Source organism: Helianthus annuus, chromosome 10, assembly GCF_002127325.2.
Source record: "Helianthus annuus cultivar XRQ/B chromosome 10, HanXRQr2.0-SUNRISE, whole genome shotgun sequence".
In the NCBI taxonomy this organism is placed as follows: Eukaryota; Viridiplantae; Streptophyta; class Magnoliopsida; order Asterales; family Asteraceae; genus Helianthus; species Helianthus annuus.
Window position 1 is genome coordinate 159083358 of NC_035442.2, and position 144179 is coordinate 159227536.

Genomic DNA, 144179 nt, shown 5'->3' on the forward strand with positions numbered 1-144179 from the left:
AGAATTTGATGCCCGATCAAGCTGTATGCTATATACCGTAACCCAAGCCCGTATAACGGAAAATAAGCTAAAAGTATTTACCTTTGCAAGTATAAATCCTTAATCGAAATTGTAAGTCCCGTTTAACCGGATCTTTCAATGATATCAAACAACACCAAGTTTGTGCGGAATCCAAACTTGATGTGATTCAAGAACAAATCGAAAAATATGAAAAGACGAACCGAAAATATGGAAACGAAGAACAAACCGAATCACTTTCAAACTCTTGCACACGATTCTATTACTATCAAGCAAAACCGTCTGGTACAAGTGTTCTTCACAACCAAATCGCCTCCCACTCTCTGTTTCTCTAGAAATTCTGTAACTATGAATGTCCAACCCTAAAACAAGTAGAAAACTTGTTTATATACTAACCTAAGCCCAAGTCCCTACATGGGCTCCCCTTGGACCTGCTTGGCCCACATGGCCTAAAGCTTGGCCCAAGTGACCTATATAGGTCCAAAACCTAATATTTACTAACCCGGTAAATCCCAGTTTGTAACCGTAGCCCGTTGGATTAATTTGATGCGTCAGTCTCACACTTTAGGGCCTAACAATCTCCCCCTAGACTGATGCCATCAAATTGTCTTCATGACTTGAATTCAGCAACGTCTTCAACGAAATCTATGGTTGTCACTATGCTGCAGATGTTGTGGAAGTTATTGACTTCTAAACTCTCAGCACTGGGTCTCTTTCTTCAGAATTTGTGGTTAGCTTCATATCAGGATCACGATCAGCATTTTCTTGAAAATCTTGTCGAAAAGAATGTGAGAGGAGGATTCTCAGCAGCTCTTTTCTTCTGCAATCTTTGTCTTTCAAGCAGGTTCACGGTACTTCTTCAAATGCACTTTCATTGTCAGACGACGTCTTGTATCCGGTTCTTCTGACTCAGGTACATCTTGTTGTTGTGATGCTTTGGGCTTCTTCAGCAACTAACAGCATCTCAGTCTTCATCAACCCCTGTTCTTGATTGAAATCAAGTTCTGCACATGCTCACAAACTCATAAGCAAACATTTCTTATGCAACAGGGAGAGTACCACATGAACACTAGGTACATCAAATTTCACAATTTAAATTCTTTTAACTTTTGATGATCAGTCAAATCTTCAAGAACGGTTACATTTTTAATTTTTAAGAGAAACAAATAAACACACTATTTTTGGATTTTTGAAATTTTTCTATTTTTTTTTAATTTTTTAATTTTTAAGAACTAAAACAAATAAAAACTCAAAATATAAACAACTACCATAATATACAATTACAATTGCAATGGGATCAAAATTCGTTCTCAGGCAGACTAAGGAACACTTTTCAGTACGAGCCTAATCAAACTGGTCTATGCGATTGCCAATATGTTTGTCCACTTAAACTTTAACGCTCAACTTTGAATTTTTCAACTTCGTGATATGCTTAAGGTAATATTATACTATTATACCCGTGTGTCCCATTCCAAGGCATACCCCCGCGATCAAGGTAAGCACAACGATTCATCGTAACAAGTGAGTATACTGATGTCATCCTTTAAGATATCCTGACTGTGCAGTCTGCATATAATCTGTTTTATCATGTTTTGATTTCTTAGCAATGAACACCCAAATAAATACTAATCAAATCTCGGAAATGTAAACAGCACACTCTATCATGCAAGTATCTTCCCTACCACATATTTCACAAGTCCAATCCAGATTTCTGAAATCTTAACTGGGAGTGGATTGAGAAGAGAACAGAATAGATCTTTTGCAGAGGTGATATAATATACAGATCAAATGAGTTTTTCTCAATTTGATATAGGTTTATTTGGGTTTCTTTTGGGCACTAGAGGGCCTCTTTCGGGTGTTTAGATCTACAGCGCGACAACAGACAGCTAGGTCAGCATGTATCTGGATGCAGCAGAAGCTGTCGTTGCCTAGCACCTCCAGGTCAGCATGTATCTGGATGCAGCAGAGGAGGTACACGACTTTTTTTTAGAGAAGATTTCAGAATCAGATCAAAATTGTGTGTATCGGGAAAACATACAGACATTCAAATAGAAATGAGCTAATTCCAAGTGACTTTCTTTCCTGGGGTCATGCACAATTTTAGTTCTAAGCAGAAGGACAACCAAGATATCCCGGATGATTCAACAATATAAAGACCCGAAACCTCAGATGTTGGCTATCTATCAACGCAAGATTTAAGACCATAAAATCATACACCGTTGGTATGTTACCCACATGGTACATAGTTCGTTATGTTTATATCACTTAGTATCTTTTATCATATTGAGCGTCAAGCCTATCGACATATCGCAGTAGATCCTAGTCATTTCAGCTATGGCACCTTACATGTGTTAGTCAAACCCTTTAACACGAACATTTATTTCACTTCCCATATCATGCAATTTTTCTTTTTGGCTTTTTGTTTTTCTAATGTTTTTGTGTTTTTCTCATTTTCTCCCCCTAAAGCAACACATATATATACATCAAACTCTTTTTGTATTTTTTTCTTTTCTGAGTTTCTCCCCCTAAACTCTATATCTATCTATATGTTCCTCTCCCCCCCTAAATTTGTGCATAAATCTTGGATTTTTGCGCAAATTTACCATTTACAAGAGAAAGGACACTTTATATACAAGGTTATAAACTAAGAAAAAGAGAAAATATTTTTGCTTAACCGTTCTGTCATCAGATTGAAGACAAATCAAAGTTCTGAATTTAAACAGTACCTTTTGCTGATCATTTCTTACTTCGTTTATCTCCTCCAAAGGAAACATATCATCTGTAAAAAAAATTTGAACTTTTTGCAACAGTGAAATGTTACCCGTTTTTATCTCTGGAACAACTGCTATCAACATTCCAGAGATTGTCAACAGCTCCTCCTTAGTTGTTCCTGAAAGGTAAGGAGATTAGTAAGACATGGGTACCCAGGCCATCGTGGTCCTGGGATATCCTGAAGCATCAAAATAAGACACTTCTTTTAAACACAAGTCCCCTTTAATTTCAAGGATTGGAGACGTAGCTGCTTTTTGTTTTGCTCTCCAAATTTGTTTAGGCTTTTCTAGTTTCTTAGATGCCTTTGGCAAAACATTTGGCTTATCAACCTTATTATTTTTCAAAATTTTTGTAGGTTTCAAAGCTTGTTTTCTTTTTGCTTTAGCAGCATTCCAATCCCCATCAGAAGGTTTAACCGTGGGATTCACATTCTTCATTGCCTTAGGTGAAGATACCTTCATTGGCTTAGAATGGTAGTTGTCCTTTGGTGTAACCCTCTGATTTTGCATATAGTAGGGTACGTAGGGACGCCTTGTGCAGTTTCTAGCAATGTGACCCGCAATGCCACAATTGTAGCAAGTTTGTCTTTTCACCGGAAAGACGTTTTGAGCCGCTTGATTCGCTCTAGCAGGTCCTGAAGGACAAACCGGTCCTTTTTGCGTTGGATGTGACTGCACATTTCTCTTAGATGAAGACGAATTGGGGTGCTTGTATTTGTTGTTTGCAGAAGTCTTGTTGCTCTGAGCACCATTTTTCGTCTTTTCTCCCATATTGGAGCTTTCAATCACTTTGTCACGAGCCTTATGAGATCGTGATTGTCCTTGATAAGCAGACTTCGCATACCCCTGACTTTGATCTGCTTGCTTTGACTCATTCCGCTTGTTGTGAACCGGCTCACAAACATCAGCACACGAGTGAGTGTTGGCATTTCGTTGCACTTTTGGACGATGAACACAATTTCTAGCAATGTGTCCAGGAATTCCACAGTTGAAACATGTCTGTCGTTTCAATGTGTGGATATTCTGACAGCCAGCAGCAGTAGCTGATTTGGTGGGTCTAGATGACCGAGCTTGCTTAGGTTGCTTTGCTTGTGTCCCATGTGCCTTTTCTGATTCTTTCTGTACCTGTTGATCAGAACTAGCAGAGGCATGAGATTCAGATAGATGATGTTTTTCGTCTTTTATAATTTTATCAGGATCATTTTGAAAAGACGATTCAGTTTCTGTTTTAATTCCCTTATCAGAAACATTTTCTTGTGACTTTTCATTTATTTCAACTCCGTTTTCTTCTTTTACAAAATCAGGTTCAGTTTTAATTTCAGAAGATGAAGAAGATGAAGTTTCATCAACACATGTTTCGTCAACACATGTATCATGTGAATCTACTTGAGGTCTGCTTTCAGTCACGGTTTCCAATGTGGTCCCACTAGATTCAACATTAGGGACATCCACTGAGGCCGATTCAGAAGAAGAATCAGGACATTCTTGATTTTCTTGGGAAGAGGTTTCAGTGGTTTCACTGAATGTATCCTGAGGGACCTCACCTGTGACACTTTCATCAACCAAAGGGTTAGAAACATCAGATACACAAGATGAAACATAAGCAGAAAACGACGCAAACAAAGAACTAGTAAAAGCAATGTCAGACTCAGTTGGTTCAGAATAATGTTCAAAATATGGTTCAGAAACATTTGAACTAATGACCGGTTCACTCCCATGAACATCACCACACTTTACTTCAGAGCTATCATCTGCACATGACGATGAAACATTAGGATCAATTGTGCCTTTGGGAACAAAATTCAATGGAGTAGGCTTTTGTGGCTCAACATGTCTGTCATGAACAGACGATTTGTTATTTTTCGAACCATAAGTCATTTTACTCTCGTTCAACATCTCCTCCTCAGTCATTGGTAAATACGTGTAATTATCATTGTACGGAGGAGGAGTTTGATTATAACCCAATCCTGACCCTTTCCTTTTAGAATATGCCAATTGCTGATCACACAGATTTTTGACTAATTTACTGGAGGAATCGAATTTCTTAATGTTTAATTGATTTATTTGGTATTTATCTCTTACATTCTCCAGTTCTTTAGTCACCTCACACAATTTTTCTTTGACTATCATGAGTTGGGCTGTAGCTACACTGACATCGTCCTTGAGTTGAACAATGTCCTTACGCTGAGCTTCGATTTTCTCTTTGAAAAGTTTTTCGTTTTTCGTTAAAGTGAAATTTTTCCTTTTAATTTCATTGTAGTCTTCGATTAACTCAGCGTTTTGTATCCTATAAGCCTCAACCCTTCCTCGGCACTCAGAAGTGCAAAAGACAGAAAGTATGTCTTCTTTAGTGATGAATGTCATAATTTCAGAGGGTAGTTGACACTTTTGATCTTCTCCTCAAAACACAAACCAACGAGAACCCGTGTACTCGCTAAATCAAACACTTTGCACGCAATCGAACCCGCTTTCTGAACCGTACCTCAAAACCTGTCAAACCAAGTTTACCACCAAACAAAACTCCACCTTTTTTTTTTTATTAATTAGAAAAACCTAATTATTATTATTATTATTATTATTATTATTATTATTATTATAAAACCAATGATTAAGCAATTATGACTTAATGATTATGATTATTTATTATTATAATTAAATAAATAAAAACAGTAAACAACGAATTCAAATGATTGTCGTTTCTGTCTTCTTCTACGTAGAAACAACACCAAACCCTAATTTTAAAAACTGCCGCCACTACCACAAAATGACTAAGTGATGAAGATGATAAGACAATATTGAACGGAGAATAACAGAGGACGGCGGTGGTGTGTGAGTGATGATCGGAGTGGAGAAAGGGTGGTGAACGATGATGTTGATGACAGGAGGTTCGAGAGACGGTGACAGGAGATGAAGACGAGGACAAAGGAGATCGGAGGTGGTGGTTATGGAGGTCCGTACGAAGGTGGTGATCGTCGGTGTGATCGGAGGTTGAATGACGATGATGATGAGATGAAGACGATGACCGGAAAATGTGGTGGCAGGTTGCGACTAGTTCTGATGTGGTGGATCTGATGTGGTGGTTGACGTAGGGTGAACAGGTGACCGGAGAAAAATTAGCGACAGAGGATGGTGATTAACGGTGGTCGGAGGAAGTTGATGGTGTGTCGGAGATGACGAAGATGAGTGTTACGGTGTCGAAAACCCGAATTTGATGTCGAACTTGAAACGGAGAAGATGATGATGTATAGTTGCAGGCCGGTTGACAGACTCTCCTTATGATGATGATCGATGTTGATGATGACCGGAGGATGATGATGATCGACTGTTGAAGATTTGCTGTGAACTCGAAACCCGGTTGCGACTCGGAACCGTGGTTGCGAGTCGGAGATTACGAGTCGGAACGAAAACGTGAAGAGCCGAAACCGTGTTGCGACTTTGAGAAGACGATCAGCCTTTTGAAGGATGGTTGCGAGTGATAATCACTGAAAGTGTGGCTGCAGAATGACGGTTGCGAGTCAAATGTAGGTTGCGAGTGAAACGTGATGAACCGAAATCTGGTTGCGAGTCGGTGGTTGTGAGTTTTTCCAAATGAGTCGGTGGTTGAACTCTCACGGTTGCGAGTCGGTGGTTGCGGTTGATGCGACTCGTGAAATAAATGAGTCGGTGGTTGTGAGTTTTTCCAAATGAGGAGCTGTTGATGCGACTCGTAACCGTGACCGGATGATCAGATGGTTGCGACTTGGATGTTTTGAAGATGTGAGGATGAAACGTGTTTGAAATTTGAATTCTAAAGAAAACAAATTTTCAAAAGATTTTGTAAAATAAACAAATCACCGAAAATCTGCAAAGATTTTAAAAACAAGATATTTTCAAAATTTTAAAAATTACGTTTAATCCTTTTAACATTCCTTTTCAAAATCAAAACATCCAAAAATAGTGATTTTTATCAAGTTTCGATGAATACTACGAAGAACGCGAAGAACACCGGACCAAAATTAACGAAAATCCTGAATCTTTGATATCACACCGAGCCTAGAACAGGTTCTAAAGGCTCTGATACCACTTGTAAGTCCCGTTTAACCGGATCTTTCAATGATATCAAACAACACCAAGTTTGTGCGGAATCCAAACTTGATGTGATTCAAGAACAAATCGAAAAATATGAAAAGACGAACCGAAAATATGGAAACGAAGAACAAACCGAATCACTTTCAAACTCTTGCACACGATTCTATTACTATCAAGCAAAACCGTCTGGTACAAGTGTTCTTCACAACCAAATCGCCTCCCACTCTCTGTTTCTCTAGAAATTCTGTAACTATGAATGTCCAACCCTAAAACAAGTAGAAAACTTGTTTATATACTAACCTAAGCCCAAGTCCCTACATGGGCTCCCCTTGGACCTGCTTGGCCCACATGGCCTAAAGCTTGGCCCAAGTGACCTATATAGGTCCAAAACCTAATATTTACTAACCCGGTAAATCCCAGTTTGTAACCGTAGCCCGTTGGATTAATTTGATGCGTCAGTCTCACACTTTAGGGCCTAACAGAAATAAATTGCAGATAGCTTTTACTGGTCTCCTATTCTAGAACGGAGGTTTAAAATAATCTATTAGAATCCTAACGGGTCTTTAAATTAGCCGTAGCTTAGACCGGTCAGTTTCAACGGATAGTTACGGTTTAATCGCGCGAAAGGCGAAAACTATGAATGGAATGTGATTTGGACCCAACAAGTTTGGAGACTTGTTTTATATGGGTATAACAATCATACTCTGGATTTTGGGGTCAAAACAATATGGTTTGACCCGTTTCGGCTAGTTTATGTAAACTAGTTACACAAGCCGAACCGTGCGCGCAAATGGCGTAACGGGTAACCGTAAGAGTCCTACACTGGTTTCCTAAGTCAATATGCCTTAAAGATGTCGTGGTATCAGTAGTATACCTTCCATAATGCCTGTAACGAGTTTAAATCCATTTTATGCCCCGTAGAGGTATTTCGGTCTTTTTAAAGATTATAAAAGAGGTTTCTGAGTTCTATAGGAAATCTGAGTTTTCCGAACAGTTTATAAAGTCTAAAATACTTTATTTATTATTTAAAATCAGTAGCAACTGGAATCGGGTCAAAAGACCTTGTAGAACTCAAGTTATGGCCGAAAATGGTATATTCGGTATTTATCGAACCGTTGCCATAACCGCAGGTTATGAGCAGGTTAAAAATAATTAAAAATCTTTAAAAATCCCAAAATATTATTTTACATCAGTGTGTAAAAGGTTTGGTGTCGAAATCTGGGTTTAGATAGGCGTTATGCTAATTGCGCTATTTAATTACTAAAGTTTCCGTAATTTGCGCTATTTAGCATAACTCCTATTCTGGACCTCGGATTGATGTGAAATTTCAGGGACATGCTTAGAAATCAGTAACCAAGGTTCTGGTCCTTTCACATGTCCGAAATTCTTGTATTAAACTAAAAAGGGCGTTACTGTCAACTTTTAAGCATTTAACGGAATTGTGTAAAAGACTTGGACAAACAACGAACCGGTCACAGAGGGTTATACCATCATGTAACCTGGTCCTAAGAGAGTCCTAAGGCATATCTAAATCATACTTTAACGGGTCAGAACTGAAGTCAATGCAAAAGTCAAAGCTTTGCGACTTTCGGCTCCGAACCGGGTCAAAACAGTAAATGGTCGGATCAAACAAGCTTAGACTAGTTAATATACTTATTATCATGTTTTATGAGTGTTTAAACAGGTTACACATCATCTACATTACTGATTATGCATTAAATCGTAAAATAGCATTTCTGTTGACTTTTTCCAAGCACGTTTGACTCGACATTCGGACTAGTTAGAGTGGGAATCAGAGGGTGCCCTTTTAGGGGTTTAAAGCCCACATGATTACCATCATATAACTATTTTTGATTCGACAAACCACTGGACCATTTGTGATTTATCGCAAAGTCAATCGTTAATTACAACGGATTGACTTTTAAGCTAAACTAAGCAAAAACTAAGCCACAAAAGGGTTGGCATACTTACAGAAGCTCTGTGCACGACTAGGGATGTTAGGAGAATACTTGAGAGCTCCAGAGATGATCAAGAGGGCAAGTTTGAGGTGTGATTCAATTATGTGCAATGTAGTGCCTTTTATAGTGAATTTTCATGCACAAGATCATTACAACTCACTCTACATTGGCTCATGGATGATCAGCAGGTGTCCTAAGGTGCTAGGGGACATGTAGAGGGCGCCCATGCTTCAATTAATGCCTAAATGATCGTTCACAAGCTCAAACATTGAATCTGTCCAAGTTTACTGCATCTGGGGTCCTTACGCGGCCCGCATTAGAGGTCATGCAACATGGACGCGGGCCGCCTGAATCCCCATGTCAGTAAACGGATCTTCAAGTGGCGCGCGGCCCGCATTAGCTCATCCATTTCCTTAACGCGGCCCGCCTGAGGGTTGATTTCAAAGATTTTCAAATCTTTTGTAATGATTAACCTGACCTTTCGGTTTCGAAGGGGTAACTTTGCGATTTGGCCCTCGATTATTTACAATTAAGGGTCTCATGACTTTTACCCGCATTGTTAAGTCCCCGGTTAGTTTAATTACTTTCCGAAAAGCCTTAGCTTTTATTGTTGACGCTTTTAACCCCTCACATACGAATTTGATCATAACTTTCTCGTTTTAAAACGGAACTTCGCGAAATTTATATAGTATATTCTAGGGAGCGTATTTTACTGCTACAAAGCCTCGGGTTTGTCAAAGGGTCAATCAGAGGTATAAATTAAACATGTTGACACGATTAACCCCTGTAGCTTGTAATCTCTCACTTTCTCCCGTGTTTCGCTCCGTACGATCATGATTTATTCGTTTGAAGGTACGAGCATCATTTAGGGTTACTATACAGTATATTTTCCCTTCGTTGACATTTATAACCCTCGAATTTACATACTTTCAAGGTTTGTCAACTTTAGTCCTTTATTTAGTATTTAATACCACGTGTAACTCATGACACGTGTCAACACATTATTGGACACAAAATTTCGAGGTGTTACATCCTCACCCCCTTAAAATAAATCTCGACCCGAGATTTACTGAAATAAATAAGGGTATTTTTCTTTCATCGTGGCTTCAACCTCCCACGTGAATTCGGGACCTCTACGGGCATCCCATTTGACCTTAACAATAGGTACATGCTTCCTTCGAAGCTTCTTTACCTGTCGATCTTCAATCGACAAAGGTTTCTCCACAAATTTCAAGCTCTCATCTATATGCACATCTGTATGTGGTATTACCAGTGATTCATCAGCGAAGCACTTCTTTAGATTGCAGATGTGGAACACATTGTGAATTCCATTGAGCTCCTCCGGTAAGTTTAACTTGTAGGTAACTGACCCGACACGTTCGATAACCTCGAAAGGTCCTATGTATCTCGGGTTTAGTTTGCCTTTCTTACCGAAACGCATCACCCCCTTCCAGGGTGATACTTTAAGTAACACTTTTTCACCTACTTCGAAGTGAAAATCTTTACGCTTTGGATCTGCGTAACTCTTCTGCCTATCTCGGGCAGCTTTGAGACTGTCTCGAATCTGGACAATCTTGTCCGTTGTTTCGAAGACTATCTCTGGTCCTGATAATTGGACATCTCCAACTTCCGCCCAACAAACAGGCGATCTACACTTTCTACCGTATAATGCCTCAAAGGGTGCAGCCTTAATGCTGGTATGGTAGCTATTGTTGTAGGAGAATTCGATTAATGGTAGGTTCTTATCCCAACTACCACCCAAATCGATAGCACATGCACATAGCATGTCTTCCAACGTTTGAATAGTACGCTCACTCTGACCGTCTGTCTGAGGATGGTAAGCCGTACTAAAATTCAAACGTGTGCCCAAAGATTGCTGGAAGCTTTTCCAGAAATGAGACGTGTATCGAGTATCTCGGTCAGAGATAATAGACACAGGTATGCCATGTAAGGCTACAATCTTATCAACGTATAACTGGGCTAACATGTCGGAGCTATAAGTCTCCTTGATGGGTAAGAAATGTGCTGACTTAGTCAGTCTGTCAACTATAACCCATATTGTATCATTTCCTTTCCTCGTCTTGGGTAACTTGGTAATAAAATCCATAGTTACACATTCCCACTTCCATTCGGGAAGTTCAGGCTGTTGTAGCAAGCCTGACGGCTTTTGATGCTCAGCTTTGACTTGCGCACAAGTCAAGCATTTGGCTACATAAGCGGCTACAGACTTTTTCAAGCCTATCCACCAATAATTCGCCTTTAGATCCTAATACATCTTATCAGCTCCAGGGTGAACAGAATATTTGGAACTATGGGCTTCCTGGAGGATAACATCTCGTAGTCCTCCATAAATTGGAACCCATATTCGTCCATTTAATCGTAAAATTCCGTCCTTGCTAAGAGTTAACTGCTCCTCAGTTACTCCTAGTTTTTCTTTAGGATAGTTAGCTTCCAACACAGCTTCTCTCTGTGCAGCTAACAACCTTTCAATCAAAATATTCTTCACTTCAATGCTCTTGGCATTGATTCGGATGGGTTTCACCCTTTCCTTCCTACTTAAGGCATCAGCGACTACATTCGCCTTGCTGGGATGATATCTGATTTCACAATCATAATCATTTAGAGTCTCCATCCAACGGCGTTGCCTCATGTTTAATTCCTTCTGATTAAACAGATGTTGAAGGCTCTTGTGATCCGAATAGATCACAAACTTGATACCATACAGATAATGCCTCCATAGTTTTAGTGCGAACACAACGGCACCCAACTCCAAGTCGTGGGTGGTGTAATTCTTTTCATGCACCTTTAACTGTCTCGAAGCATAGGCAATAACCTTGCCTTTTTGCATGAGCACGCATCCCATACCAGTGTGTGATGCATCGCAGTAAACTACGAACTCTTCGGTACCTTCAGGCAGTGTCAACACAGGAGCGTTGCTCAACTTTTGCTTTAGAATATCAAAGGACTCTTGCTGCTTAGGGCCCCAAATGAACTTTACTTTCTTCTTGGTCAAGGAAGTTAAGGGTGCAGCAATCCTTGAAAATTTTCAATGAAACGCCTATAATATCCTGCTAACCCCAAGAAACTACGAATCTCTGTAGGCGTCTTTGGCTCTTGCCAATTCATGACAGCTTCTACTTTAGCGGGATCCACTTGGATACCACGCTCGCTGACAACATGTCCTAGGAACTGGACTTCACGAAGCCAAAATTCGCACTTAGAGAATTTGGCATAGAGTTTCTCATGATGCAGGAGTTTGAGAATACAGCGAAGGTGTTTCTCATGGTCAGCTTGGTTCTTCGAGTAGATAAGAATGTCGTCGATGAAAACGATGACGAATTTGTCTAAGTACGGCTTGCAGACCCGATTCATGAGATCCATGAACACAGCCGGTGCATTAGTGAGCCCAAAAGGCATCACTAGGAACTCATAGTGACCATATCGAGTCCTAAATGCGGTTTTATGTACGTCTTCATCTCTGACTTTCAGTTGATGGTAGCCTGATCTCAAGTTAATCTTTGAGAAATAACTTGCCCCTTGTAACTGATCGAACAAATCGTCGATCCTCGGCAAAGGATACCTATTCTTTATCGTGACTTTATTAAGTTCGCGATAATCGATGCACAGACGCATCGACCCGTCCTTCTTCTTGACAAACATGACTGGTGCTCCCCAGGGAGATGAACTAGGTTTGATGAAACCTTTAGCTAGCAGTTCATCCAGTTGGGTCCTTAACTCCTTCATTTCGGTTGGTGCTAACCTGTAAGGTGCTCTAGCAACAGGTGCTGCTCCAGGGATGATATCGATCCTGAATTCCACTTGCCTATCTGGTGGCAAACCAGGTAGATCTTCAGGGAAAACTTCTGGATATTCCGAAATGACTGGAATGTCTTCTATCTTCGGTTTTGGTTCATCAAAAATCACCTGTGCCATGTAGATGACACAACCCTTCTTTAGACATTTTGAAGCCTTGAGCATGGTCACTTGCTCAGGCAATCCGTACTGGGTGTCTCCCTAAATGGTAAGCGATTCACCAGACGGAGTCTTTATCACCACTTGCTTTCTGTTGCAGACGATTTGGGCCTGGTTGTGAGATAACCAGTCCATACCCAGAACTATGTCAAAACCAGCCAATTTAAAGGGAAGTAGAGATAGAGGAAAAGAATGGTTCTTAATGGATATCACACATCCATCTAACACAGTGGAGACGGTTTCTATGGTGCCATCTGCTAGCTCTACCTCATAATTCACATTTAAGGTTTTGACAGGCATATTCAGCAATTTGCAAAATTTATGATCTACGAAAGACTTATCAGCGCCCGAATCAAAAAGTACTCTTGCAAAGATATCATTTACGAGAAAAGTACCTGTGATCACGTTATTGTCTAGCACTGCTTCTTTCGCATCCATCCTGAAGACTCTCACATTGGTCTTCTTGGCCTCTTCAGGCTTCTTGGCATTCTTAGGGCAGTTGGTTCTAATGTGCCCCTTCTCGTTGCAACTGAAGCAAGTTGCATCCTTTATCTTTTTGCAATCCACGGTCTTGTGGTCCTTGGACTTGCATAACCAAGCAAATGACTTTGACTGAGTCTGCGAGTTTGATTTGAGTCTGCACTTTCCATAATGGTGTCTCTTGCAATTCTTGCACTTGGGCTTCTCCCCAGACTGTTGCCCATCCTTCCTTGACTCAGACCCTCTCTTGTTGTCACCGTTTCCACGGTGTTTCTTGTTCGACCTTCGTGAAGTATCATCTTCACGCTTTCTCTTCTCAGCCTCTTTGTTCCTCAGCGATCTTTGTCGGATCACATCCAGAGTGAGGGACAAAGATATGTCGGCTACAGATCTAAAGGTCGCTGGCCGAGAGGCCTTTACGCTTGCCTTTATTTCGGGGGCTAATCCACCGATAAAACGAGCTATTCTCTTTGGCTCCGGGGTTACCAGATACGGAACCAACCGGGACATTGTGTTGAAGCTCGTGAGGTAAGCTTGACAATCAAGGTTCGTCATAACTAACGACAGGAAGTCGGATTCGATCTTTTCAACCTCGTGTTGAGGGCAGAAATTTTCCTTGATGAGAGAAATGAATTCCTCCCACGTCATGCTGTATAAAACAATCTTCCCCGAGGCCTGAACCAGAGATCTCCACCAAGCCAGGGCTTCGCCCTTGAATGATTGCAAAACAAACTTTACCACGTCTCTCTCTGCGCAACCACTGATGTCCACCACGGTGTCCATCTCGTCTAACCACGTCATACAATCTACTGCGCCCTTTTCCCAGTGAAATCTCGGGGCTTGCAAGATACGAAATACTTGCAAGTGCAACCCCTGGCGCGAGATGCACCAGTAAACACTTTTTCCTTAGGACGATCACTATTTTCATTAGATGAGTGCTTATCATCATCCTTTTTGGGCTTAGACGGAGTTGAAGGTGGTTTGCTGTGAGATTTCGAGTGGGTTTTTGGCTTTGAATGTGGTTTAGATATGGTTCTGCTCCGGGACTCAGTGTACTCCTCGTATTGTCGATCCAAGGCTGCCTTAACGGCACCGTCGACAAGAGCTTTCAATTCCGCGCCCGTCAAATGAATCTGGGCATTATCATTTTCATCTTCCTTCGAGTGGCTATTCACTTCATTGGGGTCAGCCATTGTAACTTGAATCTACTACAGAAGATAACGAAAAAGTTTTATTTATGAGTTTATTATGGAATTGTCTTTTATGGCAATTCATTAACCATGGTAATCAGAGACCATATCTGGTTAATTTGTTACTCACTTTTATTTAGGATTTGAATATAACTTATCCTAATTACAAACAATATTGCTAGTGGCATAAGAGCCTAGTCACGAGGACGTTTTTATAATATTAGCCGGGATTACAGAGAATCAAGGCATGAAGGTTTGAACCGTAGTCCTTTTACCTTTTCTGACAGGGAGTCATAGACTACAACTGCCTTTTGTCTTATTTGACAATAAATTTGGCTCGTAGGCACTACATCACTAATGGATGTTTAATAAGTCTGGCCCGTAGGCACTACATCACAAATGGATGTTTAACAAATGATCATCTTTATTGACGATTTAACCCATGATTTACAAATTATTAATTTGGGCTTTGGAATCCTTAAAAGGATTCTTATATAAGAATGATGCGTGCGACTTTAACGAATCACATCTGCTATGGACGTTAACATGATTACAGAGGTTAACAGGAAATCTGAATCTTTTAATCAGGTCTTACCATCTTGGCCGGATCTTATAATAACACCTGGCTAGGTTTCACTCTTAAGATTCTTTATTTAGGCAGATTTAAATTTAAAAGGAATGATTTTTGATTTATTTCATATATAATAATAGCAAAAATGAAATTTGTAACATAACATTCCATAAATTTCATATATGATTACACGCTGCCCTAAACGGGACTTTTTAAATAGGTAAATACCTACGCAGAGGTTTACGGAAAAACAAGTCCACGCAGGGACCAAATACATAGATAGATGTCCGCACAGGGACTAAAAGATAAGTCCACGCAGGGACCAAATACATAGATAGATGTCCGCACAGGGACTAAAAGATAAATGTCCACGCAGGGACTAAATTGTAATAGTAAGTACAACAATACATAAGGAGACTAATGATCTCGTTTCTTCCTTCCTTTTAGTAGGTTTGCTAGGCCCTTGAGGAATCCACGATTACTCTTACGTTCTTGTTCGAAGTCTCGTTCCACACGGTTTAAACGGTGTAGGATTTCTTCTTGCTCCGGTGGAGAAAATCGTGGCTGCTGCGACGGTTGCTGAACCGGAGGTCTAGGAGGTATAGGATACCCATGAGCTGAGTAATCTGGTCTCCAAGAGGTTCCATGGAGGGCATTATAATTAGCCGCTACCACATATGGATCGGCATCGTAGTTATAGTTGTAGTGCGTGTGAGTCGGCTGCTCAAACGGATTGTATGCGGTGGAGCCGCCGTACGCTGGTATCGGATTGTCATATCCGAATGGTGGCAGAGGTGGAGCAACTGGTGCAGAATTCACCTCTGCAGGGTGAGCAGAAGGTTCCCCTAACTGTGGTTCTTCTTCAGGCACTGACGGAAAGTGATTCGCACTCGAGTGGCGAGGGGTGCTGAAATGGAATTCCCCTCCTCGGGTGGACATCCGCGCGCCTGATCTTCTACGCCTTGGCGGATCTGGAATTACTTGTTGAACTGGTGGCGGTGGCGGTGGCGTAACTGCCACAAACCGCGAATCCTCAGAAGGATCCTGTTGCTGCTGTTGTTCATGAGGCGAGAAGTGATGAGATGGTGTGAAGTACCAATCACATTGGTCAAATCTTGCCTGATAACTATCGGGACCTTGATAGGGTGTTCCATGGAAGGATGACCCATCAGAGATCTCGATTGGATGGTTGGGAGTACCCCGTGCAGGCTCGACGGGATCTGTATCTTCGTCCATATCCACTGCATTATCTTCAGAAAAGTGATCCTCTGGTCCTAAAGGGTTATACCCTATTGGCTCTTGGACGTAATCCACCGGGTTAAATTGTCCTATGAAGAAAGGAGAAGGATCGCCATAAGAACGGTGCGAAGCAGATCGCTGGAGAGGTATAAATGATGGTTGAGGGTTATTGGGGTCATTTTCTGAGTTTGGTCCAAAAGAATGACGGTATGAGGGTGTTGAACTATGCGAGGTAGAATGTCTCGCAGGTTCAAAGAGGTTTCTTCTTCGTCTCTGTGGTTCCTCACTTCTTGTACTGGAAGGAGCTCGCATGTTCGAAGGTCCAGCCTCGTGATCATTGTGAGTAATGATCGTCCCTTTGCCTCTTCCTCCTCTTCCTCGTCTAATTGCAGGTGGCATATTTCCTGCTTTCAAAACTTTAAATAGCAATAAACACTAAAAAGACAAACTGGAATAACAATTCGAATTTGTCCTATGTTCTTGTCTAGACTCAAGTATGTGAAAGTGTGTCATTGAAATTAAACACTTAAGGATAGTGTTTAATTCACTCAATGTTGGCTCTGATACCAACCTGTCACACCCCGATTTCCACGTGTCTCACCGGTGGGCCCGGTGGGAGATTATCGTGACGTAGTTGGCAACAATATAGTCAAACCACACAATATATGAATGCACAGCGGAAGCATAAAGATAATTATATTTCAACCATTGTTTGTAATATCAAGTGTATTACGAATAGTCGAAAAGTATCCACAGGGGATCAAATAATATATAAATATTGTTCAACAGACGAAGGCATCCTTAAGCTTGCGAGACTCTTTAAGATGCTAAGGAGATATAGCCAGTCAATTACGTTTAGTACCTGCATTTCATCTTTTTGGGAAAATACGTCAGTTTACACTGGTAAATACATTCAACCGACACTTTTGAAAAATGTTTATTAAAATTGATTTGGATGCACAAGGCACAAACTCTTTTATAACTTGGGAGAATTATTTAAATATATAATCTTGTGAACGAATTACATGTTCCTTATGCGTTCAGTAGCCCGGATCAAGTCCGGGTTAAAGATCAATAGACACACCACAGCGATCTATTTATGCACTGACGAGTGTACGCCTACACTCCGCGCTTAGGTCGTGGCCATTTCGTAAAATGATGCCAGGGATATCCGGGACATGGTCATTAACCCCCCAAAGGCTTTTAAGTAACAAGACTGTTTAAACGAGCCGATCAAATTTATTCAATTACCCACTCAACGGTGGAGAATTTGATGCCCGATCAAGCAGTATGCTATATACCGTAACCCAAGCCCGTATAACGGAAAATAAGCTAAAAGTATTTACCTTTGCAAGTATAAATCCTTAATCGAAATAAATTGCAGATAGCTTTTACTGGTCTCCTATTCTGGAACGGAGGTTTAAAATAATCTATTAGAATCCTAACGGGTCTTTAAATTAGCCGTAGCTTAGACCGGTCAGTTTCAACGGATAGTTACGGTTTAATCGCGCGAAAGGCGAAAACCGTGAATGGAATGTGATTTGGACCCAACAAGTTTGGAGACTTGTTTTATATGGGTATAACAATCATACTCTGGATTTTGGGGTCAAAACAATATGGTTTGACCCGTTTCGGCTAGTTTATGTAAACTAGTTACACAAGCCGAACCGTGCGCGCAAATGGCGTAACGGGTAACCGTAAGAGTCCTACACAGGTTTCCTAAGTCAATATGCCTTAAAGATGTCGTGGTATCAGTAGTATACCTTCCATAATGCCCGTAACGAGTTTAAATCCATTTTATGCCCCGTAGAGGTATTTCGGTCTTTTTAAAGATTATAAAAGAGGTTTCTGAGTTCTACAGGAAATCTGAGTTTTCCGAACAGTTTATAAAGTCGAAAATACTTTATTTATTATTTAAAATCAGTAGCAACTGGAATCGGGTCAAAAGACCTTGTAGAACTCAAGTTATGGCCGAAAATGGTATATTCGGTATTTACCGAACCGGTGCCATAACTGCAGGTTATGAGCAGGTTAAAAATAATTAAAAATCTTTAAAAATCCCAAAATATTATTTTACATCAGTGTGTAAAAGGTTTGGTGTCGAAATCTGGGTTTAGATAGGCGTTATGCTAATTGCGCTATTTAATTACTAAAGTTTCCGTAATTTGCGCTATTTAGCATAACTCCTATTCTGGACCTCGGATTGACGTGAAATTTCAGGGACATGCTTAGAAATCAGTAACCAAGGTTCTGGTCCTTTCACATGTCCGGAATTCTTGTATTAAACTAAAAAGGGCGTTACGGTCAACTTTTAAGCATTTAACGGAATTGTGTAAAAGACTTGGACAAACAACGAACCGGTCACAGAGGGTTATACCATCATGTAACCTGGTCCTAAGAGAGTCCTAAGGCATATCTAAATCATACTTTAATGGGTCAGAACTGAAGTCAATGCAAAAGTCAAAGCTTTGCGACTTTCGGCTCCGAACCGGGTCAAAACAGTAAATGGTCGGATCAAACAAGCTTAGACTAGTTAATATACTTATTATCATGTTTTATGAGTGTTTAAACAGGTTACACATCATCTACATTACTGATTATGCATTAAATCGTAAAATAGCATTTCTGTTGACTTTTTCCAATCACGTTTGACTCGACATTCGGACTAGTTAGAGTGGGAATCAGAGGGTGCCCTTTTAGGGGTTTAAAGCCCACATGATTACCATCATATAACTATTTTTGATTCGATAAACCACTGGACCATTTGTGATTTATCGCAAAGTCAATCGTTAATTACGACTGATTGACTTTTAAGCTAAACTAAGCAAAAACTAAGCCACAAAAGGGTTGGCATACTTACAGAAGCTTGGTGCACGACTAGGGATGTTAGGAGAATACTTGAGAGCTCCAGAGATGATCAAGAGAGCAGGTTTGAGGTGTGATTCAATTGTGTGCAATGTAGTGCTTTTATAGTGAATTTTCATGCACAAGATCATTACAACTCACTCTACATTGGCTCATGGATGATCAGCAGGTGTCCTAAGGTGCTAGGGGACATGTAGAGGGCGCCCATGCTTCAATTAATGCCTAAATGATCGTTCACAAGCTCAAACATTGAATCTGTCCAAGTTTACTGCATCTGGGGTCCTTACGCGGCCCGCATTAGAGGTCATGCAACATGGACGCGGGCCGCCTGAATCCCCATGTCAGTAAACGGATCTTCAAGTGGCGCGCGGCCCGCATTAGCTCATCCATTTCCTTAACGCGGCCCGCCTGAGGGTTGATTTCAAAGATTTTCAAATCTTTTGTAATGATTAACCTGACCTTTCGGTTTCGAAGGGGTAACTTTGCGATTTGGCCCTCGATTATTTACAATTAAGGGCCTCGTGACTTTTACCCGCATTGTTAAGTCCCCGGTTAGTTTAATTACTATCCGAAAAGCCTTAAATTTTATTGTTGACGCTTTTAACCCCTCACATACGAATTTGATCATAACTTTCTCGTTTTAAAACGGAACTTCGCGAAATTTATATAGTATATTCTAGTGAGCGTATTTTACTGCTACAAAGCCTCGGGTTTGTCAATGGGTCACTCAGAGGTATAAATTAAACATGTTGACACGATTAACCCCTGTAGCTTGTAATCTCTCACTTTCTCCCGCGTTTCGCTCCGTACGATCCATGATTTATTCGTTTGAAGGTACGAGCATCATTTAGGGTTACTATACAGTATATTTACCCTTCGTTGACATTTATAACCCTCGAATTTACATACTTTCAAGGTTTGTCAACTTTCGTCCTTTATTTAGTATTTAATACCACGTGTAACTCATGACACGTGTCAACACATTATTGAACACAAAATTTCGAGGTGTTACAATTGAAGCCTCATCTAATCCATATTAGGCATTCTTGAAAGCATTATTAAACATCACGATGCTTCGGGTTCGCTAAAAGGTCGTTCAGAGGTATAATTAAACATATTGACACTTTTTGCCCCTCTAACTTGCAAAGTTGTGCGTAACTTTACTTATAGGCATAAAAACCTTAGACGACCATTATTTGGCATTCCCGAGAGTATAATTAAATATTATGAAGCTACCGGGTTGTTAAAAGGTCACTCAGAGGTAAGAATTAACATGTTGTCACTTTTAACCCTTTATTGCGCAAACTTTTAATTAATTACGCAAACGGCTACACTTATTCATCAAGTGGCACATTTGTGAATATAAACATCGTAAGAGGTTATTTAGAAGTTTATTTTAAGTATGCTAACACTTCCAGTCCTTTCATAAACCAAGTTTTCGATTTTTCGAAAAATTAGTCCCTTAAATTCAAGGTTTGACTTTATTAGGGTTTATTACACGTGTCAATACATTATTGGTCGTGATTTTACAAGGTGTTACACTAACACATTTATAAATAATGAAATGTTTAGATCAATTTACAACATCAACTAATTATTATGGCCGATTGATCAATGACCTATGTTCATCCAGATTTCTAATATATACGGTCCTACATAACCCATGATACCCGACCCATTAAGCCAAACCCAACGGACCAAACTGCTGGATTACATCAACTCACTTAACAAACTAGGGTCAATCTAGATTGATTACTCCTCTGCTAAGCCTATATCATGTAATCAATTATCATACAAATTTTCACTTTGTTTCACAACCTATTAACAGTTTCATATTATCATTTAGTCATGCAACACATACAATCAATAATAATATCAGCAACCTATTCGATAAAAACCGATTATTACATCATATACCATTCTTTTATCCAACCATTTACGGACACACATCCAATATCACACCATAAGAAAATCAATAATTAAAATAACTAACCAGATATGATAGTACGGTGTATTATGATTTGTATTTCTCCTGCCGTTGGCGAGTCAAGGGAGAGGGGGTGTTTAGGGTTTTAGTTGCATCTTAGCAATATACGTACATGAATATAAGTCCCCTAAGTTGGGCTTAAGGTACATTCGAACAAAATTCTAGAGTAACAGGCCCAAAGCTCATACCCTTACTTGGGCTTCACATAATTCATGTAACATGTAAGTACATGGACAAGAGATTTTGGGCCGGCTGCAATACTAATCACAACAAATGATTTGACCGATTGTAATGCTAGTCACAACAATGGTTGGGCTGGTTATATTTGTAAATCAAAACAGTGATTTGGGCCGGCTCTAATCATTGTACGGAACTGTATTTGGCCCAAGTCTAAAGGTTTATTAATTGACGCTACATGTCATGTTTGGGCCAAGTTCGATAAATTAAGTCCATGGTTTCTTAATCAAACAAACACACATACACCACACAACTACCAAATACGTTTAACAGATTCATGGGTCGAATAGATAGACAAAAACAAGAACGGGGAAATCCCAAAACCGAAGACACTAACCTTGAAACTTTGGGTTGTCACATCATCCCCAACTTGAAGAAATTTCGTCCCGAAATTTGACAAGTAAGCACGAGGAATGAAGTGAGGAAGTCAAGGCTGCTGTAGATTTTCCTCAGGTGTCACATCATCCCCAACTTGAAGAGGAATTTCGTCCCGAAATTCGACAATGATATCATAATTGATTCAACTGTTCAACCAACTAAGGGTACCAGAGCTTCATCGGGTCTTTGCGTTCCCATGTGAACTCCGGTCCACGTTTTGAGTTCCAACGAACTCTCAAAATTGAAATTTGGGTTATGCTAACGAACCACACTCCCTCATTTATGTCTATGATTAGTTCCACGTCAACTGTAACTTGTCTAGTAAGGGTATCACAATTTTTTTTGTTAAACACTGCCTTAGATTCAAGACATAATGACATTATGCAAGTTACCCAATTCGTCGGGTAACCCGAGTTTGTAAGTCACGCAACCGATTTTTTTTCTAGAATTCTGAATGACTCAACGTAACGTAAATCAAGCTTGTCACGCTTCCCAAGCGTACAACACCCTCCTAGGGTGAGACTTTCAACATGATACTATCGCCTACAGCGAACTCCCAGTGTTTCCTAAGCTTATCATCCATTCTACTGGGCACGCATTGCGGCCAAATAATTTTTCCGATCTAAGCAATCTTCCCAAGTGATTCGAGTACAATCCTGGGCATGTGATCAGGTTGTCACCCACCTTAGTCCAACAAGGAGATTGGTATTATCGTCCATGCAATGCCCCAACAAAGCTGTCTCAATACTAGAGTGGTAGCTGTTGCAGTAGAGTTCATCCAACAGTAGACATCCCTCCAAATTTACTAAGTCAATCACACGCATGCTTGCGTCATGTCTTTGAGTGTCAGGATGGTTCATTTATTCTGACCGTTTATCTTACGGTGATAAGCAATGCTCATGTCTAGGCGTGAGCCAAGGGTGTTGTGTATTGCTTGTCATGAATCAGGTATAGATCAAAATCAGAGATAACAAGAGTTGGCACCTCGTGCCTAAAAAAAAAACCGCCCTTCACAGGTAATTGCTCAGAGGATACAAAGTCTTGTCAATTTTTCCTTGATTGCAAGAAAGTGTATTGGTTGCATGAAACAATCGACGATCACCCATGTGATACTGTTCCGTTTTGAGTTTTAGGTAGACCAGTGACAAAATCCGTGGCAGTCTGTTCTCATTTCCAAATGGGTGTTTCTGGTTGCTGACACAAACCAGAAGGTTTCTGATATTCCACCTTGATTTTCGCACAAGTCAAACATCGTTCACATACATTGCTATATGGACATTCATGCCCGATTGCCAATACCAGATATCAAAACCCAGACGACTAGAATAACGAGGCTGGTGTGCTTTGCTCAACACTGATGTGATGTCGTGGTCACAATCAAATTTAATCCAATTACTACTAAATAAATAGTGGCAAGTGGGTATCGAACACAGGGAGTTTGTGGAATATGTGTTATTTGAAGGTTTATCTAAGTTAACTAAAATTACACTAATTGCAATGAAAATAAAGTTCAAGAGTTGGTTCGATTGATTTGAGTTTTAAAACTAAGATTACTATTCTAATTGCAAAATGAAAGTTGAGTTTGTAAACAATTTGGAGACAAATGACCATCCTAAGTTTCCGGTTTGCTTCAACAATTGTGCTATCATCCACTAGAAAGAACTACATAGACATAGTTCATGTGTAATTACTTATTGTGATAAAAGGGAACGGAGTACTCAGATTCCTAGAACGTGAGGTTGTTACCCGATGACCAATCAAACCTTACCCAATCCTAATTCTACCCATGATATCTCGATTGCCAACGACACCAAGAACGTATGGTTTCAAACTGGAATATCATAAGAATCAACAATTTACAAATAAGCAATCACACACCATGATAAACAAGACATATATAGAGTTTACCATTCTAGAAATATGGAATCAAAACACAATTGTTTCAAACAAACCTTCAACCTAGGACGACCATAGAGTGTTTAGCCACGCATGGCTTGACGCAACATCATAACAAAAGTTTTAATGTTCAAAGGAATCACCAACATAAAAACCAAAGATTACTATTGTTCTTCAAGCTCCAAAATCTCCAAAAAGTCTCCAAAAATCGTTCACAATCAGGTGGTAACCAAAAACATACGATGAGCCACCATAAAAACTCATGAAATGACAATTTAATGCATAAGTTACAAAATTGGATCAGTCGGTGGCGTAACCTACGGCAGAGGGCCGTAGGTTACGGCGGGCAGCTTTCCCTTACGGCGGGTGGCTTCTGTCTTACGGCGAAGGCTTTTTGCAAAGGTTGGGGCCGTAACCTACGGCCAAGTGCCGTAGGTTACGGCGCTGAGTGTTAGTTTTTCCTTGTTTCCTTCATTTAATTAACCATTTCTTCAATCCCAACACCGCCAACTTCTAGCATCCATCCAAGCTCCATAAAACCCGCATTTTAAGCTCTTTAACACCTGTAACATCAAACATCTTGTGATTACCAAATTCAAGCTATTAACCGGATAAAGTATGGTATTTTAGTATATTTAAAGGCCTTAAGGGTTGTCCTACGGACCACCCGTCACATCCCCACACTTACCCGTTGCTTGTCACAAGCAACTCATTCAAAAACTATTTTCAACACATACGCGATCAACATAAACTAAACAAAAACATGTCATCCTTTTACTAACCCGTTCTTAACACCCATAACAATACACCCCTCTCTAAATCTCTCCTCTCGGCTACAAGTAAGTACTAGCAAAGCTAAGCTAGACGCACAATAGGCAAACGGGTGATTGCACAACTATAGGCTTCTACCTAAATCGGTCCTCCTCCTACAAGTGCCAAACATGAATGCAAATCAAAGGGGCTTTTAAGGTTGTAACGAGGCTAGGCGAATGGGTAGGAAATGGAATATATATGAAGTAGCGAAAACTTAACCCGGTCTTTTATTACCCAAAGAAACAAACGAACAACTATCAAACTTAACTACTATATACAAGACAACTAAACATCACTTTTTTTTCATTTTTTTTTCATTTTTCATTGCTTTTTCTCTGTTTTTTTCTTTTTTTTTTATAAAACAAACTAAATCACAAACTACTAAACAACCACTAATACTATAAGACCGGGTCAAATCGGGTAAATTTTTAGGTAACTAACTAGGGGTAACAAACGATAGGCTTGTAGGCACAAAATTGGGCAACTAAATGTCCAAACCCCCGCCCCTCTCACAACCATGCTCATATATATAATTTATGAGGTCCAACCCCCCAAATCCCACACTCACACACACTAAAGACGAGGCTACCTAAATGCCCTTATCCTTTTCACATTCACGTCCAACTAAGGACTCAAACCGCATTCAAGCACAAGTTCTAATGCACCCCCGCCCGTTGCTACTCTCATCAAAGATAAATTTTATTTATGTACAAGTGTGGCTTCAACTCTCACCAAGAACAAAAGGGTATTAAGGGTTGCCGGTGCATCATCTGGGGTTAGACTAAGGTGTTTAAATTTTTCATGTTTTGCTTGATTTAAAAAATTTTTCAAAAATCTCAAAATTTCTCCCCATCCCCACACTTGGGATACATTGACCCTAATGTATGGTTTTGAGAGACTTTGATCGCATAAATTCTTAAACACTAACTAAAAGCTTATAAACTCAAACCCCAAATTTCTTTTAGTATTTTTTTTAACAAAATCAAACAAACTAACTACCAATATTTCAAAGCTAAAGAACACAACAAGACTAAGGAAAGAGTACATTGACCTGGTGAAGTTTGCCACAACAGATGTTGTAGATAATCCGACTTCCTATCACCACTTTTACCCAAATATCCGTACATCTTCCCCACACTTGAATGTCGCCATGGCCCTGAAACATAGAAAGATAAAAACAGCAAGATCAATATAAAACCCCGGGTTGCCTCCCGAGCAGCGCTAAGTTTCGAGTCTTCAGCCAGACCGTGCCACCCCCATTTATGGTGGCTCAAAGAATCGGTTACTGCCACTTCCATCACTACATTGTGCCATTGAGCAAAATGCATCCGTCTCGTTTCGACTCGGTGGGTAATCAAATACACTCCTGCTTATACCCATATGTTTTTCTTCACGGTCCGGTGGGTGCTTTTTTCTCATTCTTTGAAACACATTTTTCATACAATCACTAGACTCACCACCCTTCCCCTCAATGGACTCATAACTAATCACTCTAGTTTGAACATCAAAGGACAACTTATGCTTCTTTTCGGTCATGGTAATAATCCCGTCTCTACAATTAATTTGAGCATTTGCTGTGTATAGAAACGGTCTACCTAAGATTACCCTTTGTTGTGCTGCCATTTTGGTAGAAGCATAGTCTAGAACTAGAAAATCCACCAGGTATTCAAACTCTCCTAACTGAATCTTAACATTCCGAACCATTCCCCGTGGACGCCTCCAACTTTCATCCGCCAAGCTTACCATGGTGTCTATATCTTGAAGCGGACCAAAGTCGTACATGTCATACAGCTCACCCGGTAACACACTCATGCTCGCCCCATAATCCAACAATGCATGAGGAATTTTTAGTTTCCCCACTCGGATAGGCACGATTGGCGCTCCATACTCTTTATCATTCTCGATTTCGACATCTTTTTCCAAACCAGCATTCACTTGATATGAAGAAGTTAGCAATGTTTCATTAAATTTAGTACTAGGAACGGTGCTTACCACATTGATATTAACACTTTTAATGTTTTTGGGATTTATCACCATGTCACTTGGTAACTGGCCTTTTGCTTTCTTCAATATCGCCACTTCACTTGCAAGTTGACCCATTTGGGTGGTCAAAGTTTGAATCGCTTTATCACGGGCCTCGTCCTTTTGCATCCGAACATCATCACGTTGATTCATTCGTTGCATTTCAACTTGCATCGCCTTCAACATCTCCATTACGTCGTTTCCACCCGAAGAGCTTTGACCCGTTTGATATTGCCTTTGAAATCCTTGGTTTCCTTGGAAATTCGGGTTAGCTTGATTTGAAGGGTTCCCATACCAAAAGTTTGGGTGGTTTCTCAACCTGGGGTGGTAAGTGTTAGAATTCATATTATAGTTTCTACCACCCCCTCCTTGACCTTGTACCGCATGAACTTCTTCATATTGCCCTTCTACCACTCCTTGGCAATTCTCAGCCGCATGACCTATTTCATTGCAAATAGCACAAACATCATAAATTTGATTAGAGGTTTGAACATTACCATCGTCCACCGCATGCACTTGTGTTCGGGTGACGGCCGGTCGTGCTCTCCTTGATGCTTGAGCTTTCCTCTTTGATGTAATTGCCATTTGTTCCAAGAACTCCCAATCATCATTCTCGTAATTTGTGCCAAAAGTCCCATTTGTAATGGACATTAAATCACGCGCATCTTCGGCACTCAACCCCTCGTGGAAGGCATTCATCAACTCCCAAAGTCCAACTCCATGATGAGGACAATTTTTAATCATCATATTGAAGCGCTCGAAGGCTTCATGAAACATTTCGCCTTGTTGTTGTTGAAAACTCCTCAATCCCTTTCTAGCATCATTGGTCTTTTGAGCGGTGTAAAATTCGTCTAAGAAAATTTGTTGCATTTCCGCCCAAGTATAAATAGATGCCGAAGGCAAAGTGTAGAACCACTTCTTTGCCTTATCCTCCAACGAGAATTGAAACAAGACTAACTTGACATCATCGGCCGAAAAACCTTGACTCCCAAGAGTATTGCAAATTGAGTCATAGGCATCCAAATGGAAGTAAGGCTCCTCCGTTGCTAGCCCCTTATATTTCGGCAAACTTTGTAAGGAATTTGTTCTTACTTCAAAAGTTCTTCCTTGGTTGTTGTGAGGAATAACCACCGGTGAAGGATTATGAGTAATCGCCGGCCTAAAATGTGCTTCAATACCTCTTGCATGATCTCTAAGATGCCTTCTTGGTACACCAACCCGACCCCTTGGACGCATAGGACCCATTGGTCTAGGCCTATGCCCTTGTGGTGCCAATGGTTGTTGAAATTGTTGTTGCGGCATCGGTGGGTGTTGAATTGGCCTTTGGAATTGTTGTTGAACATTCGGTGGACGAACTTGTTGCAATGGTATGGGACGTTGCATTTGTGGCCCTTGTGGCCTTAGCCTAATGTGTTGTGGTATAAGTTGTTGTTGTGGCACTCCACCAACACTTGGCATTCCTTGAAGTTGGCCTTGCATGAAACCAAAGTCTCCTTGATCTCCATCACCCCTACAAGCATACCCATCTTCATCAAAACCCTCAAATTCCTCACATCCCTCATCATAACCATCTCCTTGAATTCCTGAAGATTGCCCAAATGGAAGAGTCGAGTACTAAAAACCCGACTGGCTTGATGGTTGAAACGATGAAGCATGGACAATGGTCGAGTTTGGTGCTATGGTATAGTTTGAATATGATGGACCCGCACCCGGGAAGAAATGGGATAATGGTGGAATAGTAGTAGCAGGGTTAAAAGTAATGGTGGGTTCTTCTTGAGTGGTAATAGGTTGTGTGGTATTAGTTGGTGTGACATTTTGAAGTACGGTAGGTTCAGTGGTAGTGGTTGGAAGGGTGGTATTTGGTGAAGGTTGAGTGGTTGTTGGTATAAATGGTGGAGCAGTTTCACCCGTAGTGGGTGGTGGTGGTGGTGGATCCCGATCCATGTATCTCAGTGGTGTAATCGGTGTAATTGGTGTTGTTGGTGAACTGCTAATTGTATTTTCCCTTAACAAAATCCTATTTGCTAGCAAAGTTCGTTCGATTTCCGGATCAAATGCTAATAGTGAAAGCTTGTGAGAGCTTCTAGTACGCATGCACCTGTAAATACCTGCACACTAACATACCCCGCGTAAACCAGAAAAATAACAAACTTAAGAAAAGCAAAAATAACACACGTTGCGCACTACTCCCCGGCAACGGCGCCAAAATTTGACGTGATGTCGTGGTCACAATCAAATTTAATCCAATTACTACTAAATAGATAGTGGCAAGTGGGTATCGAACACAGGGAGTTTGTGGAATATGTGTTATTTGAAGGTTTATCTAAGTTAACTAAAATTACACTAATTGCAATGAAAATAAAGTTCAAGAGTTGGTTCGATTGATTTGAGTTTTAAAACTAAGATTACTATTCTAATTGCAAAATGAAAGTTGAGTTTGTAAACAATTTGGAGACAAATGACCATCCTAAGTTTCCGGTTTGCTTCAACAATTGTGCTATCATCCACTAGAAAGAACTACATAGACATAGTTCATGTGTAAATATTTATTGTGATAAAAGGGAACGAAGTACTCAGATTCCTAGAACGTGAGGTTGTTACCCGATGATCAATCAACCCTTACCCAATCCTAATTCTACCCATGATATCTCGATTGCCAACGGCACCAAGAACGTATGGTTTCAAACTGGAATATCATAAGAATCAACAATTTACAAATAAGCAATCACACACCATGATAAACAAGACATATATAGAGTTTACCATTCTAGAAATATGGAATCAAAACACAATTGTTTCAAACAAACCTTCAACCTAGGACAACCATAGAGTGTTTAGCCACGCATGGCTTGACGCAACATCATAACAAAAGTTTTAATGTTCAAAGGAATCACCAACATAAAAATAAAAGATTACTATTGTTCTTCAAGCTCCAAAATCTCCAAAAAGTCTCCAAAAATCGTTCACAATCAGGTGGTAACCAAAAACATACGATGAGCCACCATAAAAACTCATGGAATGATAATTTAATGCATAAGTTACAAAATTGGATCAGTCGGTAACGTAACCTACGGCAGAGGGCCGTAGGTTACGGCGGGCAACTTTCCCTTACGGCGGGTGGCTTCTGTCTTACGGCGAAGGCTTTTTGCAAAGGTTGGGGCCGTAACCTACGGCCAAGTGCCGTAGGTCACGGCGCTGAGTGTTAGTTTTTCCTTGTTTCCTTCATTTAATTCACCATTTCTTCAATCCCAACACCACCAACTTCTAGCATCCATCCAAGCTCCATAAAACCCGCATTTTAAGCTCTTTAACACCTGTAACATCAAACATCTTGTGATTACCAAATTCAAGCTATTAACCGGATAAAGTATGGTATTTTAGTATATTTAAAGGCCTTAAGGGTTGTCCTACGGACCACCCGTCAAACACCAGTTCCCTACGGTTGCCGTATGGTGGGATCCACATTCGTTCCATGAAGTAGCGAATGTCGTCCGACTTGCCAAAAGTTGCTCCTCCATGCCCCACATGGACCCAACTTGAAAATTCTCTTACTTCAGTGCTTCAGTTTGAACAGGGAAAATCTGATCGGGTAGGCTAGAGTCGATGGTGAGCTGCATGCTCATACGTGTTTAGGTTCCATAGTCGTGATCGCTCGAGAGTTCCATCCAGTGATGCCATCACATGTTTAACTCTTTCGGAACAAGGGTACACAGGAGGCCCTTGTGATCGGTCTAAGCAGTGCATTTGGTACCGTCCAAGTAATGCCTCCAATTCAAATCCAAAGACCATAGTTTCCACCGTAGGTTGTGTGTCATGCAGTTCCTCTTCGTAACTCCATTACGTAAGTCATCACCTTCTCGTATTGCATCGGCGCGTAATTAGGACTCTGATTCGAACCATCATAGTATACCCATTAGATCATCAATACCCTCGGATAGAAGCGATGCTCAGTGCATTGCAGAGTTAGGTTTCAAAAGCTGAAAAGGCGTCCTCCTGTTTTGTCTTCCACGAACACAGCACCCTGCCGTGCTAGAGAGATTTAAGCTGTGTGATCTTCGAAAGTTCTGTGATGAATTTGCGATAGTATCTAGTGAGACCAAGAGATTGTTGTATCCTCGAAGGGATCTTTGGTGTCGATCAGTTTCTAACAAAATGGATCCTAGTGAGATCCACGTGTATTCCCACTTCGTTAGTTATATGACCAAAAATGTACCTCTCGAAACCAGAAGTTACCTAACAACACTTCGCGCGGAATGGCTCCTCCCTCAGGAGCTCTAAAATAGGTTACATATGCCGCCCATGTTATGCCTTTCTCCTGGTAATGATTCTAAACGTCATCAACAAACACGGTCGATTCTTGTGGTCCATAAAGCTGTTGGTGTGTTGATTAACTCAATGATCATGGTGTACAAAGTCGCAATGGCCGCATTGCGTTCGATATGCCGTTCTAAGAGCATCCCCCCCTTGGACTTCTATCTGATGATAGTTCGTTCGCTAGTCAATCCCCGAATGGAAGCTTGTCCCTCGCAACGGGTCGACAGGTTGGCAATACATGGTCGAGGCAAGCGGTTCTTGACTGTCACTTTGTTAAGTTCTCGATAACCAGTACACATACGAAAAGGCTTATCTTCACGGATATAACTGGGGTTCCCCGACGCGAAAAGCTAGGTCTGACAAAACTCCTGTTCAACAATTCCTGCAGTTGATTAGACAGCTCTTGTCACCCTCCTGGCGAAAGACGGTAAGAGTACGAGTAATCAAGACTGCCTCTAATCTTGAGATCAAACTGAGATTCTGCCTAACAGTTGTGACAGTATGCCTTAAAGTTCCTCGCGTAGCACACTGAGAGGGATCTCGAACAATCGGTGGATCCTTGATCCTCTTTTCCTTAGCCTGATCATCAGTAACGGTTGTTAACGTAGCGGGGTAATCCCTCTGTAGACACTTCTGGGTTTTCATTGCTGATAGAATGCTAACCATTGCACCACTCTGATGCTTCAGCTCAGTCGACGATTCTCCACTTGGGAGAGGGATACGCAAAATTCTCTCCTCACCGGGTGTATCTGCGCGGCATCTGTATAACCAATCCATACTAACTACTGCACCAAACTATCAAGGGTGGCAGAAAGAAGGTCAATGTCAAACACTTGTCCCACAAGGTCGAGTTTACATCCTAACGAACATATAAGGTGTCAACTGACTTGCCATAAGCCGATTCCACAACAGATTCGGTTTCGAGAAACATTGGGGTTAAGCAGAATAGAGTCGAAACGATTAGTTACTAAGAACGTGTAGGCCACCGTGTTGCTATAATCCTGGCGTCGCCCACGCCAACCCTAGATGCCTTTTGCATGAGTTTCATTTCTGGTGTTTGTTGCTTTAGTTACGAGGGTTCCCAGTACTACCGTCGTCCTTTGTTTTTTTTTTTCGTCTTATTTTTAACCACGACCAATCCATGTTGTAGGCACCTCCATTTCCATACTGTAGGCTACGATTATAAGTGCCTTGATGTCGCCATAACTGTTGCCCCTAATGTCGTTGATTGAAACGGAGCCCTACGATCTTTCACCAACCAAGTCCATCCTTTCACATTCTGTGCCACATCCTAAAGCGCTAATCATGTGCTGGTAGTCACACATTCCACATTATAATCAGTTATCATTGCTTACGCCCCAATTGTTTCGTAAGAGTTGACTCCCATGAGTCGCTGACTAGGGTTAAGGATTCAATTGGAGTCAATTTGCTGATGTTCGTTGCCGGTAATCAGGGTCGTCCAAATACTGAGGTCGGTAAAGTACTACGTTTACCCTCTTGTCCATGGTCCTCGCAAGTCGACTGAGTAATACACGGTATGTTGCGAGAGAGTTACAGAAGTGATCACACTTCAGGTTCTAAGACGTTAGTACATAGAGTTCCAACCAAGGAAAAGGAATGAAAAGGTATCGACCAATCATTCGACACTGCAACATCCAACGCGGGGATGTTCGTACAAGCACCTAACATTCTATACAGTTCGCTAGGCATTCAGATGGGTGTTCAGGTAATACTCGATAGCATCTAGATTCGTAAGGATTCAGAGTGGAGTGAAAAGATCACGTTCAAGTAAGAGACAATCACTGCTATGACTCTTATAGACTGTTGTGTTTCACATCGATCAAATAACAGAACGGAACCCCTTTTTCACTTGTTAAGCCTCACTGGGACTCGCATGCACCCCACACTATTATTATGTGTGCACCCACAATAATATTGTGATTTGCATGCTCATCTCAGCTCCTCCTAACTCATGTCAAATGGTTCCTTAAACTTGAGTAGCAAGCAAAGAACATCACAAAACGCGAGTCATGAATGTCTAAGGAAACACCACACTACCAATCACATAACACATGCAAGTAATGAATTCATACTGTTGTGCCAACGTGCAATCACATTCAATATCATATGCAAGTGTTCACTAATTATGCAGTGCAATAAGTAAACGAGAGACGAACCTTGCTATCTGGAGCTGAGTGTCATGGTCGTATTCTTGTTTTCAGAACTGTTCGGTTATAGTCTGGTTTTATAAAAAAAACGTTTTAAAACCAAGTTCACTATAACCAGTGGCTCTGATACCAAACTGTCACACCCCCAAAATACCACATGCGGGAACACCGCGGGATGTGTGACGTACCAGGATTCGAGCCACCAATCACATTCAACCACGCATTGTATTTAAACAAAACATATCATTAATTGTCAATTGTAAATACCAATCATAAGATTAAACCAAAAGAGTTGTGTAGCGGAAGCATATGGTAAAACTGTTAAACAACTGTTTCATAATAAGTATTCAAAACCAATGTATCAATATATGTATATCCAAGAGCCTCGATCCATGACCACTCCAGCACTCCCAGATAGCAAGTCCATGTCAAAGGCTAACGACCTGCAAGCATGCAGACAAGTGTGTCAAACGATGCTGGTGAGTTCAAAGTTTTGTTAACGCGTTTAGTTCCAGAAGTGTGTTTACAACAGTTCAATGTTTAGTTTTTGATGATGTTATTAACTCGATTACCGTATGTGGCGACTAGATGTGTTTGCCCAAACCCCAATGCCTCTATCAAAGCATTGGTCAAGTGGTCAAGGTAAATAGTTCACGCCCGTCCATTCCGGCCCGGTGTGAGGGTGCCAAACCTAATAGCGCTATCAACTAAATACCTCGTTGCATTCTCAGCAACACGGTAGATGTAAGGGGTCTTATAAGATAGATTCCGAGTTCAATAACCAGCATCCCAGTTTAACAGTTTACCCAGCATTCCTTCCCGGAACGTTTACCAGATGTCCCAAACCACCGGGACGCATGCTTAGAGAAGAGGAGTGAACTCACCTTTGGTTTGCTCGGTAAGATTTAGTTAACTGCTTAATAGTTGATCACAGGCGTCCTAACATGATTACCGACAACAGTTAATTCTCAGTTGCACATAACCCACATGTTACGCGTACAGTTAATCTACATATTCCATGTTTACATAATACACTGTATTCGTTCGTATAATTCACTCATGCAATACAAACCATAACAGTTAAACCAGTACCATTACATAATCACTTAGCACGTTCGGCCCAACGACCCAACAGGCTCGTTTCACTTGTTTGTAAACTAACCGTCCCAATCCAAATGAGTGTGTATGAACCCTAAAGGTCCCAGCCCAATTACATAAACGAAATCAGTTAAACATCCGACCCAGGTCATATTCAAATCATGTGATCCATTTAAAAGTGTTGTTTGGGCTGGCATATTTGGGCTTCATGTGGTCTAACCGAGATATGATAATGTGCAACACAAATTTATGCAGCACCACTTGTTTCAGATGGATATCCTCATAATCCGTCGGTTCCCCTTATCCTCTATATTACCACCGAACAGTGGTCACATCACAAACACATAACAATCATTCTAGCACTTATCCTAAACTTTAACATTTGCACCCATTATTCCACCGACTAACACATTTATAAATAATGAAATGTTTAGATCAATTTACAACATCAACTAATTATTATGGCCGATTGATCAATGACCTATGTTCATCCAGATTTCTAATATATACGGTCCTACATAACCCATGATACCCGGCCCATTAAGCCAAACCAACGGACCAAACTGCTGGATTACATCAACTCACTTAACAAACTAGGGTCAATCTAGATTGATTACTCCTCTGCTAAGCCTATATCATGTATTCAATTATCATACAAATTATCACTTTGTTTCACAACCTATTAACAGTTTCATATTATCATTTAGTCATGCAACACATACAATCAATAATAATAATACCAGCAACCTATTCAATAAAAACCGATTATTACATCATATACCATTCTTTTATCCAACCATTTACGGACACACATCCAATATCACACCATAAGAAAATCAATAATTAAAATAACTAACCAGATATGATAATACGGTGTATTATGATTTGTATTTCTCCTGCCGTTGGCGAGTCAAAGGAGAGGGGGTGTTTAGGGTTTTAGTTGCATCTTAGCAATATACGTACATTAATATAAGTCCCCTAAGTTGGGCTTAAGGTACATTCGAACAAAATTCTAGAGTAACCGGCCCAAAGCTCATACCCTTACTTGGGTTTCACATAATTCACGTAACATGTAAGTATATGGACAAGAGATTTTGGGCCGGCTGCAATACTAATCACAACAAATGATTTGACCGATTGTAATGCTAGTCACAACAATGGTTGGGCCGGTTATATTTGTAAATCAAAACAGTGATTTGGGCCGGCTCTAATCATTGTACGGAACCGTATTTGGCCCAAGTCTAAAGGTTTATTAATTGACGCTACATGTCATGTTTGGGCCAAGTTCGATAAATTAAGTCCATGGTTTCTTAATCAAACAAACACACATACACCACACAACTACCAAATACGTTTAACAGATTCATGGGTTGAATAGATAGACAAAAACAAGAACGGGGAAATCCCAAAACCGAAGACACTAACCTTGAAACTTTGGGTTGTCACATTATTGTTGGGGAAATTTAAGGGGTTTACGGTGAGTCTAAAGTGTTTTCTTATCCTGACTGTTAAGGCCACCATTCATAGCTTGAAAACAAAACATGTTTTTAGTTCTTGCATATTTAGTAGAGTATTAATGTTTTTGATCATTTAACTTCAAAAAACATTAGTTCTTGCATATTTAGTAGAGTATTAATGTTTTCAATCATTTAACTTCAAAAAACATGTATGTAATCAATAATAAAACTCTCCTCCATGTCTCGGTAATATTAAAAGTAAGAACTTGAAAGTGTTGGTGGGAATTTCAAAAAAATGGAATAAAGGTGGTGTATAGATATCTTACCGACTGACCAACCCATAAAGATGGTTTGGTTGGTTTCAACTATTTATAAGCACAATACTTCGAATTACAGGACGAATCTCAGGATATGTACAAGAGGAAGCAGTTGAGAGAGTTGGCTTTTCTAAACATTAACCTTCGATGGCACAGTACGCAGCCAAAAGGCAGTGTGTCGCCTTTTTGTTTCAACAGAATAAAACATGCCAAGACTGGGTTCCAAGGAACCCGACATCATACTCGGGCTACTTTAAAACTAAAGATGAAACAAGTGTTGCTCAGACTTTAGATGCTTCTGAAAGAAACAGTTATTGTATTTATCTGTCATCAACTTGTGTTTATTAGTGTCCACAATTATTTATATAATGTGTTTATTAGTGTACACAATTATTTATATAACGTTGTAGTTATAGTTGTTACTCGGATTTTGATGAGGAAAGAAGTATAATAAGCTTAAAATAACTGGTGTCAATTTGATCGATTGCATGCCAATTTCATTGCCCGTGGCACAACGCGCGGGTCATTTTTCTAGTTAATAATATAAAAATAATCCATAACATCTTCATCCTTAAAATCGCATCATGGGCACCAACAAGTACTCCACATAGTATAGCTGCAAAATAGAGACAATGTTTTGATGACATGGAAATATCACTTAATTTATTTTACAAATCAATTATTTTTTTTGTTATATATATTATATACTTTTAATAAAAGAAGAAGTTATATTATGATGATAAAATTTATAGGATCCAAGTGATTACCTTCCACAAAAAATGATAGAAACATTCAATGGCTTCATTGTTTTCCAGATCAACCAAATTTGCATTTCTCCAAAGTATAAAACCGAGAATGCCATGACTGATTACCTATTTACCACAAGTACAGGTCACATGAATAATGTTTATATATATATATATATATATATATATATATATATTATACTAGATTAAATACCTCGTGTTGTTAAATGAAATATAAAATAGTTAGTAATGAGCATTGAAGAATTATAAAACAATAATTTAAGATAATTAAAATATGATTAAAACTATGTATAAGTTACTATATTTATTAAATTTACTATATTTAAAATATTATGGTTTATTAAGATTACCTTTTGTTTAATTAACTTTTCTAAAACAAGAAATAGAATATGAAAGAAATAAGAGAATCAGGTAAAATAATATTGGATTACAAAATTCTAATACGTGACGCAACAGTTACTTATGTATTAGCTGGTACAAGTATAGACTTGGACTTTATGAACTTTCATCGTTTAGAGCCAAATAACGCCACAGGAAAACTGTTATAAAGATGTGTGTATCATATCCTAAAAATTTCTTCTTCGATTAAGAGTCTAAGTTATATGTCAGTAACTTAGACTCTTATCTTTATTTGTTTAGATTATCTTTCTAAGTTCAAATAGAGTCTTAGGCATTAGTATAAATAATTGTTTTGTTTTAACCAGAAAAAAACAAATACTGGAAAAAACAAATACCGGAAGTAATCCATCACATGAATGCATGACATCATTTGGGGCATAGAGTAGTCGTAACTAATTATTTCATAAGTAACGTTACTGGAAATATATTAGTACCATTAATGACCGGATCCAAAGACGCGGAGATGATAACCCTATTACTATAGCCATGCCGTATGCCATTTCGAAAAGCCATACGCAAATCCAAAACATCTGCAAAATTAAATGTGTAACTTGAAGGTTTTATTTCTTATTAAGTGATACCATAAACTTATGATATATAGATAGATATATTGTTTGGAGCTTACTTGTTTTTGCCCGAATTGCAAAGCAAAGGAGTTAACCCCATGACTCTTATCTCCCTCGACATCAGGAATGTCCTGTTGAACTCAAACAAGTGAAACCGATAATCAAGAACCAATCAACCCAAGCACACCAATCAGACTTGCTCCAAACACGAGGGACAGTTTTTATAACAATTCGACAAACGAAAAATTATAATCGAAAAGCACAAACGAAAACCAAGACCTACGGGTTTATATATTACCCTTAGACCACCCGTAGTGGAAAGGTGAAGTGGCGTGAAGCTGCCACTTAACGCCCATAATGCCCCGCACACCACCCTCTAGGCGTGATTCGATAAAAAAAGGCTAGACGTGCTTATGAAAAGCCTCCTCAACTTTGAAATGGTCAATAAGAAATTTTCAACTCATCCATAATAATATTATTTGTTTTATTTTTCTAAAAAATAATAATTGGGTAATCATTGCAAGGGAATTATGGGGCATTATACCACTACACCACTTTTGAACTTCAAGCCCTAACCCATGGTCTAAATATTGCGAGAACCATGAGAACGAATGAGAAAACCAACCAAAATCAATTTTTTTAATGCAAACTTCATTATAATTAAAATACAACATTAAAAAAAGAATTTACTCTTTAAATAATTTATCCTTTTTTCAAAATCACTCTTGATAAGTTTTTTATACATGTGTAAATACAACAAACTTACACATGTGTAAATGGCAAAGTTACACATGTGTAAATTTTCTTTATTTACGAATACATGTAAATTTAAATTATAACATTGTATTCGAATAATAATAATAATAATAATAATAATAATAATAATAATAATAATAATAATAATAATAATAATAAAGTATTAAAAGAAATTTTGAATTTGAATCGTTTTTAACAAAGTTCTCGTGGTTTAAACAAACAAATAAACTAAAACTCATTATATTTAGATCTCATTCAAGCCGCCCTATGAGATCAAAACTGAACCACCCTTATCTCCAAGTGTTGCTATGTTTCAATATGTCCTAAATTTAACATTCCATATGTATAATTATAAAGAATCACCTTAAACAAAGCGGCAACTATTGCAAAGATGCTCATGAATCCAAACACAAAAATGGCATGCTTAGAAAGCAAGAGAGTTCTTCCTTTTATGCACGTAACACTTCATCTTTGTTAAATTATCTATGTATCTTTTGATAATATTATTGGTAACTAACCAAATATAAATAAACATAAGGTATTGAACCTGGGCGTGGAGATGGAACAAGATAGGAATGATCGCTCCTTGAAATGACCAAACGGACATCGCTGCAAGTGCAGGAATATTCTTCCATCGAAGTAATGGCATCTAGAATTGTATATATAGCCAGATAATAATGAATTAGTAACTGGTAAATGGTATATTTATAAATATATAATGGATTGTTGCTGGACTCACATGAACAGAATACGCAGTTCCAATAGCGTACCATAAGAAGAGACCCAATTTTAAAGGCCAAGATTTAACAATGCATCCGTGACAAAAACCTTAATAAACATCGAAACACCATTACTCCAAATTCTTCATTTCATATATATAGCTTATCAATTCTTTTTTAGGGTTAACTTGTACCAAGAAAGCATATGCCGAGGTGAGTAAAATGGCGGTTCTAACGGGAAGTTCTCCTGATGCCAAAGGCAAATATGGTTTGTTAACCTTGTCGATCTCGATATCTGAGAGTTGGTTTATACCCGCAACATACAAATTAGCCAAACAGCCACCGATAATCGCCTGAAAGAGATTTGTGTTGTATCAATATGAGTTGACAACATGAATATTGGACAAAGTTATAGAGATAATTACAACAAAGGAAAAAAAAACAGACCTGCAAAACTCCAAGGAAAAAAAAACGGAGTAAAATCTGAAAGATTCTGTACGGCAAGTAAAGAAATTGAAACGATGGACAATGCCTGCTCAACAAAGCACGTATCACACATCATGATAACCGACGAATAAATTCACACAATTAAACAAAATGATATCTAAATGTGTTATGAAAGATAATCCAAAAGTACATTATTGTAAAACTTAGAAAGATAATCTAAACAAATAAAGATAAGAGTCTAAGTTACTGACATATAACTTAGACTCTTAATCGATCAAAAGTACATTATTGTAAAACAATTAAACATACTTGGGCTAATCAAAAGTTGTTTGAGAAATCAATTGTAGTCGGATCTCATGGTGTGTTAATGTGGTTGAACCTACATCGTAGCGCAATTTTGTATTTATTAATCATAGTAGGATCTTTTGGACTGTTTCAAGTCGAACTTTTCAATTAATTATAGGCTTCTAATAAATATACATACGCCACAAATACTAAACCCATATGATTTCATAAAATTTTAATAAATATACATACGCCACAAATACTAAACCCATGTGATTTCATAAAAGTTTATTCTATTTATTATTAATCATTTTAATTTAATATTAACTATAAAATAAGGATGTTACCTAAAAATTAAAATTAAATAAATACATAACTCATTAAAATTACAACAATATAAACTAAGATTTTTCATGCAAAATACGTAAGAATTTATGAGATGACATCACATTTCATATGGTTGGACATAAATTTGTTTATCAATCACCTACATGTCAACATAATTTTCACTGTACCTAACAAATTCTTCAATTATATTATATTATATATATATATATATATATATATATATATATAGGGGGAGGTTCATTTGAGAAGAAAATTAGATTGAGAAGAAAAAGAACAAAGGGTACAATTGTAAAACATTAAATAGTTTTTCTCTCATCTTATTTATTATTACATATGACTAATTAATTAGCCATAAAGAGTATCATCCTCCACATTATAATTTTTGCCTACACACATTAAAATTCATCCTACACGTTTTGAAATGTATCATACACATATTGAAATTTATCCTACACAGCTCGTAATTCATCCTACACACCTCGTAATTTATCCTACACTTTAAATTAAGTTTTTTTTCTTTGAAAAATATATTTTTTTGAAAATAAGTTAAATTTTTATTTTGGTTAGCTATTAAAAAGGAAGACTACCAATTAATGATCTATATAAGTTTACCAATATACCCTTACACTAGTATTAAATACATAAATTAAATGAAGTAAAATGAAAGATTCTTATTGGTTGAAATTTCTTCTTTTTTATTCTTACAAAAATTTTTTCTCATTTGAACCCTCCCTCCACTATATATATATATATATAATAATTTAGTTTCACCTGTGCCGCTTAATATTTAGATTACAAAGGCACATCAATTGATGAGCATAATAAGTTACTGATAACTATAGATCGATTTCTAAATTTTACAGGTAACGAAGACGTAAAAGTTTCAAGGGTTGATGTGTGGAAAACCATTAACTCGAAATTGAATTCTCTACAGATTCGTAAGTTGAATTGTTACGACAAATGAAAGACAGAAAATAAAATTTGTAGTGAATGCTGCGTCCGAATTTTCCGATGAAGCGTGCAATAATCCTGAAGTTTTTCATCCTCAAATGAATGGAAAATCACTTGGAGCTACATTGGATGTTATTTACAAGTATTCGAGAGCTTACACGATCAAAGGAACGGTATGGAAACTATGAACAAAACTTATTTTGTTATATAATCAGGAAAAAGACACTACAAACATACTATGACAGTGACCTTTTATAAACATTCAAATAACAAGATAAATATGCTAATAAATAAGTAAACTTAACCAATAACTCTAACTTTCAACCTATTATTTAAATTCTAATTAATTAAAACTCTTTTACGAAACACCCGTTTCAACTTTCACTTTCTTTCAAAACAACCCAATTAGGATAACTAAGTTTAAACAAATTGTTTTCATGCAAACTTAAACATTTAAACAATGATTTAAAACTATCATAAATTTACAAAATTAAAAAAACGTAAAACTTAGTTATGCTTCATTCCTTGATATTCATCTTCAGCTTTGACACAAAAAGCTCATCACCTACAAAAAAAAAAAAACAAGTTCCTCAAACCGTATACATATGTGGATAACAAATAATAAATATGCAACTAATAGTGTTACATGTGTATATAACAAATAATACATATGTAGCTAAATAGTGTTACGTACATAATCATTAGTGTTACATATATAATAATAACTGACAACATTACATATATAACCAACACATAATGACAGTTTATGACTTTTTTTCATGCACTTTTGAATGATATCCAATACATATTCATTTTAAGAGTAAAATCTAAAAGATTCACACAAATTGTTTTCATGCAAACTTAAACATTTAAACAATGATTTAAAATTGCAATAATGTACTTTTGTCAGTAACTTAGACTAGAGTTATGCTCGTAACTCTGACCGTTACATATATAGATATATAATAAAATGATTAAAAATGTTGATAAGTATTACATATAGTTATATATATGTTTCATCTAAAATGGCACAGATGAAGTGATAAGCAATGTTACATTCGTGTTAAACGTGTCGTGCCATACGTGTTTCATAGGTTGATGAATTGACGTTACATATTTAACTAATAAGTATTACATATGTAGTTATCTTAATGTTACATATAACTAGCAATGTTACATTTGTATTAACCGTGTCATGTCATTCGTATTATTTAACTAGTTACATGAAACGTCATGTAATCCTCTTATCAAAATTGTGCCATGTAACCCGCTTGTCAAACATCCCTTTCTTTATCAACTAAAATCTTGTAAAACAAATAAAGTAAAATTATCATATCTAAACAACAATGATTGTACTTTATTACCAAATTCTATACTTATAATATCAAATATGCATCATCATCACTAAAGAACCAATTGCAATAACAACAAGATTAAATAGTTATTCTGGTATGTATTGTTTAGTGGTCACATTAAATAGTTATTCTGGTATTTATTGTTGATTGGTCTCTAGTCTTCAACTTTGACTTGTTCACCAGCACTTTATCAATCCAACACTTTGTACTCAGTCTTCCAGCACTTCAGTTTAGTAGTTCTTGTTCCAGCAGTAAGTTTGGTTGGTTGTTTGAGAAGATTTTAAGGGGAAAACTTCTGGACAATTGATCATACTTCAAACTTATTCAATCAAGCAGGGAAGATACTGAACTCTATCAATATGTGTCATGAGATTGGGAAGTGGAAAATGGTTGTAAAGGCCATCAATGGTTCTATAACTATTGAGAATGGGTAGTGTAATGATTCAAGTGTATGATATAAATCTTGATTGTTGATAAGCATTGATGTTTTGTGAAAGCTTATGAAAGTATTTTGATATGTGTCTTATTTTATGATAAGACAAATGACTCTTGAAATAGTTTCGTCTAACCCTTGACAAGAGTTAACTTATAGCTATTCAATTCCATATACCTAGTTCGACCTCCCCTCTACGAACCATTTCTTTTAAAATGGTTTTTGAACAATAGTCTCCTTCCGAAAGCTTGACTTTTTAACATGCATAACAAGGTGAGTTGTAGTATAACATAATCATGATACTTCTAGACTATTTGACAAACGTGAAATATAGGCCATCCTATGTTGAAGTTTTCATTTTTCTAAACATTAAATTTGTATTCAATACTAAGGTAACATCTCTAAAGTTCTTTGCTATATGTAATAATGATTAAATTTAACATAAGGAAATTGGAAGGTAACAAAAACAAATAAAAACATTTTCAGTTGTTTTTTTTTTCAGTTACTATAGCAAATATGAAAAAAATAAAACATAAAGGAAGTTACTAATCTTAAATTCAATCTACTAATAATTAGTTAAGTACATGTTTTTATTAATAATTGAAATTACTAAAATCAAGAGATAAAACTACGCAAAACTGAACTGAATTAGAGAACCACAAGAGCAAAGCACCATTGTTAATTTACCCTTAGATGATGTTGAAGAACGTTGATGATGATGATGAAGGTGTGATTTAGGGTGTATGAGCTTCTAAAGGGGTTATGTTATAATTTTTGTTTTTTAATTAATATTAAAAACATACAAGATCTCCAAAATATCTCTCATTGAACTATGAAAAAAGACAAAAAAAGCCCTTCATTTAACAAAGTCTTTTAACTGAGTTAGCGATTTGGTTGGAAATGACAAGAAAAATGAAACGTCAGGGTCTAATTTCAAAAAAAAAAAAAATCTTTTTAGGATGTAAAAATTATAATTTCCCAAACCTCAAGGACAATTTTGACATTTTACTTTAGATCATTGCAACTTTTCTACAAATTATGAAGGTTTCATGTGGACTATAAATAGAGTCCCTCTCATTTGATTTTACGTCGTCCATTTTTACACACACATATTTTCAAAATCTCTCCTTTTATATACCAAAAGTACAAATGATTTTGTTATTCGAGAAACAAACATTGGTATATAATAAATTCTTATCGTACTCACTAGTTCATCCGGGTTAATCTCTCTTTGCGCACGTGACATTTAACGATTCTACACATGTTGCTTCATTGTATCTTGGGAGGCAATCATCAATGCACGCAAGTCGAAAGACAGAAGGGGGCAAAATTGCCTTAAGGATATAGATCACTCGCCTTGAAGCAATAAGTAGTACATAACACGAATTGTAAACACTAGAAAAACAACAATCTTAAAACAATTTTCGTAAAAAATAATGGTGTTTAAGATTTTGGATAAGGTAAACATGATAAATGGACAATGAATGATTATTTTTGAATAATGTAATAAGTAGTTCCGAATATTCAAATGTGATGCGAGTGATTGTCGTTTCGTGATCAAGAATGGTATGATGTTATGCCGCAACCCTCGATCCCACCCTGGGAACGGGAGCCGCGAACCAGTCAAGTGGTATCGGTGTTTATTAATTTGGCAGCGGAAATGAGACAACAGGATCGTAGTTAGGAAATAAATTTCAGAGTTTCAAAACACCAAACTTTTATATCAAACAAATGGGATGAAACCCATATTTCATTTATAATATCTTTATAGGGATAAACCCTAGTTGCTGAAAAACATAAACTTTTTATTTAGGTAACTTTATAGCCACTTTCTTTAAGCCTTCAGTGCTCCATAGCTGGCTTCTAATAGCTTTCATATCAAGTTACCTGAAACGCGTTTAAAAAATATTTTATCAGCAAGAAATACTGGAGAGTACATTCTAGTTTATAAAAATAAGCTTTTATAACTTTACAATATTAAGAGCGATTACATTGTTTATATCTACCCAATTACTCATTCAGTATTTGTCAAGTTGGCAGTTATAATGACCGTGGTCATATTACTATTGGCTAACTCTTTGTCCAATAGTAAGATTTGATTAGTAGTGTATACAAAACCCCACATACCGGCAGTAATTGTAGAATACAAAGACTTAAAAACTGTAATTATAACTGATAAACATTTAGGGTATTGTAAAACATTTTAAATACTGACTCACAAACTATGAGAAAAAGAGAATGACTCACATTGTAAACTTATGTTTTTCTACGGGCTTCCTGGTGATATTTCCTGATTATTTTCTTGAGTTTCTATTAAAAACATACAATGCACGCGTGTTAGTAAAATAACCCATATCACATTAGCCATACATCACGAGACAGAACCCCAACGGACTTAGTCAGGCAGAGCCTTGATATGTGTTGCTGGGTCCTAGATCAATCGGGTAGGATAACGAATTAGTGATCGGGGGTTAAAATACTTACAACGGGGCAGAGCTTCGTGTTTTAGATGTGACAACTAGCACCAAACCGGTAATTTCCGTACACTTTAATTATTATTTAATGACTGCAATTATGTGCTTAAATGTCAACATTGTCTGATTACATACTATACAAGTGAATTCATGCACGTTTTATACTACAAGTTATTGCTTTATGCATTAATGAACAGCGTTGCGTCAGAAATACTAGTAAACTCACCGGTAAGACACATTGTGTCAACAATTCTGAAGAAAGCAGTTAGACAATAGAATTGGAGCCTAGGTGTAGGCCCAACGTCAAGAATACATTAAAACCCAAGAGTACATACAAGGGTTAACGTATAGACTTTCCCGAAGCTAAAATACGCACTGAAAAGCACCCGAAACACACTCTAAATGCTGAATTTCACATATTTCAGCAAAATTCAGCATTGTAACAAGATTGTACCATGCAAAAACATGACTAAATGGTCCTGAATATTTTCCTAAGTGTCGGGAATTAAAAGGGTCACAAAAGGATACATAAAGGACACTAAACGGTGCAATTTAGCACTTTAAAGAACCGGTATCTAACCGAATAACCGGACATTACCCGGAACACTAAAATATTGCTAGAAGCATTGTGTTACTTTTTCTGAACTAGTTATGTTCCCGAACACTTTAACATACTACATAATACATCCTACGCATTAAACACTAGATATTACATTTAACCTTCCACTAATTATCTACTTACCATTAAAATTTACAATTAATCCCCCCTCTTATTATTTACGGCCCCATAGCATGGCCCCACCTCAAGATCATCTAAATCTTCACTAAATCTCAACTTGATCTTTTCTTGGATTTGGGTAAATCTTGCTTGTACTCTTGTAGACATATTAACCAATGGACCAAAGTGATTAGGAGTTATAAGTACACAAGATCACCTCTCCATCTTCTTCACAATAAACTCAACACTTCTTCCTCCTTCTCCCTTAAAGCTTCGACCGAACACTCCCCACACACCACCACCATTTTCGGTTTTCATCCATCCATTCCAAGTGCTCTCAAAGGTGTAACAAAGTGATTAACAAAGCTTGGAACTCACGGATCTTGAAGGACCTCCTTTGCTAGCTTTTATCCACTCGATTTTCTTCATTGTTTCTTCCCTAGCTTGAAGCTAGTAGTAAGCATCTTGTAACTCTTGTTACTTCATATTTTTAGTGGATAAAAGATATATTATGTTGAAACAATAAGAACACTAAAAGACTTGAACTTGAATCTTGAAACATAAGCATTACATATGATGAAATCTTGTTGAAATGATATTGTTTAGTGCATGATTAATGTTTGCTTGTTGATTACTAGAGATATTGGTGTTGATCACTACATGGAGCTTGCTAGATTATGATTGAACACATGATCTAGCAAGTTAGAGGATGATTATGTGTTAACACAAGAAGATCATCCTTATACATAGACATGAACTTGAAAACAAAATGATTTCTTGAAAAGTAATAAACAAAATGAGCTAGTAAACTTATAAATCCAAGATTTATGAATGATTTTCCAAGAAAAACCAAGTTTAAAATATGACTTTTAGAAGATCTTGGTTTTTACTTGAACCTACACTATTTTTATTAGAAGAACAAGTGCATAAACACTTATGAAACAAGAAAAATACAAAAGAAATATTTTTAGAAAAATCATCTTACAAGTTGTAAATGACTAAGTCCTTCAAGAATGAGATTTACAAGCAAACAACTATGTTTTTAAGGGTAAGTAAACCTACTAAATAACATGGTAAGTTACTACAAGTTTTTACAAAAACTTCAAGTTCATGATGTAGTGAAATTTACTTGATTTTGACACTCGGAAAGTGTTGAATGAGTTGTTGATGTTTGATGATGATTTGAAAGAAAATAAACACATGTTTTGAAAACATGGGAAATCTCCATTTTTAGGGGAAACTATGTCAAAATTTTTATAAATTTTGACACTTAGAAAAATATAAGTTTTGAGAAACTTATTCCCTAAAAATGTATCTAAAAATATTTACCATGGTTTCCCTAATCTTTGTGTTAAGAAATGATGATTTCTTCAAGATTTAAAATTGATATTAAGTATGTATATTTTTGAGAAAAACACATATATTTTTTGATCACCAAATTTTGTGCTAAGTGTATGTAGTATGTATTACATGTAATAGTGTATTAGGACTTGAAAATACACTAAATACTCCTAAGAAGTGAAAATACAAAAATACACATACAACATGCTTAGACAAATACAAGAGAATATATTTATGAAAATATATTTCTTCATAGAATAAATAACTTGGACAAGTTGTGAACATGAAATGAAGTTTTTGGACAAGATACATAATTCAGGTGAAAAATACAAAATACTTATATTTATTTTTGAGAAAATAATATAAGTAAGATACATAGTTAAAAATATAAATTATTTTTAACACAAGAAAACATATACAAAAGATAGTGACTTGTACTTGTGCGATACAAGTCTCGTGACTAACGTTAATAAAACACGTATAGGTCACAACGCTAAATAAGCAAATCCGGTGAAGTTTACGGTGCAAGAAACGCAAAGTTATGAGTTCATGCTCCTCCTTTTCTTTTAACTGTTTTCAGTTTTATAACTTCGGGGGTGAAATACATGTTACAAATGCTACAATATTTACAAATGGTATGATGGATACAAGAATTGAGGAATGATACGAGAAATCGTGTCACGAATAGGGTACCATAAGCACCATTAATCGTGTACATACTAAGACCGCAGAACAAAAGGTTAGATCTAATGGGTACTCGGGCAGCCACACTCTTGGTGAAAACTAGTACCAAGTAGTGCTTTTGTGTCTCAGTCGTGAATCTACAACTAGAAAAATGCCTATGGTTTGGATGCTTCCTATGTCGTGTCACATGTTAATGGCCTTGCAACCCATTAACAAACTAGATACATACAAAAATACTTGATTTATACAAGATACATACCAAGTTTTTTCATACAAAGTATACAAACGTTCAATACAAGAACTGCATGAATTCACACCAACATTATGTTTACGTTTTCCAAAAACTCACATGTATTTTAGGTAACTAAAGTGGATGTGCGCGCGGTCTTACTCTTGCTCGTGGATGTCGTTTATGTTTATCTTTGAATAATGTTGTAAACTTTTTAGACAACATTTTATGATGTGATGTAAACACTTAAACTATGTTTTCAGTAACGTAATGTTATGGGTATTTGAAGTTATTTTTACGAGCATGTAGTATGTTTACCTTTCGTATGCAATGAGAACCTTTCATGATCACACCTCGTGCTTCCTCCTTAGAAAGGGGTGTGACATTAGAGGGGTATTTGGCTATAATTTCCGCACTATAGAAGTTGAGAGTGAAAGAGACTGAACGAATTGGAGAATGCAGTGAACTACTCAATTTATACGAAATTTCGGGGTCTGTCGCATCCCGCGACCCCCTCCCCTTATTCTTGTCGCGCACTGCGAGAGGCACCCTAGCTATGGCTAGGGTTGCCGAGTTGCACCGTAGACTTGCCACATGTCGTGCCACGTGGCACCAGGGGTAACCGACAAGCAAGGCTCCGTCGCGCCCGGCGACCGGCCCCTATAAAACCTGTCGCGGCCCGCGACAGGTGTTATTTTCTTGATTTTTTTCATTTATTTAATTAAATAAATGTTACGCGGGTTCAGTTTCTCGTTTATGAAACGTTTTTAGGGTGTTTTCTAAGGTTGTTATATCCTCCCCACCTTGTTTTAAATATCGTCCTCGAGATTCACTGGAATAGGTGCAGATATTTCCGCTGCATTTCTGACTCCAGTTCCTATGTGTAATCTGGCCCTCTTTTTGATTCCCACTTTACTTTAACCAGAATTAATCTCTTGTGTTTAAGATTCTTGATCTTTCTATCTTCAATCTGATTTGGTTTCTTTACAAACTTAAGCTTTTCATTTACCTATATATCTTGAAGAGGTATCACCAATGATTCGTCTTCGAGACATTTCTTGAGGTTACACACATGAAATACATCATGTATTCCTGCCATTTCCTCTGGTAATTGTAGCTAGTAAGCTACTGGCCCTATTCGTTTGATAATTTCAAAAGGTCCAACATACCTTGGGCTTAGCTTTCCTCTTTTATCGAATTTGACAACTCCTTTCCATGGAGAAACTTTTAATAATACCTTGTCTCCAATCTGAAATTCTAGTCGTTTGCGTCTGTTATCTACATAACTTTTTTGACGATCTCGTGCTGCTTTTAGTCTTTCCATGACTTAAACAATTTTATCCGTTGTTTCTTGCACAATTTCAGGACCTGATAGTTGCTTTTTTCCAATCTCTGCCCAACAGACTGGTGTTCTGCATTTTCGTCCATTGAGTGCTTCAAATGGTGCAGCATTGATGCTGGTATGATACCTATTGTTGTAAGAAAATTCTATTAAAGATAAGTGATCATCCCAATTTCCTCCAAAATCAATTACACAGGCTCTAAGCATATCTTCCATTGTTTGGATTGTCCTTTCACTTTGTCCGTCCGTTTGAGGATGATAAGTTGTACTTAGATTTAATCGGGTTCCCATTGCTTTTTGGAAACTTGTCCAAAAATGAGAAGTAAAACGACTGATAGATAAAGGAATTCCATGTAATGAAACTATTTCATTTACATACAGCTTGGCTAACTGTTCCATATTGAAACTTTCCTTCATTGGTAAGAAATGAGCAGATTTGGTTGATCTGTCTACAATCACCCAGATTGTATCATTACCTTTTCGTGTCTTGGGTAATTTGGTAACAAAATCCATTATTATCAGTTCCCATTTCCAGATTGGCATTGCTAATTGCTGCAATAATCCTGAAGGTTTCTGATGTTCAGCTTTTACTTGTAAGCAAGTTAAACATTTAGCAACATAATGTGTTATATCCTTCTGCATTCCTATCCACCAAAAGCTTTTCCTTAAGTCTTGATATATCTTATCACTTCCAGGATGCATCATATATTTGGACTTGTGGGCTTCTTCTAATATTTGATTGCGTAGGTTCCCTTGGATAGGTATCCGGACTCTTTTCTTATGGAATCTCCAAATTCCATCTGTTCCTTTTTCTAGTTCCTTAATCATTCCTTTTAAACCTTCAGCATCATCCTTGATTGTTGTTTCCTGTATCTTTTTAATTTGCTCATTTAAATCTACCTGTAGGTTTAGTCTGAGAGCACGCACTCTTTTTGGTTTTTCATGGTATTTCCTACTTAAAGCATCAGCTACTACGTTAGTTTTTCCTGCATGATACTGTATATCACAATTATAGTCACTAAGAATTTCCATCCAACGTCTTTGCCTCATGTTTAATTACTTTTGCTCGAAGACATATCTTAAACTCTTATGATCCGTGAGAACAACAAACTTACTACCATAAAGAGAGTGTCTCCAAATCTTAAGGGCAAAGATTATTGCTCCTAACTTTAGATCATGTGTTGTATAATTCTCTTCATGTTTCTTAAGCTACGACTAGGGTTGCCGAGTTGCACCGTAGACTTGCCACATGTCATGACACGTGGCACCAGGGGTAACCGACAAGCAAGGCTCCGTCGCGCCCCGCGACCGGCCCTATAAAACCTGTCGTGGCCCTCGACAGGTGTTATTTTCTTTATTTTTTTCATTTATTTAATTAAAGAAATGTTACGCGGGTTCAGTTTCTCGTTTATGAAGCGTTTTTAGGGTGTTTTCTTGGGTTGTTATATGTTATAGTCATGTAAATGATATAAATATGATGCAATTAATAAACTAGAAATCATACGACCAGGGTGGTTTGACATATTTTAAATAGATTTGAATTTTTGATTAAAAGTTAAAAAAACCCCATAGAAGATGAGTCTATGTTTCGATTTGTTCAGTGTATTGTTTATGGCGTGTTGATGGGATTGGTGAGTGTTAGAATCTAGTCATACATTGGCAAGGATGGACCATGAGTTTGGTGGTAAGAGGACAACTGTTGACGATGTGTGAGGTATGCTACACATCCTATAATGATTCTATGACTCACACACGAAACAGGGTAATGCCTAAGTGTTGATTTGACCATGGAATGTGCCAAAGGGTAAGGGGCAGTGCTCATGTGTCAGTTTGACGATGAAATGGACCAAACATGATAAAGATAATGGGGTTTGGGTAAACATTTTTAAAAGGTCATTGGTGTATAAATGTTAATGAATAACTTGTAAAGTCTATCCAAATGTGTCACGAGATTTGGGAAGTTTGACGTTGAAGCGGGAGTGTACGGATTTTTATTATATTTTTAGTACCTTTTTACTCTTTAATCAAGCTTTAAATTTATAAAACACGATAGAAAACTATCACTCTCTATAACACGCTAGGGCAAGTGCACCCATCGTTGGCGTAGTATAGTGATGGTAAGACACCGAGGTCGTCCAAGGACACAAGAGCTTTTAATACCAGAATATCGTCGACGTCTAATCTAACCAAATTTTGGAGAAAAGATTTTTAAATAAGTAAAATAAAGAAACAAAATAAATAAATAAAACAGATAGACAAGATATAATCACTTGTGTGACAACTCGAATTTCTAAGATTCATATTTCGCATTTATTGCACGTTCATTTATTGTTAGTTGTTTATTTGCACAACTAGTTGCTATGGAATTGTATACGCTTTGGTGCAATAAATCGTAGTGTGTGATTGTACATGGTTGTTTGTTAATTATGAAAGATTTGTCATATATATAAACTTGGTGATGAAACTGTGAAATTGTTGTGAGATGGTGTACTTGTGCAAAATATAACAATAGAGGGTGTAAAGAGTCATTAGTGAAACATAAATAATACTTAACCCTAAATCATTCACTAAACCTCACACAAGAAACAAGGCACGTACTTTCATTCTTTGGTTTTCTCTGGCAATCATCACATCATCATTGACAAGCTATTCATCACTTTCGATTTCCACATTTTCTCTAGAATCAACACAAGGTAAATGATTATTGTTTATTGATTGTTTGATGGTATCAATTCTTGATTATTAGAACACTTGTAAACCCTAGCTCTCATATGATACTTCTGTGATTTTGATTTGATTCTGAATTATTGATGATGATGATTAGTTGTATGTTTGATAGATTGTTCTTATGATGATTGTTGTTGTTAAGTATCGGTTGATTGATATGATCTGGCACTGTGAAAATCATGAACTAGGGTTTGGAATGATCATTGAAACGTAACCTTGTAGAAACGTAACCGTTCTGATCCTTTTGATTCTCTGCAATGATTGGAATTCACGCATACTTATTAGTCAGAGTTTTGGATTGATATATGTGTCTGAGTTTTCGAATCATGAATAAAGTCCGAAGTTTGTAAAGACAATAAGAGTCTGAGTTTTATGTAATGCAAGAGGACCCGAATTTTATATCAGACTAAGGATCCGAGTTTATGAATTTCATAAGGTCCGAGCTTTGAATCTTTTATATAGGGTCCGAGTTTTTTTAAAACAAATGAGAAGGGGTCCGAGTTTGCTTGTTTATTGTTGCCCGACCTTTATGTTTGATGAGGAGTCCGAATTTGTTATAAGAACTCAAAGTCCGAACTTTAAAGGGGGAGAAATGGTCCGAATTTTTATTCTAAGAAGCCTTGTCCGAATTTTGTTATAAGGAAGCTGGTCCGAGTTTCATATATACATTATTAGTCCGAGTTTTAAAAGAGTGGAATGGGTGTCCGAGTTTTACAAGGAGCAAGCCCATGTCCGAGTTTTGGTACCCCATTTGGTCCGAGTTTGGGCTTGAAGCCCTGTCCGAGTTTGTGAAGGGAAATCCCCTTCCCCATGTCCGAGTTTGTTAATGTTACTAACTTGTCCGACTTTTAATGTAAATAGATGCCTAGCCCGACTTTTTGTTTTGGTAGTATGGTCCGACTTCTTTTGTTGCATGGAAGGTCTAGACTTCATGTGATGTTTACAAGGTCCGACCCTTTTAATGATTGAATCATGTCCGACATTTATAAGGGATTTCTCATGTCCGACCATTAATGCTAATCATGTCTGACCTTTTAGTACCAAATCATGTCCGAGCTTTGATTACTTGATGTTCATGTCTGAGTTTTATCCTTTACGGTGCGAATTTCTTGACTGGTTAAGTGCATAACCTTGTATGAAGAATAACATGCGACTGTATGCTTCTGTATATAATTGCATGCCACTGTTCATTTCTGTGTATAACTGTATGTTATTGTATATTACTGGATACCGTATACGTGAACGATCTATCTCATGCTATTCAGTACACAATTATCACACGGATCACAACTGCTTGATATCAGAGACTTGTAAACCCTAATTGTACGTAAAACACTCACAACACGCTTATGTGCGATGTATCCTAGGTCGTGTGTAACGGACTTAGATAGTTATTTAACCCTAGAAGCAATAACATACCGAGCAAACCAAGGTGAGTTCACACAGCCAAAGCATGGGGTTCCCAGGGTGGGAATGGGATTGATTTATTTATTTGTACTTCTTTAGATAATGGAACGTATTGATATGATCCTCGGGTGAGGAAGGTGATTGGTTAAGATACTGCTAGACTAGTGATGCTTATAGAACTGATCTTCGCACACACGCCGGCATTGGCTGCGATAATATGACTGATCTTCGCACACATGCCAGGGTTGGCTGCGATAATATGACTAATCTTCGCACACATGCCTAGGAAGGCTGCGAACTATACACTAAAACTTCGCATAGGTGCCGGGTGGCCGCGATACGAACATACCTAGTCTAGAATACTTGAGAACTTTACTTAATCTTCGCATACATGCCTAGAGGGCCGCGATACGAACTAATACGATACATGACATAACGAACAAATACAAGGCTTACTATACTACTACAATTACTGAACTATAAACTGTGAACTCGCTCAACTAGTTGTTGATCCTCTGTTACATGCCTTGCAGGTCGTTAGATACATGGAGCTTGCACAGGGAGGAGCAGGTCGTTGTGGAGCATGGATCGTGAATGCTTAATTAAACACTTATGACTTTTCATACATTATTATTTATGTTGAGTTTACTTACATGCTTCCGCTACTTAAACAATGTTTGGTTTTGAACATCAATCATGTCGTGATGAATTACATTATCTACTTTTATTATTAAATGCTGTGTTCGATATGATTGGTGGCTTGATCCTGGTCAGTCACGCTCCCAAGCGGTGATACTCCGCGTGTGGATTTTGGGGGTGTGACAGATTGGTATCAGAGCCATTGGTTATAGAGAACTTGGTTTTAATATGGGAAAACGTTTTTATTAAAACCAGACTATAACCAGAACAGTGCTCTCAACGATCCACAACGACGCTTCGCTCCACGTGCAAGACTCAACATCCTAGGTAATAAGGTTATGTTTATTGCCTACTTGCTAGAATTGCACAGAACTTTGCTCGTAGTATGCTTACATTACTTTGCTCACTACTTGTTATTGCTTGAGAACACCTACGTGCTTACACTCTTCTGTCATCGCACTTCTCGCGAACCATTCTCACTTACACTACTTTTACTATGAAGATCATGTCTGGACGTGTGAACATGACTCAAGACCAGTTGACGGCACTTATCAATGAACGAGTAGCTGCGGCACTTGCAGCTGCAAACGCAGGAGGTATACCCTGCGGTCGTAACTTATTCTAGGATCATTAGATCCTACGTTCCTAAACAACTCTTATGTTTAACCTCGTTCTGATCTTACACATTAGGTCAACACGCTCATCAGCCCGTTTGCACTTTCAAGAACTTCATGGACTGTCGTCCAGGCACATTCAGTGGCACCGAGGGGGCAGTGGGACTCCTCCATTGGTTTGAGAAGTTAGAGTCGGTATTCGAAATGTGTGAATGCCCTGAGGATCGTAGGGTGAAGTACGCCACTGGCACGTTGGAAGGAATCGCGTTAACTTGGTGGAACGCGCAAGTGCAGATCTTAGGGTTGGCAGCTGCTAACGCCACCCCTTGGAATGACTTCAAGGAACTGATTAAACGTGAATACTGCACTCGAGAAGACATCCACAAGCTGGAAGATGAGTTCTATCATTTGAAAATGACTGGGTCAGAGATTGAAGCTTACACTAAACGGTCGAACGAGCTGGCCGTGTTGTGTCCAACTATGGTGGACCCTCCAATCAAGCGCATTGAGTTGTATCTCAAGGGGTTAGCGCCAGAAATTCAGAGCCATGTGACGTCGGCTAATCTTGATAATATCCATGCTATTCAGCGCCTTGCTCATCGTATTGCGGATCAGGCAGTGGAACAGAACAAGCTGCCAAAACGCATCAGGGCTACCATTACTGCTGTTACTACTTATGCTACTCCCAGTGACAACAAGAGAAAATGGGAGGGGGATTCCAGCAGGGGATCAGTTTCTGTTCAGTCTCAAGCACAGCAACGTAAGATAAACGACTATCAGAATCCGAGTCAGCAGACATCAGGCAGTCAGGGGCAGGGTGGATATCGGGGAATTCACCCACTGTGTAATAAGTGCAACAGACACCACAGCGGGCGGTGTCGTAAAGAACGATGTCAGAGATGTCTCAAGTTAGGGCATGAAGCTAAAGACTGCAGGAGTTCGCGACCTGCAAATCAGAATCAGCAACACCCACCACCAGCTCCACAGAACCAGAACTAGCAGCAGCAACAGCGGGGCAACAGGGGATGTTTTCAGTGTGGGGCTGAAGGTCATTTCAAGCGTGATTGTCCCCAGTTGAACCAGAACCAGAATCGCAACAATAACAACAATCAGGGAAATGGCAACAACAACAACAATGGTGGGAACAACAATGGCAACGAAGCTAGGGGACGAGTATTTGTGCTGGGGCAGGGAGAAGCGGGAAATGATCCCAACATAGCCATGGGTAAGTTTCTTCTTGACGACTTTTACGTTACTGTTTTGTTTGATTCGGGTGTGAATACCAATTATATGTCTTTGAAAGTTAGTCGAATGTTAAAACGTACACCAACTCCCTTGAACACCCAACGTGTCGTAGTGTTAACTAGTGGTAAAGGTCTAGAGGCCGTACATAGTTCAGGGTTGTAATTTTATCCTCGCTGGTCAGACGTTCCCTATCGACCTCATTCCTATAGTTCTAGACAGCACCTATAGCTCACACACCGTACCGCATAGCTCCATCCGAATTGGAAGAACTATCGACGCAACTACAAGAACTCTTGGATAAGGGATTCATCCGACCTATCTTTTCGCCTTGGGGAGCTCCAGTATTATTTGTGAAAAAGAAGGATGGCACTTTCAGGATGTGCATCGATTACCGCGAACTGAACAAGGTCACAGTAAAGAACCGCTATCCTCTTCCACGCATTGTTGACTTATTCGACCAGTTGCAAGGGTCAAGTTACTATTCCAAGATTGATCTAAGGTCTGGGTATCATCAGCTGAGAGTCCGGGATGAGGACGTCTCCAAGACAGCATTCAGAACTCGCTACGGTCACTACGAGTTTCTAGTCATGCCATTTGGGCTTACGAACGCGCCTGTAGTTTTCATGGATCTTATGAACAGGGTGTGCAAACCCTATCTAGACAAGTTCGTCATCGTTTTCATCGACGACATTCTGATCTACTCCAAGAGTCAGGAGGAGCACGAGCAACACTTACGACTTATCTTGGAACTTCTTCGAAAGGAACAACTGTACGCCAAGTTTTCAAAATGCGACTTCTGGCTTCGTGAAGTCCACTTCTTAGGCCATGTGGTGAACAGGGATGGGATTCATGTCGATTCATCCAAGGTAGATTCGATACGGAACTGGCCTGCACCGCGTACACCAACGGAAATACGCCAATTCTTGGGTTTGGCCGGGTATTACAGACGATTCATCAAAGACTTTTCGAAGATCGTACAGCCGCTTACTATGTTGACACAGAAAGGTGTCACCTACCGTTGGGAAGATTCCCAGGAAATCGCTTTTCAGTACTTAAAGGATAGGCTATGCAGCGCACCTATTCTCTCACTGCCAGAGGGCACGGATGATTTTGTGGTCTATTGTGACGCATCGATACAGGGGCTTGGTTGTGTATTGATGCAGCGGGATAAAGTTATTGCCTACGCTTCGCGACAACTCAAAGTTCATGAACGGAATTATACGACGCACGATTTAGAGCTGGGAGCTGTTGTCTTTGCACTTAAGATATGGCGACACTACCTGTACGGTACCGAGTGCACAATTTACACCGATCACAGGAGTCTCGAGCATATCTTCAAGCAGAAGGAATTGAACATGCGTCAACGACGATGGGTCGAGTTACTTAATGATTACGAATGCTCAATCAAGTATCATCCAGGCAAGGCCAATGTTGGGGCAGACGCTCTCAGTCGAAAGGATACTCTACCTAGACGCGTACGAGCTTTGCAGCTCACTTTTCAGTCCAGTCTTCCTGCACAGATACGAGATGCTCAGGTGGAAGCATTGAAACCAGAAAATGTAAAGGCTGAAGCTTTACGTGGTTCGAGGCAACGCTTAGAACAGAAGGAAGACGGCGCCTACTATGTAACGGGGCGTATTTGGGTCCCACTTTATGGCGGTTTACGAGAGCTTGTGATGGATGAAGCTCATAAGTCTCGCTACTCGATACATCCAGGTTCGGATAAAATGTATCACGACATCAGAACTTTCCATGGATTTTGTTACAGGCTTACCCAGATCCCAACGTGGGAATGACACCATATGGGTGATCGTGGATCGACTCACCAAGTCTACACACTTCCTGGCTATTAAGGAAACGGATAAGTTCTCCACTCTCGCAGACATCTATCTTAAAGAAGTTGTTTCGAGGCACGGGGTGCCCACCTCCATCAATTCGGATCGGGATGCACGATTCACGTCAGAGCTATGGCAAGCGATGCACAAATCTTTTGGCTCACGGCTAGACATGAGCACAGCTTATCACCCTCAGACGGATGGGCAGTCTGAACGCACGATTCAAACTCTAGAAGACATGCTTCAGGCGTGTGTTATCGATTTTGGTAACGGCTGGGAAAAGTATCTTCCTTTAGTGGAGTTTTCGTACAATAACAGTTACCACACCAGCATACAAGCCGCTCCATTCGAGGCATTGTACGGACGAAAATGCCGGTCACCTCTCTGTTGGGCAGAGGTGGGGGATAGTCAGATCACGGGTCCAGAGATAGTAGTGGACGCCACAGAAAAGATTGCACAGATACGACAACGCATGGCGGCAGCACGCGACCGTCAGAAAGCCTATGCGGACAAGCGTAGGAAGCCTTTGGAATTTCAGGTCGGGGACCGGGTTTTACTCAAAGTTTCACCCTGGAAGGGTGTGGTTCGATTTGGTAAACGAGGCAAGCTCAATCCACGGTATGTGGGACCACTCGAAATCACTGAAAGAATAGGCCAAGTAGCCTACATACTGAACCTACCAGCTGAACTCGGTGCAGTTCACAATGTATTTCACGTGTCGAATCTGAAGAAGTGCCTGTCAGATGAGACCCTCATAGTTCCTTTTAAGGAACTCACTATCGACGAGCGGTTGCAGTTCGTCGAGGAACCAGTTGAAATCACGGACCGGGATGTTAAGGTCCTCAAACACAAGAGAATCCCTCTTGTTCGAGTTCGTTGGAACTCCAAACGTGGCCCAGAGTACACCTGGGAATGCGAAGACCAGATGACAGAAAAGTACCCCCAGTTATTCGGAACCAATGCAACCACTACTGAGACTAAAGCTACTACTGCGGAATTTCGGGACGAAATTCCAAATCAACGGGGGGATGATGTGACACCCCAGGAAAATCAGTAAACGATACAACTTACCTAGCTTTCTCAGTAACCGCATGCTAAATTTCGGGACGAAATTTCTTTCAAGTTGGGGATAATGTGACAACTCGAATTTCTAAGATTCATATTTCGCATTTATTGCACGTTCATTTATTGTTAGTTGTTTATTTGCACAACTAGTTGCTATGGAATTGTATACGCTTTGGTGCAATAAATCGTAGTGTGTGATTGTACATGGTTGTTTGTTAATTACGAAAGATTTGTCATATATATAAACTTGGTGATGAAACTGTGAAATTGTTGTGAGATGGTGTACTTGTGCAAAATATAACAATAGAGGGTGTAAAGAGTCATTAGTGAAACATAAATAATACTTAACCCTAAATCATTCACTAAACCTCACACAAGAAACAAGGCACGTACTTTCATTCTTTGGTTTTCTCTGGCAATCATCACATCATCATTGACAAGCTATTCATCACTTTCGATTTCCACATTTTCTCTAGAATCAACACAAGGTAAATGATTATTGTTTATTGATTGTTTGATGGTATCAATTCTTGATTATTAGAACACTTGTAAACCCTAGCTCTCATATGATACTTCTGTGATTTTGATTTGATTCTGAATTATTGATGATGATGATTAGTTGTATGTTTGATAGATTGTTCTTATGATGATTGTTGTTGTTAAGTATCGGTTGATTGATATGATCTGGCACTGTGAAAATCATGAACTAGGGTTTGGAATGATCATTGAAACGTAACCTTGTAGAAACGTAACCGTTCTGATCCTTTTGATTCTCTGCAATGATTGGAATTCACGCATACTTATTAGTCAGAGTTTTGGATTGATATATGTGTCTGAGTTTTTGAATCATGAATAAAGTCCGAAGTTTGTAAAGACAATAAGAGTCTGAGTTTTATGTAATGCAAGAGGACCCGAGTTTTATATCAGACTAAGGATCCGAGTTTATGAATTTCATAAGGTCCGAGCTTTGAATCTTTTATATAGGGTCCGAGTTTTTTTAAAACAAATGAGAAGGGGTCCGAGTTTGCTTGTTTATTGTTGTCCGACCTTTAAGTTTGAAGAGGAGTCCGAATTTGTTATAAGAACTCAAAGTCCGAACTTTAAAGGGGGAGAAATGGTCCGAATTTTTATTCTAAGAAGCCTTGTCCAAATTTTGTTATAAGGAAGCTGGTCCGAGTTTCATATATACATTATTAGTCCGAGTTTTAAAAGAGTGGAATGGGTGTCCGAGTTTTACAAGGAGCAAGCCCATGTCCGAGTTTTGGTACCCCATTTGATCCGAGTTTGGGCTTGAAGCCCTGTCCGAGTTTGTGAAGGGAAATCCCCTTCCCCATGTCCGAGTTTGTTAATGTTACTAACTTGTCCGACTTTTAATGTAAATAGATGCCTAGCCCGACTTTTTGTTTTGGTAGTATGGTCCGACTTCTTTTGTTGCATGGAAGGTCTAGACTTCATGTGATGTTTACAAGGTCCGACCCTTTTAATGATTGAATCATGTCCGACATTTATAAGGGATTTCTCATGTCCGACCATTAATGCTAATCATGTCTGACCTTTTAGTACCAAATCATGTCCGAGCTTTGATTACTTGATGTTCATGTCCGAGTTTTATCCTTTACGGTGCGAATTTCTTGACTGGTTAAGTGCATAACCTTGTATGAAGAATAACATGCTACTGTATGCTTCGGTATATAATTGCATGCCACTGTTCATTTCTGTGTATAACTGTATGTTATTGTATATTACTGGATACCGTATACGTGAACGATCTATCTCATGCTATTCAGTACACAATTATCACACGGATCACAACTGCTTGATATCAGAGACTTGTAAACCCTAATTGTACGTAAAACACTCACAACACGCTTATGTGCGATGTATCCTAGGTCGTGTGTAACGGACTTAGACAGTTATTTAACCCTAGAAGCAATAACATACCGAGCAAACCAAGGTGAGTTCACACAGCCAAGGCATGGGGTTCCCAGGGTGGGAATGGGATTGATTTATTTATTTGTACTTCTTTAGATAATGGAACGTATTGATATGATCCTCGGGTGAGGAAGGTGATTGGTTAAGATACTGCTAGACTAGTGATGCTTATAGAACTGATCTTCGCACACACGCCGGGATTGGCTGCGATAATATGACTGATCTTCGCACACATGCTAGGGTTGGCTGCGATAATATGACTAATCTTCGCACACATGCCTAGGAAGGCTGCGAACTATACACTAAAACTTCGCACAGGTGCCGGGTGGCCGCGATACGAACATACCTAATCTAGAGTACTTGAGAACTTTACTTAATCTTCGCATACATGCCTAGAGGGCCGCGATACGAACTGATACGATACATGACATAACGAACAAATACAAGGCTTACTATACTACTACAATTACTGAACTATAAACTGTGAACTCGCTCAACTAGTTGTTGATCCTCTGTTACATGCCTTGCAGGTCGTTAGATACATGGAGCTTGCACAGGGAGGAGCAGGTCGTTGTGGAGCATGGATCGTGAATGCTTAATTAAACACTTATGACTTTTCATACATTATTATTTATGTTGAGTTTACTTACATGCTTCCGCTACTTAAACAATGTTTGGTTTTGAACATCAATCATGTCGTGATGAATTACATTATCTACTTTTATTATTAAATGCTGTGTTCGATATGATTGGTGGCTTGATCCTGGTCAGTCACGCTCCCAAGCGGTGATACTCCGCGTGTGGATTTTGGGGGTGTGACAACTTGGATCCGACTCGTCATTCATGTATCCTTTGATGATTTCCTCGCTTTGGGTTTTTAAGAGATTATCTTAGTTATAGTGGCATGTCCCTCTTTTGGAGGCAACACTACCCTCAGCCATATTGTTCTGAGTCAGTAGGGATACAGTCCCGCAAGGCCGGATTATTAAAAGATAATTAAGTAATGTATTAATGCAAAATGTGGCATGTCCCTCTTTTGGAGGCAACGCTACCGTCGGCCATATTGGTCTGAGTCAGCAGGGACACAGTCCCGCAATGTCGTTTTAAAGTTTTAATAGTAGTTTATTTATAAGGGATTCAAGCCATTCTTACTTGTCCCGATTTGATGTTATCTGCCTCAAAGGAAGTCCTAATAAGCTTGAATCAAGTCCTCGTAGGATCTATACACTTAACGAGGCAATAACTTTACTCAACCACCCTTCTAACCCCCTTCTAGGCAGTTAACGTGCTTTATATAGACTGTAAAGACACGAATGAGTGAATCAACAAAACATGAAGAAATGATTGAATAAAGTTTACTTTCAATATAAAAAAAACTAGTTATTAAATTCATTAATACAAACCCAAATAAAAAGTTACCAAAACTAGGAAATCAAAAGTAATACATAAATAACTTGTCTTCACCAAATGATGTAAGAGATTAGCCAAGCATGACCTTTGTTTGACAAAAACTCTTACTATCGATCTTGGTTCCTGAGACTACTACACACACTCTAAGGATGATGAATGATGGATGAAAGTGGTGTTTATGGTAGTATTGGTGGTGGAGTGGTGGCAGGTGTGAGAGAAGTGGTTTACCAAGGGATGAGTTGCAAGTGAGCCAAGCGCCTCCTTTTATAGCTGAAAACAGCGGCTTCACAAGGCCCCGTGTCTGGTGGGCACGACCCCGTGTCCTTCTCCTTCTCTGTCTTCATTTAATGATGTTGTCAGTTCATCTGCACACACGACCTCGTGTGTCAACGGCACGGCCCCGTGGCCCTTGTACTTGCTGTACGAACCCAGATTTGTAAATCTAAGAGTTGACCACGACCCCGTGTCCCTGGTCGTTTTCTGTTTGTTTTTATCTTTTGGGAATATTGAGTGGGGCACGACCCCATGCCTGGCAGGCACGACCCCGTGCTTGGGTTCTGGTTTGTTGTTTTTTGTCTTTGGGGTGAAGCTTGGAGGGTCGATATAGTGTATCAACTTCCTTCCTTCGTATTTATGTTCGTTTAAGCTCTTTTAATCCTGAAAATCAAAATTAAACAAAGAAACACACTTTTTCCAACATTAGTACTAAAAGGGTTGTTCTATACCTTATTTGATACAATTTAAATGTTGCATTTTGCGCATATCAAAGTACAAAGGGTTGTCAAGGCCATCAATGATTCCATAACTATTGAGAATGGATAGCGGAATGATTCAACTGTATGGTATGATCTTGAATGTTAATAAGCTGATGTGTGTAAAATGCAACATATAAATTACATCAAATGAGGCATAAAACTAACCCTTTTTAAGTACTAATGTTGGAAAAAGTGTGTTTTTGTCTTCCTTTTGTATTTTCAGGATTAAATGAGCTCAAATTAACAAAAGAAGCAAAAAGACAGCTAAATCTAGCATAAATACAAGAAAAGGAACAAAAATGGATTGCCCGACCCCTCAACAGCATCCTCCCAAGCAAAATAGAGAAGGCAGAAGACTGAACACGCTCCGTGCTCAGCGAGCACGGGGCCATGCCCAAGAAGCAGCAGAAAAGACAAACCTGTAGAAGCTTCTATTGCTCACCACGGGTCCGTGCCCATTGAACACGGGGGGCGTGCCCAAAGTACTGCAGGCGCATTAATTGTAATTGCGAATTACAATTAATGAGGAGAGATAGTGTCAGACAGGCACGGGGCCGTGCCCAGGCCTCTGTTCAGCCTATAAATAGGAGTGCTTGGCTTCATTGCAACTCATCCCTTGGCACACCACCTCTCTCACACTTCATGCACCACCCACCACCATCACAACACCATCATCCACCACCATCATCCATTATCCATCATAGAGTGTGTGAGTCGTCTCGGGATCCAAGATTGATCGTAAGAGTTCTTGATAATCAAGGCCATGTTTGCCTAAGTCTCTTACATCACTTGGTGAAGACAAGTGTTTAGTATAATACTTTTTATTTTTAATCTTTTGCACTTTTTAATTGGTTTTGTATTAATGACTTTAATAACTAGTTGCTTATGTTGAAGGTGATTCTTCCTTATCGTTTGTCCGTGGTGTCTTGGCATTATTTTACTGTCTATATAAAATAAAAGATTTTCACCATTCATATCTCCACGGTCTATATGGAGGTATGTTGGCTACCTGATCGGGGGTTAAGGGAACGGTTTGGTAAGGGTCTTGCCCTTGTTCAGCGTTTAGAGGTCCTGCAAGAGACCTGGGTCAAATTTAGTAGGACCTCCTTCAATACCCAAAGGTATTGGATGGCGGGGGTCCAAACTCTTTGATCCCCTCATGAGTTAACTACTATTAATACTATAACCCGGCTATTTAGGACTGTATCCCTGCTGACTCAGACTACTTAGTCGAGGGTAACGTCACCTCCAAAAGAGGGGCCCTACCATAATTTGCATTAATAACTTAATTCATTATCTTTCAATAATCCGACCCTTTAGGATTGTATCCTTGCTGACTCAAACTACTGGGTTGAGGGTAACGTCGCCTTCAAAAGAGGGGCCTACTGCAGTAACTAAGATAATCTCTTAAACAAGTGCAAAAGTGCGAAAATAATCAAAGGTTATACTAATACACGAGTCAGATCCAAGTGTTTCATCTTGTCTATCTGTTTTTATTTTTATTTTATTTTTCAGCATTTAGTTAGTTTTATTTTCTTAGTTTAAAATCTTTTTCTAACATTTTGATTTGATTAGACGTTGAGGATAAACTGGTACTAAAAGCTCTTGTGTCCTTGGACGACCTCCGTATCTTACGAACACTATACTACGTCCACGATGGGTGCACTTGCCCATATGTGTGTTTAGTGTTAGTAAATATCGTGTTTTATAAATTTAAAACTTGGCTAAAAAGTGTAAAAAGAGTTTAAAATATATATCTTAAATATATTACACTACAGCATCATAAGCATTGATGTTTTGTGAAAGTTTATGAAAGTATTTTGATATGTGTCTTATTTTACAAAAGCTTACCTTTTAACACGTATTCCAAGATAAGCTGTGGTAGCAAGTAAACATGATACTTCCAAGTTATCTAACAAACATGAAGTGTAGGGCATCCTAAATTGAGGTTCTCATTTTTTATAAATATTAAATTTATATTCAAAAGTAAGGTAATATTTCTAAAGTTTTTCGCTATATGTAATGATTAAATATAACAAAAGGCAAGCATCCAGGTATCAGAAGTAATACAAATGTTTTTAGTTATTTTTATGACTTATTATAGCAAAAATGAATAAAATACAAAGGAAGTTACTAATATAAAAAATAAAATACAGTTACTAAAATCAAAAGATAAAACTACACAGGAACAAATGAATTGAAAGGTTTACATAACTCGTATCTACTTCATGCTTAAAATCGTAGCATGGGAACAAACAAGTACTCCACATAGTATAGCTGCAAAAGAGACAAGTGTCTTGATGACAATAACATATATATCACATAAAATTTACAAATTCTATTATATCTAGAGTTAATTGCACGGTTAGTCTTTATGGAAAACGAAGATGAATCTAGTGGTTCGAAGCGACATTGGTGTTTCTTGAGATAATTACAACAAAAATATTCCAATATAGCTCACGAGATCGGCGACCCATCTTCACCTTTGTTTTGTAGTTCTGCTTAAACGAGCAAAATTGCTTAAAATCATGAAGTTACACAGCTCCATCTTCAACCCTTAATTTAGACCACAACCACCAAAATTGCCAAAAACATGGGATTTCATTTAAGAAAGGGGTGGTTTGGGAATGCAATTGCTCAAATTGGCTTTCATTTACAATACGTTCATGTCAACTTAAGCCTGGGAAGAAGAATCTAGACTAATCGATAAGTTCAATAGCCTATGACTAATCGATAATTTCTTGATTTATTTTTACAAATAGTGTCAAGAAATTTCTTCTGATGTTGAAGATGAAGAAACAATGAATTGTAATAGGGTTGATTAGCATTACTTGAAAAGATTCCAAAGTTTTTATTATTGAGAAATAGCGGGGACTAACTGTGTAATTAACTCGTAGCTTTATTAAATTATATATCAAATTACATATTGATAATGAGTTGTTAAGAGTGATTATTACCTTCCAAATAAACAAGTAGAATGATTCAATAGCCTCATTGCTTTTGAGATCAACCAAGTTTGCATTTCTCCAAAGTATAAAACCAAGAATGCTATGACCAATTACCTATTTACCACAAGTAGAAGATGTAAGGTTCTAACTACTAATCAGTAGCTCTTAACTCATGAATGCATGATACAACTTAAGGCATAGAGTACTCAAAATTTCATAACTATATATTACTAGAAATATGTTACCATTATTGATCGGATCCAAATACGTGCTGATGATAACCCGATTATTATAGCCATACCGAATGCCATTTCCAGAAGCCATATACTAATCCAAAACACCTGCAAAATTAAATATGTAACTTGAACACATGCAAAATTTGTTTCAAAGTGATACCAAGCTTATGACAAATGTATTGTTTGGAGCTTACCTTCTTTTGCCCGAATTGCAAAGCAAAGGAGTTAATCCCATTAATCTTATCTCCCTCAACATCAGGAACGTCCTAAATTTCACATTTTATATAAATGACGTGTGTGTGTCTATCTCTCTATATATGTGTGTCTAGAAATAGAATACCTAATTAACTTTTATTTAACTGTGAAAAATGTCATATACCTTAAATAGAGCGATAACAATTCCATAGATGCTCATAAATCCAGAAACAAAAATGGCATGCTTGGAAAGCAATAGAGATCTTCCCTCTATGCACGTCTGTAACCCTTCATCATTGTTAACTTTTGAATGTTTGCTAATCTTAATTAACATTTTAATGAGAAAATTACCAAAATAGTCTAGTTGAACATAAAGTTTTCAAAAGTAGTCGTTAATAAACTTTTAGCCATCCAAAAGCAGGGCTAATTAAGCCTACAAAGGTGGGGGCTTAGCCTGCACTTTCGTCAAAAGCACGAGCTAAGCCTTAGCCAAAGCAAAAAGTAAAGGCTATGTCTTAGTCACCAAAACAGTCGAAGCTTATTTGGTAGAAGGTGATTAGCTAGAATCATTAATGTGTTTTGACAAAGGCTGAAAATTCAATAACCATTTTGGTAAACTTAAATAGTTTGGTAATTTTCCCTCTATAATGGCACATATAATGGTCAAACCAATTATAAAAATAATATATTGAACCTGAGCATGAAGGTGGAACAAGATAGGAATGATCGCTCCTTGAACTGACCAAAGGCACGTTGCGGCAAGTACAGGAACCCTCTTCCATCGTAGTAATGGTATCTAGTATTATTAATGACCAGAGTAGAGATTTACACATAAGTAATTTAGTACACTATTTAACAAATGAGTACCACCAGCGGTTCATTACCGATGGATGGAGTGCCGTCACTAATCTATTAGTAATAAAGTCGTGCCACCGGAGAACACTTGTTGATAATTCATTGATAAAGTTTACCATTGCCATTCCGTCGTCCATCAGAAATAAAATTAACACTCTTATACATCCAACAGAGTATCACCGATGCAGTGGCAGATCTAGCTAAAAAAATTAGAGGTATCCCAAATTTTTTTTATGGGATCAAGGTTATCATTCGTATAAAAAGTAAAAATTTTACACTACGCAGACGGAGTTGAAAGGTATTTTTACACTACACACACGGAGTTGAATTCTTGTTGGTAACCCACTTCACCGACAATTTTTCAACTAAAACGACCGTAGGTGGTACTCATTTGTTTAGATTGAAACGCATGGATTGTTGCACTCACATGAGCTGAATACGCCGTACCAAAAGCATACCATAAGAAGAGACCCAACTTTAAAGGCCACGATTTAACACTCCATCCAAGACCAAAACCCTAATAAACATGAAAAAAAAAATTTAGGTATATTTTGTTTGTGATTGTTGATCATAACAATACTTTTTTTATGGTTTACAATTGTACCAAGAAAGCATACAACGAGGTGAGTAGAATGCCGGTTCTAACAGGAAGTTCTCCGGATGCCAAAGGCAAATATGGCTTGTTAACCTTGTCGATCTCGACATCTGAGAGTTGGTTTATACCCACAACATACAAATTGGCCAAACAGCCACCAACAATCGCCTGAAAGATTTGTGTTGTATCAATATGAGTTGACAACATGAATATTGGACAAAGTTATAGAGATAAATACAACAAAGGGAAAAAAAAAAAAACAGACCTGCATAACTCCAAGGAAAAACGATGGAGTAAAATCTGAAAGATTCTGTACGGCAAGCAAAGAAATTGAAATGATGGACAATACCTGCTCGACAAAAATGTTTAATTATATATTGTAACTTTCAAATAAATTATTTATAATTAGATTTTTCAAAAACAAAAAGATGTAGCCGTTTTAAATGGAGACTTTAGTCTTAACGGGCAGTGGCGGATTTAGAAACGGATCGTAGCCGTAACGTTTTATAAATAAGCCGTAACGAAATCGAAAAAACGTCAAATATTTCCGAAATTTACATTAATTTTTCCAAATTTTTCTGTGGCAAGCCGTAGCGGGCGTTGCCCCCTTGTATAAGCTACATCCGCCACTGTTAACGGGGTTGTTTCAAATAAATTATTTATAAAAAGATGTACCGTTCCTTTGAGCGTGTAAGTTCTTGAATACTTGCAAATAACATCCAATGTAGCTCCAAGTGATTTTCCATTCATTTGAGGACGAAAAACTTCAGGATTATTGCACGCTTCATCCGAAAATTCGGACACTGCATTCACTACAAATTTTGTTTTCTGTCTTTCATGTCGCTGAATATCGGTAACATGTTTGTAGTAACAATTCAATTTACGAGGATTCAATTTCGTGTTAACGGTTTTCCACGCGTCAACCCTTGAAGCTTTTACGTCTCCTTGACCTGCAAAAAAAAAAATTAGAAAAACGAGTCAACTTGGCTCGGCTTGTTTAATATTATCGAGTTAAAAAGTCAAGCTCGCGCTCGGCTCGTAAAATGTTCGAGCCAGCTTATTAAAGATGGCATGATTATTAATGATGTTGAATTTCAAAAGAATATTGAGAAGCCCTTACCGCAAGAAACTTCAGTTGGTACCAATGACTTTGAAAAAGATGAAGCCTTTAGAACTGATCCAATCTGCATAGATTTCATTTTTTTTTTTTAATTTTTCAAAGTAAAACAAAGCTACGAGATGTGTTAAAATGTTGCTTTGAGTTGTAGTGAAAAGTTGTATTATATAAAGAAGAAAATAAGTGACGTTATCTGTTGAAAGTTATTTGATTTGAAAGATACGTACAATATTAAAAACAACTACTTTGTAATTAGCTGGTTTTCATCGACTTATCCCCATCCGAATTTGTTGGTTTTCCATTGGATTTAAGCCTCCAAGTTAACATTGCATTTTTCTAACACTTTATGTCGTTCGATGGCTTGTAGTACTTATCCTGCCGTAACACGTCTAATAGCACTGCTATAGAATTATGATGCCTCCCTCTAATAATAAACCAGTTTAGATGAAAACGAGTTTGATTAATAAATTTTGCATCAAATAAACTAATAGAACCGGGTTTATACTAAGAACACTGGATTAATATATAATACATTTAAAAAATATTAGTTATCTATAATATAATACATTAATTTTGTTTTGTTTTTTTTACTAAAAGTTGGGTTAATATTAAAATGATGTGTGTTAAACTATTCAAAATTTATAAATACCATCTACTGTTCTGATCTGGTTTCTTCATATATATTGTTTTGATAACCCTTAAGTTTTATCAAAATTAGTGGTATATCATTCCTAATATACTTGTATTACCATATTCCTTTTGTTAATGCTTATTCTTTTTATATGGATTAATGTTTCCAGTGTTCTTGCGGTTTGTGTTAAGTTCTTCATAATTACCAACTGGTTGTAATAGGTTTTATTTTTTTGAGGTTAGATACATAGGTAAAAAATCAAATACAAATAGCCTTATCGTACGTGCGTGAAAAGGTAAAAAAAAAAAAAAACTCGGTAGCATTTTCGTAATTATTTACTCGTAGATTAATTATCAAAATTACCCTACAAATGATCTTGTATGGTAATTTTGTGAAATGACCTTTTAGGTTGATTTTGTAGAGTATTATAGTTACTTTACAAATGATCTTGTTGGGTAATTATGATCTTGTAGTGTAATTTTGTACAGCATCATAATTAGTCTAAAAATGATCTTGTATGGTAATTTTGATCTTCTAGTGTAATTTTGTAGAGTATCATAATTACTCTATAAATGATCTTGTATGGTAATTTTGATCCTATAGGGTAATTACGAGTAATATAATTACGAAAATGTCCCCGTTTTTTGTCTTTTCATACATTTCGTATTTTTATACGATAAGATTATTTGTACAGAATCTTTACCCTACATATATAACGTGTATTTTTTAAGAGGTTTCTTCATGCATTTTTGTCCTTTACACTAGCTACTCAACTTTTCTACTAAGGGGGGACGGGGTGGTTCACTAGTGATAGATTCTAGTGATGGGAGCACCCAATCAAATCATGCCATGTCAGCACCCAATATTCTAGTGATAGTGATAGAAATGTAGTGGGGGTGGTATCACTAGTGATGGGATTCCAATGTACAAGTATTAATGCACAATGTACAAGTCCATACCCTATCATCCTCAAAGTTCAACGCGTTACCACCATCACTCGTTATACTTCCACGAGTGATAGAAAGGGGTGGCGGCGGTGTTGAGTGATGAAATAACGAGTGATGGCACCTCCATCACAGACCACCCGGGTGGCCTAAATGACCAATATGTCCCTTTCTTCTTATCTTAAAAAAATAGTAAAGTGTAATTTGTGTTTTTTGTGATTTCCTAATTCTAAAAAAATTGCTCGTTGAGTCCATCACCTCCCTATATTGTATTAATCTGCGTCTCTAGCTCAAACGGCGGCGGAAGTATATTCTATCATTGACCTAACGGCCAACTTTGGGATGGGGCAAAATTGTCTTTCGATTGCTTAGGCTACACGATATGGAGGACGTCTCCACACCGTCCCGGTCCAGCGCCGCACCAAACACCGTGCCACCCCCGGTACGTCGCGTCCTCCACGTCCGATTATCGCCGTTGGCGACGTTCCAAAGTTGTGGGCCCATCCGAATTTGAACGTTGAAAACAAACAAAATTAATTAATTTTTCAACGGCTATTTTATTAATCCCCCCATTTCACTTCCATTTTTATAAATACTCACCCCTTTTACTCATTTTTTCACAACTCTTCACCAACTACAATCTCACATCTCTCTCACATTTTATAACCCTCTTTCCTTTTTATAAAAATTCATCTATTTTTTTACCCGCTACCACCCCACCTCTCGCTAAAAAATTAGGATTTTTTAAGTTTTTAGGATATTTTTAAGTTTTTTTTTAACTTTATTTTTTTAAGTTTATGTTTTTTTTTTAATTTATTTTTTTTAAGTTTAATTTTTTTTTAAGTTTATGTAATGTTTTTTAATATTAATGAAAATATTTTGTTACTTTATTTGTTAAATGTTAAAAAAAAGTAGAAGATTAAAAAAAAAACATAAAAGTGGTGGAGGACTATGACTAGGACCATCCTCCCATGCCCCCTAGTTTTGGAGGATGATCCATCCTTGGGAGGACTATGGATCATCCTTCAAGGATGGTCCATCACCATACCTTGTAGTCTTATATAGAGTTGTTATCCTTCAGTCACACACGTAATCATGATGTATGCATAATAAACCATTTAGGCCATGTGTAGTCATAAAGCCCTCAAAGGGGCGTTATGTGACATGTGGCATGCCACGTCAGCAAGGGGCTTTATGGGGCGTTATGCAATTTGAGGCCGTAGTCATAAAGCCCCTGTGTAATCATTACTCAATTAATTAATTTTCAATTTTTTTAATTAATTTCTAACTTTTTTAAATTAAAAAACCATTACATTAAATAAAAAACATTAAATAAAATAAGTTTTTATAAATGCAGGGACCAATTATGTTAAAAACCAAGTTTTAAAAACAAATTTTAGATATTTGAAAAATGCAGGGACCAAATATGTTAAACCCAAAAAAATTTCAAAATCAAATCGCTGCTTCCTTTCCATTTTGCAGGGACCAATCGCTGCTTCTTCTCCAATTCTCCGGCAGGTTTCCGGCGGACTTGCAGGTTTCCGGCGGACTTGCAGGGACCAATTGCTGCTTCCTTTCCATTTTACAGGGACCAAACAAGTAAAAATCAAAAACCATAAACAATCAAAACGCCGCGAAATTTATAGCGGCGCGAGAATTTTTTGGGCCATAGCGCCCAGGGGGGTGGTGTGCCCGGCGCCATAGCGGCGCTATGGTGGGCTATACCGCCCCAATACGTTCAACCTTAGAAGAATACGAGTTTCTTGACAAACTTTGCATCAAACAAACAAATAGAGCCAGTTTTCTATTGAGAACTGGGGTATATTACGCTTAAAAATAATAATTATCTTAAGTATTACACATGATAGTTTTTTTTAATGGAAGTTGGGTTTATATTACCTTAAAATAATATGGGTTGAACTTTTCAAAATTTAAAATTAAAATATCATACTTTCTGTTCACGTAATCTAATGTTTTGATCTGGCTTCTTCATACTGTATATATTGTTTTTATAATCCTTATGTTTTTATCAAAAAATAATACCGTATTCTTTTCCTTAATCTTATCCTTTTTATGTGGAATAATGTTTCCAGAATGTTCCGGTTTGTGCAAAGTTCTTGGTAATTACATTAGCAATTAGGTTCACTTTTAATTAAAATATATAACAACATTTCCGTTATTCATGGGAAATATAATAGTAAAATACATGTTACAAACCTATATAAAAGAATATAATATACAAATTAATTGTAAGGATATTGATTCAAACCAATGTCTTTGTAAGAACTTTAACTGCACCTTTTCCATGGCAAGACAAACAAAATTGTGATTGACGGTTTTGGTTCAGGATCATGTTTGATACGAGACCCTTAAAACAGATTTCACGTCTCCTCTTAAGACGAATGCGTCTGTCTCACAGGATACAACAACCGGAATAATATGTTTACTGCCAGAGATTGCTCTCACGCCCAAGATTAAACGGGTTATTTGGTGTTCTTGTTTTGTAGAACATATGAAGTTGCAACTATTTTTTGAGAGTACTCCTCTAAAGTTCCTAAAACTTTAGAGAGCCTAATGTGTGTATTATCCAATCAGTGAACCATCATGTTCATATATATACATCATAATAAAACTCGTTTATTCTTGCAATAAACAAGACATTAAAGAAGATAATCAATCTTATGATAAACAAGATAATTAATCTTATAATAAACAAGTTTTAATCTCTAATCAAATGGATTATAAGTGATTATTCTAAAACTGTCATTTTCATTCATAACATGAACTAAATGATTTGAAACACGTGGTTTAATCTCTAATCAAATGGATTATAAGTGGTTATTCTAAAACTCATCAAACCTGCTGGGAAATAAACAACTAATCAACAACTGGTGGCTCGAACTAGTAGTTTGGAACCACTACTGACCCAACTCGCGCAAAGCTTCTGTGCAGAGATGCCTCCTCGCGCCATGCCATCAGGCGCTCACGTCACTAAACGCGCCACACGTGTATCATTCGCCATGCCCTTAAGGAGTTCATGCCATGTCATCCGTTTACACCACCCAAAAGGTGCGCCAGCGGACCCACCACTCGCAATGTGACCACGCGCACGTGGACAAAAACACAAAGGCAGCTCTCAAGCGGCATTGCGAGTGTGCGAAGTGCAAAGCACGCCATCAACATGTTAGATTGTACCCATTGTCTAAGCCACGCACGTGCGCCTGTGCAAGTGCGAGTTGAGGTGTTTTACTAGGGCTGTCAATTTCAACACGATAACACAATACGAACCTACACGAAGTTAACAGGTTTCTTATTTAGCCTTAACAGTTTTCGTGTCTATAACAGATCCACACACTAAAACATGTTTACTTTCGTGTCTTAACAGGTTAGACACATGTTAACCTGTTAAGACCCGTTACTGACATGTTTATAATGTTAAACAAAAAATATGTGGGGCTCCTAATTTGGACATACACACACGTTTTTTCTCTCCCAAGTCCAAACCCTAGTTTTCAAAATCAATTAACCGCTATTTCTCTCCAAAGTCTGTCACTCTTACTCGTGCGATTTAGTCTAGGATGACGTCACTCTAGTGTCAAGGATTTAGTCTTGTGTCAGCGATTCTCTCCAAAGTCCGCCCGTCTGTGAACGACGATTCAGTCCGACAGTCTGTTATATAACGATAATTGTGTGTGTTTCGCTAATGACGGTCTAGTCCGGCAGTTGTGTCTTAACAGGTCGTGTTCGTGTCTTAACAAGTCGCTTGATACGGTGGTAATTTTCCATGTCTTAACATTTCGTTTTGTGTAACCTCTTTATTATCTGGTTCACTTTTGTGTTTGGAAAATCTTTCGTGCCGCGTTCGTGTTTACCTGTTTCAAGTTTTTGTTTTATCGTGTCCATGTCTTAACATTTTGGGATGACACAATATGCCAACCCTATGCTTTACACGCTTTAGGTTCTCCACTAGTGTTTGCCTTAAGGAAAACAATACAAAGGAGTATTTCTCCTTATTAACCCCTTCAAGTTTTGTCATCCCACCTATGTGGGACGAATTGACAAAGCTAAATCCATTTTTGTCATCTTTGGTATACAGCTTCGAGCATCGATTTCCCGTTCATCTTAGATCTATTTTGTACATAGTTTTGTTCGTTATGATGCTCTCACAACATAGAACCCAAACCCGTAAATCAATAATTATACAACGCATATATAAGTATATTTATATATGCCCAACATTAGTGAAAATCCCATTTTCGCTAACTGTTTTTTCAAAATTACCAACTAATTAGCAACTGCTTGTAAAAGGTTTTACTTTTTGACGTTACATATAATGTATATTTTCAAGAGGCTACTTCATGTTGAAGTTCTATTAGGTATTTTTTTTTCAAAATCAGCAAGACACCAGATCAGTGGAAAATTAGTGTCAAAGTGCCTCTATAAGAACAAAGGAGATGTCCAAATTTGTGGACACTATTGGGGGACAAAGTTGCAAAGTCATACTATGAAATTATAGGAGGCGATTATAAAGACTAGAATTAGATGGGACACACATAAGTGGTCTACTACAGAAATGATACACATTCTAAGAAGATTGATGGAAAATTTTAGAGAGAGTAAGCGAGATCTACATATGGTGTTCATTGACTTGGAAAAAGTGTACGACAGTGTGCCACGTCGGCTAATTTGTGCTAGTCATAAGGGTAAAGGAGTCCCTTGGAAATATATAAAGCTAATTAGAGATATGCATACTAGGACTAAAACTAGCATTCATGTACATGTACATGTGGAGGACACTGACTCCTTCCCTTTGGAGGTAGGCCTTTATTAAGCGTCCGCGCTGAGTCTGTTTCTTTTTCTTATAGTCATGGACGAGTTGTCAATTTCAATTAAAGAGGCAGTGTTGTGGTGCATGCTTTTCGATGATGGTTTGCAGGTACTGTTTCCGTGAAATGTTACTTCTCTCATGATGGATCTCGCATGACTAGTTTCGCATTGTAGATCTCGCATAATTGTTTCACATTGTAGATCTCGCATAGTAGATTTTGCATAAGTAGTTTTTGTATAGATACTTTTCACATGGAATTCTTCGCCTAACCATGCATGCTTAAACTCAAAGTTTTCACATAAGAGTCTAGTACGAAAACTCTAAGGTCTCGATTAGATGGCATGTGGAAGAGTTGACCCTATTGACCACCCATGTTATGTAAAATGTGACCATTTCACGCATGAACCTTTGAACATATTTGACTTAGCAGTCCAAGGGTCTAAATCATCCGACGTACAATGTTTTTATGGTGATGTACATACTCGGTAAAGAATGATATGAAAGGAATACATGTGAAAGAAAGTAATGTCTGATATAATCAAATATTTTTTGGCTTCTAATCACAATGTTATCATGAAACGTTGTCAACTAATCAGTGTAATGTTTAGAAATGATAGTTTGATTGGAGAGAGAGAGAGAGAGAGAGAGAGAGAGAGAGAGAGAGAGAGAGAGAGAGAGAGAGAGAGAGAGAGAGAGAGAATTAAAGCAGAAAGTAAAGATAAAGATAAAGGGAAAGGTAAAAGATAGTTACCTCCAAGGAAACTAAGTCTTACTCGTAGTCCATGGTCGTGAACCTTGGTACGTTGTGAGCGCATGATTGGGTGTTTACCTCTAGGGCCACTAAGTCTAGCTTAATTGTGAGCATATGATACGAAAATTACCTCCATGGCTGCCAAGTCTTACTTCATTGTGAGTACTTTATAGGGTAATGACCTCTAGGATACTTTCACAAAAATATAAGAGTCTAAGAGGAGTGATATGGATCACTCATCAGGTGAATGTCATCTTATTGCTAAAGATAAAAGTTAAAGCTTAAAGTATGTTTATGTGAAGTATGTTATGATGATATGATTTGTATTGCTAATGTAATAAAATGCTTAATAAAACTAGAACTCACTGAGCATAGCCTATCAGGTTAATGCTATTTTATAGAAAGATTCTGAAGATACATGTGGCTAGAGGAGGGAGCTACCTTAGCTGCTGAGTTGGCATCCTGTTATAGTTTCCTTTTTATGTTTATATATATCTTTTGCCTGGACTAATGTATGGAAAGTTTTGGTTGCAATGTTTGAACGCTTGTATGGATTGAATTTGAGTTTAAGAACTATGTTGCAACGTATAAATCCAATTGTTAAGACCACCGAGTTTGGGGCGTTTCAAATAGATAATTAAAGTTTGTTATTGTTGCTTCACAATTTTAAAGTAGAGTAATAATTATTACACTACTTTAGTTTTGTTGAGGTGTGATATTATTAGTGTACTTCAATTGTTGTAAGGTAATATTGATTCTTCTAGTTCAATTATGATGCATAGTAATTAACCATTGATGAGTACCAATTATCATATTTACAAAAATGTAATTGCATTCTTTTTTCTTCGCTTTACGATTCATATGTTAAAACTTATTTGTATTTAGTCTTAACATTATATATGTGGCAAATAGTTTAAAATAAGCATGTGAATAATGCACACAAGTTTAGAGAATGAAGATCTTGGAGAGTAAGATAGTAGGTAACAGATTGATGGTCTGTAAGAACTATATACTTTGTGAATGAAAAGAAATTTGTAAAAAAAAAAGTCAGGTTTGATTTGTATTATATTATTGTCGAAATTAATTTTAGTTGGTATAAATTTGTAAATATGTATAACGTTTGGCTTAATTTGTAATATTATATATTTTTGGAAATTTCAATATATATGCAAACTTAAAAAAAACAGGATTTTTTATATGTGTTTTTATAAATTTTTGCAGCAAAATTTGGGTGACTAATTTGCTACTATTCTTGTCGCAAAAAAAGAAGAAAACAAATTCAGTCGCACAAATGATCAATCCCTAGTACTCCGAGAGTAACTCGAGTCCATCACCAATTTCGGGGAAAACCCGGTAACTCACCCGCCCGTAGATACGACAGTGAAATTACGAGTAAAACCCATTTGGGTCAAGGATCAAACTCAGGTTTTCTCGGGTCTCCTATCATTGCCCACCAGTGCCTCACTCTGCACCAAATGAGAGTTGAACCTGCATCTGGCAAGAGAAATAATAGCCTTCCACCACTTGATTTAGAGAACATTGGAGAGATGGTCACAAAAATATTGCAACACAGTTGTCACCGGAAAAACTGCCCCCATATGACATTGCCACCCACAAATATTTGTTCATTTACATTTGTGTTTGGTCCTATTTCATTAATTACCTATCTCCATCCTATCCGGAAAACAATTTAATCAAGATGTGAGGGTATTTGTTAATAAAATAGAAATATAGAGAAGAGAACCTGAAGTACACAAGAATTGAATAAGAATAACATAAATGAAAGGTCAATAATGCTATGTGACTCAAATACGAAGAGTTAATATATGATATGAGACCCAAAAGGATTAAAAAAAATAGGCTTGTAGAGTTGTAGTCTTGAATATCATCATTACTTCTTAGCTTTGTATATCTTATATATGTAAAATAATGTTCATCATAAATTATCGTAAAAACACTTTCAAACCATTGTCTAGTATAATATTAGAGTGTGTGAAATTAAAGAAACGGTACACAAGAAATTATGAAATGATATGGGAATAGCATGTAGAAGGTTTTGTAACTACTAGAAAACTGGGTCATTTCTTACTTAATATTCATCAAAAATACATAGAAAACGGTTGTTTGTGACAATTCTTTGGACAATTTCCAACAAAATAATGTGGTCGGAAGTACCTACACGCATTTCTAACAAATTTCCAACAAATTGCCATGTGCACGCGGTATATGAGATCCGTATGACTGTCCTTGTCTAGTTGTGTGTAAAACAGTGTAGATACCTATGACTCATACTACAACTAGAAATAATGCATTTCTATAATGCAGAGAGATAACACCAGAAATTATGAAAGTAACTTGAACAACCATTTTTTGTGGGAGTATGTTGTTTATAAGAAACTAGATCAGCACATGTAGGCGTTTTTCTTAGAACACCTTGTACTAATACTCTGTTCATAATTACCCCTCGGTAAGTTCAAGTTTGCACGGGTGACAAGCGAACTCCAAAGAGGTTTTTTCACAAACTTATTATGTTTTTCACCAAACCAAGTTCGCTTACAAGGGTAGCGAAGTTCCCCAAAACACCTAGAAGAACCAATCTCATTCTTAAACTACACTGATACAAAAACTTCTTGAACAACAAAGCATTGCATGAAAAGAAGAGACTCCAACGTAGCCAAGTAACGATTGCCGACAATGCTATTCATGCATATGCCATTACTAATTAACTTGATCATGCCGGCCGGCAATTCATCCTTGGCTCAGTTGAACTCTCCTCCACCTCAGGCAATGCCATGATGTATATTCTTCAATAAATCTTATCTATTGGTATGTATGTATTGAATTGTAATTGAGTGTGTGCAGTTAACCTTCCATCTAGCTATACATATATAGAAAAGGAAAAGGGGAGATGAGACAGATTTAGGAATATATTCCTTTGCACTATTATATATTATTGGCATATATTAAAGTCCATGACCTTTTATTATAGAGATCAGTTAAAAAAAAACTAAGTTGATATACTAAAAATGCATTTTATGTTGATAAACAAACCAAAACCACATTGTTTTAAAAATTTATATGTATTATAAATGATTTGGAAATAAAACTACATCCATGTTAACAAAACACAAAATAACTCTAGCTGCGCTAGAAATCCATCAAATTGTATGTCAAATAGGAAAGAAAACGAATATAATAAAAACTAATATGTTGCAACTTGCAACATACAGTATGTGAGTCTTGTGTTTTAGAAGTCAAGATACTAGTGTGACTTTATTCGTGTTAACAGGGAATCTGGATAGTATGGTGTCTTTGCATATAACGAGTGTTGAGTGATTTTTATTATACACTTTGACTTAATTGATTATAAATTCTAACTGTGTTCATAGTTCACAGTCACTGGTTGATTATTTTTGTTTGAACTTGTTTCAATATACTGATCGTATGCTCATTTAATGGTTCAATTCATGTCTTGCTTTTGTTTGTTACGTAACATCTCGCCCCTCATACCACTAATATTGTCCGTTTTGCCCTTAACGGATTGCTCATCCAGGAACACATGGATTTGTTTTTTGTTGCCCCAGTCATCGTGGTATTACTCTCACCTGAGCACGCTTAATTGTGTCACAACCAACTAAGCCCAAAACTCGTTGGTGATTTAAGAGGTGAGGCGAGACATGTCTTATGAACCAAGAATCTTTTCTAGCACGCTTCACATTATTATTTTAATCCAATTTTGTTAAACAAATAGTTTTGGACTTCATACACCTTTATAAGGGCAATATATTTTTTATCAACTGATCTATAACAAGGTTTTACCTTGTTTTTAGAAATCATTTTTATTTTTAAAATCGTGAACAAATATCAAGCTTTCCTATACATTTTACACGTTTTTTAAAGCATCAAAACTCAAAGCTAGTTGGGAGTTTTGCAATGAGAGAAGATATTTTCAAAACGAAATTAAGATAAATGAGATATAGATACTCATAGAAGTAGTAGTGATTCTGATATGGAACTTTGAAGTTAAGCTGATATACAAGTATTGCTTTAAATCTTAATTGAACTTGAAAAAAAAAACCAAGTATCAGTCCAGAAACCAATCAGAAGTTAAGCTGCAATTACAAGTTGTGGTGGGTGTTGTAGTTATTGGCATTAATGAAACAATCACTAATTACTTTCTTTTTTAAAAAGCTAACTTCATTAGAAACACAAAAGACGACTTATCTCCAAAACGGAGACAAGCACACCCCAAACCAAAACAAACTTACATAATCTCAAATTTACACCACCCTTTCCAATCTACACAACTTGACTTTGATCTATTCCTATACCACAAAAAACCAAAAGCTTTAATATCGGAGACAATCTCGACCACACTCCTTCTCTTAGAAGAAAACAACAACTCGTTCCTTGCTTTCCATAGACTCCAACATGTAATTATGCCAATACCATACATAATCTTTTTCTTCACATTATTTGTCGCCCAATGATTATGTAATTCTAATACATCGTTAACTGAAAAAAGGTATGGATTTGGAATCCCACACCAAGCCGCAACACCATGCCAAACACCACATGAAAAGCCACAAGCCGAAAAAATATGATCCGTCGTCTCTTCTATATCATTTGTCCATAATGAGACTTAAACTCTCACTACTTAGGAGATCTACCATTGAGCTACATGCCCTTTAGTAACTACAATTAGTTAATTATAATTAAAACTGTTAAACAGTTTCGTTTGGTATAACTATACAATGAATATGTTGATTAATCGTTTTTTTAAACACACAATACATGAAATGCTTGAAACTTGAGACACGAGAGACTCATAAACATATTTATAAAACTAGAGATGAGTACGCACTCTATATTGTTCCACTCTACCTGCTTCCTCGTTCCACAAACTGTCATTTAGCCAAAAGTCTTAGTGGAGATGTGAAATCTGCTTTAAGAGACCCGTGCTGAACACGAATTCTCAGTGAACGCTAACGTTTTAGTTTGTTCAATTGTTGCAGATGAAAATATTGCTCAAGATAGATATAATGGTTTGAAGATTTTTACCTTTGTTTAACATGTGTTTAAAATTTTATGATTTGTTTTTGTAATGTTACCGTACTACAATATTACCATGACGAAAAGAGAGCATCTTTATTTATTTATCTAACCAGAAAAGTACACCCAATTTCACTACAAGTACGTCGGAATGAAGATATTTTTTTATCAAACCTTCGAATTCCATGATAAATCTATTGGAAATTCGTTTAGTCACGAGTTCTTCCGTCTCCAAAGCCCTTGTATACTAGTGTGAGAGCTTATCCGGTTCGAGTTGGTATGACAGTGGACCCATTCATCATGGATTTAGCTAGCCAAGTATAATAAAGGTTACATCTACCATGTGTTACACCCAATGTCCCATCGGGTCGTGTCTCTCTGTCTACAAAAGATAATATTCGTACGTCTGACCAAACGAATCTTCATATCCTAACAGGTAGAAGCTAGCCCAAGCTATGTCCAAATCGCAAGTTCTAAAGGGCAAAAGAAGCATATAGTTTGACTTGCAAAAAAGATGCCTATAATAAGAGATGCAAAATCATTGAAATATTATTTGGTCAACAGGATGGTGGCCATATGGAGATGTGGAATGGTTGACATTTCTAACTTGCTATCTTTCTGACTTGCTATCCAACAGCTGTGCGCATCATATCATAGCAAAATAAAGGAGAGAAAGAATATATCTAAAAATCATTCTCAAAGAGATAATAAATATATTGATAGCCTATCACTCAATCTTCCAGGACTTTGTTATACAATTGTTTTAAAGATTAGAATGGATATGAAAGAAACTAACTAACAGCTAGCACGCAGATGAATATATACTAATTAGTAATAACATAGAGAAATTTATACAAACTGGTCTCATTTCAAGCAATGACTGGAATTAACGATAGTTTATGAAAAAAAAAATGATAAAGGAAAGCTCGAAGGTTTCTGTAGGCTCTTGTGTCTTTGAAAGGTCATTTGATTATTCATTTTCTCTTTTAATGGTCTGGTTACTTACTTTATTCTTATGCTGTTTATTTTCCATCCTTTTTATTAATTGCTATTTTTTATGGTGTTTCAAATAAATGTTCTTTTAAGAAACAAATGTAACAATTCTACTAAAATTAAATAAAATGTAGGTAAAAACCTAATAATTCTTCTAGTTTTCTACTTAAAATTTGTTATATGCGGCACACACATATGTATGTATAGGGGTGGGTTATGCTATAAAACGTCAAACGCCTAAGAAGTGTAAGAAACAACAAAGATGCACGTGAAGGGAAAATATGTCCAACAAATAGGGCCGGCCCTGGAGATGGGCGGGGAGGACCATCGGTCAGGGCTCGTGATTTTGTAGGGCATGTAATTTTTTTTTAAAAAAAATCCGATATTATATATGTAAAAAAAATTTAATAGGGTATAGCCAAAGAAATACTAACATAACATAGGCTCATTTACAAAAAACAAAAAAAAAATCATATGGTTTAGATTAGTTAGCCCATTGGGATTAGATTAGTGAGCCCAATACCCAAATGATTTTAAAAACTAATAAAAAAACAATTAGTCCATGTTGGCAGCAACTAGTGCCCTGTGGATATTGAAACGTCGTATAGCAGGAGAGTATTTTGTTAACTGCATTGTTTATTGACTGTTATATTTTTGTCAACAGTTCACGGTTGTATGAAAAATTAGTTTAAATTATTTATTTCGTTAAGGCCTGGGGGCACGGTTTTTCGAGCTCAAACAAGGTACAACAATTCTCAGGACCTGCCCTGCCAACAAAAAAAGGGTAAAAAACTGAGAATGAAGACATATAACATAACGCACCCTTATGTGTGGTAAACAAGCTATAGGGAGGTTCATTTGAGAAGAAATTTAATGTGAAAAGAAAAAGAAGAAAGGGCATAAAAGTAAAATATTATATAGTTTATAACTCCTCCCATTAATTATGTTATCTTTCATTAATAAAGCAAAACACATTTTATCCTACACATTTCAAAATTTATCCTACATATATCTTACGCTTACCGAAATTTAGCCTATGCATATCTAAATTTATCATACACATTTAAGAATTTATCCTACACATACTAAAATTTATCCTACACATTTCGAAAATTGTCCTTCACCCTAAATTATTTTATCTTGAAAGAGTATATTTAAAAGTGAGTTACAAATTTAATTAGTTAGCTAATTAATTACAATTAGAAATTTACCTATATGTCCTTATTAATAACATTAAATACATATACTAAATGAAGTAAAATTGAGCATTTCAATTGGTTTAAAACTTATTCTTTTTATTCTTACAAAATTTTTCTTCTCATTTGAACCCTCCACAACAAACTTTATATGGGTTAAAGACGAAGCTAAACACACCATTAAAAATCCCCAACACATAGTTGTAAGTAGTTAGTTCAAAATGCTTCTAAAAAGATTTAATTTTTTAACACAACAGTATTATGTTTGATTTAAAAAAAATGCTTAATTTTACAGTATAATTTTAAAAGATAATAAGAATGTGTATAAAAAATGGGTGGACTATGATAATAGTCTACATTGGTGACTTTTGTCCTTTCTTGCTAAAACTTACATAAGTTAAAGAGTTCACGTCACAATCCATCTAATGATCTTTTTATACAGTACAATAGCATCAGATGTGTATTCCTACAAAAGTGGTGCATGTTCGAGACGTACAAAGTGAACAATAGGTTGATTTTAGTAGTGTGTGTTGGTGTGGTCGTTATTCAAAAAAAAATTCTAAGTCATGGTCAATGGTCTATAATTCAACTTACCATTCTCAAGACTTCAAGAGCTTTTGATCTTAAGGAAAGTGTGTGAATGAGGGGTTGCAATAACATATTGCGAGTAGAATTGTTCACGAGCCGAGCCGAACCGAGCGGACCTTTGTTTAGCTCGTTTACAAACTGAACCGAGCGGATCGACTCATTTAAAACTGAGTTTCAAATCAAACCGAGCATTTTCCGAGCAGTAAATATTCCGAGAGGCGGTCGAGCGAAGTTCGAGCGATTCGTACAACCGTGTCGCCCGATTTAAATTTGCTGAGAGAGATGGTAACAATGTCGGGTCTCAAGTCTTTATGTCTTTAAAAACAGACACATTTCATAGCATAAATTTTTTTCTTATGAATAAAAATGTTGTGGCCGACGAGGTGATGATCATATTGCACGAACAATGACGTCGAGAGTAGCAGACGATCGATTTAGGGTAACGACATAAAACATTGAGACGATGAACAAACTGTCGTTTAACGGTTTAGGGTTTAACTTTTAGATTTGATATTAATTTTTTTATTGGGCTAATGCGTATAGATATAGTTGTAAATTTATATATAGTGGACCAAAATCTAATAAAGTGGTATATATAAAACTATAAATTCAATTTATATTTAAGTATATATGTATGTTTGTGTGTATATATAGGTGTGTGTATGTATAATTTATATTTGTGTATATATGTGTATACACATGTTTATATATGTATGTGTATATGTATATGTGTGTGTATATATATATATATACACACTAATTAAAAATAATAATTTGAGTTGAACCGAGCCGAGCGGACATCTGCTCATGCTTGGCTTGTTTACAAACCAATCCGAGAAGAACGGCTCATTTACAACGAGCGTCAAATCGAACGAGCATTTTCCAAGTAATTTCCGAGCGAGCGGCGAGCGGTTTAATAAAAAAATCCGATCAGATAATTGCGAGAAGTGAAAGAACCAATTGAGCTTAGTCCTTTATTTTTCAATCTTAAATTAATAACTAAATGAACATGGTAAAAGTGTAGAATATTAAGCAACTATTTTTTGTTTAATTCGTTGGTTTCTATGTCTAATTCGCAGTGATTTCTATGGGTGTTCAGAATTCGATTCGAATTCGAAAAATTCGAAACTTGACTCGATTTGAATTCGATTAAAAATGTTCGATTTTGAGTTGATTCGTATTCGAGTCCAATAATCGAATATCGAATACGAATTTATGATTTTCAATTCGATTCGAAATACGAATTCAGTTTATATATATTTTTCTAATATATGTATATACACACACAAACGTATATATACACACATATAACTTCTAAACTTGGTCAAAGTATAAACTACCTCCATAAGTGATAGTTTATTATTCATAACATTACCAAAGCTTCTGACAAACAGCCCATACTACTTATTTCCAAATTTTTACCTAACTTAAATCGCTACCAATAACCAACTTGTCTTCTAAATTTTGGTGTTTTAACATATTAAATTATTGATAGTTAATAAATTTTGCAGATTATTATTTTTATGTTGAATATAATTATTTGTAGTAGTTTAAAAAAATGAAAGTAAAATAATTTATTGTTTAGGGAGAATTTAAATTCAATCAAATTTATTCGAATTCGAGTTTCAAATACTAATCTAATTGAATCGAATACGAAATCATGTAAAAAAATAAAAATTCGATTCGAATAATTCAAAAAATCGTTATCGATTCGATGAACACCCCTAGTGATCCCTCCTCATTCATCCATACTCTTTCTGCCCTCTTATCTACCCTCCCACCCTCCCCCATGGTAAGACTTTATTAAATTACACATATGTAGATCAGAAAATTATAGTAAATCTACGCATAGGTACACGGAGTTAAGATCCGGTACAAACCACCCTAATTATAAAAACCGCAAGAACATATCAATAATCATAACACTTTATGATGATTGTCGGTTTTGCTTCCAAACATAATGATATCAGCACACTATATAATAATACCAACACAAACAAGAAGAAAATCCGATCATTGGTGATAAAGAAGAAGAATTAGCCATGAAAATATCTATACATCCGAAAAAATAGAATGCATGAAAAATTTATACAAAAGTTGGAAAATTTAAAAAGCGTGAAATTAAGGATTCCCATAATGTTGGTAAATGGTTTGTAACAAAAATACCCCTGGTTAGTCAAAATAAGATGTGTCATTTGTCCGTGTTATATTGGTTCTTATGGGTTTTACACAAATAAGTATTTGTATTTGACCCTTCTCCTAGGTAGACGTACAAACTATACTAATACACACCTATTAAAATTTATACGCGCATATAAACTGATGATATATTTGAATCTTAAACCGAAAAAATATAATGCATGAAAAAAAAAAAAAGAAAAAAAAAACTAGTTCTTTTCGTAGCCCAAAACTAATAAGGCCTGCCAAAGATAATAAAGCCACAAGCCCACTCCCAAAGCATTATTAATTTACAGTATCTTAATATCATCCAAATTTCAAATAATCTCATGGGCCAGCAGTTTCATATTTGCAGTCGACTTCTTATAGCAGCAACAAGTCATAGGTACTAAGGTATAAATACCCAACTCTTAATTCCTAGGATTTGTCTTTTAGAGTTTTATAAATATACACAGATCACAATGTATCTATATACGAATCCCAAATGTATTATGTGTTTAGCTAACTGGATTGTAGAGTGTTAGTTTTTAGTCATAATGTGCTTAAATAATTGAATTCTTGAACTACATGATATTGAGGTGGCTTGTTTAAATGTTCTTGGATAATGGAATTGTTGAAATATACAGTTTTTGATTATTCCTTGCTTGCTGCTTTCTTGAATTATTGAATAGTTGTCGATTTAAGGGTGTCCATACATGGAGTGCTTTAATCTCTCCACCAATTTGCATACGGCTTCGTATGTGCTGTATTGACTCATCCTATGTTGTCAAAGGCGCACTCAAGACGTGTAGGCCTGGTTCACAGCCTAGGCGCAAGGTGCTAAATGAGAGGGCCTTTTTAAGCAAACCGCATAACATAAAAATACTATTCTAGGCTTATTTAGGGTTACTTTAGGCTGTTTTAGGTTGCTTCTAGGCTTGTTTAGGGCTAGTGTAATTGTATTAGACCTGTTCAGACGATATTTTGGCCTGAAATTGCGCTTGAGTGCCTGAGAATGTGCCTATTCAGGCGAGGCACATATGCTGCTCCTCTGTGGCCTATTGCGCTTTTGACAACATAGGGATCATCTTGTATAATAATAATACTATCTCTCACTTATCAGGCTGATTTTGAATCATGAATCTGACATTAGCCTGACCAATGGTAATGCCTGACGATAATGGGGCAGCAATAGATCGGTGAGGACAATGTGTGTGTTGTGTCATGTCATGTGTGATGTTCATGTTATGCCTATGTGTGTGTTATGTTATGTGATGTGCATCGTGTATGTTATGTATGTTTCTTATGTTGTGAATTAACTAACAACAACAACAATAATAATATTAAACTATTAATAGTAGTAACAGCAATCAGGATAATACTAACATACCTACATCTATGAACCCTTTAAAAAAAGATCGAATCGACTACTGCTTTCAATAAAATAATTTGAAATATTCTGGGAACAACACTCCTGAGGCGATTTGCTGACAGTAGATCACTAGTATTTAGCATAGGAATTAAGATACAATTTTGCATTGCGAATTTCTTCGAAAGCTGGGAAACTTAATAGACAAATACACAAATATAAGACACAACTAACATGGTACATAAATCTGTCTCTAGCAAAAAAGATGAATAACCTGTATCCTTTTCGGAGTTGATAATGTACCTAACGCCAATAAAACAGCGCATTTCCAGAAACTATAAAGATCTACACATTCTCAATCACTATCTCTGATAACCCTCCTTCTCCATTGAATCCAACTCCGAAGCGTCGGTGTCCACAACATTCCTTTCTAAAGCTTTTGCAACACTCGCTTACATGCCTCTTTTCCAACCCATGATTCTCGCAACAATGTCTTACCATTTTCCCCAATTCCTCTTCAGTTATGTACTCTTTCACATGATGATGATGATCATGGTTTAAATCGCTATGTATTTCATGATTCGATAGGCTTTTTTTGTGGGTTGTTTGATCATGGCAGCAGTCGGTTTTCTTCTTGACTACAATCTCACAACTACGAGTCCGTCTAGTCTGCGATTCAATATCAAAGTCTTTGTGTAATTCATTAGTAGCATGATCACAACAGCCGTGTGTAGTGTGCTTTTCCTCATGTACTTCATCACCACAGGAATCATCATGACCACAGCAGCCGTGGTTTTTGTGTTCTAGTACCTCATGCTTAGCCTCATGAACCGCATCGTCGTTATGAGCACAACAACCATGTTTGTTTCCTATGTCTTGTACCGAGTGATTTACCACATGCACGTCTTCATCATCATGTCCACAATGCTTCACTTCATGTACATGATCATGATCGTGACCGAAGCAGCCATGGTTTTTGTGTTCTTGAATCCGGTGCTTGACCTCATGGACCGTATCGTCTTTATGAGCACAGCAACTATGTTTGCTTCCTATGTCTTGTACCGAGTTCTTTACCTCATGCACATGTTCATCATCATGTCCACGGTGCTTCACTTCATGTACATGATCATGACCGCAGCAGCCATTGTTTTTGTGTTCTTGTATCTCGTGCTTGACCTCATGGACCGCATCGTCAGTATGAGCACAACAACCATGTGTGTTTCCTATGTCTTGTACCACAAGTTTTACCGAATGCACGTCTTCATCAGCATGTCCACAGTGCTTCACTTCATGTACATGTACATGATCATGCGCACAACAACTACCTTTATCTTCCGTTTTCGGTACTGAATGCGTAAGCTTATGTCCTTCATCATCATGCCCACAGCAACCTTTCTTTGTTTCACAATTTGCGGACTCGTGCTTATGAGACTTATGAGACGAACATTTGACGTGTTTGTGAGATGAATGGCAATGTTTATGATCATGTGAAGAACCCGAATGTTTGTTTGCGGTTTTTGTAACAGTCGTAGCTCTTAACAAAAGCATACTGTTAAGAATCACTACCAAACACGTCCCAACATCCGCTAAAACCGCTGCCCAAACTAACGGATGACCCGCAATAGCCAACGCAATTATAGCAGCCTTGGTAATAATAGCCAGAAAAATGTTCTCAAATATTTTTCTTCGTGTTTTTCGCGCGAGTCTCACTGCTATCGGTATTTTCCGTACATCATTCGACATTAAAATCACGTGCCCAGTTTCAGTTGCGAGTGCAGATCCCGATATCCCCATCGAAATCCCGATATCCGCAGTGGCTAAAGCGGGTGCATCGTTAATACCATCTCCAACCATTGCTGTTGGAGATAACTTTTGAAAATCTTGTATGATTTTCGCTTTATCTTGGGGTAAAAGTTCTGCATGCATTATCTCTAATGCACCCTCTAACTGCAAAATCATAGATAAAAATCTAAAATAAGTACAAAATTTTAAATGTTGAACATTTGTGGTTGATATTTGAGTTTTACGGTTTTACCTCATTTTGTGTATGATTGGCTGCAGCTTGACAGTCTCCTGTAAGCATAGCGGTTTTGATACCCATTGATTTGAGTTCTTTGAGTGCTTCTTTTGCACCTGTTCGACATCCATCCGAGAGATTAAAGACTCCGGCTAGTGAAGAATCTAGAAATATGTACCCGGTTGACTTTCCTTCCATGTTTTTACTTGCACTTTGCAATACTAGATCACAAAACAACTACAGATTATTAGCTTATAGATGTATGTAATTGAATGGGATAATTGCTTAAAATGATAACTAACTTTTGTTAATTTCTATTCAGGTAACTGTCTTTGTTTTAGCCCATAAAAACTTTCCAAAATGGTGGCAAAAACATCAAGGTTTTTTCCAACCTTTGACAGCAAATTAACAGTTTCTCAATGGTTACCTTTAGGGCTGCAAACGACCAAAACATTCAGAAAATAGTTTGTGAACCGTTTGGTGGGAAGTTCGTTTGATAAATGAAAGGGGTGGCGGCGCAGCTTGTTGCCCGTTTACCTTCTGTTTTGATGTAACTTGGCAAGTATGAATAAAAATGTTATATTTGAAAATAAATGAACGAACACGAACAAGAAATTTTGTTCGTTTAGTTAAATTAACGAACATGAACAAAGGCCGCGTTCGTTCATTTATGTTTGTGAACATTCGGTAACGTGTTCGATAGTTTATTAGTGTTTTTTTTATTTTTATAGTTTATTTAAATACTTCAAAATTCCAACAAATAACATATTTAACAAGTATTAATATATTATATATTCTATTCTTGAACGCTTATTGTGTTCACGAACGTGAGTTTGTGTTTATGTACTCGTTACCAAAAATTAACAATCAAACACAAACTAGCACGACCGACCACGTCCACTTCCTTAACGAACGAACACGAACATAAAATCTCGTTCGGTAAGTGAATGTTCTTGAACAGTTCGTGAACACATATTTTCTTAACAAATGAACATGAACAAGTTCGTGTTCGTTTAGTTCGTTTGCAGTCCTACCTTAAATTGAAATATATGAAAGTTTGAGGGCTTTTATCGTTTGCAGTCCTACCTTAAATTGAAATATATGAAAGTTTGAGGGCTTTTAAATTTATTGAAAATTTTGGAAGCTGAAAGGGTTTTTTTTCTGTAAATATGGTTATCTGAAACAGAAATTGACCAACTTTTGTTTTTGTGCAACTAATCCTACATAAAGCCATATACAAAAAAAAAAAAAAAAAAAAAAAAAAAAAAAAAAAAAAAAAAAAAAAACCCAAACAAATGACATTTTTACCTGTTGAATTACAGCCTGCTCTAATAGCAATCTTTTGATTCCCGACATAAATCCTTTTTCCTTCAATTTTACCACAAATTCCTTCACCAGGAAAATTTTCAAATTCGTGAACATTGTGGGGTTGTGCTTCGACAGAATTCGACTGTGCATACTCTATAAGTGTTGCAGCCATGGGATGACTAGACATACTCTCTACACTCGAAACCCTTCAAATTTTTCAAAAAGAAAAAAAAATTAAATAACCAAACGTTTGATCATATGAGCATGTTGATAGTTTATAACTTTATAATTACCAGTATAGCAATTTTTCCAGGCTGATATCATCTCTAAGTGAATGGAAGTTTGAAACCGAAAACTCTCCTCTAGTGATCGTTCCAGTTTTATCAAAAGCAAATATTTTAACTTTCGAAAGTGTTTCGAGGTATTCTGCGCCTTTGATCAGAAGCCCGGTTGTAGCTGCTTTAGATAGTGCACAATATGTAGCAACTGGTGTCGACAGAATGAGCGCGCATGGGCATGAACTTACCAAAACTACCAAAGCGAGATGATACCAGTTGTCTAGATTGTGAAGTTTCATAGCAGCTGGTATCACCGCCAAACAGGCTGCTACGACAACAACAGCTGCAAATTCACATAAACAAAAGTTGTGTTAGCAAGAACGATTTATCGTTTGGGGATAGACGAATTAACTGCAAATACGATTTACCTGGCGTGTAGTATTTAGCGCATTCGTCTATATATCGTTGAGTTTTACATTTATTATTTTGAGCTTGTTCGACGAGCTTTGCCATTCTTGCGACTACAGAGTCTTCAGCTAGGACCGTAGTATTAATGCTAATGTAACCTGAAAAAAGATAGCAAGATCAAGTAAAGGGTTAGCAAAGCATTCATATGTTCCTTTTGTACTTTGACTTTTCAAGTCAAAAGAAGCATTTTTAATTCGATAACTATATTAACTGTCTTACAAAATTATAAAAAAAAAAAGAATTCAGAAATGTGGTTTATGTTACAAACTTTGATGTTGGTAGCAATCATTATTTTTTCAGTCGTTATACAGATATCATTTTTTAACTTGAAAAGTAGAGAGTTTGACCTCGAAAGTCAATGCATACCGTTTAAGTTTATTGTGCCAGCCCAAACAGTAGAATCTACTTGTTTTGATACAGGAAACGACTCTCCAGTTAGAGCTTTCTCGTCAACCTCACACGTCCCTTGCACAACGATTCCATCAATCGGGATGACATCGCCTGCCTTAACCGCAAGCTTTGTGTTGACCATGACTTCACTAGCGTTGACTTCTTCACCGTTGCTGGCTAATACAGCTTTTTGCGGGGCCATGTTCATCAATGATGACATTACAGCAGTGGCCTGCAAATTATTATAAGATTAGTACTCTTAAAGTGGTCTGTATATGTTCAAGAATAAGTTTTATAAAACCTTGTGAGAGGCGCGCGATTCAAGCCATTCTGCTGTAGTGAATAAGAACACGATCGTTCCTGCTTCCCAGTAATCATTCAGAAAAATCGAGCCCGCAACTGCAAATAAGATTTGATTTTTTATAATATCAAACTAATTGAAAGTATATAGGTTACAGAAGAAAAAAAAAATGCAAGATGTTAAGTTATAATAAATCAGTTCCTAGTCTTTGTCAAACTTGTTTTCTTTTTTCAGTTATTTTAGAAAATGTATATGTATCAGTTATGAAGTTAAGAATAGTTCATGTCATGAGAAAAGAACATGTAGTTGAAAATTTTATGTATCAGTTTTGAAAAATTTATTGGGTTTGGGACGGGTATGAAATTAGATGATACCAACCCGATAACCCGTGTGGTATTAATAGATTATATAATCATAAAACATATAATAAATAGTATTTTGAAATTATTAGAAACTTAAAATTATTAAAATTAAGTTTGTTACAAATATAGTCGAATACTTTATAATTCAAGTTTGTTTTTCAGATGAGTTTAAGATCAGGTTTTGAGTATGCATCTCAATTATTAATCTTTAACCTCAGCAAGTTTGCAAGTGTACTGATACCATTAAGTATGAAGCATGATTTTATAATCACATATGAAATTAAGATTAAAAGAGCAAATACAATAAAAAACGCACTTTTTGTTTTTTTCTCACAAAAGTTCATCTACATTTTTACACAGAAAAACCAACAAACTTTATGTTTTTTTCTAACAAAAATCACTCAACTTTTTTCATATGACATGGCTGTGGGGTGTGGTTTGGTGCTTCCAGACCACCCCTGACACCACATCACCTCCATCTCACACCACCTTCACATTCCCCACTTCAAAGGTAGTGGTATTCCCCTTCCCATCCAATTAGGCTTGTAAACTAACCGAACGTTCATGAATTGTTCTTAAATATGTTCAGCAGGAAGTTTGTTTATGTTCGTTTATTTAATAAACAAACGAACATGAACATAGAATTTTGTTCGTTTAAGTAAATGAACGAACGTGAACACACCTTGTGTTCGTTCATTTATGTTCGTAAACATTCATTTAAATTTTAATAAATACATAAATAGTTATATTTATATGAATATTAGTTTTCTGACTACTTATATAAATACAACTAATTAGTAATTGAGTTTTCTAAATGAAATTTTAATTTTTTCTTAGATTCTAACTAATCACTTACTTAATATTTATACTAAAAACTACTTAATTTTATCATCTATGAACCCTAATTTAGATGTGTTTTCGTATGAACTGTAATATGTTAGATTTGTTTGTTTGTGTTCACTAATGTTAACTTATGTTTATTCATATTTGTTCAATTACATTCATTTGTGTTTTGTTCAATCATGTTAATTTATGTTTGTTTATGTTTATTCCAATATGTTCAGTTTATTTTTTTTATGTTCTTTATGTTCGTGAACTGTTTGTTTAGGCTTTAAACGGACAAACATAAACGAACACGAACATGCCCGATTTCTTAATGAACAAACACGAACAAAAAAAAATATGTTCAATTATATGTTCGTGTTCGGTTAAAGTTAAATGAATGAACACGAATATGCATATGTTCGTGTTCGTTCGTTTCGTTTACAGGCCTACATCCAATAAATAACTTCCAAATCATCACCAACACACACAACAAACTCTGGGGAGATCATGGAATTCGTCCGTGGACACCGAAATTACGGCCGGAGAGGGGTTTGTTCCCCATCGGGGAAGGAGGCCACGTCGGCTCCCAACCTTCTCCCTGCTCCCACACCCCCACCGCCTAAAGATACCACAATAAAATAATGTATTGAATTAAAATCCAAATAACATCACCGTCAAAATTCAAAATAAAAAGTTGACACCACTAAGCTTTACACTTCAGATTTTCCTTTTTTATCTTATCTCCTATCCTTTCCAATAACAATTTTACCTTTTTAAAGGTTATAGTAAAAAAAACGTATGTGTTTTAATAGAAAATACCGTTGAGTCTCTTAATTCTTTTTAAAACCTTTTACTTAAAAACTAACTAAAAATGAACTATATAAAAACAACTTAAAAGAAACTTAAACCTATTTTTATAAAAGTATAAAGAGTTTTTATGATAACTTTTTTGCACTTTTTGTAAAAGTAATACGATTTTTCTTTTTTAGGATAACCTTTTTTCAGTCATATAACTTTAACTTTTTCTTTGTAGTGAAATTGGCTTCAAAAGGGAAAATAAAAGGTTTGATATAGCTAACAAGCAATGTTAAAAGTCATGCATATGGCTTTATCAATCACGAGCCATACATACCCGACTAAAAGAGCCACATAACCTAACCGATGAGTGTAAAGGATTTAAATAAGGGAAAGTTTTTTTTTTTATTATTAAAAAAGCAAGGTATGTATGTACATATAGTTTAGAATATTCATCTTATATATTCTTTTAGCAACAATTCCTTTGTATTTTAAGACAAATAGATCAATACTCTACTTTTCAAGATTTAAATTCTCGACCTTTTAGTTGTAAAGCACGCCACTTAATCATCAGGATGTCTCTTATATACATCTTATATTAAGCAGGGTCGGTCTTGACAATTCAGATGCCCTGCCCGAGCCCTGGAAAACATGCCCCTTAGGTCTTAATGAAATATATAATGTAAACTATTTTTTTTAATCCGTGAAGTACTTAATCATATTGTTTATTTCTTTAATAGCAATTTTGAGATGCATATCATTTGCTTGTAATTTTTTGCTCACTATATTCGCCTGGTTCAATACTCTTCATATCAGATGACAATTCCTTTGCTTGTTATTTTATTTAATTACTTATTTATTTTAAAAATTAAATGGGTATTTGGCTAAACCTAATCAGCTAAGTTATAAATTTTAAGATTCATAACTTGATATTTTATATGGGTATTCTATCTTAATAAAAACTTGTCTAAAAGAACCGTAACAAGCCTGCTATAGCCGTCCTCTTTGATTAATCCGGAATTCTAAGTTGTAATCTAGAATTAGTTTTTAACTTCTTGTGAATTGACGAATCCTATTTCCTTCTTTTCTTTTACCTTTTGTTTTTAACCTTGGTTATAAATAATTTAAACGAATGACAAACTAATTTATTAAAATATTTGACTATATCACATATAAATCTGTTTTTGCATTCTGTAGGAAAATTAAACAAACAAATAATTCAAGTTAATTACTTCTCATTCTCACCTAATAATTTCCATTTATATCTATCATATCTTTTCATTCAACATAATCCTATCCTAGCTTATAAATTAAATTCTAAGTGCGTTGGACTAGGGTTGATGTTTTTAACATGAATAAACATAAGGGTTATATATGTTCAAGTGCATTAGTTAAACACATCAACCCGATACGATTGACAGCAATAAAAAGTCCAGATAAAAGTTTACCTGCAATGAGCATGAGGGTGTTTACGTCGAGCCTACAATTACGTAATGACGCAAAAGATTTCAAAACGATGGGAACAATGCCAATGGCAACAGCTCCGAGTGCCAACCATTTGAAAGGTGGAAAAACATAACTCAAAAACGATAACAAAAGCAATGCACCACAAGCCACTGCAAATGGGCTTGGCCATTTGTTTCTGTAGTTTGTATCTCCTTTTACTCTCACATTTGCTTCTAATCGTGCTTGGTTTAGCGCCTTAACTGAAACAAACTCAAAAATTATAGTTAGTTTCACGAAACAGATAAAATATCAAGTCATACGTAAATCATAATACTATTTGATTTATAAATTTCTAAAAGAGCAATCTATAACAAATTGTTCGGGTTTTATATAATCCTGTGTTCCTTCTTTACACGTTTAAATTGTTGCAAGAATCGTAGTAAATCACTCCTCTTCTTCATGATAGATGTGTTTACACGCAAGTGCAAATTTAACATACTTCAAACATTATTAAAACTTTGTAATAAATAAATGTTTAGGACATACGATATGAAGGTTTTTTTAAAATAATCTTTTAGGACATATATCTTATACACAATAATTACAAGAAATAAATGTTTAAAGGTTAAATCTTTTTCTGTTTAAAAATCACATGAATATTTATTGTACGAAGGCATTGTTTGCTTGTCTATTGTGTAAACTTTATACAAAATATGTTAAAACATATAGCACTTTTCTTGATGCTATTGCAGTTATACTTTTTTATGAAGATATTATATTTTATTGTACAACGTTAACTTTATATTTGTTATTTTTGTTTTGCGTGTATCATAAAAATATATAATATATAATTATTACATATAAAGGGTCGTACTTTTTTCCATTCAAAGGTCACTATAATTAATCAATAGGCGTTACGTTACTTCCATCCACTTTATTACACTTTGCCGGTAAAACTAAAGGTACATTATTTATTCTAAGTATTTTATTTAAAAATAGAAAAGGCATAAATATAACAATATAAATTGTAGTATTATGGGGCGTGAGGTGCACTTAATTTTTATACTATTAAACACATACATACCTCAAAAGGAATATTCTCAAATATATTTAAATACTCGAATAAAGTATTGCTTGGTGACTGTATTTTCAATGTTCCTTGTAAGTTGTAACCAAAAAAAAAAAAAAAACCAATGTAATTTGTGTGATTATAAGAAACTTATTGATATCTATAATCATGATGAATTATTATATATTGTAACAGTAATTACGAGTTAAATAAATGTATATAAAGAAAAGGAAAGCAATATAACTGGATTTTTATATTCACGTTTTTTTGTTGTTAATGTAAACTAATTATTACAAAAAAAAAAAAAAAAATACTTAATCATTACATAATAAAGCAAGTTGTCTCATAATCATTACATAACTGTAGATCTATTGATCTAAACATAAACCACCCTTTATTCTATTAAATTATCCTACTGTACGGATATGAAAATGATTCAAAACCAAAGAAAAATACGAGAAATCAGAGTGGCAGACTCATGAATCATTTTTTATGTGTGCAAATAAGAGGTTTAACCAAATTTTCAAGATTACGATCGAGATTTTACCCTATAAAATACACTACATTTTTTTTTCAAAGGGTGCGTCCACTTACCCAACCTTCTAGCTAGGTCCGCCCTGACTTGAAGAGTACACTCATCTTGTTAAGTAATGGAAGACTAGCAAAGTGAAAAGGTAGATAACAAACAAAGTTACTTTACCAATTTGAAGAGAAGAAACCAGGAGCGGATCATGAATGACGATGACAGTCCGCGATGGAACGATGACAGAAAAATCGTAAACACCTTCAATCGGTCGTAAGATTTTGTCAATCAGCGGCACCTCGGATGAGCAACAAAGTCCTAAAACATCAAAGTAGGTTTTTTCCAATTTCTTGGATGAGTTCTCCTTCATGATATTATTAACTTTTATTTATCAAGATGAAGATAGAAGAGATTTAATTATGCAAGGTAGCTAGGAAGAATGGGAAGGGTATTTGTAGTGTTGATGGAAGGAGAAAAGTGAATCGAAAAATAATGTTCATGGAATCTACGTGTGAAACCCATTTTCCATGTGTGGGGTCGAATCTTTTTCAATATAAAAATGCTTAAAAGATTTCGAAACATACTGTTTTGTCTATAGGTTGCTTTGTCAGTTGAATTTTACGTGAGTAGTTAGTTATATGTTACTTGTGATTTGTGAATATATGATACAAGAAAGCTTCATTTAGAGAATATATATAAACGAAAGCTTCACTTTAGAAAAGTGATTTAATACGAAAAGATGAAGAAGAATCGTAAATCACTAAGCTTTTTATTAATGGTTCATACAACATTATGGTTTTTACTTTTTAGATACAACTAGGGTTAAGACCTGCCCGCGTTGCGGCGCGTGTACATCGTAAACATTGAATGGATTATTCCAAACGTTATATGATGCATAAACCATATGAAAAGACACATTTCGACGTATCCAGTTGAAATCAGTGTAACCTGTATAAGCATTGTGATCGGATCAAACGTAAAGTAAATGTAATTCATATCGAACAATCATAACGTATTATATGTGACCCAACTTATACAAAGAAAACGTAACGGGTATGAAGGAAAGTATGCACATGTAATCGAAAGGGATTAATTAGAGCTTTCAAAAAAGGCGAGAAAAAGAAACCATAATTTGACTCCACTCGGTTCGAAACAAACTTTACGAAGCGTAGATAAAATAAACACGAAAACATATTATATTTGACCTGAATCATTTCTCAAAAAGTTTACGTCGAAACATAGAACCTGAATTTATACGAAAACGTACATAGAAATATGCACGTGAAAATGGTTTGTTTAAACGAAAACGTATTATATTTGACCTGACTCGTCTATAAAAAAAGTTTACGTCGGAATGTAGAAGAAATCATATTTACGCATACCCGTACATAAAATATGCACGTAAAAATAGTTTTTAAGTAAAGGAAGTATAGAGGTAAACCGAAACAAAAAAAAATATTAAAAAATTAATAGGTTAAAAACGTTCGTAAAACCGTGCCAAGTAGCACCAATGCCACAACCACATCGACTCTCAACATAGTAAAAATAAAATAGATAAAATGGTAAAAATTACACTGAACGAAAAGCAGACTAAAATCATTGAACCACTCACACCAGTTATAGTGTCTCAATACGAAGAAATTAACCAGAAACTTAAAACGTAGAAAATAATAACTTAGTCAATCTACGACCCGCACGTTGCGGCGAACTTTTCAAAAGGGGAAAAATGGACGTGTTGCGATGGGTCTGTCAAATATGAAAAAATAGAGCAAAAACGTTGAATCTCACATGCACGCTACGAAATATTAGCAAAATTTAGAACGAAACGTAAAACAAAAAAAATTGCGAAGGATAAAAAGTATGGGGTACGAAAGTTGTAGATAATAAAGTGTTGTGTTAAATTATAAAAGATGAAAAACTTTGGGTTAAAAGTAAAAAATGTAAAGGGGTTAAAATGTAAAATATGAAATGTTTGGGTTAGAAGTGAAAAATTAATATTTTTTTTTTTTGAAACACTCCCTAAGCACAAGTTACAAGTCATGATAACACATATAAGTTGCTTATTAATATATGGAATAATGTGTATGTTTTTTATTAATTTTAAGATAGGTGAATAAACATCGTATTTTAATAGTTTTCTAATGTTGCAAAACTAGCCTAATAGCAAATAATAAGAGTAGAATAAGAAAATAATAGGGAGAAGGGATCTAATATTTCATTGATTGAGGTGTGTTTTACAATGAGATACAATGCGGTATATATAGGAGTGCAAAACTTGGAGAGAAAGCTAATCTATTTTTGTAGCTGATAACCATAATAATAATATGTTTATAACACTCCCCCTTGGTTATCAACTTCATATGCTTGGAGATGATGCCTCATTAAAAACCTTGCCAGAAAAACCCAATGGGACAAAACCTAGCTAAGGAAAAAAGAGTGCAACACGTATTTTCGTCTTTGATTACTTCTTGATCAAGTATGTTGCCTCGTTAAAAACCTTACTAAGAAAACCCAATGGGACAAAACTTAGTCAAGGGAAAAAGAGTGCAACTTGAATAAGTCTCCCCCTCATGTTAGCATGTGTCCTTTAAGTGATGTGTGTCCATCTTCCTTCAAAGTTGATCAAAGCTTTTGTAGCCAATGATTTTTCGCTCAATCCCTTAATGCGCAATTATTTATGTTGAGAAATGTTGTATAATCTTCTAACGAGACTTTAGATGGCTTCTTTCAAAAAATATCATATGTCCACGATTGTGTTTTGTTACATTCCTGCATCTACAAGACTAACCAAGCTTGTTTTGATGGGTTAGTAAAATATAATCAAATATCGTTTATACCTGAAATATTTCTTTGAACTCATTCCATTATCACTTCGCTTGACAAAGGTTATATCATGACAATAAACTCAAGTGATAGATATTATAACCATACATAGCTAGCAAAACATATTAATGCACATACGCATTTAACGATGCTACTTCTAAAATGAGAATCTCTACTTTGGTAGGAGATGATAATAGGCATTTCTTATAACAAGTGACTTAAGAACCTTTAAGATACTTTAAAGTTCAACCATGTCTATACTAAAATATCCCAACATCATCTTCTAGTTGTAGTCGAGGGATTGATAAAATATAATTACATATATACTCGAACTGCAGTTCGAGTAATAATTAGACCGTGTCAAGGTCATTAAAAAATTCTCCCTCTAAAAGCTCGACAGTTTCTCTTGATGATGTGTAGACATCATCACTGTAAACTAGAACTATTAAAAGTAGAATGTTGATAAAACATGCCTAATTTTATCAAACGTATATCCCTCTTTATTTGTCTCGAGTTGTACAACACTCAATCTGATTATTTTAGTCCATATATATTTTGTCAAATTCATATAGTATGTTCTTGAAGTTTTGACATTAATGCTTCTGGCATTATCAATCCATGAGAAAATTTGTTCAATCTTATCCCAATATGCATGTGCTTTCATTCTTCGGGAGCTTTGCTACATAAATTTGCCCATTTAACACACAAATATCTATATCATATGCAAAAATGTCATGAACACTTGCTCTTATCTCCAAAATTCATATTGTACTATGCTTGTACACTTTTATTGAGATATCATAATAATCATGTACAAGTTTTCTATGTATCATTAATGGTGCACAAGAATTACATCGTTAAGATGTTTCAATTCACTTTTAGGTAACTCATCAGGAGTTCAATCGTATTCAAATATGAATCTGTATACAACGATCATGTTGTTCTCCAGAACTTTATTTACATGGTTTTGATAATTTAAATCCTCCAGAGACTTTCATGTAAACTTTCAGTATCAAGCGATACATATTATTCATAAGACGCATGTCAATTCTCTCTTTAATATTATTACCAGACTAATTAAATATTGGAAAGCTATTGTATCCACCACTGGATAATCCGATTCCTCATATTTAATATTAGGTCTTTCCGAAATCCTTGTGCCACCAATTTTGCCTTATACCATTTTCTTTTCATTTATTGATTCACATAAAAGACTCGTTTGTTTCTAATATGTTTTACAACATTTTTTGTATGGACTACTGGTCCGAAAACTTTCCATTTTAATAGAGAATTCAACTCTGCCTCATTTGCGTCTTTTCGTTTTGGCCAATTATTTCTTTGTATTCGTTCATGGGCAGATCTTAAATCTTGATCCTCATCATTTCATCATTACAAGCGCTATATTAATACAAAAGTATAACGACGTCGATTTTGTTTGATTCCATACATATCTTAGACATGATACAACTTATCGAGATCTCTTTAGTTTCAGGTACCTGAGGTTCTTCTTGAACCATCATGTCTACCGTCTCTTCAGTAGATCTTTTTAATATAACCCCGATTTGACCATCTTAATTAGTTGCTCCAACTTTCGAGGAATTTTATTATTGGAATCGACTAGTCTACCACGCTTCAGACGTGCAATAGACTCATTACAAATATGTGGTTGTCCTTCTAGGACACTCATCTTAATTGGAGCATTAGCAGTTGGTATGTGTGCCATAATCACCTTTTTAAGGTCAGTGAATGCGTCTGGTAATAGATTCGCTAATCTTTGTATATGAGTTATTGTTTGAACTTTTGGTTCACATTTTTAGTTTTGAGGATCAATGATAATTCATACCAACTCATTTATTTTCCAACTGTTTTTTTATCTCCCCTGATGTTAGGAATGTTAATCCATTGAGATGGATATCAATTAATTTATCATATATTCTCAACCACCTTTTAAGGTCCCATCTTTGTGCGTAGTGGTGGAACAATTTCAATATATACCGCACAACCAAAATCTTAGAAGGGATATTTTTGGTTTCTGACCAAAAACCAACTATAATGGGGAGAAACTATTACAACATGTTAGCTTGATGTGTATTAATGTTATTGCATGTATAATTACATGTACGCATATATAAACATGAACTTGCTCACATGATTAGTGGCTTTGCTATCAATCGTAGACGTTCAATGATCATTTAAACAAAAGCAATTTGTGTATGATCATAATCTACAAGAAGTTCAACACTTATTCTGCCGATCATTAATAGATAGGGAAATAAACTTATCGTCAATACTAATAAATACATGCAATCTGGAATATTGTGCTTGCTATCTTATTAGCTAAGCCATAAATTACACAAACATCAAGTTGTGAATTTGATAACCATTTAGACGGTGCATCGATTTAAAAAACTAAATGGTATCATGTTGGGATATGCATATCCCTTAATCACTTCCAGAATATTTAGGGTTACACATCCTTAATTGACAAATACATAATTTCCCTTAAGAGCAAACAATACATGCTATCAGCTAGAAGAATCTTCAAGTTCTTCATTATGTTTCACATCATCGTTGACTCGATGTGGTCTAACCGATCATGCCAATAAAGTAATAATCATGATTCATAAACTTCTGGTTTATGATCGTATATGTATTACTTGCATGTATGTAATACAAAATATAAGATACAATAAATGTATTATAACTTCAAAGTTCAACAATCATATTACGACACTTTTAAGGGTCTACCTCATTATTGACATGATCATCGTTGCATTTTAGATGGTCGATCTCATTATTAATATAACCATCATTACAATTTCTCAATGATGTCGATGGTCACAATGATCATTATATATTTACTTCATGGATCAAAGTAAAACCAAACAAGTTTCATGGTTTTTCATTATTTTCTGAGCCAACCATATAGATATAAAATCATTTCAAGCCTTTCATGGTTTAAACGATATTGCTACTTTATGAGCATATCTCAGGCATGGCAAATGGAAAAACTTTTATCAAGTTTTCTTTATAAATAAACTTCTTTTCACATAACATCACTAGGAAGTATTTCAATGTCCAGATCATGTAAGATTTATTGGTCTAACATCTTATAACTTTTATAACTTGAATGAGCATTAAGGAGTATGACACTTCATGTGTCATGTCGAAGCGTATCTATGCTCTTACATAAGATTGATAGTAAACCACAACTTTATTTTGATTGTTCCATTAAATACCATCTATATAATAAAGGGATTTTTACATATTTCCCCCTCCTAAGCCTCCTTATTACGTATTTCCCCAAACCAAAAAATCAATTACATATTTCCCCTCCCTAACTCATATATATTACATATTTCCCCTTTTCATTTAAATGACTCTTATTTATGACTATTTTGCCCTTAATGACTTATTAAATGAGTATTTACATATTTCCCCATTCTAATATGAAAAATCGAGGGGTCGAAAACAAAAAAAAAAAGCTTAACAGCAACGTGAAAATTCTATACCAAATGTACATACATATCACTACTGATTTACAATAAAATATACAATGTTAAAAATTATTGCATATTAATACTCTAAAACTACAGATTTACAATAAAATATACAATGTTAAAAAAATTAAAACTAAAAGTAATGGAATGATACTGATTTAAAAATCAAATTAAAAAAACAAAATAAGAATTCATATTAAGAAATTCATATCATCTTCCAATTTATACAGATTTAAAAATCAAATTAAAAAAACAAAAGCTTAACAGCAATGTGATGAACAGATTTAAAAATCATCCATTATCAATTAAAAAATAAGAATTCATATTAAGAAATCATATGTGTGATGAACAAATATTAACAGCAACGTGACTTTTTGATGGGGGAGAAGAAATCATTATCGAATTTTCTAACATACCTAAACAAGATGAATAGCAGTGTCTTTTTGGTGGGGGAGAAGAAACGGCCTTTTTGTTGTGTAGGGTTTCTTTTGATTATACAACTGGGATATACACTAATGAGTTTATTTGAGGGTAGTTGGGTAATTTCTTAAAAAAAGGGGGAAATATGTAATTGATTTTATGGTTTGGGGAAATACGTAATAAGAAGGCTTAGGAGGGGGAAATATGTAAAAATCCCTATAATAAACATAACATCTAGAATAGAAGATGTACACAAAGTAAAATAATTCACAACATTATAAGACATCACTGTATTAAACAAGTTATATTAAGACTTTATGAGATAAGATAAGATATTATATTCATTAATAATATCCAAATATATATAATTTACGTATAGTCAATCATAAGTATATCTCACGTAATCTGTCACTTAATTTGAAACTTAAACAAATATCTCTTTCAAATCCTCAACATATGTTCATTTATAATATTTTTTAAAGGAAATTGGTTTTTAATAAACCAGCCTTTGTCCCGTTGGTAAATAATAATCTTACCTACATAATTGGTATACAATAACCCTACCTATCAACATGTTGGTACTCAATGAACTTTCGTTAATTTTTTTTAACTGAAGTTAATTTTTTTAACTGAAGTTAATTTTTAAGTTTTATTTATTAAACAAAAAGTCACTGTAGTTGTAATTTACTAGTTTTAACTATTTTATAAAACAAAAAAAAAACTCAAGGGACTGTAATTAACTAGTTTTAAAATAGTTAAAACTAGTAAATTACAACTACAGGGACTGTTTATGTAATAAATAAAACTTAAAAACTAACTTCAGTTAAAAAAATTAACGAAAGCTCACTGAGTACCAACATGTTGATATGTAGGATTATTGTGTACCAATTACGTAGGTAAGATTATTATTCACCAACGGGACAAAGGTTGGTTTATTAAAAACCAAATTTCCATTTTTAAATAACTCTTTCTTTATAATAAAATTTGTAATAAAAAGCAATACAGAATCATACATCTCGAATCTTACACATATATGCATGGATATGGAAAGTCATAGTTGAATTTTAACTAAAACCTTTACACAAATCATGTTGAGACAAATCAAATCTCATATCAAATACTTGAATTTTAACTAAAACTTTTACACAAATCATGTTGAGACAAATCAAATCTCATATCAAATAGTTGGCCTAAAGTTTTAACTTTTCATCGAACAAAAGAAAATAATATCTAAACTTTTGGTTAAACCAAACTCTTATAACTTTTGAATCAAAAAGACGTAAGTACTAGAAAGAAAATATCAACTTGAAAATATCAATAAATAAATAGAAACAAAAAAAAAAAAAAACCGTAAGCGTTTGTTATCACAATTTATATTACGTCATTCGCCTTTGATCCATCAATACTATGCATATTTTATCGATTGTACAAATATAATATCTTTAATGGTAGAAAACATACATATGCATTTTTAAGCAGATCCACAGTTTATAAACATAAATATGCAGTACATATTGACATATTAATTCATGAAAAAGTAACAATAAGAAATATGTCAATAAAAAAATACTACTGAAATCCAATTTGAACATGATAGTTAACATCTAAACGCAGAAAAAAGAAACACTTTAGGGAAGATAAAATTGCTTTAAAGAATTGTTCTCATTCGCTTTGATGAAAAACAATTCAGTTATTTGGTTCCAATATAAAAAAAATATCTACTCTAAATAAGTTATCCTTACTAAAATCTAATTTTATCTTTTCAACCTTTTTTTAATCTATTGTCATTATAAAGAAAAGAAAATTGATGATATCTAATCCACAAATAATATACAATCTATATCCGATGAACAAATAATACATTGTAAAAATAAACAGCAGCTATTAGTTAAATATTCGTATGATAGAACATATGTTTTAATATATAAAGATATATATTAAAAACCTGAAAATAATTAATTGGACTAATCAAGGTTGAATTCATCAAATAGTTATATTGATTGACCAAGTAAAAATTACATCTTGACAATATGAAAATTCACAGTAACATAGCCGATAGACAGTTTCACCAGCTATTGCGAACAAAAAAACTTAATTTCAAATCTAGTAAATCAAAATCCCATAACATATTATGTAGGGTTTATATATCTAATTTTCCTTTGTAACTTTAAAAGCTTAATTCCTTGTTGAAAACACAAAACAAAACTTTAATTTCTTGTAAAGTACTTAAAACAATATTCTAAAAAATTATTTAATTACTAGTGTAAAATATCATAAAACCTGTTAAGCCAAAATTCTTTGAATTACAATATGACTTATATCTATGATTCAACCATATCATTCATCTAACATATACATTTTATATCTTATATATAGAGTAGTACAATAGAATCCCTATAACCTAAAGTTCATAACCATTGGGTTGGGCCTAACATGGTTGCATTTATAACAAAATCTCGATTTGCTTCAAAACCATATTAATGATAATATGTATTATTTTGAATTGTTTTCGTAAGTTTTCTGACAAAATATTTTTTTCCACATCATTATATAAAATCTCATGGATTGCAATCTTTAATTTCTATTGGAAAAGATTTATTTGATAATATATGAAGCTTCTTTTAAATATATTCAATATCCAATTAAAAAGATTAACCAATCACCCCAAATCAAAACCAATAAATAATACAATAAATAAAACATACTTGTAAGATATTTTGAACGATTAATATACTTCGATGAAAGATGAAAATTCACTTGTGGGAGCTTTAATGGTCACAACTTCATGGATAGGGATTGGTTGAACGACTTCATGGATATTAATGGGAGAGCACTTTTGTGCTGATAATGCGTAGCAAAACTAGCCTAATAGCAAATAATAAGAGTAGAATAAGAAGAAGAAAATAATAGGGAGAAGGGATCTAATATTTCATTGATTGAGGTGTGTTTTACAATGAGATACAATGCGGTATATATAGGAGTACAAAACTTGGAGAGAAAGCTAATCTATTTTTGTAGTTGATAACCATAATAATAATCTGTTTATAACATCTAACGTATTTTACAATTTTTGAAGAATGAAAAATAATTCACTTAAGTTTGGAAAGAGAAGGGCTTAGGTTTAAGTCATACAGACAACAAGAATTAAATTAAGAGTGAATTTCAAGTTTTGTCCTTTATCTTTAGGCCACTTTGCAAGTTTTGTCCTTTATGTTTAAATTTGACGAGTTTTGTCCTTTATGTTTACAAATCAAACACGTTTTACCCTTTATGTTTAAAAATCAAACACGTTTTGTCCTTTATGTTTAAAAAATCAAGCACGTTTTGTCTTTAAAAATCAAGCATAAAGGACAAAACGTGCTTGATTTTTAAACATAAAGGACAAAACTCATCAAATTTAAACATAAAGGACAAAACTTGCAAAGTGGCCTAAAGATAAAGGATAAAACTTGAAATTCACTCTTAAATTAAATTTGTTGTTCGAATATATATATATATATATATATATATATATATATATATATATATATATATATATATATGTAGGGGAAGGTTCAAATGAAAACCACTAGTTATTGTGAAAACTCGAAAACTAACTAAAAAAGCCAAAAAAACATACCAAATTTTTTTTTTTGCATAATAATTTTCGCAGGTTTTTTTATATAAAAAAAATTTCAAAAAAAAAATTTGTGTAGTGTATATGTGTAATACTACACATGTGTATGTGTACTACACATGTGTATTATTACACATGTGCACTACAATTTTTTTTTGAATTTTTTTTTCATATATAAAAACCAGCGATTTTTATAAATAAAATTGAAAAAAAAATTTGTGTGTTTTTTAGGCTTTTTTTAGTTAGTTTTCACAATAAAAGTGGTTTTCATTTGAACCATCCCCTATATATATATATATATATATATATATATATATAGGGTTAGGATCATGTGAGAAGCACTGGGCTAATTGAGAAACTTGAGAAGCATTCTGGACCACACTTTTTCCCTAAGCTTTTCGTAATATACACATACGTATAGTTTAAAAATGACTATATAAATATATGTATATTGTCAAATCTTGAATTATACACATATGTATATAGTCAATTTTAAACTATACGTATGTGTATATTACGAAAAACTTAGAAAAATGTGTGGTTCAGAATGCTTCTCAAGTTTCTCAAATAGGGTGGACTTCTCTTAGGATCCCTACCCTATATATATATATATATATATATATATATATATATATATATATATATATATATATATATATATATATATAAGCAAAGATTACCCTCTATGTAAGAATATGTAATCCAATATATTTAGAAGTTTTATAAAAGGGTATAAAACACATTAATTTTTTTTCCAATCATGAGGTTTTGCTTAAAAGTAGATAAAGAGTAAAATTTTGTCTTTTATATATGAGCATCTGTTAATAAAACTAATTAAAAGTCATTTGCGCTTTTAAATGTCTTATATACGATGTCTAAATACACATAAAATATATTTATCTACATAATATTAGTTAATATACTTTAGTTGAACACTTTTTCAATTAGTTATAATTATAACTAGGGATATTTCCCCGCGCGATGCGGCGGAAAATCGACCAGTATCAGTTGGTTTCCTGACGGTATCTGTCAGATACTGACATTTGGTTTAAAGTCATGTTTTGTTTCAACAAAGTTCATACATGCACACCGAGAAAAATATATTAAACAAAGTCGCGTAGTCATCTTTTAAAATAAAAAGACAACGAACGCAAGTTATCGGAGTAAAAAACAAATTAAATAAAAGAGCTAACTGCCATTTTCGTCTCCGTCGTTTGTCCGTTTATGTTAGTTTAGACCAAATTTCAGATTCGTACCATTTTCGTCCATGACATTCTTAAAACATGGCAGTTTCATCCAAAAACTAAGATTGAATCGAATAATTGAACAAACCATAGGGACGAAAATGACAGTTAACTTATGTTTTTTGGACGGAACTGACATGTTTTAAGAATGTCAGGGACAGAATTGGTACAAATTTGAAATTTGGTCTGAACTGACATAATTGGACAAACTACAGAGACGAAAATGACAGTTTACTCTAAATAAAAACAAAATGGGTTAGAATCGTATATTGTTTAAGGTATAATGGGTGAAACTGGAACATAATTTTTTTATATAATATCTTAAAAACTGATGTTACTATTCATTAGGGTTCGAAATTTATATATTTTGTGCGCAATGTGGTGGGAAATCTCCTGTTACTCGTTTGGTTCGTAACACTATCACTATTGTACCGACTTTCAGTTTAAAGTCAATTATATGCACAAATAAATGTGTTTTACATTGAAAACAAAAAAAAGGAATACCGTTACTAGTTCCGATAATACCAACAGTGATACCAATGTCGATAGAGAATAAAAAATGAATATCGATATTGGATCCGATAATAACAAACAATAGCAGAACCGATGCGGGTATCAGTTCGGTTCACCACTAAACTCTGTTAAATTAAACTCTTTTTCTCAACAAAATCTCTACAAACACGTCAATAAAAAAAATGAAATACAATCGCATATTTAGCTAGAAATAATAATGAACGTTAGTTATAGGATAAAAGATCAAATTAAATAAGAATTAAATTAATTAAAAACGTATATAATTTAATATATGTAAAATTAGAAATTAAAAGAAAAAATATAATAACATAAAATTTTTATTTTACTATTCATCACAGGTTACATTTAATATGTATAATGTATAATATGTAACTAGTAAATAGACCTGTGCGTGTTGCGGTACATGTATATTGCAAACATTGAACAGCTTAGTGCAAATGTTATGTGACCCACGGTCGATACGCAATCAAAGGGGCTTATTATAGGTTTAAAAAAATTAGAAACCACACAAAACGCATAGTAACTCGAATTTATACCCTCGAATGAGAATGCATTATATTTAACGACGTTTGGTTTGGTACGTAACGAAAACGTATTATACTTTCACATACTTGTTTCCCAAGAAAAAATTGCATCTAAACTTATAGCAACTCGAATTTATACAAACACAAAAAATCCGCACGTAAAAATATAGTTTTTTAAAGTAAAGAAACGAAAGGGGTAAACTCGCAACTTTTGAAACGAAATGAGTTTAACGACAAATTAGATCTTTAAAAAGAAATTAGCGAGTGAAAATCATTAAAGAAAATAATATTAAAAACGTATATTATATATGTTAGAATATTAGAAACCTGGGGGATTAAACCTTGATGTTTGCAAAGCCTATTGACTAAAATTGTTGGGTTAAAAAAAAAGCAAAGTGAGTAAAATGTAAACTTTGAAAGTAGCGATGCTAGTAAGAGAGTATTTGTTTTTTCTTCAAACATCTTCAAGGGGGCTTTGTCTGCAGGCGCGCGGACGTTACCCTTGAAGACTGTTTGTTTTTTTTTTTTAAACAGATCTGAACTCAGCTTTTTTCATTTTAAAAAATAAGCTATGGACCCCCTTCTTAAAACATCTTCACACCTCCCTCTTCTCCTCCCTCAAACATTACCCCTCCCACCGCCGCTCCTCCTCCTTCTCCGACCTCCCTCTTCTCCTCCGGCGACCTACCTCCTCCTCTAGCGACTTCCCTCTTCTCCTCCGGCGACCTACCTCCTCCGGCGACCTACCTCTTCTCCGACCTCCCTCCTCCTCCGGCGACCTACCTCCTTCTCCGGCGACCTCCCTCCTCCTCCGGTGACCAGCTCCTTCTCCAACCTCCCTTTTCTCCTCCGCTGGATCGAAGCGGAATGTGAATGTTTCGTCATTGTTTGATGCGCTTCAGACTTGTATCAACTTATAAAAACAAACAGTCTTATATTTTCAGCTTGCAGATTTTCAGACCATATCTTCAGTTGTAGACATAAAAACAGATGAAATCAGCTTGCAGACAATTTATGTCTGCAAAAACAAATAACACCTAAAATGGAGCAGGGGATAAAAATGTTATTTTGTAAATTTGGGGGTGCATTTATCATTTTGTATGTAGAAGAGGAAAAAAATATCATTTCGTCAAGTGGAATGGTGGATTTTTCAATTATTGAGAAAATGGGGGATCGGTGAATAAAAGCCACTGACTTTTGTTCTTAAAATTATTAGAATACTTATTTTAAAATTAGCTTAAAAGGGTTTTTATTTAATCTATAATATATAGAAAAAGTGTATTGTACAAAAGGTCTTAACGTACGACGCATACACGATGGCAAATCGCAGGTTATGTTTTAAAAAAAAACAAAATCGCATGTACTATATATAGGGGAAATCGCATGTACATAAAAGTAGAGGAAATCGCATGTACAAAGCATGGTAAAATCACATGAACTAAAAAATGAAAAAAATGGAAATCGCATGTTGTAAAGAAAATTTCACATGTTGATAATGCCTCGTGTACGCGTCGTACGTTAAGTCATTTTGTACATTAACCGGCCTCATAATATAACACTTCTTTAATAAATACTTAAGTGTTATGTAATAACTAGAACCTATTAGCAATGCATAGAAGAGAATGAGAGAATGGGAGATGAATTTCTTATTGATGTATCTCATACAAAATACATGAGCCACTATATATATGCTATAACATTAATACAATTGATAAATGTGACATGGGAGTTAGAAATGTGGATAGTCACTAATAAAGGATGCATTCATAACACTCCCCCTTGACTATCCACATGATGATGTACTATTCTTTAATACGCTTGGTGATGCTGCCTTGTTAAAAACCTTGCTAGAAAAACCCAGTGGGACAAAACCTCATTTAAGGGAAAAAGAGTGCAGCCGTATTGTCTCCCCCTAACACTTCTGGATCAGGTCTGTTGCCTCATTAAAAACCTTACTAAGAAAACCCAATGGGACAAAACTTAGTCAAGGGAAAAAGAATGCAACTTGAATAAGTCTCCCCCTCATTTTAACATGTATCATTTAAGTGATGTGTGTCCATCCTCCTTGAAAGTCGAACAAAGTTTTTGTATCCAATGATTTGTCGCTTGATCCCTTAATGTGCACAACTGTGTTTTGTTACATTCCTGCATCTGAAATATTTCTTTGAACTCATTTCAATGTCTCTTCACTTGACAAAGGTTATATGATGATAATAAGCTCAAGTGAAAGATATTATAACCATACATTGCTAGCAAAACATATTAGTGCACTTATGCATTTAACGATGGTACTTCTACAATGAGAATCTCTACTTTGGTAGAAGATGATAATAGGCATTTCTTATAACAAATGACTTAACAATCTTTAACATACTTTAAGGTTCAACTATGTCCATACTAAAATATCCAAACATCATCTACAAGATGTACTTGAGGGATTAGTAAAATATAATTACATATATACCCAAAGTGCAGGTTCGAGTAATTATTAGACCAGGCCAAGGTTATTAAAAAATTCTCCCTTTAAAAGCTCGACAATTTCTCTCAATGATGCCTAGACATCATTACTGTAAATTGCGATTATATTGAACTTTTAAAAGTAGAATGTTCATAGAACATGGCTAGTTTAATCAAACTTATATCCCTCTTTATGCGAATATCTCGAGTTGTACAACACTCGACCCAACTATTTTAGCCCATACGTATTTTGTCAACTTCATATAGTACGTTCTTGAGGTTTTTATATCAATGCTTCTGGTGTAACACTCGTCTTAATTTCTATTATTTTAATCATAAAGTACAGGACTTTTTAAACAAAATGCATATTTAGCAAAAACTTATCTAATAAGATAAGATGTACATTGTGTAGCAAGTCAACATAAGCAACTATCTAGATTAAAACATTCACAACTACTGAATTTACAAAACAACATTTTCAAGACAAGTTTAGAAAAGTGCAGAAGCTTCAAAAATAGTGTTCGGTTCTTGATTTCACGCTTGATCGGCATCCGTAGCTAACAGGCATCACCTGGGGTCAAAACCACATAAATAATTAGTTTTGACTATAATAACCGAGCCTTGACAAGCCCTAATGACAAAAACATAACAAAAATAATAAAATTTTGGTTTTAATTATGTCGCGCCACGCGCCAGACCCAGTTAACATCTTCGCGTGCCGCGGGGGGCCCCGCGTGTCGCGCCAGATCCTTGTGCCCCCGTCGCGTGGCGCGGGGGAGTGCGTTATCCAGCAAGTCCAGTTTCTGGACCTGCATTTTGCCCAGCTCCGAAAATGTACAAAAATCTAACTTTAAACCATCATAACTTTTTACTCGGTTGTCCGTTTTAGTCCATTCTTTTTTCCTATGAGTCCGTAATAAAATTCCGGAACCAACCATGTAGATTTCACATCACGGAAACCGAATTACGTACAAACGATTCATAAAATCCCTGTTTCGATTATCTAACCCATTAACAATAAGTGCAAAATACCATTTTTCAGTTCTAAGACTTTTTGGACATAATTATCCATTTTCCCCGGGCTTACAAACCTTGGCGTATCAGCGCCATTCCATGGCTTTACGCTCGCATTAAAACTTAATGCTTGTTCCTCAAAACTCAAGCATTTTGTTTCAAGTGACACTTACAAATTATATCTAATCTTTGACCCGATATCTCGGATTCGTAAGCTTAAATTATCATAACCAATTCATTGGCGTAGTATTATCTAACACTTAACGCCATGTGAGACTTTCAGGTCTCTACACACATGATCCTTTTTAAAGCATCATTTTAACCCGCTTGGTAGTCTAGTGAAAACCATCACTTTGATGACAAGTCAAACCGTTTCCAAAACCATTTTCAACCAATATTTTGACCCGTTAGATATGTCGAGTGAGCTTCGTCACTTCAAAGACACAGCAAACGCGTATATTACACTATGACACCATTATTACACTAACCAAACATTTATGCACAATGTAACGGGACCAAGGTCACATACCTTTAGAGAACACCCTTCAAACGCGTATCCCCTCCGGCGTGTCCGCTTGACGATCCGGATTCATTGCCAAAAGAGTTCAATTCACAATAAGTTTAGAACTCTTTCATAATCCTTAACGCATGATTCTCTATAATAATCAAATCTGCGTTTTCACCCAACTTTTAACATTTTAGTCCTCACTTAGGCGTTTTATCAAACACCTAGCGGGTCAGATTTGTACATGATCAAAACCAAGTTCATGACTTGTAAATTTTCATCTAAACCAACTTCAATTAGGCAGACTTACACATGTTTTAACTTCTATATTTCAGAAATTGTCTCTTAGAACTCATATTACACTAGAACAAGAATCACAATCCTAACGTTTATCAAGTTTCTACAAACTTATTAGTCACCTACATTGGTGATTATAAACCCTACAAACCTCATGCAAGATTTTGACAAGAAATCATCTAGGGTTTATCCCTAGACACTATATCACTTCTAATTTCATCCATGCAAGACATAATCAAGCTCAATTTCAGTTTTTTCACAATTAACCTAGAATTTAAGATGAATCAAAACATCAAGATTTTTTCATACCTTATGATCCCTTCAACTAGGTGATCACTAATTTGTGTTTGAAAATCGATTTGGACTTGATTATGACCTTCAATTGATCAATTTTGTGGAAGCTAGGGTTTGGTGAGGAGCTTTTGTCGCCCCCTGCGTTTTCTGATCGACCAGACACACCTCTTGTGTGTGTTTGGTATGTTTTAATTTGTTTTATATAAATTAACTTTCAAGTTCTACAACATAAGTCCCTCCACTTTTATTTAGTTTATATTTTTGGCATTTTAATTCATTCATGCTTTAAAACAAGACAACTAACTAACTAGGTTATTTATTTCCTTGTTAGCTCATTCTTGTTTATTTTGTACTTTATATAATTCTAATATAAAGTTTTATAAATTTCGGGGTGTTACAAGTCCAACCCCTTAAAAGGGGTTTCGTCCTTGAAACCAGAATACGTACCGAAAAATGTAGGATAGAGACGTCTCATCTCTTCCTCGGACTCCCATGTGGTATCCGAGCCTTTCCTGTGCTCCCATTTGACTTTTACTTGGTCAATCTCTTTGTTTCTTAAACTCTTCACTTTACGATCTAAAATCGCAATCGGCTTTACTGCATAATTGAGACTGTTATCCACCTCGATGTCATCGTAGTGGATATAGGCAGTTTCGTCGGCTCGACATTTTCGGAGATGTGACACGTGGAATGTGCTATGTATCCCACTCAACTCCTCGGGCAGTTCGAGACAGTATGCTACCTTACCGACCCGTTCTATAATCCTGAATGGCCTAATAAACCTCAGGCTTAACTTTCCCCTTTTTCTGAACTGGATAATCCCCTTTCATGGCGATACCTTTAACATAACCTTATCACCGACTTGGAACTCAATTGGTCTTCTCCTTTTGCCTGCATACGATTTTTGTCGATCCTGAACCATTTTCAAACGAGCTCGGACCATGTCAATTTTTTCATTCGTGACTCGGACTACGTCCTTATGAGCGAGTTCTCGCAGACCAACCTCACCCTAACACACCGGGGTCCGGCATTTTCTACCATAAAGCATCTCGTACGGTGCCATACCGATGCTTGCATGGTAACTGTTATTATATGAAAATTCGACCAATGGTAGATAGACACCCCAACTACCCCCGAAGTCGATGATGCATGCCCGTGACATATCCTCCAACATCTGAATTGTTCTTTTACTTTGTCCATCCGTTTGTGGATGGTACGCGTGCTAATGATCAATTTAGTTCCCATTTGTTCTTGGAATTCGCGCAAAAAATTCAAAGTAAACCGGGTATCTCTTTCGGACACAATAGATATTGGTACGCCGTGGCGTGCCACTATTTCATTGGTATATACTTCTGACATCTTTTCGGATGTATAGGTCTCACGGATCGGAATGAAGTGAGCACTTTTCGTCAGTCTATCCACAACTACCCATATAGCATCGAACCCGCTGTTGGTCTTGGGCAGTTTGGTCAACAAGTCCATTGTGATTTGTTCCCATTTCCAGATTGGGATATCCAATGGTTGTAGTTTACCATACGGCTTTTGGTGTTCTGCTTTGACTTGCAAACACGTCATGCACTTCTCCACATATTTTACAACATCTCTTTTCATCCTGGGCCACCAATAGTTTTACTTTAAATCGTTATACATCTTGGTTGCCCCTGGATGGATTGAATAACGGGATTTATGGGCTTCGTCAAGTAGGAGTGCCTTGACTCCACACGAATTTGGAACCCATATCCTCCCATAACGCGTCTTTAATCCTTGGTTACCATCCACCAATTCTTTCAATTGGCCAACTATTCTCTCCTTCTTCACATTTTCCTCCTTCAATGCTTCGATTTGAGATTTCCGGATTTGTTCATGTAAACTCGATGTTACAATTAATTGCATTGATCGCACTCGAATGGGTGTATAATCTACCTTTTGGCTCAATGCATCCGCCACTACATTAGCCTTCCCGGGGTGGTAATGTATATCACAATCGAAGTCTTTGACAGTTTCTAACCACCGCCTCTGCCTTATATTTAATTCCTTATGATCGAAGAAATATTTCAAACTTTTATGGTCGGTAAAGATAGTGCATTTTATCCCATACAAATAACGCCTCCATATCTTTAAGGCAAATACCACCGCTGCCAACTCGAGGTCGTGTGTAGGATAATTCTTTTCATGAGTCTTTAGCTGTCTCGAGGCGTAAGTTATGGCCTTGCCCCGTTGCATCAAAACGCACCCAAGGCCCGAATGCGACGCATCCGAGTAAACCACCATGTCATCAACTCCATCCGGCAATGCCAATACCGGTGCATGGGTCAATTTTTCCTTAAGCGTTTGGAACGCTTTTTCTTGATCTTCGCCCCAAATAAACTGTTCGTCCTTACGCGCTACTTTGGTCAACGGCGTAGCAATTTTGGAGAAGTCTCGTATGAATCTCCTATAATACACCGCCAAACCCAAAAAAGCTTCTGATTTCCGAAGGATTCTTCGGTGGGTTCCATCTTGCCACTGCTTCTATTTTTGATGGGTCTACTAACACCCCCGTTTGCACTAATGATGTGCCCGAGAAACTGTACCTCTCGTAACCAGAATGCACATTTCGAGAATTTTGCATACAACTTCTCTTTTCTGAGCGTCTCCAACACTTCACGTAAATGACTTGCGTGTTCTGCTTCATTCTTCGAATATATCAAAATGTCGTCGATGAATACTATCACCGACTTGTCCAACATCGGCTTGCAAACCCGGTTCATGAGGTCCATGAAAGCCGCCGGTGCATTAGTTAATCCGAAGGACATCACGAGGAATTCGTAATGTCCATACCGTGTACGGAAGGCCGTCTTCGGTATATCCTCCTCCTTGACTTTCAACTGATGATACCCTGATCTAAGGTCGATCTTGGAGAACCAACTTGCACCTTGCAATTGGTCAAATAGGTCGTCAATTCTTGGAAGCGGATATCGATTCTTCACCGTGAGTTTGTTCAACTCCCGGTAATTGATGCACATGCGCATGCTTCCATCCTTCTTCTTCACAAATAGCACCGGTGCGCCCCACGGGGACGCACTCGGCCGAATAAACCCCTTTTCGAGCAGGTCTTGAATTTGGGACATCAATTCTTGTAATTCTGATGGCACGAGCCGATACGGCGCCTCGGCCAGAGGTTTCGCGCCGGAATCAATTCGATTCCGAACTCTACCTCCCGTTCTGGCGGTATTCCCGGTAAATCTTCTGGAAATACGTCGGCGTATTCACGTACCACCAGTACGTCTTCAATCTTTGGTGTTTCCTTATCTGTTTCGTTTGCATGTATCATGAACGCTCTACACCCACGCCTCATGAGTTTATGAGCTTTTAGCATTGAGCACATAACGGGATTACCCCCTTTTTCGCCATAGATGGTAACGTGTTTTCCACTTGGAGATGTTAACTTAATCTCCTTGCGGAAACACACGACCTTCGCGTGATATTGGGATAACCAATCCATCTCGACCACTACTTGGAATTCTCCCTTAGACATTGGAATCAAGTCTATTGAGTATTCTTCACTGTCGATACTCATCTTACAATTTTGGCATACGTCACATACGATAAAACTTTTGTTATCATCTATTTCTACTTCTAAAGGCATAGGTAATTTCGTCAGTTCGAATGAAGGATGTCGAATAAATCCATGTGAAATAAAGAATTTATTCGCACCCGTGTCAAATAACACATGTGCGGGAATTGAATTTATGGTGAATATACCTGAGGCTAAGACCACATCGGGTTCCACCTTTGCCTCGACTGCTGTTAACTGGAAGGATCTGGCTTTTGCTTTTGGAGTCTCTGTATGTAATTCCTTGCCATCGTTTTTCCCCATTAGTTCCGGGCACTTTGATTTCTTGTGACCCGGTTGATAACATTTGTAACACACCGATACCTTCCAGGGGCATAATGCAGCCGTGTGCTCTGTCTTCCCACATATGGGACATGGCTTATCTTTGAACCGACACTCACCTTTGTGCCCCTTCCCGCATACCTTGCAGCTTGGCGACCCGCTTTTTCCTTCCTGTTTCCTTGACGACTCTGTCGTACGTGCCTTTTTCGTAGGGCTGGGATTAACCACTTGTGCCCTTCTTTCACCCCTTTCAATCTGCTTCTTCAATTCAATCTCCTGTTCCCGAGCAACATTTAAGATCTCGGTGAGGGTCTCATACTTTGAAGGAGTCATAAACTCCCTATACTTGGCACTCAACATATTATAGTAATAATATATTTTATGTTCTTCATTTGTTATCATTTTATCCATGAACGTTCCCGTGATTTTGTTGATGGACTCACCTTTGTGTCTAAGCTGCATGAATTCTTCTTTGATTTTGTTAATGACTGCCTTGGGACTATGATGTTTAAGAAACGATGTCTTAAACTCATCCCATGTCATAGCCTTAGCCGCTTCACTTCCAATTTCTTTCTTCTTGTTATCCCACCAGTCTTTCGCTTGACCCCTTAACTGACCCGTACCATAGGCTACGCAGTCATCTGTATCACAATGGGTCCTTTCAAAAACTCCCTCGATATCACTTAGCCATCGTTGGCATACTATCGGGTCAACCTCCCCATTATAGATTGGCGGTTTACACGCCATGAACTCTTTGTATGAACAAGGCTTTCGTCCTCCAGGATTTTCCTTTGCTAAATTGGTATTATCTTCCAATTTCTTGATTCTCTCATCCACCACTGATAGTACCGTGTTTTGGATTTTATCGATGAAACCCGACAAACTATTTTCGATTGCCTTTCCAACCTCCTCGGCAATCACTTCTCTCATTTGCTCGGTGACTCTCGGCATCGTATCATCGTTATCTCTATCCGTCATCTTTAAAACTGAAATGTTTACATCGAGCCTTAAACATTTCATTTATAGCATACGGTTTATTTACTTCGATTTAGTCAAGTTCATAACTTGTTTTCACCGTTTTTATTTAATGCACCTTCCGGATTTGAGTGTGTTAACACGCTCTTCCCATGCATGTCAATTCATGTTTCCCTTTTTATACTTAATAAATATACTTAGAACAATTAACTCTTACCGGATGCTTGATCAAGCTTGAACCGAACACTTTGTTGACAACCTTGAGCTCTGATTACCAACTTGTAACACTCGTCTTAATTTCTATTATTTTAATCATAAGAGAAAAATGCTTGGATAGTCCCTGTGGTTTGCTCATTTTTCACCTTTAGTCCCTAACTTTCTAAAATTACCGGTATAGTCCCCAACTTTTGCAATTTCGTTCCCGGATAGTCCCTAGCGTGGATGGAGGTTAGTTTGTCCAGTTAAGTGAGTATGAAATGTCCTTTATACCCTTACTAATACAAAATGTTAATATTTATCTATTTAAATATCTAATTAAAAGAAAGTAGGACCCATCTTATAATTTATTTAAATATCTAATTAAAAAAAAACACCATCTCCTTCTTCACCCTTCTCTCTTCCACCCACCACCACCACCATAACTCCCCACCTGAAACTTCTCCACCATCGTGACCCTGCTAAAAAAATTATGTTTCACCATGAAATTATCACAGCTCAAACAAATAACCATGTAATCTTTAGGATTAAAAAACAAAACCTGCAAACCATCCTCTGCAAAGATGTAAAGAAAATTTCAACTTGTAACAACAACCCAAGAAGATCCTAGTGCTTAAGCTCTTGCTTCTCCAAATAGCATATACCACTGAATATATATATATAAACTAACAAGACTAATATATTTTAAACAACTAAGATGAATTCGAACAAACTTACTTGCAAATAATATTATGGGAGAGTAGTGCCCGTATAGTCCGTCAGAGTGGTGGTGGTGGTCAACGTAGAAGTTAGAGATCGAAGTCGGCGGTGGTAACGCCGCCGTGAGAGTGGCGGCCGCGAAGGAGACGAGCTCACGATCTGAAATCAGATATCTCCGGTAACATATCTCTGGTCAACAACTATCTATGGCAACATACAACCTAATCCGTTTCCCCATCGAAGTTATCTGGCCATCAATGCTTGGGTGATGGTGGTCGGGGTTCTTGGTGGTGGTGGAGGTTGTTGAGAGTTTGACTGTGAGGGTATAATTATGGTGGTGGTGGTCGGAGTTCCTGGCGGTGGGTCCCACAAAAATGGTTGGAGGGGCTAATTGTGGGGGTATGGTTATAGTGGTAGTGCTAATTTGATATGGTGTGGATTTGTTGCAGATAAAGAACGAGTAAGAGAGAAGGGGGAGATGGGGTGGGGGTGGTGGGGGCAGGGGTAGGAAAAAGGTGGTGGCCCACTATTTTTAATATTAACTTTTTATTTATTAATTTAACAGTAAGGGCATTTTAGTCATTTCACACTCACTTAACTGAACAAACTAACCACCATCCACGCCAGGGACTATCCGGGAACGAAATTGCAAAAGTTGGGGACTATAGCAGTAATTTTAGAAAGTTAGGGACTAAAGGTGAAAAATGAATAAACCACAGGGACTATCCGGGCATTTTACTCTAATCATAAAGTACGGGACCTTTTAAACAAAATGCATATTTAGCAAAAACTTAGCTACTAAGATAAGACGTACATTGTGTAGCAAGTCAACATAAGCAACTATCTGGATTAAAACATTCACAACTACTGAGTTTACAAAACAACATTTTCAAGACAAGTTTAGAAAAGTGCGGAAGCTTCAAAAATAGTGTTCGGTTCTTGATTTCACGCTTGATCGGCATCTGTAGCTAACAGGCATCACCTGGGGTCAAAACCACATAAATAATTAGTTTTGACTATAATAACCGAGCCTTGACATGCCCTAATGACAAAAACATAACAAAAATAATAAAATTTTGGTTTCAATTCTGTCGTGCCACGCGCCAGACCCAGTTAACATCTTCGCGTGCCGCGGGCGGCCCCGCATGTCGCGCCAGATCCTTGTGCCCCCGTCGCGTGGCACAGGGGAGTGCGTTTTCCAGCAGGTCCAGTTTCTGCACCTGCATTTTGCCTAGCTCCGAAAATTTACAAAAATCTAACTTTAAACCATCATAACTTTTTACTCGGTTGTCCGTTTTAGTCCATTCTTTTTCCTATGAGTCCGTAATAAAATTACGAAACCAACCATGTAGGTTTAACATCACAGAAACCGATTTACGTACAAACGATTCATAAAATCCCTGTTTCGATTATCCAACCCATTAACAATAAGTGCAAAATACCATTTTTCAGTTCTAAGACTTTCTGGACATTTACACATGTTTTAACTTCTATATTTCAGAAATTATCTCTTAGAACTCAGATTACACTAGAATAAGAATCACAATCCTAACGTTTATCAAGTTTCTACAAACTTATTAGTCACCTACATTGGTGATTATAAACCCTACAAACCTCATGCAAGATTTTGACAAGAAATCATCTAGGGTTTATCCCTAGACACTACAAGACATAATCAAGCTCAATTTCAGTTTTTTCTCAATTAACCTAGAATTTAAGATGAATCAAAACATCAAGATTTTGCATACCTTATGATCCCTTCAACTAGGTGATCACTAATTTGTGCTTGAAAATCGATTTGGACTTGATTAAGACCTTCAATTGATCAATTTTGTGGAAGCTAGGGTTTGGTGAGGAGCTTTTGTCGCCCCCCCCCTGCGTTTTCTGATCGACCAGACACACCTCTTGTGTGTGGGGTATGTTTTAATTTGTTTTAATTAAATTAACTTTCAAGTTCTACAACATAAGTCCCTCCACTTTTATTTAGTTTATATTTTTGGCATTTTAATTCATTCATGCTTTAAAACAAGACAACTAACTAACTGGGTTATTTATTTCCTAGTTAGCTCATTCTTGTTTATTTTGTACTTTATATAATTCTAATATAAAGTTTTATAAATTTCGGGGTGTTACATCTGGCATTATCAATCCATGAGGGAATTCTGCTCATCCTATCCAAATATACATGTGCATTCACTCTTCATAAGTTTGGCTACATAAACTTACCCATATAATGTAACACCCCAAAGTTTGTTTAGTATAATAATAAGTGAAAATAAACAAAGAAGTTAACATGGTTAATGGAATATGATAAAATGATAAGTTAGTTTATGGTAAAGCCTAAATTGAACACTCTTTCTAAGTGGCAGGGTTCAATGTGTAAGTAATGAATTAAAATGTTTTAATTAATAAACAAAAATTAAAAACCAAACACCCACATTTGGGTTCTGGTCGTCGAACAAGAGAGCAGGGAAAGGGGGTGAAACCCTAATCTCAAGAAATCAAGTAATTGAAGCCAAATTCATAAGATAATCCAATGCATGAGCCCCCCCCCCCCTTCGAAAATCTAACCCTAATTAGTGAAGTGGTAAGTTTTATTTCTGAAATTATGATTTGTAGAATGAGGAATTCAACCTAATCTCGATTTCTTGCATCAAATGTGGGAAACCTGAGTTAAGATTGCCTCCTAGAACAAGAATCATGTTGATTTTAAGTTGTATGAACGATTTTAGAGAAAACCCACTTTGTGAAATTGTGTTATGAATAGGATGATCATAGGGATTATAATCTTATGTAATCTTGATATATGATCTTGCTTGTAATACTTAAATGCTAGATAAATTGATGTAAAATTAGAGAATTGTAAGAACTAGATTAATTATTGATGGCATACAAGATGAACTACTAAAGTCATGCTTTGAATGCTTGTACATTATGCTTTAATAATGTAACGCACACCAAGTGCTAGATGGAATGCTTAAGAGAATAAATGTGTAAAAATCTGAAAAGTTAGTGATAATATTGTCACTTGAAAATAAGAAATTTATGTAAATGATGAAATGAAAGTGTTGGAGTGTAATCGTATGTAAAGAATATATTTGTTCGTTATGAATGAATCCAATGAAGGTTATGATTACCATACTAGTACCCGTCGTTAGCGGGTATGTTAAGAAAGGAATGCTAGTCTCTACATTGAGACGAGCATGTAATGAACCGTCTAACGGTTGGTAATGTAATTGAAAGATGTAAGGCCGCTATAATGATTAGTCGGGTTATTAGTCAATCGTGTTGGTGATGAAATGCTAACTTCTTTTGTTTATGTTGAACGTAGGTAAATCCTCAGTTTAGGCGACTTGGCAATTTGGAGCGAGCATACGCACACTTTATGACCATCAAGCGCTTCCGCTAGTCCATATTAATGTTTTGGGTTAAATGTTTGTTTTGTACAACTTGTTAGTAGTCACACTTTTTAACACTTGATGTTTTGGTTTTAGTAGTATCTTGTCGAACGGATTGTCGAATTTTATTTAGTTTGATTATGGTTAAAATAGGGGTATACTCGTTTTATGGACGGGTCATGCCCAAATTTTGTTAAATTAGTGCACAAATGTTATTGATATCATCACTTTAAATTGCGAAAAGCTTGGACACTTTTAAAAGTTTATGTTTCTAGCGTCTTTGGATGTCATTTCTATTAGACGCAAATGCGGGCCTTACAAGTTGGTATCAGAGCCAAGGTTTGAGGGATTCGAGCACGAGTAATAGTGCTTGAACTCAAACCGACGGCTCGTGCAAAAGTGTGCTCGCTCCGATATCGCCAATGAGGTAAAATTTTAAATATTCGTTTAATATGAGTATGTATAGTGTGTTACGGTATATGTTTTAAGATTAAGTATGCTAAGAAATGATAAGGCGGGTAAAATGAGAAGTCCCTGGACCCGTGTAGCTGAAAACGGACCCGGGAAATAGTCGGAACAGCCAAAATAAGGTTCAGCAACGTTTCAGCAGAGGAGAGGCCGTCGCCGACGCCCCCCATGCTTGTCGACTGTGACATATGTGCTTGTGATGTCATCATACAACTCTGAACAATACAATATTAATAAAACAGTTTGTTTTGATCCCAATGTTTGTCATTTATGTTTGATTTTATGCACATGTTGATTTTTGATCGATTTTGAACTCTACGTCGCTTTCTGGAGAGTTATACGCGAACTGATGCGTAAACGTAATCAGTTTAATGTGACAAACACTCCAGAACAGCAACATAAGCTTAACATACCTTAAATAACCTTTATGTAACTTAGAAATAAGTTTTAAAGGCTTTGGTATGGCAAAAAAAAAACAAGTTTATTCGCTCTTAGGGACTATTTGCGTCAACCTGCAAAAATCTGCCGTTTCATATGGAACCGTATAGTCCAGAACATGATCATAAGTTAAACATACCATATATAACCTAAACATGGCTTAGAAATAAGCTTTGATAGGTTCGGTGTGCGAAAACATGCTTATATGATCTTACAGGGGCTAAAAGTGTCAAAAACGGTGTAAGTTTGCATTTTCGCGCATATCTTACGTTCTGGCCACATCTGGACATCCAAAATTTTTGTACACACTAAAATATTTTTATTTTAGTGATCGGCATGCAAAAATTCCATTTGTCGCTTAATTTGGTTCGTTTTCGCGTCCGTTTGAGTTTCGTCGTAATTTAGCGAATAACGCGACCGTACGACCAAACGAGCCGACATCCGAGAGTTTTCCGAGCATATTTTGAGTCCTCTAAACTTTATTGACCTTGTAGAGCCTTGAAAATGGCTTAACGGGGGTCAAAAGGGGCCTGAAATGAGCTTATGCAAGTGCAGGGACCAATGCTGTAAATATGTGAAAGTTGCTGATCTGCAGCTCCTTACGGACCGTATGCCCATCTCCTTATGGTCCGTAAGGCAGGCCCAACGACCAGAATTCATAATTTGCAATCTGTTTGATAATTCAAGGGTTGTTCTTGTAATTTCTTTATGTGGTAACCAAGTTATCCCTCCTCAAAGGCTTCTAACCTGCTTGCAACAAGTGTAGGGCCATGATTTAATCCTTGGAGGCTACACAAACACTTGTGATGATCTTGTGTTCTTGTTGCAACTATAAATAGCCCAACATTTTCATTCATTCCTTGCTCATTCCTCTCTTTTCTCCTCTACATCTGCTTTGAAAGAGCTTCTTAATCTAATTGGAGGTTTATTCTTAGTAGAAAAGATAGCAAGGACCCTTAGTGAGCATTCTTTCATTCTTTTTATTGCTTACTAGTTTTAAAAGTCAAACAGTGTTTGACTTTCAGTTTGACCAGTCAATGGTCAACGCAAAGTTCGGTTGAACTTTGCAACGTGATTGTAATCACGTTGGTTATAATCCTTAGTGATTATACCCGCTGATTACCACGTTAACTAGGTGTAGTGACGAGTCAAAGTTTCGGTCAACATGCGTTTTAGCACCCATTTTGCAACGGAACTAGTTTTAGGTATCAAAACACTTTGTTTTGATACCAAATCAGTAGGTTAAACATGTTTTGACATGTTTAACTCGTCACTATTAGTTAGTGCTTGTTTAGGGTCGTAAGTTAAGCGGTCTAAACAACCGCTTACACTTTCGAACCCGACCCGTTTGGTCGATCTTTAGGATTCGACCAAGCTTAGTTAGTGATCATAGTTGCATAGGGAATAACCTCAGAGGTTATAGCTTATGATCACATAGGATTGGTTAGTCATATGCTAGTTAGCTTGTATGCCCATAGGAAATGACCAAAATGCCCTTTTGAAGCATAAATCCGTATTTTGACTATGTGAACATATTTTTGACATGTAAACTGATTTAGTAACATGTTTAGGGATAATTGGGCATGTAATACTTGGAATAGCACATAGTTAACCATCCGAACATAGTTTTTCGCCAACGACGCCTTATAGTAGCTTATGTTACCATAATGTGTCGAAACGGGTCAAAAGCACTTAGGTAGACTTTCCAATCAGAATGTAGGGCCTATTAAATCATACCATATGAGTTCAAATACTCATTTGATTTATAGAACCTCATTCTATCCTATCTCCCGATTTTGGATCCGTTTATTAACATAGTTACCTATACTAGGTGCCGGTTGATTCCGTGATACTTGGAGCTTTAAGTGGTCTTATTCTCAAGACTAATAAGCAATCCCAAGTGAGTACATAGTTCCCCTCTTTTACCATGTTTAAATACTTTGGGGTGATACACATGTACATACATGTTACTTTCGTGCAATTCATGCTTTTATGACATAAACATGCTAGTTTCACCTAGTACATATCTAGTACATGCTTTCAATTATGTTTTGCTATGTATGTTAAGCATGCTAGCACATTCTTTTATTACACATTTGTTACATATGTTTACTTAGCATATGTACACATTGATTTACATGACATTTCTGCTATGTATGTTTACTGAGCATGTTAGCACATTGTTTTACATGAACATTTCTACTAGGCATGTTTACTTAGCATTCCTAGTACATGGTTTTTCTCATGCTATATTGGTTATGACATTTGGTATGTTTAATCGGGACAATAATACATTCATTAACATTGATCACGCCGCTCGGTAGTATGTAATGGTACCATAGGAATTGACAACTCTCGTTTCCGAGTTCCTAGGTTTGTTTGGAACTTGGGAATGACAGAATCCGACTACATAACTTAGATAAACCTTTAGTTTGTTTAAAGGTTTGTCGCCACAGTCGCAAGGCTTGAATGTATGCAATTAACATCACTGCATAAATGTTTGTAATCATAAAGCATTGTTTTTCTGCAAAGCATAACATTTGATTTAAACTTAGGTTTATTCAAAAACCTTGTTTTATACATTTTCCTATGGTTGAGTAATTACTTGTTATTCACCATACATGACATTTGTTCACATTGACATCACCACATAGTTTAAGTAGATGATTTCCTACTTGCTATGCATTTCATTGGTTATACATGACATTGAACATGGTATATACATATACATTTTGACATTAAACATAGCATTTTGTTTGGGTATTGATAAGTGACTTATGTAACGGGGCTATGTGTTATATGATAAAAGCATGGTGGATACGCCGCTGGTACTTCCTGTATATAAGTGCTTTTATTATATTATACATTGCTGCGTTATCTAAGTTACTTGGGCAAGACATGAAACATTTATACAAGAACATAACATTGTTTTACAAATTACATATTTTATACAAATTCACTTTTACTTGGTTATTCATTTAACCATGTATTGTCCTTTCATCATCATTGATTTTCATATCGATTTTCACATGATTTCATAAAATATTTTACAAGGTTCATGACTACATTTTGTTAAACACTTTTTAAATCACAAGTCATGAATCCTGCATAAACAAAACCTATGTATCTCACAGGCATTTTTATGCTGACGTACCTATTTTTACATGTGTTTCAGGTGCTAATGCATGATGATGTTTGTGCTTCACTTAGGCGGACTTGGGCCTTAGTGACTTAAAAGACAATTATTATGCTATTTTAGTTTGAACTCAAAGACAATGTAAAACTTTAATCTTAATAATACATAACTTTTATCGCCATGGTTGTTGAAACAATAATTCTGTCGCATCACTCCCTGACGTTTCCGCCGCGGTTTGTTGTTTTACGCGGTCGGGGTGTGACAGAAGAGTTGGTATCAGAGCCAATGGTTATAGGGAATTAGGTTATTAGTAATGTTTTGACCTAGACTATAACTTTCTAGGACCCTAACACAAGTTTTCTTGTGTTTAAGATCTTAAAACAATACCCGTCACCTATCCTTAAGTGATTACCAAAACATGAACACAATTTTCCAAATGATTTTGAAATCAATCATCTATCCTTAGATGATTTCTTTTCGGCTTAACGCCTTCCAAATTTTCAAAATCTCGTCAAAGTTTTGGGTCTAAATAATGTGAACACGTGCAAACTGGAAGAGTGAATGCCTGTACCCTGAGTTTTCTGTCTAAGGCTAGAGTGTTCGTACAAATCCGCAGTATCGGACCAGTCACTCTTACCTGGGAACACTTGGGGTGAGTGTTCACTTATAGGCGAGCATGTCTTCAGTGATACATTATTATGACTCATTTACTTTGATTTGTCACCGTGTGTTGTTTGTTTGCTTTGTGGTAACAAACAAATGACCACCTTCCTTGCTTTTTGTCGATTTTATTGATGTCTCATTTTCATCACATCATCTCACTCGTTTTCTCTCATGTTTCCTCTTTTAGAATGCCTCCTCAACGTAACGTTCAGCAACCTGATGCCGAACTGGCAGCTATTATAGCACAACAGATGACTGCTATGCTACCTGGTCTCATAACTCAAGTAAACCAAGCCATCAATAACAATGTTAATGCACCTGCTCCATGCAACTTTAAACAGTTTAACTCGGCTAAACCACTCAAGTTTAGTGGTACTGAAGGAGCAACAGGGCTTCTCTAGTGGTTTGAGAGTCTTGAGAGCACATTTCGCCATGTTCAGTGTCCAAACAATCGTAAGGTCGAGTTTGCCTCGAGTGTATTTCAAAAGAGGGCTCTTACCTGGTGGAATGGGGTAATGAGAGACCGAGGTGCTGATGTTGCTTTGGGTCAGACTTGGGAGGAACTTAGAGCTCTCATGATGAGAGAATTTTGTCCTCGTCACGAGCAGAGGGCACTCGAAGATGAGTTCCATGATCTGAAGCAAGACAGTGGTGAACACCGGGCTTATACAGACATATATGAGGAGTTAAGCTTGCTCTGTCCTACAATGGTCACGCCTTTAGATAAGGTAATCAGGAGGTACGTAGACGGTTTGCCAGATCCTGTTCAGGATATTGTCACTGGCAGCCACCCTACTACCGTCCGTCAGGCCATTGAGCTAGTTGCTACCCTTACTGAATCTCATATCAAGAAGGGTAAACTCCATAGGAAGGGTGACAAGAAGCAGAAACAGTCTGATAGCACCACCGAGAAAAAGGGCAAGAAGGCTGCTGATTTTACGTTGTATGAAAGATTGTAGAGAAAACCCACTTTGTGAAATTGTGTTATGAATAGGATGATCATAGGGATTATAATCTTATGTAATCTTGATATATGATCTTGCTTGTAATACTTGAATGCTAGATAAATTGATGTAAATTAGAGAATTGTAAGAACTAGATTAATTATTGATGACATACAAGATGAACTAGTAAAGTCATGCTTTGAATGCTTGTACATTATGCTTTAATAATGTAACGCACACCAAGTGCTTGATGAAATGCTTAAGAGAATAAATGTGTAAAAATCTGAAAAGTTAGTGATAATATTGTCACTTGAAAATAAGAAATTTATGTAAATGATGAAATGAAAGTGTTGGGCTAAATGAATGAATGCGTTTAATGTAGGCGTGAAAGAAGAAGGCTTAAACACTAAGAAAACGGGAGACTCGCAAGATCGAGGTACGTTAGTGTACACCTTATCTCTATTATGTTGTCATTTGTATAGCAATCTCTATTGTATTATGTTGTTATGTTGGAATCGTGAAAGTTGAAATATAAGATTGTTGGAAGTAAAGTTAGATCCGTCATAAACGGATGTAGAGAAATGAATAAGATACGAAAGATAAAGCTTCATATCCGGTTCCTTCTAGACGAACCGGGTATGGGAAGTTAATTATGTTTTGAATGAAAGTTACTCGATCCGTCTTATCGGGTCGGAGTGTAATCGTATGTAAAGAATATATTTGTTCGTTATGAATGAATCGAATGAAGGTTATGATAACCATACTAGTACCCGTCGTTAGCGGGTATGTTAAGAAAGGAATGCTAGTCTCTACATTGAGACGAGCATGTAATGAACCGTCTAACGGTTAGTAATGTAATTGAAAGATGTAAGGCCGCTATAATGATTAGTCGGGTTATTAGTCAATCGTGTTGGTGATGAAATGCTAACTTCTTTTGTTTATGTTGAACGTAGGTAAATCCTCAGTTTAGGCGACTTGGCAATTTGGAGCGAGCATACGTACACTTTATGACCATCAAGAGCTTCCGCTAGTCCGTAGTAATGTTTTGGGTTAAATGTTTGTTTTGTACAACTTGTTAGTAGTCACACTTTTTAACACTTGATGTTTTGGTTTTAGTAGTATCTTGTCGAACGGATTGTCGAATTGTATTTAGTTTGATTATGGTTAAAACAGGGGTATACTCGTTTTATGGACGGGTCATGCCCAAATTTTGTTAAATTAGTGCACAAATGTTATTGATATCATCACTGTAAATTGCGAAAAGCTTGGACACTTTTAAAAGTTTATGTTTCTAGCGTCTTTGGATGTCATTTCTATTAGACGCAAATGCGGGCCTTACATATAACACATAGATATCAATATCATATGCAAAGATATCGAACACTTGCTTTTATCTTCAAAATCCATATTGTACCATGCGTGTACACTATTTATTGAGATATCACAATCACTGGGTACAAGTTTCTATATATGTTTATTGGTGCACAAGAATTACATCATTAAGATGTTTTGATTTACCTTTAGGGAACTCAATTGCTTTAGAAAACTCATCAGGAGTTCAATCATAAATAAAAATGAATCTATATATAACGATCATATTGTTCTCGAGAACTTAACTTACATGATTTTGATCATTCAAATCCTTTAGGGACCTTCATGAACACTTTTAGTATCAAGTGATACATAACATTCATAGACGCACAACAATTCTCTCTCTATATTACCAGACTAATAAAATATTGGAAAGTGAATGCATCCACCACTGAAGAATATGTTTCCTCATAATCAATCATATGTCTTTTTGAAAATTATTTAAGGATTTAACGGAACGCAAACAATGAGTAAACTCTTTCTCTCTCCCCCTTTTTACCATTAACTTTTTGGAGTGTATCAATGTGTCTCAATCAATTGTTTTTATCTAATATCAAGCATGGAATATTCTGTGTGTTGTATGTGTATTATTTGCAAAGTAGTTGCTGTTTGTGGATGTTGTTGTTGTTGTTGTGTTGGTCACTGTAGTCAATCGGTCCACTTAATCCCAAACCGCCCCCATTCCCTTAACCCCTATTGTTATGTATAATGTGCATGTAATCTGTTAACCTTCCCAAACCCTAGTTCGATCCCTCCCACTACCATTGACGAAAAACAAGATGCTCAAGGCTTCAAGTATTCTCGGCTACAAGACTAATCTATCCCCCTCATCACTAGGTACCTCGTCTCGGATCTTTTATGCTTAGTTCTTTAGGTTCATGTGAGATTTCATGCATTAATTCTTCGTTTATAGGATGCGTTTTTCTATTGTGATAGCAATCCTTGTTGATTTGATGATAACTTGGGGTATAGGATTCATAAACATCAGGTATGATGCTTAGCGATATGGGTTATTTGTATACGGACATTATATATGGAATAGGATTTGATAATCTTGAAGTTTAGTATGATAAATCTGATGAAAGTGGCATATAACTTGCTATGATAGATGATTATAGGTCGTTGAGGCATTAAATAATCGTTTGGAGATCGGGTAGCTGAAACAGAAAACGGTTTCATGTTTATAGCCGACTTTTGTTGGCTGTAAACAGGTCATAACATAATGAAAATTCGATTTTCTTGAGTCCAAAACGTAGTATTTGGAAATACGCTTCTAATGGTACTGTAATCGCAATTTTTAGATATCGTTTGATATTTTAAACGAATTATTTAATTTCAATGGTAAAAGCTGCATTTTTCTACAGAACTTGTGTGTTGTGTTTTACGTCATATCTTAGGGAATAATTGGAGCTGAGTCATGAAATTTATACAGTAGATGGTCTTAGGTGTCGATACGAATCTCCAATTGGAATCGGGTAATCAACGATTTTTAAATAAATTTTTTCGTAAGCTGCAGTCAGAAAGTGACGAATCTGGCCACTGCATAGTAAAGGATTTTTCTAAATTTTTCAGTAAAGAGTTAGGCCTCAACATTTTAACACAAGGACAAACCTCTCAATAGTTGTAGGAACATCTTTGTGCACAGCTGATTGTATAAGAGAATAGGTTCCTTCTCTGCCTCCATAGCAAAAAAGTCTCGTGAAAAAGTAACTCACCGAGGGGTACGTCCCATAAAAAGGCCATAATTTTTGCAACATTGTAAGTATGGTAAACGAGCTCCTTAAAACAACCCAATTTCAGTGAATTTGCTATGCATGATTGATAAATATATAAGAGTTGAAATTGCTATTTTAAGTGCCCACACTTGGATAGTGACTATATAAATGATATATGACATGTCGTAAGTTATATTATGAATATGTGCATGAACACCACACGGTAAAATATTATGTGACAACTTGTTCGTGTGAAAATATGCTAGATACGTGTAGGATTTGCGTGAATTGCATAAACATCCACTAATATTCCTGGTAACCATAATAGGACATGATTGACCATCCTAGCTCGCATATTCTTAATCTTGCCGAGCTAAACTAAGGTGAGTTCACACATTTACTAAAAGCATGCATTCCCGAGTTTAGGAACTACACTATCTATGGATCTGGGATCACTCTATATTCCTGGGTTGGAATATTGCCAATTAAATATCGTAGTTTACATTTCATGTCTTTAGCGTACTAAACGAAACTCTATCTGAAAATGTAACATCCGACCCCTCACATCACCAATATTGTCCGCTCTGCCCCCGATGGGTTGCCCATCCAGGAACTCACGGATTTGTTTTTGGTTGCTCCTGTGGAGACTTCCCAGGAGGTCACCCATCCTGGTACTGCTTCCACCTGAGCACGCTTAACTGTGGAGTTTTCATGTGCTCCACAGCCAACCAAGCCCAAAACGCGTTGGTGATTTAGGAGGCAGGGCACTCCTTAAGAACCGAGGATCTCTCCTGGCCACGGCCGATGTGGGATTGCCTAGGGTGTCACAATGGTCCTGTTAATCTTTCGATAGTCAGTATCCGTGTTGTTACACAAAAGTCACTACACATTATATAGATTAGTTTTCGGGTTTGGCAAACAGGGTACTAGTTAATAGCGCTATTAGATTCGACAAACCTCACACTGTGTTGGGAGCCGGGCGTGAACTTTTGACCTTGACTTTATATCAATGACGATAGACATTGATACGGCCATACGAGGCAAAACAACTTACTACAGTCAAGTATTCGGTGCTACACAGTTTAGTAGCTTAAGCGTGGGTTAGCTACCCATGACATGTTTTAAGAAAACTAATTGATGCGGGCCCAAGTGTGGAGGAGCGGGCCATCTTGTATTTGGAGGCCCATGATCGCGTAACAAAATGGGCTTCACTAAAATGGCTCTAACTTGGGCTACGGCGGTTTGGGTCATCGTCCGGGCCAAAAAAAGCTTATTTCTATTAGTTATTTGCATTTTTATGTTTTTTGAGTTATTTTGGGCATTTTGTTTTTGGGCTTGTGTTTGGCCCGTTATCTTTTTTAGGCCCATTTCGAATTTCTGTTCTTATTTATATGTCCATCTAGTAATTTGAACAATCAGACTTGAATTTTGAAACTACTGAATTTTTCACTTCAAATTCCGTGCCCTTTGGGTTGAATTTTGGGGTTGGGAAAAGACCTACACGGGTATTCGCAGAATCAACGTGTTCGTTCTTTGTTATCGCTTCACGCACTACATCAGTTGGTATCAGAGCCGAATTCCTGGCTCAAAGTGCCTCCGAGGAGAAACAACACCAGGCCTCTCGATGAAGTTTATGAACGGGAGTTGGAGCAGCGACTTATGGCGAGAGTGGATCAACGGTTGGATCAAGTGGTCGATCAGTTGACTGACCGGATGGCCGACTTGATCAATCGTAGGAGGCAGAGACCCAGTGACGGTTATGGTTCTGATTTTAGTAACCCATTTGGTGATGGTTCGACTTCCGAAGACGATCAGCAAGGGCGACCAAGGGGTGAACGTGGAGGGGATAACAGGCGTTGGGATTCTGGGATAAGGATCGATATTCCAGAATTTGATGGGTCTACTTTGAATCCGGAGGGGTTCATCGATTGGTTGGCTACCGTGGAGGAGGTGTTTGAATACAAGGAGGTGCCTGAAAATAAGCAGGTGGCCTTGATCGCTACCAGGTTACGCGGTAGGGCCTCTACGTGGTGGCAACAATTGAAGTTAACACAAAACAGGCTCAGAAAGTCAAGGATCGTGACATGGACCAAGATGAAGAAGTTCTTGCGGTCCAACTTTTTGCCTCATAACTTTCAAAGGTTGATGTACCAGCGTCTGCAGAATTTAAAACAGGGGCTAAATCGGTTGATGATTATACAACGGAGTTTTACCAGTTGATTGCTAGGAACGATATTCAAGAACCGGAGGAACAACTTGTTTCTCGGTATATTGTGGGTCTGAGGGTTCAAATCATGCAGTCTGTGAACCTCTTTTATCCGTTAACCAATCCAGAGGCACACCAACGGGCGTTGGCCTTTGAGAAACAAAACCGTCGGGTGGGCGGTTCGTCTACCCCTGCCGGAGGAAACGTTGGGTCGGGCAGTGGGGCACCTCGTGGCGGGCCTAGTCAACAACGGCCGGGGGTTAACAATACCGGGCCTACTTCTAAGGGGGCTAGCAGTAGTGGTCCGAGATGTTTCAATTGTGGTGAAACAGGACATCGTTAAGCTGAGTGTAAAAAGGCTGGTAAAAGACACTTATTTGTTGAGTCTGAGGATGGTCAGTATGAAGAGTATGAGAATAACCCAGTGTACGATGAAGAAACTGAGTATGAAGAAGAGGTCGTGACCGGTGATGTTGGGGTGAACTTGGTGGTCAGACGCTCTTGCTATACACCAAAGGCAGATGGAGAGGACTGGTTGAAGCATAACATCTTCCACTCAACATGTACTATTTTGGGAAAGGTTTCCACGTTTGTTATTGATTCAGGGAGTTGTGACAATTTGATTTCCGAAGAGGCAGTTCAAAAGTTGGCATTGAAGACAGAGAGTCACCCGAAAGCTTATAAGCTTCAATGGCTTAAAAGGGGAGGTGAAGTGACGGTATCTAAAAGGGCACTTGTTCCTACCAAGCCTAAGCAGTTGGCCACAAAACAGTCGGGTACTCTTTTGACCATTAGTCAGTTTTTGTAACACCCTTAAAGTTACTAGTTAAATTTAGTAATAATTCATAAGGTTTTGTACAAAAGGTGACTAAATTAAAACCTTAGTTTCAAAAAAACAAGTTCTAAGGTTACAAACATTAGTTGTCAACCGACTAATTAAAACATCCATACGTTGTTTCATAAACGGTTTACATCATATCATTTTTAAGACAGAGTTAATTTATGCGGAAGCTTCAAGAGTTCGTGTTCGTTCTTCAAAAGCTAGCTTGACCGTCATCCGAAGCCCTTAATTACCTAAACCTGAAATGTTGACATTTAACATTAGCATCAGAATACTTAGAAATAATACATATTCGAAACTACATTTAAAACGGATTCGATTAACAAAGAAATACAAAATTTATCATTTATTTCTAAGCTCTACCGTAACTTACGGTAGATACCGTAAGTTACAGTAGCATCTGGGAAGTTCTGGTTCCACCGTATCACAGATGAAACCCACCGTAACCTTTTGGTCTCTACCGTAAATTACGGTACATACCGTAATTTACGGTAGACGCTGGAATGTTATGTTTGGTCTGATTTGTTCGTTTTCTTGCATCAAGTTATCGGATTTCAATCCTACCGTCAACAAGTTTAACCCTCGTATTCTAATATGTCAGTTGTCAATAATGACAAGAGACCGAGTAACCATACCACAATGTATTACCATGCCTTACTTGGTTACTCGACCCGTTTGGCTCATCTAAGGAATTCTCCACTTTGATGACTACCAACGAGGTCTAACCAGATTCTTGACTTATTATTCGACATAGCGAATATCATCGCTTGAATCCAACTCGACTTTTAATACACAGTTCAACTACATATAAGCTAAATATCAAAATTTACCCAAATGTAACGAATCAAGTTACATACCTTCAAAGCGCACCCTTTAATCGTGCGTTTACACCGGCTTGTCCACTCGTAGCTCCGACTTCCTTTCCTACAGAGTTCAATCACATTGTATTTAGAACTCCATTTCAATCATATATCGCATAATTTGTCAAATTATCGAAATTATGTGTTTCCCCTTTGAATTTCAGTTTTTAAGCCTTCTTTGAGGCATTTCCACAAACACTATAAGGGCAGAATCTTATGTTATTCATATTTAAGTTCATAGCTTGCTATTTAGCTAAACTTAACATCAATGAAGCTTTCATATAGCATTTGAACATCATACTTTTCCTGAAATCACTTTCTATGAGCAAATTACACTAGAATAATCATTCTAAACCCTAGTGTTCATCCTTATCTTGTAAAACCCATGAATCACCTTCATGGTGTTTATGAAATTTCCAGGATTTTATCATGATTTCACATATTGTTGTCTAGGTTTTTGCTCCTAGACACTTTATCTTTTCTAATCTACCTAAATAACAAACATGCATCATAAATTTTTAGATTTCCTAAATTCATGAGAATTTCCAATGGAGAATTAACATCATATTTTACATACCTTGTAACCCCCTTGTGATGAGGATCACTAATCTATGTTCAGATTTCGATTTTGGGCTGAATTGAACCTTCAATTGATCAATTTTTGTGAGATTAGGGTTTGGTGAAGAACCCTTGTCGCCCTCCTGCTTCTTGTACAACCAGACACACTCAAAGTGTGTTTGGTGTATTTTAATTTTTGTTTTATGAATTTAAGTTTCAAGTTTAGCAACATAGGCCCCTCATCTTTCGTTTCTATTTAATGTTTGGTTGTTTTTACCCTATCATAAGTTACTTCTAGATTTGTAGTTAACTAGGTTAAAAATTCCTAGTTACTGAATTCTTGTTTATTTATACTTTATAATTCTAATATAAAGTTTTACATTTTCGGGGTGTTACAAGTCCACCCCCCTTAAAAAGGGTTTCGTCCCCGAAACCAAAGTACGTACCAAATAAGGTAGGGTGGAGACGTCGCATCTCCTCTTCGGACTCCCACGTAGTGTTCGAACCCTTTCTATGCTCCCATTTGACCTTGACTTGCTTAATTACTTTGTTCCTCAAACTCTTCTCTTTACGATCTAAAATCACAATCGGTTTTACCGCATAGTTGAGGTTGTTATCCACCTCGATATCATCGTAGTGGATACGAGCAGTTTCGTCGGCTAAACATTTTCGGAGATGTGACACGTGGAATGTGCTGTGAATCCCACTCAACTCCTCGGGTAATTCAAGACGATAAGCTACTTTGCCAACCCGCTCGGTGATTCTGAATGGCCCAATAAATCTTGGGCTCAACTTCCCTCTTTTTCTGAATCGTATTACTCCTTTCCACGGCGATACTTTCAGCATTACTTTATCGCCCACTTGAAATTCAATCGGCCTGTTTCGTTTGTCCGCATACGACTTTTGTCGATCCTGAGCCGATTTTAGGTGAGTTTGGACCATGTCGATTTTCTCATTCGTAGTTAGGATTATATCAATAGGCGCTAGCCCTCGTGGACCCACTTCTCCCCAACATACCGGAGTTCGACACTTTCTACCATATAACATTTCTTACGGGGCCATCCTAATGCTCGCGTGATAGCTATTGTTATATGAAAATTCGACCAAGGGTAGATGGACATCCCAACTACCCCCGAAATCGATAATGCAAGCCCGCAGCATATCTCCCAACGTTTGTATTGTTCTTTCACTCTGCCCATACGTTTGTGGATGGTAAGTAGTGCTAATGAACAGTTTGGTTCCCATTTGTTCTTGAAATTCACGCCAAAATTTCGAAGTGAACCGAGTATCTCTGTCTGACACAATGGACATCGGTACGCCATGCCGTGCTATAATTTCATTGGTGTATACCTCCGACATCTTCTCAGATGTATAAGTCTCACGAATCGGGATGAAGTGAGCACTTTTAGTCAATCTATCCACAACTACCCATATAGCATCAAAACCACGGCTCGTTTTAGGCAGTTTGGTCAATAGGTCCATTGTAATTTGTTCCCATTTCCAAACCGGGATTCCTAACGGTTGGAGTTTATTATATGGCTTTTGGTGCTCCGCCTTGACTTGTAGACATGTCAAACACTTTTCCACGTATTTCACGACATCTCTTTTCATTCCGGGCCACCAATAGTTTTGTTTTAAGTCGTTATACATCTTGGTTGCCCCCGGATGAATGGAATAACGAGACTTGTGAGCTTCATCAAGCAAAAGCTTTTTAACTCCACATGTGTTAGGAATCCAAATTCTATTGAAACGTGTCTTCAAACCGTGACTGCCTACCTCGAGATCCTTGACTTGGCCAATAATCCTTTCCTTTTTCCAGTTTTCCGTCTTTACTGCTTCATCTTGTGCTCCTCGGATTTGTTCTAGCAAACCCGAGGTCACAATGAGCTGCAACGATTGTACCCGTATTGGGGTATAGTCTGCCTTTCTGCTCAACGCATCAGCCACTACATTGGCTTTCCCGGGATGGTAGTGTATTTCACAGTCGAAATCCTTGACCGTTTCCAACCACCGCCTTTGTCTCATGTTTAATTCCTTCTGATCGAAGAAATATTTCAAACTTTTATGGTCGGTAAAGATTGTACATTTTACCCCATATAAGTAATGTCGCTATATTTTCAAAGCAAACACTACTGCCGCCAGTTCCAAGTCGTGAGTTGGGTATTTCTTTTCATGAATCTTCAATTGCCTCGAGGCATAGGCGATGACCTTGCCTCGTTGCATTAAAACACATCCGAGCCCCGAATGCGACGCATCCGAGTAAACTACCATGTCGTCAACCCCTTCCGGTAATGTTAACACCGGAGCGTGAGTCAACTTTTCTTTGAGCGTTTGGAAGGCTTCCTCTTGCTTGATGCCCCATACAAACTTCTCCTCCTTGCAAGTTAATTTGGTCAAAGGTAAAGCAATTCTAGAGAAATCTTGTATGAATCTCCGATAATATCCCGCGAGCCCTAAAAAGCTTCTGATTTCTGAGGGGTTTCTTGGAGGGTTCCATTTTGACACTGCTTCTACTTTTGACGGATCCACTAGTACTCCATTGGCACTAATGATATACCCAAGAAACTGAACCTCACGTAACCAGAAGGCGCACTTTCAGAATTTTGCATATAGCCTTTCTCGTCTGAGTGTCTCTAACACTTCTCGCAAATGATGTACATGCTCAGCTTCGTTCTTCGAATACACTAAAATGTCATCGATAAATACAATTACCGACTTATCCAACATAGGTTTGCAAACCCGGTTCATGAGATCCATGAAAGCCGCGGGTGCATTAGTCAACCCAAAGGGCATTACAAGGAACTCATAATGCCCGTACGGTGTACGAAAGGCCGTCTTCGGTACGTCCTCCTCCTTGACTTTCAATTGGTGATAACCAGATCTGAGATCAATCTTGGAGAACCAACTTGCTCCCTGTAGCTGATCGAACAAATCATCGATTCTTGGGAGTGGGTATCGATTCTTCACCGTGAGTTTGTTTAACTCTCGGTAGTCGATACACATGCGCATACTACGGTCCTTCTTTTTCACAAATAGGACTGGTGCGCCCCACGGGGACACACTCGGACGGATAAACCCTTTATCGAGCAATTCTTGGATTTGAGACATCAATTCTTGTAGTTCTGACGGCGCGAGTCGATATGGCGCCTTCGCCACGGGTTTGGCGCCCGGAATCAATTCGATCCCGAACTCCACTTCTCGTTCTGGTGGTATTCCCGGTAGTTCTTCCGGGAACACATCCTCATAATCCCGTACCACTGACACTTCTTTAATTTTAAGGAGCTCTTTCTCTGATTCGCTTGCGTATACCATGAAGGCCTTGCATCCATGCTTCATAAGTTTGTGGGCTTCTAGTATCGAGCACAACGCCGGATTACCCCCCTTTTCACCGTATATTGTAACGTGTTTTCCGCTAGGAGACGTTAGTTTTATTTCCTTCCGGAAACAAATTACTTTTGCGTGGAATCGGGACAACCAATCCATCCCTACAATGACTTGGAATTCTCCCATTGACATCGGGATCAAATCTATCGTGTATTCTTCGTCATCAATGCTCAATTTACAGTTTTCACATACGTCACAAACAATAAAGCTCTTGTTATTACCTATCTCTACTTCTAAAGGCATAGGTAATTTTGTTAGAACAAATGAAGGATGCCGAATAAATCCATATGAAATAAAGGATTTATTCGCACCCATATCAAATAACACACGTGCGGGAATCGAGTTTATAGTAAATATACCTGAGACCACATCAGGTTCGACTTTTGCTTCTGCAGCGGTCAATTGAAAAGATCTTGCTTTTGCTTTCGGGGCTTCACTTTTCGAGTCTTGCCCATCTTTCTTTCCAACCAGTTCTGGGCATTCCGATCTTTTGTGACCCGGTCGGTAACAATTGTAACAAACAGTCACTTTCTCCGGACATGATATAGCCATATGTCCCATTTTTCGGCATATGGGACAAGGCTTATCCTTGAAACGGCATTCACCTTTGTGACCCTTCCCGCAGATTTTACAACTTGGTGACCCACCTTTCGTATCCGATTTCTTCGCGGTCTCATTTGTTTGTGCTTTCTTGGTAGGGCTTGGATTTACCTCTTGTGCCCTCCGTTCACCCCGTTCAATGCTCTTTTTCAGTTCGATCTCCCTTTCTCGAGCAGCGTTAATGATCTTGGTAAGGGTCTCATATTTTGAAGGGGTTATGAACTCTCTATATTCTGCACTCAACATGTTATCGTAGTAATATATCTTCTATTCTTCATTCGTCACTAATTCATCACAGAACTTCATCCTATCCATAAACATCCCCGTGATCTTGTCTATGGACTCACCCTTGTGCCTGAGTTGCATGAACTCTTCCTTGATTCTATTGATGACCGCTTTGGGACTATGATGTTTAAGAAACGACGCCTTAAACTCCTCCCATGTCATGGCCTTAGCCGCTTCACTTCCTATCTCTTTCTTTTTTCTATCCCACCAGTCTTTCGCTTGACCCCTTAATTGACCCGTACCGTAGGCTAAGTAGTCATTTTCGTCACAATGAGTTCTCTCGAATACCCCTTCGATATCACTTAGCCATCGTTGGCACACTATCGGATCAACCTCCCCATTATATATGGGTGGTTTACATGCTATGAATTCCTTGTATGAACAAGGTTTTCGTCCTCCGGGCTTTTCGTTTGCTAGATTTGCATCATCTTCCACTTTCTTGATTCTCTCTTCAACTATTGACAAAACTGTGTTTTGAATTTTATAGATAAAGCCCGACAAACTGATTTCGATCGCCTTTCCAACCTCTTCGGCAATCACTTCACTCATTTGTTCGGTGACTCTTGGCACCGCATCATCATTACCTCCATCCGTCATCTTTATTACTGAAATGTTTATATACATTGTTAAACATTCCATTTATAACACATGCTTTACTTGTTTTGATTCAATCAAGTTCATAACTTGATTCAATCGTTCTTGTTTCATGCATTTCTTGTGTTTGAGTGAGCTTACACACTCTTTTTCATGCATATTCGTTCATGACTTATTTCTATATTTTCTAAATTTACTTAAACGATTAACTCTTACCGGATGCTTGATCAAGCTTGAACCGAACACTTATTGACAACCTTGAGCTCTGATTACCAACTTGTAACACCCTTAAAGTTACTAGTTAAATTTAGTAATAATTCATAAGGTTTTGTACAAAAGGTGACTAAATTAAAACCTTAGTTTCAAAAAAACAAGTTCTAAGGTTACAAACATTAGTTGTCAACCGACTAATTAAAACATCCATACGTTGTTTCATAAACGGTTTACATCATATCATTTTTAAGACAGAGTTAATTTATGCGGAAGCTTCAAGAGTTCGTGTTCGGTTCTTCAAAAGCTAGCTTGACCGTCATCTGAAGCCCTTAATTACCTAAACCTGAAATGTTGACATTTAACATTAGCATCAGAATACTTAGAAATAATACATATTCGAAACTACATTTAAAACGGATTCGATTAACAAAGAAATACAAAATTTATCATTTATTTCTAAGCTCTACCGTAACTTACGGTAGATACCGTAAGTTACGGTAGCATCTGGGAAGTTCTGGTTCCACCGTATCACAGATGAAACCCACCGTAACCTTTTGGTCTCTACCGTAAATTACGGTACATACCGTAGTTTACGGTAGACGCTAGAATGTTATGTTTGGTCTGATTTGTTCGTTTACTTGCATCAAGTTCTCGAATTTCAATCCTACCGTCAACAAGTTTAACCCTCGTATTCTAATATGTCAGTTGTCAATAATGACAAGAGACCGAGTAACCATACCACAATGTATTACCATGCCTTACTTGGTTATTCGACCCGTTTGGCTCATCTAAGGAATTCTCCACTTTGATGACTACCAACGAGGTCTAACCAGATTCTTGACTTATATTCGACATAGCGAATATCATCGCTTGAATCCAACTCGACTTTTAATACACAGTTCAACTACATATAAGCTAAATATCAAAATTTACCCAAATGTAACGAATCAAGTTACATACCTTCAAAGCGCACCCTTTAACCGTGCGTCTACATCGGCTTGTCCACTCGTAGCTCCGACTTCCTTTCCTATAGAGTTCAATCACATTGTATTTAGAACTCCATTTCAATCATATATCGCATAATTTGTCAAATTATCGAAATTATGCGTTTCCCCTTTGAATTTCAGTTTTTAAGCCTTCTTTGAGGCATTTCCACAAACACTATAAGGGCAGAATCTTATGTTATTCATATTTAAGTTCATAGCTTGCTATTTAGCTAAACTTAACATCAATGAAGCTTTCATATAGCATTTGAACATCATACTTTTCCTGAAATCACTTTCTATGAGCAAATTACACTAGAATAATCATTCTAAACCCTAGTGTTCATCCTTATCTTGTAAAACCCATGAATCACCTTCATGGTGTTTATGAAATTTCCAGGATTTTATCATGATTTCACATATTGTTGTCTAGGTTTTTGCTCCTAGACACTTTATCTTTTCTAATCTACCCAAATAACAAACATGCATCATAAATTTTTAGATTTCCTAAATTCATGAGAATTTCCAACAGGGAATTAACATCATATTTTACATACCTTGTAACCCCCTTGTGATGAGGATCACTAATCTATGTTCAGATTTTGATTTTGGGCCGAATTAAACCTTCAATTGATCAATTTTTGTGAGAATTAGGGTTTGGTGAAGAACCCTTGTCGCCCTCCTGCTTCTTGTACGACCAGACACACTCAAAGTGTGTTTGGTTGTAACACCTCGAATTTTTGTGTCCAATGATGTGTTAACACGTGTCATTTGATTACACGTGACATCTATAATAAATAAAGGACTAATTTTGACAAACCTTGAAAGTATATAAATTCGAGGGTTATAAATGTCAACAAGGGTAAATATACTGTATAGTAACCCTAAATAATGCTTGTACCTTCAAACGAATAAATCATAGATCGTACGGAAGCGAAACACGGAAGAAAGTGAGAGATTACGAACTACAGGGGTTAACTGTGTCAACATGTTTAATTATACCTCTGAGTGACCCTTTAACGTTCCCA

General features: G+C 36.7%; 2 protein-coding genes and 1 non-coding gene across 3 annotated transcripts; 1 reads left to right on the forward strand and 2 right to left on the reverse strand.

Annotated features, from left to right (window-relative positions):
- The first annotated feature begins 27180 nt into the window (after window positions 1–27180).
- LOC118483454 lies at window positions 27181–27286 on the forward strand. The gene has a single exon (XR_004870743.1). It is a non-coding gene; the product is annotated as a small nucleolar RNA R71 (small nucleolar RNA).
- Window positions 27287–34658: 7372 nt separating this feature from the next.
- LOC110883031 (homogentisate phytyltransferase 1, chloroplastic) lies at window positions 34659–69246 on the reverse strand. The gene is made up of 16 exons (XM_035978370.1): window positions 69212–69246; window positions 68767–69041; window positions 68357–68440; window positions 68101–68259; window positions 67924–68013; window positions 67336–67437; window positions 66826–66963; window positions 66641–66712; window positions 66456–66551; window positions 66220–66324; window positions 39221–39379; window positions 37611–37682; window positions 37420–37515; window positions 36587–36691; window positions 34786–34792; window positions 34659–34675 (listed from the first exon to the last, which is right to left on the reverse strand). The coding sequence occupies exons 2-16, from the start codon at window positions 68839–68841 to the stop codon at window positions 34659–34661; spliced, it is 1377 nt and encodes a 458-aa protein (XP_035834263.1). The 5' UTR covers window positions 68842–69041; window positions 69212–69246.
- An 18515-nt stretch (window positions 69247–87761) lies between these two features.
- Window positions 87762–97937, reverse strand: LOC110886195 (cadmium/zinc-transporting ATPase HMA3). Its single transcript, XM_022133963.2, has 9 exons — window positions 97677–97937; window positions 95910–96167; window positions 92480–92577; window positions 92155–92410; window positions 91749–91886; window positions 91336–91663; window positions 91043–91248; window positions 89753–89955; window positions 87762–89664 (listed from the first exon to the last, which is right to left on the reverse strand). The coding sequence occupies exons 1-9, from the start codon at window positions 97867–97869 to the stop codon at window positions 88063–88065; spliced, it is 3282 nt and encodes a 1093-aa protein (XP_021989655.1). The 5' UTR covers window positions 97870–97937; the 3' UTR covers window positions 87762–88062.
- Window positions 97938–144179: the final 46242 nt, after the last annotated feature.

Coding starts and splice junctions, on each gene's coding strand:
- LOC110883031 (XM_035978370.1), bottom strand. CDS start 68,841: ATGAATGGAAAATCACTTGGAGCTACATTGGATGTTATTTGCAAGTAT. Junction 67,438..67,923: donor GTACGGCGTATTCAGCTCAT/GTGAGTGCAACA, acceptor TAATAATACTAG/ATACCATTACTACGATGGAA. Junction 39,380..66,219: donor TCTACTTGTTTATTTGGAAG/GTAATAATCACT, acceptor AATCTCTTTCAG/GCGATTATCGGTGGCTGTTT.
- LOC110886195 (XM_022133963.2), bottom strand. CDS start 97,869: ATGAAGGAGAACTCATCCAAGAAATTGGAAAAAACCTACTTTGATGTT. Junction 96,168..97,676: donor GGTTTCTTCTCTTCAAATTG/GTAAAGTAACTT, acceptor AGTTTGTTTCAG/TTAAGGCGCTAAACCAAGCA. Junction 89,956..91,042: donor AGCAGGCTGTAATTCAACAG/GTAAAAATGTCA, acceptor TTTGTGATCTAG/TATTGCAAAGTGCAAGTAAA.